The sequence below is a fragment of the Lontra canadensis genome, unplaced genomic scaffold, assembly GCF_010015895.1.
Source record: "Lontra canadensis isolate GAN:19392208 unplaced genomic scaffold, GSC_riverotter_1.0 scaffold69, whole genome shotgun sequence".
Classification (NCBI taxonomy): Eukaryota; Metazoa; Chordata; class Mammalia; order Carnivora; family Mustelidae; genus Lontra; species Lontra canadensis.
The window spans coordinates 5,139,560-5,283,738 of record NW_022631063.1 but is presented as its reverse complement, the minus strand read 5'-3'; the positions used below and the strand labels follow the sequence as shown (position 1 = coordinate 5,283,738).

The window sequence follows — 144,179 nt, the reverse complement described above, 5'->3', positions numbered from 1 at the left end:
TAGATTTGAAAGTTGACAAAGAAATTTGTCCCATTAAAATAAGGAAATCCTATTTTATACCTAGATTTGTTTTAAGAAATGAAACTTGGGTAAATGTCAGTTACTATTCGGGTTTCAGCAGGATTTTTTTTTTCCAGCAGGATTCTTTAAAATGTAAACCTCAGAATATTAAAATTACAAAAGAATCAAACACATATGATAATAATTTTGGTATTGAATATAACTAACCAACTAATTTTGAGTATATTGGCAAATTTTTATCATGTTTTATTCAGTTTGTAATATTGAATTTTAGGTTTTTATATTAGAACTGAGTCTATTTGCAAGGTGAAAACTCATCTTCCAGAAATTCTGAAAGTTTTCCCATTTTTAAATGAAATAATCTCAAATTCAAATTCTGCAATTTGTTTAGGAAAAAAATCCTGTCATTGTCCTTACACACAAGCAGCAATCATTTGCATTAAAGTTACAAGATGTATTGATTTCATTATAATTGCTATGACAAAAACAATCTTTAATTATCTGACTTTTGCTTTTTTTTTCAGATTTTATTTATTTATTTGATAGAGATCATAAGTAGGCAGAGAGGCATAGAGAGAGGAGGAAGCAGGCTCCCCATGGAGCAGAGACCCCAATGCGATGCAGGGCTCGATCCCAGGACCCCAGGATCATGACCTGAGCCAAAGGCAGGGGCTTTAACCCACTGAGCCACCCAGGTGCCCCATCTGACTTTTGATTTTTTTAACAGGAATTTGTAAATATGCTGGATTGTTAAGTATGAAATCTATATCCACCCCAAATCATGGTGATGTTACATAAGGAGAACATAATGCTTTCTTTTGGAAATTCAAAGAAGAGGGTAGGTTTCCTTATTATGACTTCCTTAGAATGGTTTCATATTGGTCTGGGTGCTCAAGAGGTTCACATACTATTAAGTGTGTCTTCAAGTCTTCCCCAGCAACAATGTGACTGTACTCTGTCAGAAAAGTTAAAGTACCCTGGCTTTTTCTTCTCCATACCCTCAAGGAACTGGAAATAGGCTGAGTCTTATTAGCAAATGCTCCCCTTTAAAGCTTGATTTGTCCACTCATTTATCTGTCCTACTGCTATCCCAGGTAGCTGAGCTGATTATCCAGACTCTAACATGTTGCAATGTTCATTTATGTTTTGATCAATACTGGAATAGCCCACGTTTCAATCTATCCTCTGACACAAACACATTATTTATGTAGTCCTCTAAATGCTTATGTTGTTTCACAGTTAAATAATTATAGCTGTTATCTTTGATTATTCATCTTATTCTAAGATATCCACCACACGCAACCTTTACTAGCCTGGGGAAATGGAGTAGTTAAGTTACCAAGTCTCAGGGGAATGACATACACTAGGAATTGGTAAAACAACCAAATAAGCAAAAAACTTGACCAGTCTATCCCTTCAGTACCTGTGCTATAATTTTTCCCTTGTTAGTGTTCACAGAATTTTATGGAACGTACTTATGTTAGTTTGGATTCCCCCAGAATTAGATCCCCCAGAATTAGTGAGAAGAGTTTGAGTGCTGGTATGTAGTTAAAAGCTGATCTCAGGAAGTACCAGTAAGGGAGTACAGAAGTGAGATTAAAGATAGGTACGTAGTTGAGTAGGTTAACGCCTTAAGCAACTGTCTTGCTAGGGAATGCTGGGAGACAATACAGAATATTCCTCAGATTTATCCCATCTGGCAAACAAGAAACAGGGAACTTACTTCCAACTTGAATATGTTATTCACTGAGGATGCTCCTGGTCACTGTAACCTCTGGGCACGCCCCACCTGCCCTGCATGAGGTCCAGAAGCCCTCAGCTAGAGAGAGACAAGACTTGCAGCAATGACATGTGCTAGTATGGCCAATGTTAAGAGGGTTATGGGCAGAAACAAAATAAAGGGTGGGTACCACTCTCTTTTACATAGTAAGTAATGTCAAAATATTTTAAGTTATACTTTAAAGGATTTAACAAGACTGCTATTTATGCAACAATAGTTTTTTCAATTGCCTATGATGGGCTAGAAAGCATTGTGCTATGCTAGAGTTCTATAGCAAAGTTTTTTGCAAATCAAATGCCCATTCTCATTGAGTTTTTTGCTGTTCTTACAGATTTTCACACTTAGGTGTGCATAAAGCATATCTTACCATTTCCTCCCAGAAACAGAAAAGTCCTAAAGAGGCTGGTATGGAATCTTTTGTACCAAATACCTTAGTTCTCCCACCCTTCCATCCATCTCTCTCAGTTTTCAAATTCTTGATAAAAGCGCAACTATGCTAGAATTTCAGCAGGACTTTTTTCTTTTTATTTCCAAGGCCTGGTACAAAGTAAAAGAAAATCCTGCTCAACTGTCTTATATTTAATCTCAAGCTATTAGGAATTATGGACTAGGTGTTGGAAAACCTATAAAAACTTGCAGTTTATCAATAGGTAAAATAATAAATGTATTGCTAAATATGATATAGTACGTAGAAATGCTTCAAAACATACCCTATCTTATCAAACCAAGTGAAGCATTTCCTTACCACATGGACATTAAACTATCATTACATTTTCAAAATATCTCAACATAAACCTTGGGAGTAAACAGAAAGGCTGTGAAGTCAGGTCTGCAAGGAGTTAATTCTGCTCAACACATTGAGCTAAAATGGGATTATGTTTGGCAATGGAAGGATAAGGGGGGGAACATTTTGAAATTTCACAGCAATTATACAGTATTATGTTAGTCTGAGCTTTCAAGTTACACATATTTCATCCTCATAAAACTTTTCTGAGGTAAAGTGCTGCTTCATTCCATTTTCTAAATAGAAAATTTGATAGCACTGAAGATTTCCCTGCCAGCCCTGCAAGGAGCTAGAAGGTAGGGGATGATGAAGGTAGCTGCCATGACGCCACCTACCTTTGTTGCAGAAAACCAAATATCATGCCATAGGCCACTGGCACTCTGAAAGAATCCCTTCTAAGACTGGAAAAGTTCAGTGTTTCTCATCGACATATAAGCAGAAAATAGCAAGACTATAAAAAAAAAATCCTCACTTCATTTTGTATGGAGATTACCAACCATTCTAGGAGCCTCTTCTCAGTAGATGGATTTATACTTAGTCACTATGATATTAAACTGGGACTTTTAAATATGAGTTGACATACAGCAAAAAAGCATGGTTTATTATTCTGTAGCTTATATTTTATTATGTAGAACAAGCTCTTCATTTTTAAAAGGTTACCTAATATTTCAATTAAGTTTCAAGATTAAATGGATGTATCACTATTACCACTTTAACAGAATTCTTACTAAATATGCATGATTTGTTTTAATAATGTTTAAGAGATATAATTTATTAAGTATTCCTGCTCTGGAGCTATTTTGCAATCTAACGGACACATTGAACTGAGTCGTGAAACAGCTCTCTAATTAGAAATAGTCAATATGTAACAACCCATTTATGTAAATTTAAGAGTTTTATTAGGATATAAGATTATACATCCATATAATTTATGCAAAACATCTCTTATAACCTTTATTTATAAGAAAGGATAGTCCCAAATCTTGAAGGGCTTTAAAATATTAAACAAAAGTATTATTTTAGTTGATATAAGTGTACCAAAATATTTCAATTGCCTAAGTTAACAGTGTTATCACACTCAAGAAAAAAAAAAGGTGCCCAAAAAAGAAGTATCATATTTGCAGACAAGACAAAAAATGTATTTTTAGTAAAAATAACAATGTACGGGGCACCTGGATGGCTCAGTGGGGTAAAGCCTCTGCCTTCGGCTCAGGTCACGATCTCAGGGTCCTGGAATCGAGCCCCCCACATCAGGCTCTCTGCTCAGCAGGGAGCCTGTTTCCTCCTCTCTCTGCCTGCCTCTCTGCCTCCTTGTGATCTCTGTCAAATAAATAAATAAAATATTTTTAAAAAAAGTGTATGTCAATTATGCCTCAATAAAAATGAAATAAAAATGATAATTTAGAATGATAAATACATCACTATTAATAATTCTGAATATTTTTAAAACAAAATAACTCTGTAGTTTGATTCTACAAAAACAATTTGATAAAACCACAAGTGATTCATCAACTCCTGACACAAATTGTGTCTTTACTAGAAGAGCTAGCAAACATATGTGACCAGAAGAACACTTGTTAAAGAACACACTGGCAACATACCAGTTAGATCGTAATGTTCATACAAGTGAGAGTAAAATTGTATATGCTAATCACAGTGACAGACTTGAGTCTGGTTAGAAGCCAGGTTAAATTATTAGGGCAAAGACATCATCTGAGCATTTTTTTCTCCCCTCCTGAGGGACTCTTAGATTCTTCAGCATCTAAGCCAATTTTTCCAAAGCTTCTTTTTAAAAAATTTTATTCTTCCACATTTTAAATCTGAAAACCAATGTCAAGCAAGATTTATACATACTGAGTCGAAGTATTTTAAAAAGTTTACTGCTAAGCTCAGTTCAAAAGCACATCAGGCTAATATTGTTGACAATTTTTTTTTGAAGGATTGGGACCCTCCAATTTCCCAGTCAGCAGCAGTGCTCATAACAGGATATGATCTTTTTGAGGATTTTAACCTAATGACAAAGCCACATTATTCTTAGTGGGTGCAACATGAGAAGAGATACTCTTAACATACTTCAAGACTGAAGATATGCAATCAAAAGATATAAGCGCACTCTTAATTCATCAAAGGGAAGCACTAGCAAAGAAAATCTAAGTGACTACAAGTGACCTGGGTTTTGACATGTCTGAAAAAAAAAAGGAATATTTTTGTTAAGTAGATTAACTTGCTGTGTTGTCCATCAAATACACAATTATCCCAATTGTCACCTGATAAGTATCAACAAATCAATTATTTTCTCAAAAACTGACTCAGGGAAATAAGACTGCAGACCAGTTTTCACAGAGAGACAGTCTCGAAGAAATTCTATATGACAGCATCCAAATGCTGGACTAAACAGAGAACTGTTATCTCTCCTTGCCTTAACCAGGGGAAAAAAAAAAAAAAAAAAAAGAATGCTTTGCATTGGAGGGGAACTTTATCTGACCTCCTACCCTAGGGTTATCAAAGGACCAGAGTTCTTAGAGTCCTTTTGGATTGGGAAATACAACCTAAAAGTTGAGACCCTAAAAGTATCCTTAATCTTTCTACATACAGACATCTATTTATGTTTAAATTAAAAATGTTACATTAAATCATTTAATATGTTTATCACAGTCAAGAATAGTCTGTCAATTGGGGGGTAAGATTATTTAAATCACACTGAGTCATTTACTGAAAGATGGTGTGGGAATTGAGATATGGACTTCAAAATATGCCCTGTGCCTTTCTCTATAAAAAGAAGAAAACAGGCAGACAAAAATACATAGCAAATTATCTTGAGGGGAGAGTTAGTTTAGTAAGCTATCCATAGAAAGTGGCAAAAGTGATGGTATACTGGCTTTCCATGAATGAGGAAAATGAAGTACACAGTAAATCTAAAATTTTGCAGCATTTAGCAAGTTAATTACTCTACCGAATCATTATATTGGGACATTGCTTAATGAAATGGGGCATACTTTGAGGGCGTGAGGGAGAAAGACTAATTCCATTTGTCTGTCTACATGCCAGACAATAAGAATAAAATTACAACAGGACTATAGTAATAGTTTAATGGCACATTTTTATGTCTGTTCTTTGTAACAGTTTTAAAGTAACCTATGAATGCATGTTATATGAGTGAAATCTGATATTTTATCATAAAGAATTTTTTCAGCTTTATTGAGGTACTTTGAGGTATAATTAACATGTAATATTGTGTAAATTTAAGGTACATGTTGATTTGACTCATGTGCATACTGCAAAATATGGTTACCAAATAACATTAGCGAACACTTTTATCACCTTACATAATCACCTTGTGTAGTGAGGAGTAAGAACATGTAAGATCTAGTCTCTTAGAATCTTTCAAGTATATAATCCAGTATTGTTAAGTATAGTAGACATACGTCCTCAGAATTTATATATCTTACAACTGGAAGTTTGCACATTTGACCAACATCTCCCCATAGCCCCTGGCAACCACAACTTTACTTTCCGTTTTTTTTAGTTCAGCTTTCGTAGAATCCACATATAAGTAAGATCACACAGTATTTCTCTTTCTCTCTCTACCTTATTTCACTCAGCATAATGCCCTCAAGTTTCATCCATACTGGTGCAAATGGCAGGATTTCCTCCTTTTTTAATGACTGGATTGATGATCCTGTGTGTGTGCGCACGTGTCTGTGTGTTTGTGTCTATGTACACCACATTTTCTTTATCCATTCACTCATTTATGAATATTTAGGTTGTTCCCATGTTTGGGTTATTTTAAATAGTGCTGCAATGAACATGGGAGTGCAGATACCTCTTTGAGATCCTGTTTTCATTTCCTTCAAATATATCCCCAGAAGTCAGATTGCTGGATCATAGGATAGTTCAATTTTTAATTTTTTGGAGAATTTCCATACAACTTTCCATAGTGGCTATACCAATTTACATTCCCATCAACAGTCCACAAGGGTTCTTTTTTTCTCCAAATTCCTTACCAACAGCTGTTATCTCTTTTTTATGACCGTCATTCTAACAGGTATGTTGTAATAAATCATTACAGCTTTGATTTGCATTTCCGTGATGATTATATCACAAATAATTTTTAATCATCAATACTGGTATATTTCTCTCAGACGTATAGGCTTGTAATCCTTACCATTAGTTATGCCTGAATTGATGTGCTGTCTTTGAAAAAGCCATTACTATCCACACATGAATCAGTCAGTAGTGGTAACTTTTTCTTTCAAACTTTCCACATTCTAATGTTTTGCATGTTCCTTTGAAAACACTACATTATTATATTTTTTAACACTGTCCAACAGTCTTTAAGATTGAGATAATTTAACCGTTTTCCATTTTATGTCATTACCAAAATATTGGTTGTGACCTGGCCATCTCATCCTTTCTATTTGTTCCAACTCTACTCACAATTTTTTTTTTAATTTTTAATTTTTGGTCTCCTTTTAGACTGAATGTGCTTTTAATTAGCATTTCACTTTTTCCTCCAGTATTATACAGTTTTCTATTCTCCCAGATTTACTCTAGAAATTACAGCATTCTCAATTTATCAAAGTCGTATGCCCCTCCCTCTTCAGATAATTCAAGAACCAAAAAAGCCAATTTAACTTCATTTAACTTCCCCTTGACTCATATGATTTTTTTGTTTGTGTATTTTAATTCTCTCAACTCAATTTATTAAATTTCATTATTTTATTAAGCCAAATTTCATTTTGATTTATGTACACATTTATCATCCTTTTGCTCTTTATCGTTTCCTATACCTGTGGGATCATTTTCTCATACACAAATTAACTCTTTCAGTGCAGGTTTGCTGGTGATAAAGTAAGATTTTGTTTGGCTTTTCCTTTGTCTGATTTTCCCATTTTTTATACTTTGTTGTTTTATGATTATTTCCATTGAGTATAAATTTATAGATAAGCAATTATTTTCATTCAATACATTGAATAAAACATTTCACCGTCTTCTGGCTTCCCCTGGTGTTGCAGATGTTCTATCTAACTTTTGAAGGAAAGCTGTTTTCCCTCTTGTATTACTGGTTCTGCAACTTTATTGTGATGTGTCCAAATATGGTCTACTTTTAAAAAATTTACTTGGGATTCTTTGGACTCCTTAAATCTTTGGATTAAAATTTTTAATCAGTTCTGAAAATTTTGTAGGCATCATCTTATCAAATATTGCTTCTGCTTCCTTCTTTCCTTTCCTTCTAGAACTCCATTAAATGCCTGGAAAGTCCTCCCACTGTTCTCTTGTCCTCCTTTCTTTATCTTAACCTGACAATCACGATTGCTTCTTCTGCCTCAACTTCCAACGTGGTAAGTACCTCTTCTTTTGTATTTAATTCAGTAAATTCTTAGTTTCAGTTATTGTATTTTCAATTCATAATTTCAATATGATTATTTTTCAATTCTGCTATTTCACCCTTGCATAGATTTTCAAGTATGGGTATTTTTCCTCAATGAAAATACCAAAAATATATTTATTTTTTTAATTTAGTGGTATTGCAGTTTGCATCTGATAACTTAGATATCTTAGGTCCTGGTAGGCCTAATATTTCTTTTCAACTTCTCATTTACATATAATTTCAAAGCTACAATAAATTTCTAAGAGTAAAAGTAATACATAGAACATCCACATAACCTTTCCTTGATTCAGTACTGTTAACATTTTGCCTCTTTGCTCTACTGTAATATTTATAAATATATGTAATACATGTAAGTGTCTCTAAATAAATATTATGTGTAATTCTCTTTAAATAAATGCTATGTATAATTCTTCCCTGAACAATTTGTAAGTAAGTTATACACATAATTCTACTCATAAAATCTTTAGTGTTCAGTTTCTAAGATGAGAATATAATCTTATATAACTACAAGACAGCTACCAATAAGTTAATTTAACATCATTATAATACTACAATGACTCAATGTCTGTGTCCCTCCAAAATTCCTATCTTGAAATCCCAATCTCAATGTGATGGCATCTGGAGGTGGGTCCTTTGGGAGGTAATTAGGTCATGAGGATAGTACCCTTATGAACAGGTTTAGTGCCCCTATAAAAAGAATTCATAGAGCTTGCTAGCTCTTTCCATCATGTGAGGGAGGATACAGTGAAAAGTCAGCAGTCTCCAACCTAGAAGAGGTCTCTCCCCAGAACCCAACAATGCTGACACTCTGATCTCAGACTTCTACCCTCCAGAACCAAGAAAAATAAATTTCTGTTGTTTATAAGTTACCCTTTCTATGGTACTTTGTTATAACAGACCAAACTGACTAAAACAAATATTCTTATCTAGTCCTCCATCCAGGATTCTATTTTATGAATTGAGACAATAATGTCACTTTTTTTTAAAAGATTTTATTTATTTATTAGACACACCGAGAGAGATGACAAATAGGCAGAGAGGCAGGCAGAGAGAGAAGGGGTGGGGGGAGCAGGCCCCCTGCTGAGCAGAGAGCCCAATGGAGGGCTCAATTCCAGGACCCTGAGATCATGACCTGAGCCAAGAGCAGAAGCTTAACCCACTGAGCCACCCATACGCCCCAATGTCACTTTCTTTTTAAAGATTTATTTATTTGAGAGAGAAAGAGCAAAGGGAGGGGCAAAAGGAGTGGGAGAGAAATCCTAAAGCAGACTCCCCGCCAAATACAGAGCCCAATGGGGGGCTTGATCCCAGGACCCTGAGATCACAATTTGAGCCAAATCAAGAGTCAGACTCTTACCTAACTGAGACATCAAGAGTCAGTCCCTTACCTAACTGAGCCATCCAGGTACCTCAGTAATGTCACTTTATACCATATTTATCTCTGTGATATAGAATCTAATTTAAGATCATGTATAGCATTTAGTTGTGATGACTCTTTAGTCTCCTTTAATTTGGGACATTTCCACATCCTTTGTCTTATTTTATAACACTGACATACTTGAATAACATAATCTTGCTCTCCCTCTTTTAAATAGAATGACCTTTCATTAAGGCTCATCTGTTGTTTCTCAATGATTAATTTATACATTCTGAACCATCCTATTATATAAATGATACTGTCTCCCTGTCAGAACATTATATCAAGAGGCATGTGACAACCATCTGCCCTTCATTGACAATGTTCATTTTGATGACTTGTCAATGTGTAACTGGTTTGAATGTATACTGAATATTACACATGAAAAATTATTCACTAAAACATTTCAAGCCTAAAATGATACTTCCTTCGGAGAGGATTTTCATTTTCTTCTGCCACACACTCAGGATGCTACCGGCTTGAATCACCTTAATCTGATTTCAAGGTTTGTGGTTTTCCAGGCTACCTATATAACATACAGGTGGATTGCAAGTTGATGCAAAGAAATGTTGGCTTCCAATAACCTTACTTTAAGGCTCAGCTTCTTAAAAGTCCAGTCCCAAAAGAGGGATAGTTAGTTATCCCCCTATGGAGGTTCTGGGATTCCACCCAGACCCACAAGATCACCAAGATTACAACTCAGTCTCTCATTTTTCTTTTGGATGGTAAAAATATGCTCCAATGGTAGACGCAGCTCTCTCCCAGATTTCAGCACTATAATCCTTCATGACCTTTGTTCCTTTTAAGGTTTTCATTTTCTTCTCAATTTAATGCAACTTTTGTTGGTGGTGGAAAATACGGTTCAAATTAATGTGTGCAGCATCACTGGAAGTTATGGTTAACAGAAAATGATCTGTCCATTGTTATCTAACGGCCTTTGGGCAAGTTTTGCATTCGCCCAAATGCTAATGAGGTTTGTTCTGTTCCCTTGGACTCTATACATCTTGTCTCACAAAAATTAACCCAGAAATAAGGAATGGCAGCTTCCAAGAAATTCAGAAAGCTGAAGTTTATTTGAAGCAAGTCAAATGAAGTGGATGTAATTTCTTTTTGTATCCTCAACAGCTTTTGTTAGGCTCATGCTCAGTCCTTATATGTAGTTCCAGAGAAGAAATGTATGGGCATGTGAGTCAGCACTCCTTTCTCCTGATCTCATTGATTCAGTCACGTCACCCAAATGGTGACCTTTCCCAGAGTTATGGGACAAGAGCTTCACTCTTTTTTTTTTTTTTTTTTTCCATTTCTGACATCTTTAATTTGGAGATTGCCAACCTTGGGGTGAGAAAGCGGGAATGTGAGATGTGAGGAGGAGAAAGAGAGACTGCCTGACAATGAAACCAAGCAGAAGTTAGCCATAATACAATGAAGCAGGGCTACAGAATACCTCCACACCCCTGGTTGAAAACTTTGATCCTGCTACAACTGAATTTACCCCTTAGGTCACTCAGTGATACAAACCAATAAATTTTTTAACCTATTTTGGATGGAATTCTGCCTCTGGTAACTCATAGTCCAGACTGATTAAAACATTTTAAATTCTATGTCCACAACAAAATTCTCTGTGTAACTACAGAGTATGTCTCCTCTCAGAACTTGCAGGTCAGTAAGCAATAACCAAATGAGGAGGAGAAAGCATATAAAATGATAAATTGTGTAGTAGGAATTAAATCTAAATGAAAGAAAAGTTGGAAATGCTAATAGCACATTTAGCTTTCACATAGTCAAATCTTTTAGTGTTTTTATTATTGATAAGTTGCCTTAGGAAATATAAAATGCACATACATGATAAGTATCCAATACTGTTCCCCAGTGAGTCCACAGCACTTTGGTTTCTGCCATTATCCTCATATAGCACGAAGAATCAAAAGCCAGACAATAACAAACAAGATAATTCATACTCAAAGTGCTTGAACATACCTGAAGTGTTTCTTCCCTGTTTCCAAGACCACCATTCTCTCTCTGTGGACCTCTGAAATAGCCTCTAAATCATTTCCTACTGGGCCTCCTTTTTCCTATTGTGAGCTGTACACCTGGCAGCCAGAAACCCATCAACCCATCTTCCCAGTCAAAACCCTCCATCTGTTGACACTTCCAAGTCTATAATCCTTTCTACAGACTACAAAGAGCTTATTTTCCTTACCTCTCCAATCTCACCTACCATTCTTCCTTACTCCTTCCCTCTAGTAGCACTAGGTTGACTAAAGTGTTTCTGACACACCAGGCTTATTCCTTCCACAGCATCTCTACCTGGAGGATTTGTCCCCAAATAGTAATGTAGGAACAAGGCATGGTCCTTTTTTAAATTCAGGTCTCTGCTCAATATCACATCTTCTGAAAAATCTTTCTTAACCACCTTACCTAAAACCTAAAGTTCATACTTCTATTAGTGTCTATGCCCTTCCTCTTTGTTTTTATTATTTTTTAAGGTTTTATTTACTTATTTATTTGAGAGAGAGAAAGAGTGAGAAAGAGCAGGAAGAGGAACAGAGGGAGAGAGACAAGCACATTCCTGGCTGAGTGTGCAGAGCCCAACATGGGGTGTGGCAGGGTCTCCATCCCATGACCTTGATTGAGATCATGATCTGAGCCTAAATCAAAAGTCAGAGACTTAATCAACTGAGCCACCCAGGCACTCCTGATTTTGTATTTTATTCATAGCACTCACACTACCTGATATGCTATTCTATTACTTATATGTTGCCTCTCGCCTCCTTCCCCTGTCCTGCCTCCTCCCCCAGTCCTATTACCTTCCTCACCAAATAAAATGTAAATTCCATGAGAATATAGAGGCTTTGCATTCTCAGCCCTTAGAACAAAATCTGGCACATAATAGGGACTAAAGCTAGAGTTGAATACAGAATTATAATTGAGGCTAAATATTTTTTAGTTTTTTAAGCTAGCCAATAATTAATACATAAATACATACATACATACATACTCTGCAAGGAAGATATTGGTTCACCAGGCAAATATAAGTTGCTCAGTGAAAATAATGCATTCCATTGAAAAAAATTAAATCATAAACAAGGTTGCACATTGCTAAAAGAAAACGGTTCACTCTTTATGTCTACACAGAAAATTTTGTATATGTTCTTGTTCATTGTTTTTGTGGTATGCACATGACATTTCTGTTAAAACTAATACTTATTGCATTGTGTACAATATCCAAATACTCATTAATGCACTAGTTATTCGTTCAGTTGAATTGTAGCTCACGCTTATTTTGGACTACAGCATTTACTGAAAAACAAAATGTGAGTAAAATACATAAATAGAGAAAAGAATCTATTATTTCTTTCTGATTATGGTATACCTATTTGAAAAATGAAAATATAATACTAACTTTGTTATATATGTATTTTCCAAATTAAATTTTTCAAAATCATCAACTTAAATTGTTTTACAAAGTATTATCTTTTCACTCTTCATTGTTAATGAACTGTGTTCTTGGAATTATAATGGGACTTGAAGACAACATGGATACTCATTATTTTCTAATTCATTAGATGACTAAGATTAGAAAGCAACCTAAATAATTTTTAAAAGGAAAGTCCATGTCACTATGACCACTAGAACATATAATTACACATATAACCTACACTAATTTTGCCACACACAAGAAGTGGTTCATAAATATGAAGTAATACCTAAGACATGGATATATGATTCTAAAGTACATAAACTCTTGAGTCTCCATCTTTTTTATGTTTTCATATTATCTATTTCTTCATTCTGAGGAACTCTGAAAATCTTGCTATTTGGGGGGGGGATCTTAGAGTACAATAATTTAGTTTTGAGCTAGCACTGGATGTATAAAACGTAACTGAAAAGAAAGTAAAACAAATGTGAGGAAAGAAAAACAGTAATAATGATTAATGCAGAATCTATGCTTTCTGTTCTGGAGCATCTAGTATCAAATATAGACCAAGTTACATTTAATAGTCTTCAGTCAGAAGCTATGAGAAGTCTGTTTCTTGAAATCCAACATTAATGTGTTTAGTTTAAAAAAAAAAGTCATGATTGTGATTCATGGCCCCTTGGATGTTAAGCTAGGTCCTGCTGGGTAAATTACTTTTGCAAGTGGTAGAGCGGCAGATATAAATATGACAATGAATATGACATTAAAAGAGCTAGGAAACAAGGCTTCAGGTGTAAGTCCTCAGTTCAAACAGGAGTTAATCACTGAGTTTCTGAATACTAAAAATCTTTGCTTTAGATATTTTTGGATATTTTTCAGAATTTTCTATACATGAAAATGATCAGCCATCATAAATAGTGATGTAAGACACTGATGGCAAAATATAGATTTGAAATCCTATCTGAGTTATAGGGGAAAATTAAGTAGGGGATATCATTTTCCCATCACCAACTAAAAAAAAGAAATAAACTATCACCGTAAAATGAGGCTTTAAAAAAAAAATCTAACAATAGTAATGCACTCAATTCCTCATTCCCATTCTCCCTCCCCCCCACCAAAGGTTTGGTTAGTAGCCAAATCTCTTAATTTTATTTTTAAACTGACTATCTGGGGGAATCTTAATGGAGGATTTTTCAAATTTGATTTTTAAATATCCCTTACTTCATTTCTCCATTTTAAATTTCAATGTGAAATAATAAAACAGCAGAGTAAACTATATGACAAAGAACATGAATAAGACAAAAATTATAGTCAAAGTTGGAGGAAGATGGACTTGTTTTTCCATTTATTAGACTACCCTGAGCCCGTTTTCTTGAAATCTCCTTTCTTGCAATAGATATAAATAGATTTAGACACGCATGTATTCATAAATACATATACATAAGCACATGTATGTACACGTGTGTATGTATGTATATCATAAATTTCACCTCCTTTATTCAGTTTGTTCAGCAGAAGGAAAAGTTGAAAATCCAACCACTTTATGCTAAGAGTCAATAAACAAAAATAGAACACTTTTTGTTTGAAGCGCTGCTGTTGGATTCCTGGCTCTATCCAAAACACACTTTTAAGTCTTAGAAATATTACCTAACCTTTATCTTATTCTTAGTTTCAACATCTATAAAATGGAAAACCTACCTCCTAAAGTTTTGCTAAGTTTGAAGCCACATTATGTCCATAAAATGATTAACAATTCTATACCTAACACATAGTAACACTTCCAAAGTTATTTACTCTGAAAAGCTCTCAGTGAAAAGCTCAATGAGGCAGGAACCATTGTCCCGTTTACTGAAATGATATTTTAACTTTATTTTCAAATTTTGTTATATCACCCCGACTCCTAATCATGGACTGAACATTTAATTATAAATGTTATTTTATTTTTATTTTTTATAAACTTAATTTTAAATAAATGTGTGTTTTTAGAGCCTTCAAGCTACTAAAAGTCTTTTAAAAAAAAAATACTCACAAGTTGAAGCTATTATCTGGTGTCGGTGGGAAATTTGAAAGTGAAATCTCTGAGTTTGGCTAGGAAAAAACAAGGGAAGAGAAGATCTTGGCAGTGATATGGCTAAAATGTACAATGGAGGGAGGTTTCTGCACTTATAAGCAAAACAGAGGGGCACCTGGGCTGCTCAGTCAGTTAGATTAAGAATCTGCCTTCAGGGTCCTGGGATTGAGCCCCACATTGTACTCTCTGCTCAGTGGCATGTCTGCTTCTCCTTCTCCTCCTCTGTGGTCTGTCTTGCTTTTGCTGTCTCTCAAATAAATAAAGTCTTTAAAAAAATTAAGCACAACAGGATGTATTCTTTAAAATGTGACCAAGCCTCAGATGATTGTCCTGGCCGGCCGTAGATGGGGCATTGTCCAAAGCAAGTCCTTTAGAAAGCATTTCTTTCCACTGTGACTTCAAAATGATCCCATTATCACTGGTGTACCATCTCAGAAAATAACATCTTTATTATGAAGAAATTCAAAATCAGCTCACTTGACAGGAAAGATAAGTAGACAGAACTGTAAAACAGTGCTTCAAACATGAGATGACACTCTTCTCATTGCAGTCTCCTTGAAATTAACTGTGAGCTTTACACTTTGAAGATAATGTGATAATCAACTGGGCAAAGATAACAAGATAGTCTATGATACAAAATGCACTTCAGTAAAGAGAGATAATGCCACCACATTCATTTTCCAAAGAACTAGTGGGGTAAAAACATACTTCACGTTTTCCCTTCCTACTTCACGTCAACTTAACAAACTAACTCATATGTAAAAAAAAGGGGGGGGTATTTTTCTCATTGTATTTTAGTTATTTGCTTTTTCTTAAAGATACACAACTGTCATGGACAAGCTTATCTAGTGTCCATCTATTCCACAGGGTAATCCTATGTGCATGATATATTTGCTAGGTTATTAACTTTCCCTGCATATATTTTGATGAAATATGTAGAGTTTAATTAAGAATTAGGAGACAGTCTGATTTGGCTTAGAGTGTTTGATAAGGAGAAAGATCAGCATGACAGAAGCTTAGTGAGCAGAGGGGAGAATGTTAGGAGATTAAGTCTAAGAAGTAGGCAAAAGGCATGGTCAGGACTGTTCAAAATATCTGAATTTTTCTTCCAAAGAGAAAAAATATCTGTCACAAGGAATGAGACTGAAAAGTTCAGTGATTAAGATGTCTTTTGATGTATAGAAGGAAGTGAGAGAGCACTTGTGAAGAAAACATGCATTGCACTGCACAGTCCAGGATAAACTCACCTTTATATAAAAGATGAAAAATCACACACCACTGAGTAGTGGTAAAGAACATAACCATCAAATACTATGATTTATATTCGGTGCAAAATATCAAAGACAAAAGGGAAAATCTATTTTTTTTAAATTTAAAATGTTGTAAAATACTCTAGAAAATGGGATAAAAAGATAGGGAATGAATTACCTGTTTTCCCACCACTTTTTTCCCACCACTTACATGCCATTTGTAATTTCAGTGTTGTTACATGCAGGTTTTATATAGCTATGGTAGGACTAATATGTAATTTTGTACCATGTTTTCCCCAAGAAACATTATAGCATATGTATTTTATTTTATTATAATTCTCATATCTACTTTTAATTGTTGTAGCATATCCTCAATTTTACATGCCTAGATGTATTATTGGCCATTTGAGTTGCTTCTGATTTTATATTTTACATAATACATCCATCAACATCTTCAAACATAAGACCTTTTCCATATTTTATACTATTTCCTTAGGATAGATTCCCAGAAGGAATATTAATGGATCAGACAGTATGAATATTTTGTAGTTTTTTCCCCAATATGCTGCCAAATTGCTTTTCAAAAGGGCTGTGCCAATTTTAATTGCAACGAACAGTTTCTGAAAGCACCCAGTTCACTGCATCCTTGCCAACATGGGACATGATTATTTTTAATATTGTCATTTAGTAGATGAATAGCAAGTGCTCACAATGCTCATATAATTTGTTAGTCTAGTAGGCCAGAGGATAGCAAAAGAGAAGGTTTGAAATTAAGGAACAATCTGACAAAATTTCCCTATTTTCATAGCTATCTTTGTGGCCAAGATGGTTAAGCAGATGCTGGAAGATCACCAAACAAAATCAGTTCACAATAAATTGCATACCTACAAAGCATGCTGATAGATAAGTGTAAACCTGGGCAGGAGTCTCTAGGGAAATATGATGAATGGAAGTCTTGGGTCCAGTCTCATTCAGCATTATTTTTTTTTTAATTTGTTTATTAGAGAGAGAGATCACAAGTAGACAGAAAGGCAGACAGAGAGAGAGGGAGGGTGAAGCAGGCTCCCCACTGAGCAGAGCGCCCGATGCAGGGCTCGATCCCAGGACCCTGAGATCACAACCTGAGCCGAAGGCAGAGGCTTAACCCACTGAGCCACCCAGGCGCCCCTCATTCAGCATTATTAATCATGCAACTGAAGACAAGAAAAGCAAGATAATCGAATGTGAAAACAAATGCACATTCATTTTTAAAGTAAACAAACACATATATCTGAATCCAGGGATTCTATGCCTAGGTCCTACAGATTCTTGCACATGTGAAATAATGTACAGAAAGTTATTTATGACAGCATTATTTATAACACAACATTGGTTGTGTTAGCCAGAATATTTGAAAAAATGAAACCGTTCATCAGGAGGGGACTGTTTAATAATAAATAAATTATGGTAGTTTCAACAGATGTTATACCATGGAGCTTAAAAATGAGGAAACTTAATGTACCTACTTTGACTGTCGCCCAAGATTGTTGAGTTAAAAAGCAGGAAGCAAAGTATGTAAAAAAAATGTTACCATCTGTATAAAAATTGAGAAATGGAAAAGAAAGTTTGAAAGTTTAGTGTTTGTATGGGCTTGGCAATCTCTGAAAATACACTAAACAACAAATGAGTGGTTACCTATTGGGGGCCATGAGGACTGAGTGTAAAGGACAAGGATAGAGGAGAGAGAATTTTTACTGTGTATTTTTTGTATATATTATCCATTTGGAAATTGCATACATTAATTTAATAAGAGAGAATAATAACAACAAAATTGGCCCTATCCTACAGCCTGGAATGGAGCTAGCTATCAGATTGTACATCTCCATGAGCCACAATAATGTGGTGGCTTTTAGAGGGAACCAATGATCAGCCAATTTTCTTTTTCCTCTTCTGTTCTTTTCCAATTATTGCATTACTTGTTCAAGTATAAGTCACAAGATCATCAAAATCATTCTGTATAGAGCTCAGCCACTATGCCAGAGTATACTGCTATTGAAAAATGTATTATAATAATAGCACACTTATGCTTTTAGGAAAATTCCACCCATTGCTATATCGAGACCCCTTTGTTCTTCAGCATGTGTAATTTCTAAGCAGTAGGTATGAACCAAAAACAAAAAAAACATTTATGGGCACCTGGGTGGCTCAGTGGGTTGGGCCTCTGCCTTCAGCTCAGGTCGTGGTCTCAGGGTCCTGGGATCGAGCCCCATGTCGGGCTCTTTGCTCAGCGGGGAGCCTGCTTCCTCCTCTCTCTCTGTCTGCCTGCCTCTCTGCCTACTTGTGATCTGTATCTGTCAAATAAACAAATAAATAAATCTTTAAAAAAAAAGTTCAACCATTCAGCTACATTTGCTCTCTGGTTTATATAAAGAAACATGGTTTTTAGTCTTGGGATAATGAAATTTAACAGAATATTTAATTATACTTAATAAATAGCTGGAGTAGACTATAATTTATCTTCTTAAGATATAGTAGCTCATATTGTCTCAATTTAAGCATGAGCTAATGAGTATTAGCAGAGTAATGAAAAACACACACATATCAATACATGTAATCACTTTTATTCTTTTTTTAACTTCTTATGCCAATAAAAATTCTTTGTTTGAACCATAAAATGCAAACACATTTCCAATTCTATTATACTGAGATAAAGATTTGAAAAGCGAAGTCCAAAATGACTCCTGACTTTCAAAATAGGAAACTTAGCCAAACTTCGCTTACAGGAACTTATAATATGGAAAAAAAAAAAAAAAAGAATATTGTATAATTAGCTCCTTTCCTTTCAAAATTAAGTATATGAGTCCAATGTTTTGCTTCCAACACAGTTGTCTGGAAGCCCAAAGCCACTATCATTTCTCTAATTATTCGTTTGTTTGTTTTAATATAGATTTTTGTGTGATTATTAAAGCAGTGTTTGCTCCTGGCAAAAAATATTTTTCTGCACTTAAAAGTAAAATTCCCATAATCCCAGTACTCCCCCCCAAAACAAATGTTAATATCTTATTCAGGATTTTTTATATACGTAAATGTCAGTTCTTCTTGCATAATAAATTTTGTATTCTGCGTTTTTCACAATTATTTCATCAACATTTTCCAATTTAACCTTTCAAATTTATGATTTAATGGTATATACCATAACTTAATCATTCCTCTATTATTGGCCAAATAAATTATTTCTACTATCAATCTACTACAAACAACATTTTAATGACACTGTGTGTATTTCTAGTTAGTTACAAGGAATTAATTCCTAAAAGTGGTATTACTGAAACAAAGGGAACATTTTTAAGGCTTTTGATACACACAGTGGAAATCTGTTGTTTTTTATCTGTCAAGTATCCTTTTTCCCTTCTACTGGTAACAGTGTCTTGATTTTCCTTTGAATGTGTTCTTGATAAGACCACCCAATGATTCACTGACTAAACTGTGGGCATGAAACCTGAGCTAGGTCATCTCTCTCATTCCAGGAATTTGGTCCTGAAGCAAACTGACACATGGGCAGAAAAGGACTGATGATGCTGATTCATCCCAGTGATGGTACCTGGCAAAGATTTCATCACCTTCTCCCACGATCTCTGTAGCTATTCTGTTGATTTTGATATCTTTTTCTTTTCTTTTGATTTTGCAACCTCTTTTGGTGTGGATCTTATTCCTTACATTAGTCACAGGTAATTTCTGGAGCATGCAACAGAAGAATTCTGTAAAAACCAATGAATAATCTTACCAGAAATTTAGGAGAATCTGCAGTTTACCTTCATCTTCAACATCTACATCACCATTTTTTTTTAAATGAATCAACCTTCACTTGTAATCTTTGTTGTTTTAATGGGCTAAAAAGTACTACCATTTAAAAATTTGTGGTAGTACTCTTTATCATTAACTTAAAATTTTAGATGCATATTAGCCTTATATATTTCTGGAATTTGTAGATTATTTTTCTCTTTTTCTATTGGTATACTTATAATTTTTTAGTAGCCAATAACAAGGCCTCTCGCTCCCTAATTATGTTCAAGACACTGGGGAAAATGATGAATATAAATCTCTCTTTTTCAAGAAGTTCTCAGATAGTAAAGGGAATGTATATAAATTGGGAATGACAATATTTTGAGATAAGTCCACTAATAGAAGAAAACACTGAAAGGTTTTTGTAACAGTGAATATGAAACTGTTATTAGCAATTTGTGTTGAAAATGTTTCCTTTACTTACTTTTGGCATTTCTGACTTAAAACTGTTAAATTTAATAAGGTCATATCTTTATATTTGTCCCACTATATTTGTGTTTATGAGGTCTCTATTTTCTTCTAACTTGAATCAGAGTTTCTTTCTATTAACTCTTTGCTTCATCTGACATTTATTTTGGAATGCAATATGAGATAGGGAGTGTATGTTCTTGACAAATAATTACTCAGTTTCCCCAACACCATATATTGATCATTTTTAATTTTCTCACAGACTTGTGATTATTGCATATTATACTTTATTCTCACATATCTCAGACTTTGTGTCTTGTCTGTATGTTGATACACTGTATTAATTATTGACATTTTTAATATCTTTTAGTAGTTGGTAGCTCAACTCTGTCTCAATGCTTTATTTATTTAAACATTTTTTGCCCATTGTAATAACTTATTGGTTATTCCATAGGAACTTCAGAATCTCTAAATTTTGCAACAATCTCTTCAGATATTAATTCGGATTGTCTAAGTATATGAATGCCTATATACATGTATGCATGTATGTAATGCTATCATCATTTTACCGACACAGAAACTAAAGTAATGATGGGCTACAATGGGAACTCACCAGCACTCCGACTGGTACAGACAGATGTAGAGTGGAATCTAGCTATTAGTTTGTATGCTCTATTCATAAAGCCTATTCATAGTGCATTATGTACATCTAGTGTAATTTTCCTTGTCTAATAGTAATTAAATTACAAGTAATTGTTAACAACCAAACTCTATTTCTGGCAGTTGTTTCTGACTAAGTGCTAAGGGCCCTGATGAAATCACCCACAAATTTTATTGTCCCATGAGGAACTGATTCAGTCCTGATGTCATCTATGTACGTCATGAAAATATTTCATAAAGACCAAACAAAATGCTAACTGCAATAACTCAAAACCAAGTGCAGATTTATAACTACAAGAACTAAACCATTCCTTCAGTTGCAAATTTGAATTTTAGGACAATGAAGCAGCTCTTCCAACCACTGTAGGAGCTCTTTTCTGATGGAATTTAGCAGGAGGGTTTCCTTATCTTTTTCTTTTTCTTCTTGAGTCAGAAAAGTACTAGCTCTTTAAAGCCCTCTCCCTATCCGTACATGTTCCCCTTTCTGCCTGCTTTTGTGTTTGATTTTTGTTTTTGTTTTAAGCTAACTAAAGCAGTAGCTCTTAAGCTTTTCTGAAAAATTTTTCCTTACAATGGAACATTCAAAAATGCAAAAAGTTTGCAAACAATTTCGGTATTTCTTGGAATCCCTGAAGCTCACCTATTGATTACCTTGAAGTCCACAGACGTTTGGAAATTAAAAAATAAATAAATAAATTCCTATGTTAGAGACATAAATATTTAAAAGGAATTCTATAGACATAACAGCTGAATTAAGTATAAGTATTTTACACACAAACTTACCTCCAGCCCTATAAATCTTAGATGATATTTCTAAATGCATCCCAGTTTATCATTTTCTTGATCCCAATGTAATATTAATACAATGCAGTATTATGTTAGATATTAAAATACTTAGATGTGCAAATTGGTGGATGCAGTGATTTCTTAACATTACTATTTTATAAAATGTAGAGCTGTTTCATAAGCAACTGGAATGGGGTTAACTTACACATTTAGTAGTTGACAAACAGTGTTTCTAGATCTGGCTCTACTTTCAATTGACTTAGGGCAATTATCAACTTCCGGGAGTAAAGTTCTTCCCTTACACGTAGGGAAGGTTGGTCTCATGACCCAAATTCTTCCCAGGTGTAAATATCTGGTCCCTACTTAGCTCTCATCCAACATTTTCATCATCAGCCAGAGCTGACTTGTATGCAAGGCATGATAATTACTGTTGGTTTACTTGCTTTATTACAACACTGTTTTCCTAAGATTTTGCATTTGGACAGAACTGAACAAACAAAAACAGGCAAAAAAGGTAAAGGCTTAAGCTGATAGTATATACATTCTTAAATCTAAATAAATAAAATATTGTGATAGTGTTATCAGAAGACTTTTCTCCATCTCCTAAAACTGGATTATATAGCAGCAATCTTGAAGATTTTTTCTTAAATGATGGAAATCCACTCAGAAGTGACTGTTAGCATTGTGTTAGTGTTAATATTTTGTCATAATAGAACTTGTGAATACGTTGGCATTAGTTCATTATATAGTACAGCTTCTTAAGCACACAATTTCAGCTTTCCTCTAATATGAAAATATTGTTCACAAACCAATTATTGGAAGTCAAGCTAGATTCTTGGTTTTCTTCATATGAGGGTTAAAAAAAAAAACAAAAAAAAACCAAAACAAAACAGAACTTTGGAGCTGTAAGCTCAAGACCCTAAAGGAAATAATTATATGAAAGTACAGAAAGTGAAACTGGAATTATAGTTATACACTCTTTTATGCATCGTAGAACATGAGAAATTATCACAATGTTTTATCTGTAATTGGACTGCCTGGATAACCAAGTTGATTTTGAAATAAAGGCAAAGTTATTTTGAAATTTTTGAAGTGTTTTGGTAATTTTTTATTAGAGAATTGGATCATGGGTCTTTTTTTCTGATGCATCAACTTTAGGGAAACGACCTCAGATGCTAGGATTTTTGATCAACTTTCACAGAGGTATATGAGTATGTCACTCTCAATGTGGAAGAAGAAAATTTTTCTTTAAAATTGTGCTTTTGGATCTTTCCTTACTACTTCTAATTCACTCATCCTCTTTAAATGAGGTTATGTAGATTTGACCTTGGATAGTCACAAATGCTTTTTTTTTTAAAGATTTTATTTATTTATTTGACAGACAGAGATCACAAGTAGGCAGAAATAGAGAGAGAGGAGGAAGCAGGCTCCCTGCTGAGCAGAGAGCCCTATGCGGAGCTGGATCCCAGGACCCTGGGATAATGACCTGAGCCGAAGGCAGAGGCTTTAACCCACTGAGCCACCCAGGTGCCCCACAAATGCCTTTTAAGATACTGTTAATTGAAACAAATTTGTTAAATGATAATGTTTCCCATTTCAGTTCCTTCGAAAAATATAATTTGATTTTAAAGCATTTTAAAGGGCAGATATTCAGTTATTTCATTGCTTAATCACCTTTGCATCCCTCTCTTACCTTTAACCTTCATCTTAGATAGGCTGTGATTGTTCAGATATATTGCTTCATGAGTAACACGTATTAGATTATCGCCATGATTACTTTCCAGTTCTTAGATTGAGTATATTTATGTGGGTGTGTGGATAGGTGTATATTACTTGGAAAGAAAATGAGATGCAAAGAGATGGGGCCATGGGATGGAGATTTAGAAAAAACTGGTCAGTAGGAGAGATAAATATTCTGTACATTTTTTTACTTATTATGTTTCTTGTTTATGATCTATTTCATCCCCAATAAAATATAAGCTTCATGAGGGCAAGGGCCTTTGTGATTTATTCTCTTATATAGTCAAAGCAACCTGAACAGTGTCTTGTACATCACAGAAACATAGAATTTGTTAAATTTTAAACAAATAAATTTGTTAAAATTATTAAACAAATAAACCAGTATCATAATTAATTAGTAATAGATTACTTAAGACGATGAGCTTTTGCCTTATAAGGTACTTTCATTATTCAGGATGGTTTGGTGAATTTGTTTCTAATGGAGGGTGTTTACACTTGTCCTGAGAGACTTTCCAGTATATGTGTGTATGTTTGCATGAGACAGAGAGACAACACAATGAATTTCTGATATACTAAACTGGCTGAGGTTTTCCAGTCCCCTAAGTGTGTTAGTTTTCAATTAAAAACTGATTTGGTCATTACTTAAATGAAAACAAGGCACTATCAATAAAATTAAATAAATCTCACTACCTGACCTAATAATATAGAAACTCTAATCATGGCTATTTGACATATTTCAAACATTTGAAATGTTTACTTAATAAGATCATAATATTTTTGCACTATTTATAGTAAAGGTGATATTTTTAGAAAAGTTATGCAGTGTTGAAAGTAAAATCTGGTATAGGTCAAAAAGTGAATTTAGTGGCCTGAGACTTGACAAGTTGACATTTACTAAAATCCATATAGAAAATATGGCAGTCTGAGCTCTTGGGCTGCCCTGAAGCAAAACAAGTCAAAACTGAAGTGAATTTGCAGAACTGGCAGAACTTGAATTGCTCATATAAACTAAGTGGCTGGCAGTATTACCTCCTTTAAGCCTGTGCTCCTCCACCACACACACACACATCCTGCCTCATATCTGCTTTCAGTCATAGACCTTACTGCTTTACCCTAATATTTATGTTCTTTGATGCATTTCACTACATTCGATAAATACATCTACCCGATACGGTTTTAAAAATGTATTTAATTATTTGAAAAACAAAAACAAAAACAAATCTCCCCAAGTAAAAGTTCCCCTGGTTAAAAATACCCACACACTCCTTAAAATGAACACAAAAGCTCTGTTTCTGTTTAAAGACTTGTGGCTTAGCCCAATACATAATGCAGTGGATTTACAAGATGTTACTTTACAGCTATGTGAAAAACCACTTTCTTAGCTAAGTAGTTAAAATATTCCTCAAAATTTCCACTTTTAACACTGATAACTTCATTTTAACTTAATATTATATTTAAATTATTAATTATTGAAACACATTTTAATTTAATTTCCCCATATCAATCCATAGGGGAAAACTATTTTACCATCTCATAGCATTTCACAAATGGAACACAAAACTAAAATCAGCTGCTTAATGTGTTTAATAATCTTAATAAAGTACTGAAAGTTAGAATGACTAAAATATTGCAACATTAAATTAATCACCTGGCAGCAGGTACTGAAACATAACAACCACAAGCTATACTCTCTTTTTTTTTTTTTTTTAAGATTTTATTTATTTATTTGTCAGAGACAGAGGGAGAGAGAGCGAGCGAGCACAGGCAGACAGAGAGGCAGGCAGAGGAAGAGGGAGAAGCAGGCTCCCTGCCGAGCAAGGAGCCCGATGTGGGACTCGATCCCAGGACGCCGGGATCATGACCTGAGCCGAAGGCAGCCGCTCAACCAACTGAGCCACCCAGGCGTCCCTATACTCTCTTTAATTATATCAGAAAACTCGACTTTTAAGACACATGTGATGACTACTTAAGGAAAAACATTTATTGCCAATTTTCTACCAGCCCAAATGCATAGTGTAAGTGTTCAACTAAAAAAGAGTATTAAAAATTCCATTTACAGTTCACGAATTAAGTGATGAAAAATGTACAACCATCTTCGGACAAAAAAACTATTATCACTGCTAGTTTACCAGTAAGTTATTCATCGCTACAGAATAATTTACATTACAAAATTGGGAGAAAATGGAACCTTTACAATTAAAAACGTGAAAAATGCTGACATTTTGGACAGCTCCCTCCTGATTTCCACCCCCCCATCCCCGGATTTCTATTAGGTGTCTCACTTTCATTTTTTCGGCTTTACCAAATCAAAAATGAGCCTGACCAAAGTGGTTTCTGCTGTTTGGGTCTGGGTTTTATTTTTGTTGTGTTGTGTTTTGTTTGGAGGCGAAAGATTCTTCCAGGGAAAGGAGACTAAGGAGCTACGTAACAGGGAAAGTGCTGTTCTCAGTTCCGGCTCCCTGTACTGAGCCAATTTATGGGTTTCCAAAGATTCTAGGGGCAAGCTGGGAGCTGCCCTCTCCACTTCCATTTCCCGCTGCCACCCCATCGCCTCTGTAAAAGAACACAGTCCCTCTCCATCTGCGCCTGAGTAGGGACAGTTCGTTAGTGCCGAGGTATTTCAGGAACTTTCCCTAGCAGAGACTCCTAAGGAGACACAGGCCACATACAAAGCAATCGCCAAGAGTAAGTTTGTGCGTCCTGAAGAGGGATGGAGAAACCACTCCACTGAGCTACGAGATTCGGACTCAACCCGGCAACACCATCCATTTACAGCAGCGCATAAAATCCGCCTTTTGCAGAAAGGTTTGCAGCGTGGGTCTAACTCCCAAAGGCTTTACAGGGAAAATAATTTAATACAGAATAAAAGCAGCGTCGGCACTGGAGGAAGCTGGGTACGTAAACCTGGTTCCACTTTGTGGTTAACGTGCTCTAGGTTGGGTTGCCCGGACCCCAGCCGGCCGGAACTTTCTCGGAGAGCGGAGCTGCCCGCAGTCCGCAGCTGCCCCGGTGCTGCAGGCCGGGTCCCGACCCCGGAAGATACGCGGGCCAAGGCTGCCCTGAGAGACAGTGGCTCCACCTGGACGCAGGCTCGAGCCCCGCCCCGCTTCGGCCCCGCGGTCGGGTTGCTGACACGCGTGTCCCACGCCGGCGTGGGCCAGGAGCGGCCTCTGACAGCCCCTCAAAGCGGGACTCTCCATCCCCATATCTGCGCTCCGGAAAAGTGGAATGAGCTCCCCACCAGGAGCGTCAGACAAAAAGCCGCCACTCCCCAAGCCTAGCTGCACTCCTCCTTTCCTTTAGTCTTTCTCTTCAGCGAGGCGGACTAACCGTTACTTTCCCTTCCCTTCCTCTCCTCTCCTCTGAAGTCCCCGGCGCAAAGTGGGACTTTGGGGAGCCTCGGCGAATGCGCCTGTCCCCTGGCGCGCTGGATGCACAGCTCCCTCTTTTCATTAAAGCAGTAAAGTTCAATTTGCCCGGCTCTTCACGAGCCACGGTGGACTTCCCTGGGGTTTCCCCGTGCTCTCGCTCCCGCTGAGCTAAGAGGCAAAACCTATTCACTCCAGCCCAGCCTGAATCCCTGAAGGACGCCCGCTCACGTCAGAGGGGACCCACCGCGCTCCCTGCGAAGTGCCCCAAGCAGCGCGCCCACACACGCTTATACCCACACAATGCCATCTCCGCGCTATCAAAGTCGGGCAGCGCCGAGGGGAGAACGCACGAACAGGAGCGGCTCCGGCGCGAGCATCAGCCTAGCGGTGCGTCCGGACTCGCTGTCCGGGTCCCAAACACCCTTGTCAGGATGCCCCGGGCACAACAAGCCTCGTAACCCCCAAAGACAACACCGGCGGTCCCGGGAGCGCGCGGGCGCCGCCGGGCCGGATCTTACCCGCGGGGCGCGCGGTCTCCCGCCGCTCAGCTGGCCAGCGGGCCACAGGGACGCTGCAGCCGGTGTCCCGGAGATGCTGCTGCTCCGATGCCGCTGCCCGGATCCCCCGCGCTAGCATCACTTCTCCGCCGCCTCCGCCTCCTCGTGCTCTTCTCTCGGCCGCCCCTCCCCGGCGGCCGCCAGCAAGACCGGCAGCGCCAGCGGCGCGGCGGGGTGGGCAGCAGCGGAGGCGGCGGCGGCGCCGGCGCCCGCACGAGCTCGCCCAGCTGCACCAGCTCGAGCAGCCGCGGCGGCAGCCGGAGCACCCGAGCCCGCCTGCGCTTCCCCGGCGAAGGCTCCGGCCTCGGCGACTGACAACGCCCGGCAGCCAATCGCTGTCTCGCCCCGCGCGGCGGGGGGAGACCAATCAGAGCGGAAGGCCCAAGGTTTTCCTCCGCCTTTGCTCAGCAGGCTTGTTTCCGGGAGCGGCGGCGAGGCTGCTGGGGTCTGGGATTGGGGGAGGCGCGGGAGTGGCGCTGGGTGGGGGACTCCTGGCTCGGGAGCCCAAGGTGCGGCGAGACGGCCGGGCCGGCCGAGGTGGGCCTGGGGCGCTTTCTGAATGCCAGGAGCCCGCGGCTTGGCTGCAAAGGGCGCCCCGCGGTGACTCTGTCTCCAGAGCCTCGGCCCGGCGGTTCAGCGTCTTGGCAGCCCTGTGTAGCGGTCGTGGGTCCCAAGTACGACCCGCGATGTGGAAGAACGGATCCCTGGAGGTGGTGGCAGCCTTGAAGGAATCCTGCGAACAGTCACCAGACAGCGCCCCCGTCCTTCTCCCTTTGGCAGTTTTGGTAGCGGCAGGGTGGTACTCCTGAGTGGCCGAACCACTCAGAGTGATCAGCCCAGAAGTGTGTCTGAGCTATCAAAGAGGCAGATGGAGAAATGTTCTCAAAGTTGTAGGCAGAGTGGATCTTCCTTACCCTCCCTCCAAATAAACTGTCCTACCTTCACCCCACTCAACAAAACAAAAAACGCCTCAAGAACCAATGCAGAAAGATAGTTTAAGCAGTCTACTTGGTTTGCTTTTTTTTTTTTTTTCTTTTTCTTTGGAGAATCACTTCTGAATGATACATAGGAATGTCTGTGTGTGTGTGTGTGACACAAACACCAGATAAGTGATGTCATTTAGATTTAGCAAGGCAAGGAAAAGAAAACTAATGTGGGAAACTTTTCCCACACCAGTTCTCCCCCAAACTATAATGATCTTTCTTTGTGAAGCAAATACATCAGAATGGTCCAGGGTTCTAAATCTATAATTCATGTTGTATTAAAAAAATAAATAAATAAACTAAGTTCTGCATGAAGACTTAAACAGGTGTGGGTCTTTCCCAAGTGATCTTTTCCATCTTCTCTCTTACAAGGTTGTCCTGAAGGTCAAAAACCAAGTACATGAATTAGCTACAGGATTGGCTGACAGATAGTTGGAATCAGTATGTATTAGCTATGCTGTTGCTGCTGTTTCTAATTATATTTTTTTTTCTGGCAATGATCACTTCTTTCTTCATTTACCTTCCTTTTAAGATAACTCCATGCATCCTGTGATATCTAAAATAAATCCTGCCTAAATTTCATGAGCACTGTATGGAAAATTCAATTGCAAATAGAGTTGTGTATTGCCATCTTTTAGTATACCAAAAATGTATGCATATGAGCACAATTCTTGTGCCTCTTCCCCCCACCTTCAGTCATTTGACCAGTCTAGTTTGGGAGCTAGACTATTTCTTCTTGAGGAACCAATTGTGCTAAAAGAGGTAGTGATAAGTTTATTTCTTAGGCTAAAACCAGAAATATGTAACATATCACTTTGAATTTTTAATCAAGAGAAGATTTTTAGGGGCACCTGGGTGGCTCAGTGGGTTAAGCCTCTGCTTTCAGCTCAGATCATGATCTCAGGGTCCTGGCATGGAGCCCCACATTGGGCTCTCAGCTCAGCGGGGAGCCTGCTTCCCCCTACCCCTCTGCCTGCCTCTCTGCCTACTTGGGATCTCTTTCTCTGTCTAATTAATTAATTAATTAATTAAAAATCTTTTAAAAATTGCTTTTAAAAAAGATTTTTAGTTGTCATTTAATTTTTTCTAATTATCTATTATTTATTGTTTATTTTTGTTATTGTGTAACTTACAATGAATACCCTCATCTACATGAGGTGATCCATAAAGCAATGGAGTTTAAGTGTGGTAGAAAAAGAAATAAAAAATGTTTTATTATTCAAACTTCATAGGGAAAAGAGTTGATATTTGAAAAAAAGTAGAAATATTAAATAAGTATTAAAATTAGAAAATTATAACATAATGGCAATTTAGATCTCTGATAGAAATTAAGAATTATCTTCAAGCAAAAGAAAAATCTTGACTAAAGAATGTTAAATGTGAAGATGTTATCAAACTCCAGAATGTGGTATGCTTAGAAACTCTGCGATGTGCATAGACAGTATTTACATAATTTTTCTAACAGCTTCTCCATGCCCTGACAAGTATATTATTTTTCAGATATACTATCTTTTTATGTTATCTAGTATTTTGCAATATTAATCCTGAAAACATATGAGTTCTACATACCATATTATTCCTTAGTGATTAAGATAATGAAATGACTATATTACAGAAGCACAGATATAAAAGTAATATACACAGATATAAAAGTAATCTATCATATCACTAGTGCTATGAATAAGCAGCTCTGAATAAAACAAACCTGCACAATTAAGAACCTACTAACAGTGAAAACCATGTAATATTTCAAATCAATAAAGAAAAATGAAGAAAGTCGCTTTAAAATTTAAAAATGTTAAAGTTGCTGAAAGAATGCATGCTATGCTAGTTTATGTATTACTATAAATCTCATGGGATGTATTGGAAAGAGAGTCTAGTGTTAATTATATCAGTATTTAATTAGCTAATTATATTGAATTAAGTAAATAATGTTTCTTTTTTTTTTTTTTTTTTTTTTTTTGCTTACTTACATTTGTGTGTTTTTCTTCCCATGCAATGAGAGAACTCACTCATCTTGTTAGTGGAGGAAGAAATTTGTTTAGGCACTCCTTAAATCAATAACCATTTACCTAATCTTGAAAAATAAAAGAAAATTATATTAATTGGTGCTGAAATATATATTTATCAATAATAGAAACTGAACACTTCACTGGAATCAGTTCTGAAAAAAGCTAGATCTAGCAGGCAGAAAACTGAAGGAAAGGAAAGAAATCAGTCTAGTTCCAGCTCTGGTTATGACTGGGTGAGTGATTGCAAGTCACTTCAAGTTTCCCAGCATTCCATGTCTGTAAAATAGAGATTAACAACAAAATCAGCCCGATAGCTGCTTTTCCCAGATGTGAGGATTAATTTATAATTGGAACAGCAAGCCACAGAAAAGCCCTTCCCAGAAGGTAGAGCACTGGACTTTCATGATGTTATTATCCTCCCTCCAGTGGGGCTGAGCTTCATTCTCAGGATGGCCTATTCATCAAGGACATGTGATACCTATTTCTACAAAGAAACATATTAAGTTCCAAAGAGGTTCTTTTACCAATTTTGTGATGAATTGACTATCAAGTACATTCATTTATTTGTTGATGTTGTCCAACAGAAATGTTTTTCCCATGGTTCTTTCACTCTGCCACTTCCAATATGGTTGAAATATGCAAGTTTCAAGTCTGGCACCTTAATTTAAATGAAGGACAAACCATTTCATTTAATATTCGAGGTCAGTTTAGCCTGGGATAAAGCTATTTCCCCAAATAATATAATTAATTAGACAACTTAGCCACATAAAGCCTGTTTTCATATTTAAATTCTAGAACATCTATCACAATGGATATTGCTCTTATTTATGTTAAAAGATTACTATTTAAGTCTTTCGTGTTAAAAGATTGAACCAAAATCAAGACACAAAACCACCCAAATGGAATTAGATTCTATTTAGTTCATCACAACGATTATTTTTTAAAAAATATACTTCATACCGGAACCAGTGCATTCTCTCTCACACACACACAGACATACACACATACAGGCACACACACACGCACTCATTAAGTGGAATAAAGTCACTCATCAAAATTACAGGCAACAGGACGCCAAACCAAACAAATGTTCACATTCCTAACCCAACAGTCTTCCTACCATATCATACCTTTCTTCTGAGATTTGGGAGTTATCAACAGAGATGTTGTCATTGAAAACTAAGGGAACATATAAAGATATTCAAGGATAAAATGTAGACAAATCAACAAGCCCAGGAGACCATTCATAGTTAAGAGAAAGTAAGGATTTGGGGTTTTTTTTGGTTAAGGGGTGGTGGCAAAATTTAATCTGAAATCTAGGAAGACAATAAAAAGTAATTTGGTATCATGAACTCCAATAAAAGGTTAAGTTTGTTAAAAGACTGAAAGTTGAATATATCACCTTAACTGTAAGCATTGACAAGAGATCATGGATTAATTGAGATCTTTGGTTTCTTTTGAAAGGACAGTTATGATAGGGTGATTAGGATAAAATCATTTGATCTACAAAGAATGGGGAAATGGTCATTCAAGTGAATATATTTCTCTTACATTATGTGATTTTAAGTTCAGTATTTTGAAATAGCAGTAGAGTTGATTTATGCACAAGGCTATATAAAGAAGCGTGATTGACCTAAAGTCTTAAATTATTGAGCCTTTATTGTTATCATTAAAGTCATTTGCAGATTTGCAGCGCTTTTGGGAGTATGTATGTTATAGAATCAAACCATCATCAAAATTGAAGAAAAGATATTTATTTAAATACCCTATAGAGTCCATCTTCAATAATTATGATTTTGAAGTACGTTATTTGCTCAAATAAGAGAATCCAACCTCTTTTTTTATTTAAATTCAATTAGCCAACCCAGAATACATCATTAGTTTCAGATGTGTTCAGAGACTCATCAGTTGCATATAACACCCAGTGCTCATCCCCTCACACCCCCTCCTTACTGCCTGTCACTCAGTCACCCCATCCCCCATCCACCTTCCTCCAGCAACTCTCAGTTTGTTTCCAACCTCTTTTCATAATGAGCTTCCTTTTTCCCCTTTGGCCTTAATCACTAAAAAGGAGCTGCCTATTCCATTGGTCCGTCATGTTGTAGAAAAGTGGAAAAGAGACAAGTGCATGTGTGTTGAATGTGTGGGGGAGCTATGGTAGGTGGGTGAGGGAGGGACTAGGACAATTAAGGGGAGAAGGAGCAAAGTTTACAAGTAATTTGCAGAGCAGTTCTCCACAGTTTTATTAATCAATCCTTCTTTCAGAAGCCACTTAAAGCAGAGGACACTAAAAAATTAATTTTAAAAAATTAATGACTTCTACATTACTACAACAAAATGCTGTTTAGGTGCCTAGTGTAGTGCTAGGAGCTCGATAAATGTTTAATCAAGGAAAAATGAATGCATAAATGTTGCATGGGAATTTTTTAGGGGTTAAGGTGGGGTTGCAGCTAACAGTTGAAACCAACTGGTAACATTTAACATTGTCCTTGTGATTATGGCTATTTTAACTTTACATAAGTGAAATCTTAACATGTAATTTTATTTTCCAGGATTTTCCAGGGCTTCTGGTCAGATTACACAATAGAATGTGTCCTCTCCTTACACTGAATTTTCATTTTCCCTTAGTATCCCAGTACCCCCCCATCAAGCTTTTAACTAATTCTCCAGGTGTTTTAAGGTGATTAGGAAGTGTGCCTGGAGAAGGATGCTATCTGCTTGGGAGAAAAGTGCTAATAAAAGGTCAGAGCTGAGTTCCTAGGGACTGTGGCTGCTGAAGCTAATAGCATGAATCATCATTAGCTTTTACTGATGCCAAGTCATGCAAGTCTGTGAAGTTCATACAGAAAGAGAAATTTCGATCAATAGGACTTTATGCTACCATGCAGCTTGATAATTACTTTCTAGAAATTAAGTTTGTAAAGCTTTTTTCCTTTCTTAAAAAAATTAGTCTTTATTCTGAAAGCCTGCCTTAGTCTTTGTAACTATAGTGTAAGAGAAACCTAAAGTGTTTTCCTTTAGCAATCTTTTTTTTTTTTTTTTTTGGATTTGCATTACTATGGAGGTTGGCTGCATGCATACTTTATATTCAGTAACCTTTGGTGTGTATTTAACAGTGGGATAATATCTCATAACAGGATTGATATTTTAAATCCACTTCTCTGTCTGTCTACAATGCTAAGTCACAAGCATATTTTACTATTTCGTTTTCAGTCTGCTATTATACTGGCTGTTGACCTGGTGATTCTAAGGATAGGTGGGCTATGTTGTTTAGTTGGTAAGTGAAGCATACAAACCAGCCCTATTTCTATTTTATTGCATGTTGATTACAAAAGACAAGTGAGAACAATGGAACACATTTACATTCACAGGGAAAAATGAAATAGACTTGCATATCTCAGTGTCAAAGACCTTAAAAAATAGCCAAGAAAATATTTTATGCCCTCTCTACGTCAAGATATTTTGAGGCTTTATTTTTATTTTTTAAAGATTTTATTTATTTACTTGAGAGAGGGAGAGAGAGGGAGAGTACAGAGGAAGAATGAGAGGGAGAAGAAGTCCACCCGCTGAGCAGAGGGCCCTTGGATCATCACCTGATGAGCCAAAGGCAGCTGCTTAACTGACTGAGCCACCCAGGTATCTCAATAATTGTTGAGACTTTGAAAAGAAACAGGGAGTTGAGAGCATGTGTTTATGTGCTTAACACTACAGAATGTAAGTTAACTTTGCATGTAGACACAGTCATGACCATTTGCCCTTAGCTGCCAGCAGAAAGCACTTTTGATGTGATTAGAGAAAGAAAGTAGAAGTAAATTAAGTGTTAAAAAAAAAAAAAAAAAACGAATTTCCTTATTAGCATTCATTTAATCATAAAGCGAAACTCTGGTTTCATATTTCAAAATTTTCTTAAAATCTAGCTTACATATATATTAGAAATCTTGTAGTCTCAATTTTTATGTTCCAGGCTTACAATCCTTTCTAAAATACTTACAGCTCTATTCATCTACAGATGACTTTTCTCACCCCAAAAATGTGAATTGTGAACAGTTTATGTGAATGTCTCTGAATAAAAAATTCTTTTAATTTAAAAAACTTTATAATGATAATGGCTTCCACGTTTGTATCCTTTAGTGCTTTGACTTAGATTTTATGTATATACTATGTAGTCAATTTTTTTTATATTAAACTCACCAGTTAAACCAGTCTAGTACTTGACTTGAGGACTTCATTCTTAGAGAAGCAATTCTGATTCTGTATCAAGCACTTCTCCACTGAGACATTAATTATAAATATTTATAACAAGGACATTGCCAAACATGGGTGCACAGGGTAAGATAAGTCAGATTTCCAACATTATACATTTATAACATCTCCGTTAGCTTTTAGGTACTCTAGAAATATCCTATGTTAGATTTAATGTTAGTATGTCTAAGAAAGATAGATGACGACAATGTATTTTACTTTGCTTGTATTTAACTATCTCCCCCACCCTCCTGGGTGGTCAACTCTCATAAAGCCACTGACCTGTGATTGTTAAGTCTATAGTATAAATCTCCTTGAATAAATCCAGTGCTAAGCCACATGCCAGCCTAAACTCTTCAAACAGCACCCAAGGGTTACATCCTCTGGTCAAGTATACAAAAGATACTGTAACAGGACAACCTATTAGATGCTATATAAAGTCTCAGCAATTGTAGCAACTTGGAAATCCCTTAACAGAACATTTAAATCAAGTACTTTAATGTAACTAATTAGTGTCTTCTTAGTCTTTGAAAACATTGTTATTTCTGAGAATTAAACAGGAGACCCTGGAATCTAAAAGCAACAGATCGAATTTGAGCTGAAAGATAATTTCCAACAGCTGGTATTGGCACTAGACCATAGATCCTTTTTGTTGGGCTTTAGCTTCTGGGAGAAGAACATCATGATTTTCTGAAGAGTAATAGGATAATTACATGAAACACAATTTTACATCAGCTAAAAGAAGAAAGGAAAGACCAAAAAAATGTGCAAGTATCATTCTTTGCTTGACTTTTAATGAGAAATTAATGAATATTAACCACAAAGTCATTAATACGTTATGTCAATATTCACTAGAAGTGAGTGGTTAGTATACAATGATATAAACACAAATAAGTTATAGATTTTTATGGGGTTTTCTGGACATTAAGTAATAGTGGTATGACAAGACAAATACTAGTTTTGGTGATCAAAGGAAAATGTGTTTAACAAAAGCACAGTTCAGATCAGTTTGGAAAACTTAACCACAAAATCTCAGTCATCCCGTGCACGTTTTCATTTATATCAAGTGGGTAATGGCAGGGAAATTTGAAGTGTTTTACTTCCTAAGAAATAGAATGAAGTAATTAAGAATGGAGATTTTAGGGGCATAACAGCTAACAATGAGTTGAAATTCTAGTTCTACCTCTTATAAAATGGGTTACCCAGGCAAGTTACTCTGTATCTCTGTGCCTTAGTTCCCTATTGTATAAAATAATGATGATAGTAATATCTAGTTCTTAGAGGGACTTTGAAATTTAAATGAGAATAGATTCTGAGTGTTTAGTACTGGAAGATAACTGATCAATATATATTAGCTGTACAGATAACTGTCATTATTGATCAGATCCCTAACATGATGCATTTGTAACATCTTTATTATTATCAAATCAGCATTATTATCATAAAAGTGAGGTGGTTGACTTACCTCAATTTCCATCCATTCTTTCAAAGATCAATCCAGTCATTCTCTTTCCTCACGCTTTCCTCACTAAAGTAGATCTGTTTCTTCATTGCATGTCAATTTCAGGAGCCACATCAGTTTCTTTCCTTTTTTTTTTTTTTTTTCCTTCTGGGAAGTCTTTCTTAAAGTATTTATTAGGATAGTTATCCTGCAACACATAAACCTCAATATATCAATGGCGTACTATAATAGAAATTTATTTCTCACTCATTCTCATTCTGTTGGTATAGAGAAGAGGAAAAACAAAGGGATTTGCTCCACCCAGTCATTCAGTGTCTTTCATCTTCAACACATAGTTTTAAAATGCTGTATATGATTTTGGGAATCAACATACAGATGAAAGATAGAATATGAGACAGGAAGGATTATTCAGGTGTAGCACCTGCCATTTCTATAGATATTTTATTTGCCAAAATTCAATGCCATGGCCATCAGTTACAAGGGAGTATGGGAATGGCAATCTAATTATGCGCCCAGAGGAAAAAGAAATGCTTTTAGTAAACGGCTCATCAGTTTCTCCCACAGATTGCCCTTCTTTAGTTTTACTCAATCCTCACTATGATCAGGAAGATAGACCAATTCCCAACCAGATTCTGCATCTGGCTCAAAACCAAGACATATGTGTACTGCATGGTCTTCTCATAAACTATAAACTAAAAGACTGGTTATCTACTATCCCCAAACCCAGTGAACAATGGCACACTTAAAAACTACCTTCTTAGAAATGAGAATTATGGGAGATACTGAGAGGACGCTGGTTGATAGCAATCAAGAAAACTTTATTGTAGGCTTTGTGAAGGCCCACATATTACAATGGCCAAAATCCCCAAACCAACAGCTGGTGAGAATGTGGTGCAACTTAAACTCTCATTTATTACTCATGGAAATAAGGAATGGTTCAACCACTTTGGAAAACAGTGTAGCAAGTTTCTTAGAAAGGTAAACTTTGCTATGCTTTGCTAGATGGTATCGATAAACCACACCATCAACAATTACGCTCCTTGGAATCTACCCAACTGATTTGAAAAGTTATGCTCACACAACATGTTTATGCCTACATACAAACATTAATAGTAACTTTCTAATCACAAAAATTGGAAGCAACCTTCAATAGGTGAGTGAGTAAACTACAGTAACCCATGTAATGGAACATTATTCAGAGAGGAAAAGTAAAAGTAATGAGCTATCAAGATATACAAAGACATGGGTGAATCTTCAATGCATAATGCCAAGTAAAGGAACTCAGTCTGCAAAGGTTAAAATATTGCATTATTCCATTTACATGATATTCTAGAAAAGACAAAATGATGGAGATAATAAGCAGACAGATAAGTGGTTGCCAGAGGTTCAAGGTGGGTGATGTTGAATAGGTGAAGAAATTTAGGTTGCTGAAATTACTTTCTGTGACACTACAATGCTGAATACATGACAAGATGCTTCTCAAAACTCATAGAACTTTTTCAAAAGTTTTTATTTATTTTTTAAAAGATCTTATTTATTTATTTGACAGAGAGATCGCAAGCAGGCAGAGAGGCAGGCAGAGAGAGAGGGGGAAGCGGGCTCCCTGCTGAGCAGAGAGCCCAATGTGGGGCTCGATCCCAGGACCCTGAGACCTGAGCTGAAGGCAGAGGCTTAACCACTGAGCTACCCAGGCACCCCTAAAGTTTTCATTTAAATTCCAGTTAATATACAGTGTAATATTAGTTTCAGGTGTACAATATAGTGATTCAGCACTATGTGGTGCTCTTCACAAAAGTGCTCTCCTTAATCCCTATCACCTATTTAATCCATCCCCACACCCACCTCCCCTCTGGTAACCATCAATTTGTCCCCTATAAAAACTCATAGACCTTTATACAAGAAAAAGCAAACCTTAATATATTAAACTAGAAAGAAATCATTTAGGGGGTTGGTGAATCTCAGGATGAAAATTCTATAAATACATAACTGGAAATAACAATTACCTCTTGATTATGAAATTGCATTGACTTTTAAAAGAAATTTAATTATATCAAAATGGGGGAGGATGGACACCATTATATAAATTCTAAATCTTGTCTTAGGGATTTCTTGGTTCATACTACTTCCACTACTCAAAACTCAGGCTCATGGAGTCTTCTCCCAACCCCATTATTACTCAAGTATAGAACTTGGAACACTTTCCTTACTAAGACCAACACACTCTAAGTTAGTTTCCACTATTAGAACCACTTCACACCTCACTCATTTGTCTACATCTCCAAAAGTTACACACCAGGAAATGGTCTTCTTACAATTTGCCACCTCTTACCACCTGAGGCCATTGCCATTGTCACTTACCTACCAAGTAAATTCTTACTAGACTCCTAGTTTGCTTTTTGGTGCATAGCAGCAAACAGCTGTTGCCAAGGTCATCCATGCTTTCCTTGGCACCTGAGCTGCTGGATGTCTCCCTGCTCTGATCTACCCAGACTGCCCAGCAGTTTTGGCATGGAGGATCCTCACTTAATTCTAAATGTACATTAAGCTTACATTATATAGAATTCACTTGATTTCTCTTTTATTTTGCTCCTATCTCTTAAAAATGATACAAATTTGGGGTTGGAATATTACAATACACCCCTACTGTACTGAAGGATTTGTTGTTCCAGAATTGTTTATCCCGTCTTTAACACCAAAACCTATTCTGGTAATTCTGTCATTTTTTTATGAGTGTATTTTTAGAAAACTATCAAGAAAAAAAATTGCCTTATTTTTGTATCTACATCATTTTCCTTTTGTTTGTTTTTGAAATAATCATGAATATTACCAAGAGGGTTTCCATCAACAACATTTAGAAAAGGAGATAAGAAGGAGATGCCTTTTTAGGAATGTGAAAAGGGTAATCTATATAATATTCCACTTTTTACCCCCTTGGCTGGCACTCAGTGACTTTTCATCCTTTCATTTCCAAACTTTTTTGGACAGGTAAAGCTAGTACTATCAATGTCTTAGGATAGACAGCAAACTAGAAACGCACTGTGGACTCTCTTTGGTTTTCATACATGTTTGCTCTGGTCATTCAGTGTCTTAAAACACCCTAACATTTGGGAGATTAACATAAAAATTCAAATTTCTGGCTTATCTGTTTTTTAAAGAGGGCTATCCGCCAACCTGTGCCCACATTCTCCAAAATGGCAGTAGTCTTTTACTGAGAAGAAGCTGCCCCTTCTGATAAGCTAAGCACACTCCAGTTGCCACAGGTCCTGCTGCTCCCTTTTCCTTGTCGTGGAAGATGAGTGTTAGTTACTACTTATGACTGAGCTTACATTCTAAAATCAACCCTTGTCTTATTTAGAAGTCCTGCTTGACTTGATGGGCATTTGTGTTTGCTACCCCTCATTGTGTATTTTCAGACCTATAGGAGAGAAACAAGCAGTATACCAGGTCTACGCCAGTTTCTATGTCCTGTGCCTTCTGGACTTCTCTGTGCTTCAGTCATAAATCTGAAATTTGAAAGGGATTGAAAAATGTTCAACTTTTGCAGTTTCATTCAAAATTAGGAATATATTTAGGAAAAATGATAATGATGGGTCAACATCTAAATTACCTTTTTTCCCCCTGTGAAATGTGAAATGTCTGGTGAATCCAGGATTTTTTCTTTATTTTTTATTCACAAGGAAAAATTACAGAACCATGGAAAGAACAATAGATTTATAGATAGAAAACAAGGATGTGGTATTCACTAGCTGTGTCTCTTTGGACAAGCCACTGAACACTTATGAACACATGCATAAACTTATCCATAAAATGGATATAATATCTCCCCTTTCAGATAGTTGTTTTAAGGTTCAGGTATGATTATGAGCGTGATAATGCCTCAAAAAACACAAAGCTTTTAATGTAAGGGATTATTTTAAAATGAAAAATAGACTCTCAAATGTTAATGAATGAATGAAATTCAGGCATTGCCTATTTTTTATTGCCTTTCAACTGAGTTAGGCTGAATAATGTCCTCCCAAGGATAAACATGTTATCCTCAGTCCCTGTGATTATGTTACATGGCTAAAAGGACTTTACACAGGTGAGATGTGAAGATGGCATTATTATCCTGGATTGCTACTCTGCTGACTTACATGAACCAAGGGTTCTATGAGGCTCCTAGAAGCTGGAAAAGGCAAGGAAACAGATTTTATCCTAGAACCACTAGGAGGAAATCTTTTCTGTGGTTACCTTCATCTGGGGAGTCTGACCTCCAGTAATATAAGATTATAAATTTGTGTTGTCTTAAGCCACTAAGTTTGTGGTTATTTGTTAGAGAAGCAATAGAAAACTAATGCATCTTCACAATATGCAGAGTCTAAACATTAAAAATGAATGGGAAGCGTGCCACAAGCAATATCATATTTCCTGTATTACTTGGAAATTTGATTACTCTTGTCTTAATCCTGGTCCCACATGCCTTGGGCACATTTACCTCAGCATACTTGTTCTTTATCTGATTATCCTATTCCAATTTTCATAATCATATTCTTAGCATTATTTCCCCTCTCCAGTATCTTATCTAACTCTCCTCTTCTTGGTATCTAAATATTTCCCCAACTATTACTTCTCATTTTGTTAGAGTGAAACTAGATCTGTAGTCTCTGAAAGCTTTTGGGTCGCTCCTATTCTTTTTGACTTATGTTACTTGTTGAGCGTTTTTATTCATGCTTCTATTTTATTTAGTTGTGATGGTTTATTAGGTTGTCAGCGTCAAATATTGTCTTATCCTGGGCTCATAGGTACTGCATAAAAATTCAATCATTTATTTTGAAAACTAAACACACTGTCATGCTCATGTACAATTTGATATTTTCAATTCATCAGTCCTTATATATTCTGCTTAGGCAATTTCACCCATATCCATATCTATATCCATATCCATATGCATTTTGTGTGGATGAACCCTAAGTCAGTAGCTCTCATCTTCTAGCCTTTAGCTGCTTATATTCTTATAACTGAGAATACAGACATGATAAAGACACATTTTTCCAGCCTCAAGATGCTTGACAACTTGTTGTATTTCCATGCACAAAGGTAATATGAAGTGTAGAGGACAGGTATGTAAGTCAGTCTAGGGTGGTGAAAAGGATCTTTTCAAAATGATAGGATGCTAGAATTGATCTTGAGAAACATGTGAGGTATGAATTAACCTAGAGAAAGGGTTTCCTGGGAGAAAAGACAGCAAGAGGAAAAGAGAAAGAGAAAAATGGGGAGAAAAAGAAAGAGATGAGACAGACAAAGAATAGAGAAGGAAAATAAGGATGATCACTGGCTTGCTGAATTCAGTCTGTGACCATCCCACTCAATTAACAGATCGCAGTATGTGGCATACAAACATACAAAAGGGCAATGTTTGTGGAGAACTTCAACCTGCTGTATTTAAGGTCTTTGTGAAAAAGCAAACAATTAAAAACAAACAGCCAAGAGGCTGCTTCCTCAAGAGGAAGTTCTGGACTCTAGAGCTAGGGACATAGCCGTGGGATTGTTCATACAAGGTGAACATAGAGAGTGTTTAAAGACAGAAGGAGAGAGGAATAAAAAGAAACATGTAAATTCCAGAGAGAGATAGAGGTGAAGTTGCACATGGAAAAGGCAGAGAATGAACCACTAGAGAGTTGGAAGAGAACTAGGAAAGATGTGTATCAAAAAGCTAAGGTCAAAGATTGTTTTCAAGAAGGGTGTAGTCAACAGTGTCAGATATTGCAAAAAATTGAAGTGAAATGGGCCATCCCTCTTATTTCAGGGGCCATTTTGAAGTGACCAGCTCTGGGAAGAGTTTGAGGGTCCATAGTTGGGGGACCAGGTCAGGGATCCATGAGGGAAAGGATCTCCACCACAAAAAAGGAGGTAAAACCAAAGATCATGAAAGGCTCCAGGGTTCCAGAAGGCAAGGGAAGAATAAAAAACATCACCCCATCTAGGAAGGTCAATAGAAGTATGAAAATGCAGTTATAGAGCCACAAGGACAAAATAAAGAACTCATAGGACCTGGAAACAGAGCAGTATTAGAGCTTCAAGGATCAGAGACAAACAGATTGAAAGTGGTCTTTAGGCTCCCTAAGAGGATGTCACTAGGAATAGCTGAGTGATTCCAGGTTATAGTTGACTGAGCTGCCTATGAAAGATGAGGGAGAATCAACTGCACCTATATATATATCTATATCTATATATAGATATAGATATATATATGCTTTTGGGAAGCTTCATTGTGAAAGAGAGAAGACACATTATAACTAATGGAGGATGCATAATTAGAAAGCCTGGTTTCCCTTTAAGATAGAAATGATCAGAACATGGAAAAACAGACAGGTAGAAGTTTTGGGAAACAGGAAATATAATTATGGAGCAAGATCCCTGAAGAGGCAGAAGGAAGAAATCCAGAAGAGAAGAGGAAAGTTCAACAATAATTTAGCTTCTGAGATTTCTGATATTGAGGAAAAAAGAAAAGGAGAAACTTGTGCTTCCTGCATTTTGTCCATAATAATGATGCAGTTAAATAAAATGTAAAAGTGTAGTATGAGAGCCTTGTTGCACCATTTAGAGAAGTATATGCACAACATATTTATACCTATAGATACAGTACCATACACTTTTCAAAAGTCTAAATTCATTTAGTATGACAGATCAACAGTTTATTTTTAAAATCAGTTTTGAAAAAGTCAACTCTATAATAAGGTGACACCTGAGTTTATTAATTATATATCCTATTTAGTGCACCATAAGTCACTTATTTATTTGATGGGGGAAAATAACTCCTCTTTCAGAGGCAGAATGTGTTCCTTTGTGTTACCTAAATTCTTTCAACACATTACTCAGTGGGTGCTAGTAATTTCATGTTCAATAGAATTGAATTAACTTGTTAGTTAATATGTTTGAAGTGTATTTCAACAATTAGAATTCAAATAGGCTTTAGAAGACACCTGTGTCTGATTAGGCATCTAAGCCAGGTTTCTCTATAAATATAAGTGCATTTCAATACTTGAAAAAAAATTATCCATTTATATATTAACATTATCTATATTCTGCTCCATGCATCTGGGCTCTAAGAGACCACTTTCTTGTCCTCTTATCAAGAACAGAGTATGAATCATCTTTTGACATGTAGGAAGGCCTGGATTCAAAGTAAAGATCATACTTGCCAAAGTATTCCCAGATTTTTGCATCCATAAGCTCAAATAGGCACCCAATTGGAATAAATACAAGAAAAATATGAGGGAACACACAAAGCATACAGAGAAAACTATAGGGCTAAATTAAATAGTTTTAGGTGGCCAAGTACTCAGAAGTATCCTTGCAGGAAGAGGGGGCAGAGCCATAACACTTGGTGGCAACTTCAGTAACATGTTATGGGATCCATGCGTGTGTCATATACCATTACCTGCCTCCCAAAATGTGGAATTTCCCATAATCTTCTCTAGCAAAAAGGCAGAGGTCACAGCTAATGCGAAGCAGTAGCTACTGCCAATACCAAACCATTTGTGTTTGGATTTAGAATGTTTTGTGCCCAACACATTTATCTAAAAATGCTAATGATCGACTTTTGGAAATTGTCCCTTTTTCCCTCAGAATCTGGCACTAGAGCTATATCTTTGCCAACCCATTGGTAATTTCTATTCTCACCATTTCTCTGCTTTCCACATTCTTGTCGGTTTAGCGGCAGTTCCCCAGTCTCCGGCATGGCATCTTGAAAACCTCCTGCAAACGACTCTGGAAACAGTAACCAAGTCAGCCATATCCCCAGGGCTCTCACCTGGGCTCTCAGCTTGTTCTAAGTTCTCATAGCTGAATCAATATGGAAGCCTCTCTCTGACCACAAGCCTCCCACCTGGGCAGCCTCCTTACCCTTCTATGGTTGGAGGGGGGCTGCTTTCAACTCTCAGGTGTTCCATAGGCTTCAAGTTTGATTGAAATCCCCCAACCTGAATTCTTGAGTTCTGGAATGTGAAGTGCCTGCCTGCTTGGTCTCCACTTTGTCTGATGCTAACTCCTGAGTCTGAGTGCTGCTGGACTTTTGGGGTATCCTTGAACTAATTGCTCAACCCCCCAGATATTGCTTACAAATTTGCTTTAACTTAGATTCATTAATACATATAAAAATATCTAGGGAGGCTTTCTAAGTTAAAGGCTTAAACCATACATGTACAAATTTTAAAGAATGATTTCCAGTAATAAGCTACAGAAAACCAGATGTGGTTGGGTATCTGAAAGTCTGGATTTCCTTTTCTGTAAGATTTATTTATTTCTTTTGGAGAGAGAACGAGTGAGCAGGGGGAGGGGCAGAAGGCGAGGGAGAGACAAAATCCAGCCAACGCCACACTGAGCATGGAGCCAGACTCAGGGCTCGATCTCACGACCCTGTGATCATGACCTGAGGCAAAACCAAGAGTCAGCAGCTTAACCGACTGAGCCACCCAGGCACCCAAAGTCTGGTCTTCCTTTTATCCTATAGTGGCAGAGGTTCATTAACATGCATGTTTTCATTTTCTTCCTGGGTCTGAGATTGTCTGCATTTCCCAGGTCCCTTACAGGTCAGCGTGGCCATGCTCCCGAGTTCTGGAAAATGAAGTTTAGGCAAAAGTCAGAGGCCCCACTGGGAGGCCCAGTCCATAGAAACCTCCCACTGGGGAGCTTCATTCTCTTCTCCCTCTCTGTCCTCCAGCTCAAGGCATTCCAGGGCTTCAGAGAATGATGAAACTGCCATAAGGAAGGACTGAAGTTTTGTAGGACTTTATGGAGCAGAGTCCTCACCAACCGACTGCGGATTGTGATATACCAAGAATTAAAATTTTCTTAAGTCACTAAGATTTCAGGGTGTATCAGTTACACCTGGAGCTACCGTTACCCATATATTACATTTAAATACTTTCTTTGCTTCTAAATTTTCAATGCTAGAATCTGAACCAATCTGGTTACCTATCCTCACTGATGGAGCACCAGTGATGGTGTTATGACCTTTGCTTTTCCCGCATCTGTTCATTACCGCCTTCATTTAAATAAAAAACAAAACTAACAAAGAATCAAAATATCCTTTTAAACTCTTTCTCTGGATAGTTTTCTCCCTTACTCCTTCCCACGTAACTCTACTTCTCAAATCCCTAAGATTAATTTAGGCACCTAATTTTTGGCCAGCGTCCCCATGGTCTCTCACAACTTATTGTGATCTGCCACTTTCGAAAGCAGTTTCCCAAGGGTAACCTTGGGAAAGTAGTTAAAGCCCTTCAAAACATTAGTTCTTTACCTAGAGATGACAACATCTCAGAACTATGTTGTCAAACCAGATGAACGTCAGTTAACTCGATTACCAAATCATGACACTAAGAGGTATTTCATATATTTTAATATAAGTATCAAATGGATATTAATTGGTCTTTATTTTGAAAAAAACAAAACAAAACCCTGAACTTTGGCAAAATGTAGGCATTCTTTTTTAAAAACTTTTATTTATTTTTAAAATTTCTTTTCAGTGTTCCAGAATTCATTGTTCATGCACCACACCCAGTACTCCATGCAATACGTGCCCTCCATAATACCCACCACCAGGCTCCCCCACCCTCCCACCCCCCCGCCCCTCCAAAACCCTCAGATTGTTTTTCAGAGTCCACAGTCTCTCATGGTTCATCTCCCCCTCCAATTTTCCCAACTCCTTTCTCTCCATCTCCCCATGTCCTCCTTATGCTCCACAAATAAGCGAAACCACATGATAACTGGCTCTCTCTGCTTGACTTATTTCACTCAGCATAATCTCCTCCAGTCCCACCCATGTCGATACAAAAATTGGGTATTCATCCTTTCTGATGGAGGCATAATACTCCATAGTGTATATGGACCACATTTTCCTTATCCATTCATCCATTGAAGGGCATCTTGGTTCTTTCCAGTTTGGCAACTGTGGCCATTGCTGCTATGAACATTGGGGTATAAGTTTCTTCTTTCCTTCTTCCCTTTCCCCTTAACCTATATTCTTAGCTATGTTTGGGGACAAAGGACTGAACACGTTTTCTGCGAAGTGCCATCATTTGCTGCCCACAGGAACCTATGACATTCGCTCATTCATTCAGTTATCAAGTATTCATTGAGTGCCCATCATTTGCTCCCTTAAGGAAGACAGAAGCAGGCTGCCATAGCTAATGAAAAAAATCTAGAAAAGCTGGTGGGGGAGTAAGTGGCTGTATCCCCAGAGGGCGGGAGGAAGATGAAAGGGAGGACCTTAGGGGGAAGTCTTCAGCTGGATCTTAGTAGAGGATTGCCACTGAAAGCAGGAGCAGCCAAAATTCAGGGTATGCCATTTCTGTTCACAACTCTCTTCCTCCTGCCTTGGAATAAAAATATCAGTGGAAATTATTCTGTAAATGTGGCCATTATGTTTTACTTCTGCTGATATTGAAGTTCGTCCTTGTTCCCCGAGGACACAGGTGAAGGTGGAAGGGAGGCAGTGGTCTGGGTAGGTTGGAGATGCCAGCCTGGAATTTAATATTTTCTGTAGGCAATCTCTTCATGGGTAATTGAAAGTGGGCTCTTTGAAATGCTAGTGATTTAATACTTTTCTTATGAATTAAAAAATAGGCACATGCTCTTCCTTTATTCTTTATAAAGTAGCCATTTAAACATCTTCCAGTGTTGGAAGTATTTCTAGCTTAAATATTTTAGAACTTTGAAAATTAAAAGGTTTAGTATTTAGGGCAAATAGTCCCTGTCCCGTTTCACATAACCAGAGCTGAACCTTTAATATCCTGACATTTCCTGGCACAGGGACAAATCCTGCCATGTTTTACAGCTACACAGAGAGTGAGGTAATCACTAGCAGCAGAGGCATTGATGTCTTTCTCTAAGTTATTCACAATCTTCAGGTCCCACATGTGCCTATTCCTACCTGACATCTCCTCTCTGCCACATTCAATTGCTTTTGTTAATTTCATCGATTTTTAAAAAGAGCAGTTCTGCTTTCTGCTTGCCTTTAAGGTAGGCGGGAGGATTGATGTATTTCCTTCACTTCCATTCCCTGCGGTTGGTGACATTTTCAATAAATAATCTTATTTTTTTGTTCTCTACTTTGCATTATAAATGTCTTCAGAATGTACAGGCAGAGGTACCTGGTTTTACTCACTATTACATGTGCACCTGTGTGTCTATGTACAAACATACATACACAGAGAGATGTACTCACACTGGAAAAATACAATGTGTACAAACATTATAAATATGTAATTTCACAAGGTGGCTCAGTGGGTCGGTCCTTAAGCATCTACCTTCGGTTTATGTCACGATCCCAGCGTCCTGGGATCAAGCCCAGGGTCAGACTCCATGCTCGGCAGGAAGCCTGCTTCTCCCTCTCCCACTCCCCTTCTTATGGTCTCTTTCTCTCTCTGTGTCAAATAAATAAATAAAATATCTTTTAAAATACATAATTTCACTAGAATATAAAAATTTATATAGTCAGGCAAATTACTGATTCATATTTATATGTATACATGTGAACATTTCATGTATATATTTTTACACACACATTGAAGTGTTGGGAAGCCAGAAGGATGTAGAAAACCATATTTAATATTTCTGGTCAGTTAGGACTAATTTCAGTCCCTGTCTCTGTACCTAAAAGCTGGGTAACTTGGTAAACTCAGTCAAGTAACTTAACTCCCTAACCCACATTTTATTCACCAGAGTTAATAAGAGGTATGGTTTTATTAATATGCTCATTGGGTATTTGTGAATATTAAATAAAATCAAGGACCACAGTATTTACCCTTGCTGTGAGCTTAGAATACAGCAAAAGATGAATGTTCCCTGCTACTAATTTATATTGTTTTTGTACAGACATGAATAGCCATTCTCTAATTAATGATAATTGGTTCCCTGCCTAACTCTAATTTCTAGTTAAAGAATGGTTAATCCAGACCTTTTTTTTTTGTTTTCAATTCTTGTTAAAAATCTTCCCAAACCAATGGACTCTACAGGTTATCTGAGTTTACTAAAATGATCAATGTGTTACATTTCTAAATATTAAGGAATTATGCTTTATGTACAAAATCTAATAAATTATATTTTTCAGCCAAATCATGAGTAAGATGTTAATTAAGCAATGGATGTTTCATGTGGTTCTAGAACATGTACATGTATATGCACACACATAAATGTACCTATATGCATAAATAAGATATATGCATATATACACAGTACAATAATATACAATGATAAATGCAAAAGCATAAAGTTAAACCAGAGAATAAAAATTAAATTCATGATAGCAAAATCACAGCACTTTATAAAAGAGGCTGCTTGGGTAGAGGGTAGGGTATGGGACTTAAAACAAGAATTCTTTTTCATGTCTTTGTATCACAATACTCCAGCATGTGATCTCAGACAACTCAATATCTACAAATTTTGCTTTTAACTATTCAACCTAAATGTTCTATAAAAATTATTGTGCAGAAAACTTTAACTTCTAAGGTATGGGAAAATGTATATTTTACATTTTAAGGCTAGTAGAGATTTCATGTCCATGTATCTGTTTGTGTGTGTTTATATGAATGAATTTATCTATCTTTAGGTACTAGATTCATTTTGGCAATCTTTAAGATAATATGTTTTCCTATAACATCTGCCTAGCCCTACTTGTAATAATGAAATCTACTCATGAAGCCATTGTTCTGAAGTTCTATCCAATGGGGGTGTCTCTGGCATCTAGATATGCAATTTGGGAGCATAATGGCAGCTCTTGTGAAAGTATTATTTTTACATGGTATAAACATGGTCTGTGGTTGATACTTAGCATATAATACAAAAATCACTCCAGGACATATCCTTATCAATTTTCACAGGTTACTCCGTGTATAATCGCTCAAGTTTTAGATTTGTATGGTAATTGACTCTTCAAACAAAATTTACCAAATGCCCCACTATGCCAGACTTTGTGCTGGGAATTGGGGAAATCTGGAGAGTAGAATCAGACCCAGTTCCTGTCTTTGTAAAGCTTCCAGTCAGTATGGGGAGCAGCATGGGAGAGAGTGCCATGGGCACTCTTCAAGATCTTACAAAAATGTGTACAATTGTAAATGTGGTTATGTGTTAGGAAGAAAAGATGAGAGCAGTATTTAAATAGTAAAAATCAACTGGATTTGGAGACAGATTTTAATTGCGAATGGATTAAAGAAATAAGGATATAAAATATGACTCTTCATTTTCTGGTTTTAGTAACTGGATAGATAATGGTGTCTGAGATATGAACTGCTAGAAGAGTACCAAGGTTGAGGTTGGAGGTGAGACGTGAGTGATGCTCAGGTTTGGATATGTTGGATTTAAGGTGCCATTGAAACATCCAAGAGAAACTATCAAGCAGGGCAGTTATCTATAGGATTCTAGCATTCAGAGGACAGTTCAGGGAAGGTGATATACATTTGGGAGTCACTGATATTAGGAAGATAATTGAAACCTTGGGCATGTATAAAATTACTAGGAATAGTATAGAAAAGGAAGTAAGAGAGATTAGCAAAACATTTTGAGAAACTGGTTATAAGAAACTATGTAGATGGATGCGCATTTGTTCATAAGCACTATGTCAACAACAACAAATTGACACAGGTACTAACAAAATTCAGGAGTAAAATGTATAATCTGAATATTACAACTGATAACATAAATAGTATCCATTTGATAATTAATATTTATCTAATGTTATTAACTTATGACAAATATGTATTCAAAGTTGGTGACTTTGACGGCATTAAAACTGAACATGTTGGCTTGCTAAAAACAGCCTGAACAGCATTGAAAACTGCTGATATTGATGTTTTCATAATTTGGACATTAACCATTAAACACATACTCACATGCAAACATTCACGCGAACATATGCACTTAGCATATGAAATGTAGAAATTGAGACTTAAAAGAGATCAGTTAATGAGGTAGGCAGAGCATTTAATAAGTTTTTTCATTATTTGTTCTTAGACATTGCCAGCATTAATTGTGTTTTATATATCATCTAAGTTACAAAATCACTGAAACTTTTATTGAACAATAAATATTTTAGGTCAGCTAGAGTTCAGGAAATAATAAATTTATTTTAAATTGGCTTTTTAATTAATTTGTTTGGGGAAATACCTATATGGGCAAATAATGATAATGTAGAAAGGTATGTTCAACAGAAATATCCTTTAACTAGTTTGTCCTTCTCCTAAAGGAAATGGTTTAATGGGGACGAAAGGAACGTCATGATAATTAATAAATAAACATCTGCCACCATCTTATAAAACATGCAGTAAATTAAAGGGTGGACACAGTAGTGGTCATTAACAATTACTTTCTCTTTGAACCTTTTAAATCATCATTCATCAAAAACGTAAGTTGAAATGATAATGAGATGGATGGATCCAAGCACAGCTGGACACCTTCCTTTTGTTCCTGAAAAGAACCTGTGCTTGGTAAAGGACATGCTGACAAGCTCACAAATAGAATTGCATGCAAAGAGCTCAGAGCAAAACCAGTACATCCCTGTTCCCTATGTATCTGGCACATGTAAACTTTTCTTGGAACTGCTTAGCTAAAGTGAATAAATGGCTCTTGGGCACTCACCCAACTTTCTGTATTCTAGATCCCATGGGGTCAGGGTTGGGGTCCATCTGCAGCATGAAGTGGGGTGCCTATAGCCACAATGTCCACATTGGATGGAGTAGATACACCGGCCTTGGAGAGCTTGTGCATTACAAGGGGCTGGATTTTTTGGACTGGGCTCTTCTTGCTGTAAGTAAACACTATACCACTAGAGCCTTCTGGGGCTGTCTCTCAATCTGACTCTTTGAATACAAGACTTGCTTTGACCATTAGAAGGAGGCAGAATTACTGGTGAGCCAAAATCTCCCTTTCTTTTCTTTTACTTCTGTCTTCACCATGAGAAGGGCATACTCAATACAGCTAACTGGTCACAGGAAGAGGACAATAATAATCTAATACAGAGCTATTCTAGCTAATGTGCCCCAACCAAGCACAGCCTAGAACATAATTCCCAGCATACTTGCTGATGATTGAGTGAGGCCAACCAAGACATCAAGAACACCCAACTGAGCTGGAGAGAGGTGTCTGCATCGTTTCTGAGCAAAAGTATGGATACTAACCTTTAATATGTAGGAACATCCCACTTCTATAGCCTCAGAGGGCTTGGTGAACTCTGGGGTTTCAACATTCTTGTTGAAAACTTATTTCCATCCATGCTCTGGATCCCATTCTTTTCCAAACAAGTCCTTGACCCTGGCAAAAATTTAACCTTTCATGGGGTGTCAGCTACTTTCAAAATTGTTGATTGACACTTCCAGCTTTGTGTTAATTTTTTTCCTAGAGAGATAGGGGTTAACAATGAGCACTCAATTCAATTTTCATTGTGACTTCTATTTCTCCACCATGTCTCAAATTTGAGACATGGTACCAGCTATGCATTTGCTTCAACCACTATAGGCATCCTTGTTTACTACTGCTGAGAATTTTAGCAACTGCACGGCCATCTTGTGCCCCTTGTCAGTCAGCAGCAAATAGTTCAGCTCTAAAATATCATGCCAGTGTCTGCTTTCTTGGACCACTCCTAGCATAAGGTTGTCCAGGTTGCGTTCTCAAAGATGTAGATTCTGAGACAGGGATTAATGTTGAGGAGGTTTACCAGGGTGTTCTCTTGATATCAAGGGAAAGGAAGGGACATGAACAAAGCAGTGTTGACATAAGGAGAAGTGGGATGGTGATGGAGGCTCAGTGGAGGTCTCGGCCAACCTTACAGGGGTATTTGACACTAGAGTGACCCTTCTGAGTTCTGTGGAGCTTTTCTTCACCGATCACTTATTGAATATAGTCCATGTAGAAGAAGTGACTCTCTTCAACTAAAGCAACCCTGAAAGCTGAAAGTTGAAGGTTTTCTGTGGGCAGCAGTTCCAGTATCTAGAGAATACCTTTATTCCTGAAGGAGGATCTTGAGTCTTCAACTACACAATTACATTAAGTAAATTATGACTATGACATAATGAAGACAATTCAGCTTTTAAACCAAAAAATTTCACCTATTTACTTACTATCATTCTGAAGTCTTCTAATTTAAGAGAACTCTTTGTGGCTATATATTTTCCTGTGTTGATTCCCTCTACATACATAAATATCAACTTCAATTAGTTTTTTTTTAATGTCCCTTTTTCTAGTCAGAGAGATTGTGTAGAAGATGCCATGAGTTATCCTTAAAAAAAAAAAAGTCACTCTGCCAACAAATACCAAGGACTCCATTTTGTTGAGTTGCTGTTGACAGGATGATACCACAGTGTTTATTTGTCCAACTTTCTAACCATTAGTCTACTTTCTACAAAAAGGTAGTATATCAAAAGATAATGAATACAATATCAGCAGATATTCTACTATTACTATTTTTCCTCTACTACTTCATTTGCATACCTAAAGTTTTATAATTTTTCATATTTAAGTGGAAAACATCTACAGTAAATGGACCATGTTAAATAGATTGAATTAGCCTTTCCAAAGGTCTCTATCAAAGCTGAGATTAAACTACTTTTAGATTATATTTATCTAAAAATTTATTTTATCTTCTATTAGAGTTAATTTCCAGGGGATTGAAGCTCTGCACTGATCATCACCTCTCATATGCTTTCAAAGCTCTTATTCTGAATCTGAGTATCATGTCCATGACCTATTTCTGATCCCCCTGCAAATTTGATTTTTCTAAAATTAGATTTCACATTACTGTTAATACCTGCAGATTTCAAAACTTTTACATTAGATTTGGAAATCACTCTTGGTTCTCAACAACATTTTTCAGAGAGAGAGAGAGAGAGAAAAAAGTATTGCACTTCTCTTTCACTTCAACATCTGTGATTATCTTTCTCTAAGTTCATTTTCTTGGCAATGGGAAAATTTTCTACTCCTCAATTGGATAGTAACCAATAGTCAGTAACTATCAAAACACAGCAGAGAAAGTATTTTTCCTATCTTCCAGTTCCTTAAAAAATTGATGTGCCTTTAGAAATTACTCTAGAGATGTTTATAGAAAATTGTTAGTTTGGGGAAAAATATGCCAGATGCACATGTTGGTTGCACAGTAGGGAATGGGTGGTAGGTTTGCATTTCATAGTTTTACTGCACCGTGGGAAAACCATTGTTCTAATCCAAAAATGTGCTTCCCAGAGCCCCAAATCTGTCACAAGGATTGATTGTGTGGAAGCTGCAAAAGACAATTCAGCACAATTTTCTGGGGGATAAAACATTTTTACAAGATTCATTGGAAGGCCCAGTCTCAAGTAAATAATGCAAAGGCCCTTACATGCCAAGCTCTGCCATCACACAGCTTCCTCTGGTAAAACATTTGGTTTATCATGGACCCATTTTGACTCCTTTGAAAGAGAATTATCTTCCTGGAAATATTACTTTTTATAGCATAAATATAGATATGATATAGATTTAACCTGTGATTAAATATCAAGTAAAAAAATAATTGAGATGTTGTTTCATAACATTAACATGTTTAAAAAAAAAAACAAAAAACCCTGAAGGTAAAATGTGGTTTCTTGATGTTATGGATTGAATTGTGTTGTCCTAAAATTAATATATTGACATCTGAATCCCTAGCACCTCAGAACACAACTATATTTGGAGTCTTTAAAGCAGTAACTAAAATAAAAAGAGGTCACAAGGTGAGCCCTAATCCAATATGACCGGTGTCCTCATAAGAGGAAGAACTTTGGACTCAGACACATACAGAAGGAATGTGCATGTGCAGAGAGAAGCTGACCATCAAAAAGTGAAGTAGATAGGCTTCAGAAGAAACTGACTCGCCAACTTAATCTTGGATATCTAGCCTCCAGTACTGTGAGAAAACAACTTTATTAAACTTTTGTTTAATCCACTCAGTTCAAGGCATTTGGTATGGCAGCTCTCAAAAACTAGTAACGTGAGTCTTAGATCTATTTGTTGAGAACATGCTAGCAAGAATTTGTTATACTTTCTAAGGAGAAATGGTTTGCAACACTATATTGTGTTTTCATACTTAATAGAAACTCAGTGGTTTGTGTTTATATTAGAGAATAGGGAATAAGACCTGTTTTCACGTATGTACACTCCAAATGAATGAGAAGCCACTCATTTATATTCACATCATATTTTCCTCGCAAAACCATCAAATGTATTTGCAAGAAGGCAAACTACAGAAAATTCAGAAGACAAATTTTCCGGACTATTGTTGTAATGGAAAAACTCAATATCCATCAAACACAACAAAAACCTGAAAAATGTAGTAATAATATAATTCATAGATTTATTGATTACATATGGTAAGCATTAAAAATGCAATTTGCCTACTTTATTTAAGTAACTTCCAAACTCTTTGTCATTTAATTTCCGAGTATGGACATTATTTTGAAGAAAAATTGATATTTTTCATTAAATGTTAATAGATATATTCCATGATACTTTAATATGTTATTATTTTAAAAACATAATAATCATCATATCTTTAAAAATACAGAGCAAATGAGATGCCTGGGTGGCTCAGTCAGTTAAGCCTCTGCCTTCGGCTCAGGTCAAGATCTTGGGAGTCCTGGGATGGAGCCCAAGGGTAGTTCCCTGCTCAGTGGGCAGTCTCCTTCTTCCTCTGATGCACCTCCCTCTTGTGCTCTTTCTCACTTACTCCCTCTCCCTCAAATAAATAAAATCTTTAAAAAAATACAAAGCAAAGTGTTATACCTAACTAATGAATCATTGAACACTACATCAAAAACTAATGATGTACTATATAAAGGCTAACTGAACATAATTAAAAAAAGAAAATTTTATATTTTCTAATAATACCATGGCTTTGATTTAGTATTTTATTTTTTCCAAGTGTGTGTGTGTATGTGTGTGTGTTAAATACATGTCCCTGAAAAGACAGTTCCTAAATTATGGAAAACATATATACTTAAGATGTCAATATATTTGGAAAAAAGTTACAGAAGTATTTTGGTTGCGCCCCAGGTAATTTCATTTTATTTCAACAGAAATTGTAGAGAAGGTATAAGAATTGTGATAAATATCAGCAGTACAGAATCTTGCCTGTGTTGTTATCCAGCATGGTGAAAAACAGAGCGATATCCTTAAGTGTCATTTGACAGGAAAACAGAGCCATATTGTTTCATCTTTTCATTCCATTCAGAATAAAAGTAGATTCAAACCGATTACGGAAAACATTGTATAGCTTAATAAGGAAAATCCTGTTGTGACAGACATGAAATTTCTGAACATCAAGTTTACAACAAGTTCAACAAAATGTTATCAAAATCTCTTGTCTTATTTCGTGACATCCAGGTTTCTCGGTGCCTAAGTGTGGACTACGAGTGGCCCTCTAGAGATGTTTTACTCAGTGTCGCTGTAGCACCTGTTCCTTTTAATTTGCTCTTCCACAGTGAGTTGTTCAGGCTGGACTTCCACTCTGGGAAATGAAGGCTTAGCTGCACATTCACTGCTCAGAGCACCAAAACTTGGATTCCCATTAACGGGGGCTGTTCCTATGGCTTCATCGTGCCAGTGTTTGACATCCTTCTCCAGTTCTCTTAGATACAAACATGGCATATTTTTCATGTGGTCTACAGAATCTATTAAGTCATGTTCGAAAATATTCTCATCCTTTTTGGAAAAAGCAGTGATTTTCATGGTATTAGAAAAGAAGAAGTGTAGATTTTTGTTATTTGCATGGTTTCTTTTGATGTTTAAGATATTTTTATCAGAAGAGGTTACAGAACTTTCTTCCTTTACTATTAACCCGCCACTGAGGCCAGGTTTGGGAGCAGACTGCACAGGACTGCCCGCAGTAGCTCTGTCAGCCTGTTTTCCAAGAGCCATCCTGAGTACGTTCCTCGAGTATGCCTTTTCAGATTCAAATATGCCAAGTAACTCTGAGATTCTAGATGCATTTTCTAAATTTTCAATTTGATATTCATTTGCAGTGTAGTTTGCTTCTTTTGACAGTGGTAATAGATTAGGAAATTCTAAAATAGATGTCTTCTGCCTGCAATTATTCAGACATGAGACGGCCACATAATTGTTATTATTATTCTTATTCAAATTCTCCTTACGACTTTCTGGCACCACCTCACCATCAGTGTTAGTAACCTGTAAAACTTCTGCACCATCAGGTTCATTAGTTTTCTCATTTTTCTCCTTCTCAGCACTCTGCACAATCACATTACTGTTGTCATTAAGATCCATTTCACTTTTCCTTTTATTCTTTGTATCTTCAGCCTCATTCAGCTTATCTTGAACATTCTTATTTCCTTCCTTCTTCTCATCTTTTCTTGCTTCGTACATTTCCATTTCTTTGATTCCTACAACATCCTCCTTCTGACATGTATGGATGGACTGCAGACACGGTTGCAGGAAAGAAATGTTATCTTGAGCTGGTCCTTTATTTTCCAGAGTTTTAATGTGTTCTATCAGTGATTCACTTTTGAATTCAGCAGATGTAGCAACTGTCATTTCTGGCGGCCACTTAGGTTTACTCATTTTGAGTTCTTCCTCAAGGGGGCAGGTTTTCTTAGGCATCCCCTCGGAAGGGGGCCAAATGATTTTTAATTTTCCCCTCTCCCTGAATTTTCTCAAATCATCTCTTTTCCCTTTCCTGAGACCATCGTCTAAATGTTTATGAGGATCCCCAAGTATGGCAGCGTTTTCTGCACTACTTTTACACGTATTTGTTTTTTCATTAGGAGTAAAGTCCACTGAGCTGCTTTGATTTTTGCAATTCCATCGATCTTTATGTTGTTTGTGTCCAAAACCTTCATCATAATTTCCTTTAGATTTGAAAAGTTGGTTAAAGTGAGGTTTACAATATATTTGTCCATGAAGTGATGCATAATTTCCCAAACTGCCAAAAAGAAAAAAAAAATGTTTAACATTCCATATATACACTGCAAATTCTTAGGGAATTAGGTAATTAATTATTTCAAGAATGAGTCAGAGATTCAGTGCAGTTAACTTACTGGCAATAGGAATGTGCTTATTAATTGAATATCCTTGTTAGATAACAGTTACTGCTAATACCCCAAATGATGCATGTCTTATAGTATTTAGAATTTCATGCTAGATGTCAAGTATTAGTATAATAGGTATTATAGTGTAATGTATGTGTGGTTATAGATGGTAAAAAATAATAGGACTAAATCTCTGCTAAGCCAGTGATTTATGTGAGGGGCCGCAATTTTCAATAAATACTGAATAGCACACACACACAAATCAACCATTTAAATTTCCTTGTTAACAAGATTTTGAATGAATTCGAAAGCTTGCCCATGCAATTGTTTATTTGGCCTCTTTTGGGGAGATTAACAAATAGAGGGCCAGTTAAAATTAAAGTCAGTTTAGTCAAGGCATCATTTTTAATATCTTGGAATCTTACATACAATCAGATAGACCAATTAGACAGTAAAACTTAAACCCATGGATAAAATTTATAAACAAATTAAATGACAAGGTACCCCTTCCAACCCCAAGACACAAGGAGGAAAGAATAAACTAACAGCTATAGTGACATCTGTGTGAGTGATAGCAGAGAGAGTAAGGAAGTTGTATGAAAGACCAGAAAATATGAGACCACAAAATAGCCAGCCAGTGTTTCCTGGAAAATATCATACACTAATCAGAGAATAGTAGCTGAACAAGGAGGGATTTTACCTTCCCCATTAGCCAGTGAGTGCAAGGGCCCTGTGGTAGGAAAATATGATGAGGATAGAGAAGTCAAACTCTCAAGCTGACAAATTGAGATTCTACTTGTAGGACAAGACTTTACACTGACAAAAAAAAATGTGGAAGTGGAATCAAAATGTAATTGGATAATGATGACAGCAAAGAAAGACAAGGTCCTGACTAACATGGGGGAGAGGAATCAAGGCAGGAAAACCAAGAAATCAAAACATTATATTTTTTGGACAGTTTATGAAAACTGGAAGAGGTAGTTCTATGAAGTTTGGGAAAACCATCCTGAATTTTGCCTCTTTCTAAGATTTGGGACAACAAATGCAATAAAAAAATAAGTAACAGGAGAGTGTTGAGGCCAAATATTATATAATGTTATTGTAAGAAAAAACAGAGTAAGGAGCATTCATTAATATCACCACAGACAATGAAAACATGTTAGAGAAACATGTTTTCAATATCAAAATTTTAAAAAATGGACTGAGACCTTAACACATGATAGAGACTTGAAAGAACAACATGAATTATAATTAGTAAACATCATAACTGTGGTGCTAGAAATAAAGGAAAAAAAGAAGTAAAAGAGAGAAAGTCAGTAATAAAAACTAAACTAAAAGAAATAAAAGAGTAAATAAAGACAAAAGAAAGTATTTTAAGAAGAACTAGGGGAATAAAAAGATGAAAATTTACAATCAGAAAAAAGGAGAAGGATTTGAGAGAAAGATAAATATTAAAGATAGGCACAAAATAACCATGTAGGGATAAGAGGAGTTCCTGAAGTAGAAAATAAAACAATAAAATAGGTTTAATATTAAAAAGCTATAATTTAAGGAAACTTTCCTGATATAAAGTGGTCTGAAACTGCATACTGATAGAGCACACTTGGCAACTAATGTTGTTGACCCACAATGACCAACATCAAGAACTATTCTAGTCAAATTAGTGGACTTTATTTTCATTTTTTATTTTTTGGACTTTAAATAAAAAGAAAAAAGTTCCTTTGTATTTATCTAAAAAGAAAAAAAGAGAGTATATGATTTATAAGGGAAAGAAAATTAGATTATCAGTCATTTGCAAAATTTTATGCCAAAAAAATGGAATAATGCATTTAAGATATTCAGTGAAAGTAAGTATAAGTCAAAGATTTTACTTTCAGCAAAACAGGCTTCCCATTATCAAGATCACAGGACAGACTTTTCTGAGGGAGACACTAGAAAATAAGCTTGCATAGCCAGACGGGTCACAGAAACATCTTCATATAGATTGGTGGCAAACATTGTCTATATTGTCATCTATAAACTGATGAGATGAGGACTATGAGGGAGATGGTGTGACACATGATGGCTGTGTCATATGACACCAAAGACAGAGCACACTTTTTAAAAAAAAATGGGGTGTGGATGAGTGGGGAGCAAATGTAATTTTTTAAAGTTTTCATAATTAAATTAGGGATGCTGATAGTTTTGCTATTCCAAAATTCTTATTCAAACAAATATGGGATATTCTAATACTGTCATCTCCTTTGTCTTTGAGGACCAGAAGTCCTGAAGTGAAAGCAAGGAGACAGATGTGGAATAGAGAAGAGGCTAAAGCAAAAGCAATTTAGCTTTGAATTCAATCTGGAAATATTCCTACCAATTCATGATATATTTTTTCTTTATATATAAATATTTGATAGCTCTTAACACTAAGAGAGCTTCAAAATGGTGACCAACCCAGTTGAAAAGAGCATGGAGATTATAGTCTTCAAATGCTATTTCTCATGTGAAGAAACCAGGGCTTTGGGAAATGACTGATTCCAGGTTCAGGGGAAGTAAATGTACCAAATGAACATGTAACATATGGTCCTATCAGGTAGTGAGGAAACTATCAAAGATTACTTAGTCTTGCCAAAAAGACCAGGAAACAACACAAAGAGGCCAAGGATAGAATAATTTGAGCTTCAGTAGTAATAACTGCATCCAGTTGGAGCCAATCAAATATATGCAAATCTATGAGGTTATAAAGATACTACAAATATTTTTTAAATTGGTTACCTCTAGAGGATGATAAGGAACTGTTTCATTACATTATTAAATAAATAACTGATACATTGGCAAACCAGGTAAATAAAGGGAAGAAGTTATGCATTTCTTCTGCCTTTCCTCTACCAAGGATACCACTAAGTAACCAAATAGTAGATGAGGAGAAGCATCTTCTGTAAAAGTACTCAAACTAATAATGAAAAAGGAAGACTAAAGTGAGAATATCAACATTTTGCAAATATCAGTTAATGGATGTGTGTTAAGCTTCAATATCGGCTATGATCACAAAACGAGAAACAAACAGACACTGTGCTTACTCTCTTCTTGCCAACACTCCCTGTGTTCTTGCAAAAGGTATCAAATCTTTACACTAGAATCTAAATTCAGCTGACAGGTTCTCAGAAATGCAAGAGAGAAAGGAGTATGTGAATGGCATGGCTAGTGTGCAACCAGCAAATCCAGACTAGAAAATTCTACAAGTCAGGTATCTTGGGCTCTTCACAAATAAATTGTAAGGAATGAAAGAAATGGACAGGAACCTTTTAAAAGACTTAAAAGAAATGTCAAATTTAAAAAACTGAGCAAAACTATAGTATCTACAAGAGCATATTTGGATTTAAAAAACTATAAAAATGTAAGGAAGCAATGATGAAAAAGAACACTGTTCACTCACAGAAAGGTGGTGTTTGGGTGAGGCACATAGAAGGAGCTTCTGAAACTACTAGCAATGTTTATTTCTTGAACTTGGTACAGGTTACAAAATGTTCAATTTCTAATCATTCATTAAACCATACATTTGCTTTGTTTTTCTGTATTTGTGGCTTTTTGGACAATGATTTTTTTAAAATATCAGTCATAAAATACTTTCGAGTCCCTACTGAAAGTCAGCCTTTACTAGGTGTTGACAGTCAAACATGAACACATTTCCTACAGCTGGATAACAATTACATTAGATTGTGTTAAGAATGGGCACACCAGGGGGTGCTCTGGGAGCGCATAGGAGGGACTCCTGATCTCTATGTGGGGCTCAAAGCAGCCTTCTTCAAAGACATGAACTCGGGGCACCTGGGTGGCTCAGAGGGTTAAGCCTCTGCCTTCGGCTCGGGTCATGATCTCAGGGTCCTGGGATTGAGCCCCGCATCAGGCTCTCTGCTCAGCAGGGAGCCTGCTTCTCCCTCTCTCTCTCTGCCTGCCTCTCTGCCTACTTGTGATCTATCTCTGTCAAATAAATAAATAAAATATTAAAAAAAAAAAGACATGAACTCTCAGTTGAGATCAGAAGAATGAGTACATATTAGCCTGATGGAGAGCTGGAGGAGAGACACAAGAAAATTCCTACAAGGAGTGGAAATGATACATGGGACCAGCTAAATATGAGAAAGATAATTATTTTAAGGAACTGAAAGAAATAAAGTCTTCATGAAAAATAACACACAATGGGAGGAAGGGGTGTTGGGAAAGGAGCTGGGACAAGATTCTCTATTGCCTGTTAATTCGTAGTAAGATGCTAATTTGACTTTGATAGAGAAAACCATTATATTTTAAACACAGAAGTGATCTCAGATTTGCATCTTAGAAAGATCATTTTCACTACAGCATGGAGCATGGCATTGGGACAAGTTCTTGTCTGTGGTGATGGAGGTAAGAGATAGTGGAGGCAGGGAGACTAACTTGTTAGAAAGACTGTTGCATGAGTATAGGTGAGAGATGACATTTGGAGGATACCTGGTCTGTGGGGATGGAGAAAAGTATATTTATGGGACCTCAATTATAGTACTTGGTCATTGCTTGGACATGGGGCATGAAGAAGAGGAAGGAGTCAAAGGTAACTTCATGTTTCTGTCATTGAGTTAATGTTAATGTCATTTATTCAGAGAGTATCATATAGATCATAGGTCAAGGTAGGAATTTTGGTAGAGAGAAGATAATGGGGCATGTTGAATTTGGTATTCTTATGAGAAATGCAGTTGGAGATAAATATTAGTAATTAAGAGATAAGCATCTGATAGATGACAGTACTGTGCTACCTGTACAGATTTCAGAGTTAATCCACATGGATGATGATTAAAGTAATGGGAGGGGATGAAATAACCCATATTTTGATAAAGAATATTGACAGTGAGAAGAATAAATGGTCATAACAGAATTCTAAGAAACTCTGTTATGGTATTTCAATAATGGACAGAGAAAGAGTCACCCACATAGGAGTCTGAGAAGGAACACCCAGGAGATAGGAAGAAACCATATACTCTGGTGTGATGGAAACCAAGAAAAAACATGTTTCAGTAAGGAGTGTTTGACATTGTCAGTTAAAGCCAGGAAAGATATAGCCTGATACACATTAGATTTAGCAAAATAATGACAATTTCAGCATCTCAGGTTCTAGCCACACCAAATGCCACATTCACTAAAATTCATTTGTACCTGTGTTGATATGGTGCTTCTGTGGTACCAGAGTGTTGGGGGGCAGTGTATCTAACCTGACATTGACAATACTCTTAATTATTATTATTAGTTTTTACTTAGATGGAACACTCAGACCGAGGTAAACTCCAGCCCACCACCTGATTGTGTATACGCAGTTTAATGGGAATACAGTTGGGCCCATTAGGTTACAGCCACACTTGTTTGTTTAGTTATCTGTGAAAGTTGTGTAGTAACAGAACTAGTATGGCCTATAAAGTAAAAAATATTTACTGCCTGGCCCTTTACAGAAAAAGCTTGCTGACTCCTGATCTAAAATCTAGTTTTTAGGGGTGCCTGGCTGGCTCTGCCTGTAGAGCATGCTAATTCTTGATCTCAGGTTCTTGAGGTTAAGTCCCACATCGGGCTTACTTAAAATAAGGTCAAAAGTAGAATCTAAACTTTAGACTAAACTAAAAACTTAAAAATCCTGATCTGCATAGCATTTCTTGATTTTTCTTATCTATGCGATCTCCAGGTTTGGACAAAAGGGACCCTTCTGGATTTGATGAGGAAAGCAAAATTTCAATAGGAAAAAAATCATGGCTATTCTGAAAACACATAACAGAACCTGGCCACATTACCCTTTATAGTTGTTTTAATGGATGACAACAAGATCTAGACACATTTGTATCTTCTCGAGACATGTGTACATTGCAGACTCCTCCAAGATTTGTGCCCCAGACTACACAACATTTTACCTCAGCTGACTCCTGCAGTGGTGGCATCGGAAGCAGGACTTATGGAAACTCTGCTTGTCTGCTACTAGGCACTCCATTGGATAAACAGTCTTTTGACAGAGTATACATATTTCTTTGTCTTGGAGTAGCAGCTTCTAAAAATAAAAATTTATCAAAGTTTACATGATATTATCTTCACTCACATTGAAAAACCAAAACAAAACCACAGCACATCGACCAGCCATGCAGTTATAGTCCAACCTTATGACGGTTGTCTTCTTCTCGGGACATAGGCCAACTACCAGATTTGGGGTTTCAGCACAATCAACAACCAAAGTTTTCATTTTTTAAGGCATTCTGGAGAGATTTTTCTACAGTACCTACACATCTTTTAAAGCTGAGGATATTGTATTTATTTAAATATTTCCTCGATGACTTCGTGTTGGCTCTGTGACATCATTTCTGAACTTAAATACATGAGACTCGCGAATACACTGAGATGCTCAAGGCCATTTCCCCTCAGTCTAAATGGCTTCCCATTTTAGGGCGCTTTGGATTCTCATGTTTGCCTTTTACACTTTTCCTACTTCTTCCCTTGCTCTGCGGCCCCAGGCTGCTGCGCTCAGGTGAAAACTGGCTCCTGGGAATCACAGTGGTTCTATCTATAACCAGGTTGAGACAGTGGTTCCAAACGGACACAGAACTTTTACTTCAGTATTGTTTTGATCCTCACCACAATCCTATGAAACTAATGAACAAGCTTTCATATTAGTTATATATAAAAGCATATATGCTCAGGGTTCTTTTTATAAATAAGAATGTCCTTTAGGGCTTTGATGCTTGATTTGAGCTACTAAGTGATCTCCTTTGTTTACTTGGTTCCAGTAGGACACATATTTCTATATTAACACCGGGTGTTTTTGTTTTTGTTTTGTATTTTCTATACGCTTTTAGTCATCTTAACAGAAACTGAGCATTTGAAATTAATTAGACAGCTTTGCTTGATTATGCCAGAAGCAAACACATTGAGAAATCATATTAATCTGATAAACTAGACATATATGTTGCAAATATGATAGAGGCAAGATTATTAGTTTCAGCAGGTTTTATTTTTAAGCTTGATACTTCTTTCAGTCTGTTTAGAAGAATGGACTATCCCAAAGGTGCACATTAATTATGTCAAATCCTTTTACTGTAAAGCCTCATTAAGTATAAAAAGTGGGGAAATATAAAGAAATAAACTGTTTTCTGATGTTAAAAAAATACTAAGTTCATGTGTTTTGAATCTCCCTCCTTCTAAATACATAGCCAATTTTTTTAATGTATTGTCCATATTCATCTGTGAATGAGGCCAACTGAGCTATCAATTGGAATTTAAGAAAGGTGAAATGAAATTATTTATAGAAAAAAATCTAGCAGCCTTAGAGAATGCTAACTCCATCCGACTTAAAAACAATAATTAAATATACAAAAAGCCTAATTCCATACCTATACTTTTGTCAAATATAGCAATCAATAAAAATCATTAAAGCCCCTATGGAGGGTGTAAATTGTTTGTGGGATTATTACCAGGCGGTATTGAATTCAAACACAAACACCATTTAAGTCTGGTAGTTAAATTATGTCAATAGTAGGTCAATAGATATTATTAAATATTGTCTTAAGTGGATAAAACATTAACTTTTAATAAAAATATTAATGTGCTATGGGTGTGCCATTATTAAATATACAGTTAGATATAATTATTAATGTTATTACAATAACAATTATTATATCTGCTGCCTTGTCCAGTCTTATTTAACTTGACAAGTCCAGCTCTCACTAATCTATATAATAGTGTTTGTTATTCTCACACAGTGCAGATGAATCCTGTATTAGGTGCTTTTGTAAAAAGAAAGCAGTTAAGAGCAAGCATTGTGAAGAGAAGGCTATCCGCAGCCAGGGAAAGCTGTTAGTTTTCAGTTATTTCCAAACAACCTTTGAACAGCAGATCACCCCAGCTATGGACCAGATGCCTTTAAATGGGTTAGTCTTCACACTCCACCAGCTGGTTTACCGCTTATGAATGCAGATTCCTCTTGGAAAGTGGTTCTCATCTCAGTGGCAGAAGCATCTGAGGTTTCAAATCCCAGACTCTGAAAAACGCTTTCACTCTCCTGCCATGCCTTCTGAAAGTTCCTCCTGAGCTCTTTAGGTGAATCGGAAATATCTAAACTATGGCCAGCGATGACATCTTCGTAGGTCGGCGGGGCATGTTTGAAGTCAAAGCCGGATTTTCCAGCCTCTGAGCCATGTGATGAAGACACCGTGGTCATCGTCGACCCCACGACTCGATCCTCAAACGCATCCACCCCCGAGAAACATTCACTGGCAGACCTCGTTTCAGAGCGGATGCTGGGAAGCCTCATGGGAATGCTTTCTTGCAGCTCTCTAGCACGATTGCAAGATAAACCTGTAAAACTTGAGTCTTCTACGGACGTCGATCCATATTCCTCCTTACAGAACGAGCGACTTTCTTGCTTAATGCTGTGGTCGGCCTCTCCGTTTGTATAAACTCTCCTGGTCGACTTCGCTTCGAACACGGGGCCAGCCTCGAAGTCCCGGAACCACCTGTCTATTTCATTCTCACGGTCGCTCAGGAAACTGTCAGCCATGCAGACCGCGCGGCCGGCGGCGTCGTACCTCTGCGCGTGCTCGGCGCGCCGCGGCCCCTGCACCGTGCGGATGATTTCCACCGAGTCGAAGCTCTCTGCGTCCGGCAGCCGGCGCGGCGCCGAGCCCCCCGCGTCGTGGTGAACGTAGGTCGCCATCTTCTCGACTTGCCTAATTTCCTCTTGAGCTTCCCGGGAGCCTCGGAAGGAGCCGCTGTCGACACGGTTTACACTAATAGGGATGGTGATCGTCGGGGGAGAGTCCCTACCACGAGTTTCTATCTTAATTTGACGCCGAAGTGTTGCAGGAGACGGGATGATCTCAGACCTTTTCTCTACTAGGGGAACCGGGGTCCCTGATGGACACGGGGTGGCCCCTCTGGCTAGCTTGGCGGTGGTGTCCTTGAGTCTGACGAGCTGCTCAGAGCGGCTCCTGGGTAGAGAAGGGGACGCCTTTGCTGGGCCAGCTCTGGATGCTTGTGGCGCAGGACTTCTCGGGGATGCTGCCGCAAAACTGTCTTTTTTCGGGGACTGAGAGAGCTCGTCCTTAGGAGAGGTTTCTGGCCGCCGGGCAGTGGACTCGATTGTTATAAAAGTTGGCGACGGTGGACGTGTTTTCAAGGACGGAGGAGGGACCTTGCTGTCCTCTAGTTTGATTTCCTGATGGGTTTTCACGTGATTGCGAGCAGCTGCTTCGTGCTGAGCTGCTACTTGGCGGTGCTCTGTCTTTTCTACGATTGTATTTTCTCGCCGTTCACTAACGTTCGACAGTTCAGATGACGTTTCATTAAGGCTAGTGGGTTTATTTCTCTGCTTTTCTGCTTTGGAGGACATCATGGCTGTTTGAATTATATTCTCACAGGACACAAGCATCTCCTCTGCTTGAGTCTTAATATGCGTTATTTCTTCTTTGATTTTTTCTATGTTGTTCTCCATAGCAATGCAAACACCATATTGTCTTTTTTCTTCACTTAATAGCCATACTGGAATAATATTTAGCAGGGTCTGAAATGTTTTAAAGCCGTTTTTATCTGGCTCCACTTCAAACTGTTTTACCCTAGACAAAATCTGTTGTAGTTCTTCACGTTTTCTTAAGAATTCCAATATATTTATAGCACATGTTCCATCATCCTGCTGGGATTCTTTCACGGAGGAAAATAGAGATTTGCTCTGTGTAATCTCTTGCTTTGAATCTTTAGTATTAGAAAAGACTTGTTTCTGTTGTATGCCCTTGACTCCAAGACATTTTTCTTCCTGCAGATTATTATATGGCTGGGGCAATTTTTTATGTTCAGCTTGACTTCCAGAAGTCTGTATTTGCATTTGCTGAAAATTCTGCATCTGTGAATCAAGATGTACATCAGTAACCTTTTGCTTGACTACCTTCTGTGATGATTTATTCAAATGTTCTTGTTTTCTTTCAACTATTAGTCTCTCTTCCTTTGGACCAATTGTTGATGGTTCCTGATTTGTTCTTTCACTTCCTGGAGGTTTCCCACTCTCAGATTCTCTAAATTCTCTTTGCTTCTCAGAAACTATATTGAGTTTACTTTCATGGCTTTTCTCTGTGGGTTCCGTAGGTAGTTTTACTGTTACTCTTTTCTCTTTCTTAGGTAATTGATAATATTTTTCAGCTACAGATTGCTTATTACTATAGTCAGTGCTTGCTTCAGTTTTCTCGGTTTTCTGGTACTGTTCTTTGCTAATGGTTTGAACATCAACATCGGATTGCTTTCTGTGGCTTTCATAGATGTGGTCTGCTTCATTTGATTTGTGATCTGCAGTAGGAAGCTTGATAGTTTTAACTTTGAAACTTGAGGAAACAGATTTTCTTTGGGGCAAATGCAAGTCCTCCAGATATTTCTGTTGTGTTTCTTGTGCACTATACTCCTGGTGCCTCTGTTTAATTTCACAAGCTGATACAGATTGTAACGTGTCCCACGAGCTCTGTAAAACTTCCTTTTTCATGGTAGCTTTTTCTTCTGAGGCTGCTAGAACATGTTGGAGCCCCTCGGTGGTGACCGTCCCCGCTCGTGTTGTGGAAAGCTGGTTGTCCATACACACTCCTAGGGCTTGAGAATGACTTTGGGAGTCTGGGTTAGGTTGAACCAAAGTGACCCCTGAATCCAGTCCAGGTAGGGGAGCCTCCTCATTTGTTTTTTGTAACAGTACTTCCTTTTGTAGCTCTGGCATGTTTTGACTGGGGCTTTCTCTTTTGACTATGTTGTAGCAAGAACTCTCAAGTTTCCGTTTTTCAAGCTCTTTTTGTTGTCTGTACTTTTCTTCAGCTATCATTAAAGGTGTCTTAAATTTTCTCATATACGGTTTTGGACTTTGTTGTCCTGAATCTGCTGAGAATGAATGAGATTTTATAAGAGGTGCCATTGTTTTTTCCTTGGGTAGTGAAGTTTCTGGAACTGTCTGTGAGAGAGACCTCCTAGAGTCCATAGATAATTGTTTTCTTTCATCGAGACTTCTTCTAGACATGTTCTTCTTCATCTCTGTCTGTTCACAGCTAGTTGCCATTATTACTCTTTCCTGACCCTTTGAGGGAGTAATTTTACATTCCGTATCTGGCAGGGAAGTTTCCAACTCAACTTTTGGGGATCCGCGATTCTTTTTATCTTCTATCTGTTTGGGAAATTTGGGTTTAGGGAGTGTGGGAGGTGGCAAAAGTACTCCTGATTTTCCCGTTAAGACTTTAGCCTGAGAATGAGTTTGCTGAGAACTCGAGGCTTCTTGGGAATATTGTATGAATGTTCCCCTGTGCTTTTCTTGAACAGAGGAGGAAAGGAGATGCGCTGGTTTAAGAGATGGAGTTGGAGGAGGGGGAGGTGGTAGAAACGTTGATAGACATTCTCTTTCAGATTTATCAACTTCTGGTGGTGGAGGAAGAGGGAGGCCTGGGAAACTTTCAAATTCAGCCTTTATCATCTCTGGGGCATTTTTTTCAGGCAACATCATTAGAGGAGGTGGAGGAGGAAGAGGAAATTCAATTTCAGATGATGCATTGGAAGGTGGAGGAGGAGGTGGAGATGGAGGTGGAAGAGAGCACTCACTTTCTTTTCCATTATTTGCTGGGTTGCCGTTGATTGAATTAAAGGACATTTCCATTGCCATTTTTAAGTCTGTGGAAGTATTTGTCTTCATTAAAAAGTCCTGGCTCTTCAGATGAACATCAGCCTGCTTCTTGTCAGTTGCCTTAAATTTACTATGACTTTTGGGGGAGACTTTCACTTGTGTTACATCTGATATGTCTTGATCTGTAGGCAAAGTCGGTTGAGGGTTCATGGTCTTTTTCTTTATATATTTATTAGAACATTGTAGTTGTTGCTTTAACAAAGTTTGTGTCTGCAAGTTCTCTGAAGCTTCACAAGTTTCCCCGACTGTCACGTTGACCAGACCCTGGGTTGGGCTGGGCTTAAGGCTTTGTTTATCTGTTGGTATTTTAGTGTTTTTGGTATTTTTAGGACTCTTTACAGAGAAAGATTCAGTCCTCTGGTGGTCATTCCTCAGTTTGCAAGTTTGAGTCTGTTGCTTTTCCACTGTTTTATTGACAGATTGTATAGAGTTAAAGACAGCATTCTTCTGTTCTGTCACAGTCTCTGACCTCTTAGTTTTTAGATTTTCCTTAGCTGACACCGTTGAAGTCAATTGTCTGCTCACATGTTCATCACTAAGATGCTGCTCTGTTGTGGTATCAGTCCAGATGCCTATTTTGTCCCCTGATTCCAGCACATTGTTAATAGCTTTGTGATGTGAATTAGATAGTTTTCTAAGGCTTTTCTCAAGAGCATCATTGTTCTGTTCACGATCTATGACAATCTTTACAGTGCCTTTGGGGGCTTTTGGGAGAGTAACTTCAGTTCTTTCTTCTATTAAATTCCCATGATAAGATTTGCCTGTAGTTTGATTAGGAACGTCTGCTCTCCCTTGCCACCTGGCTGCTGGCTCAAATGGTCCTGGTCTTGGCTGAAGAACACTTCTTGTGTCCCTCTGGACAGCCACCTGATGAATCTTTGTTTTCTGCTCTTCTGAGGATCCTCCCATCACACCTTTCACATCTTCTTTTACTATAGCTCTTTTATCTACTTCTTTGAAAGCTCTCTCTGCTTCTTTCAAATTCCTTAATGATATTTCAAGGTCATCTCGGATAAGCTCCTTTTTCAGGATTTCTGTTCTTGTGTTCGCGGTCTTTTCAAGGCATTCAATCGCTTTTTCAATGTCACCAGGGATGGCATTGGGCTGTTTAGATTCTTTCCATTGGTGGTTTGATTCCTTAAGTGATTCGAGTGTGGCCAACATGTCGCCTTTTATAATTTCTTCAGTTTTAGCCACTGTTTTCTGATTTATGGCCTGGCTGAGGGAATTTAGAGTTGATTTCAAATCACCTTTTATAATTTCTTCTTTGGAGGTCTTGTAACATGTCGTCTGAGGCTCTGTCATAAAAACCTTAGCTGTATTATGCACATCTCCTGGGATGACGTCAGTTTCACGAATAGTACGTTCAACATGAGACTGCCTTTTCTTTAGTAACAGTTTTGTACCCTCCACATCACCACCAATTATTTCTTCCTCTCTTTCTTGTTTCCTAGCTGTCAGTGTTTCACTTGACTCCATCTGGAGTTGTTTAAGATAATCCAAAGCTCCAGTTTCTATGCATGTTGTGAAAAACTGAACATTTCCCCTCTCAGAGGCATCGATTTTAGCCCTTTCAGATATTTTATTGTTTGATATGGAAGATAGCAAATTATGAACGGTACGTTTTACATCACCCCCTATTACTTCTTCACGCTCAACTGTGTCACCAGCATTTTCATGAAGAAGACAATAGATAGTCATATTAATATCTCCTCTTTCATCTTCCTGAATTAAAATGCCTTTCTTTACGGATCTTTCCTCAGAGAACAGGTTTTTTATTGCTTGTTGTACATCACCACTCACTATTTCTTCTTTTTCAGCATGAAATTCCGTTGATCTGTTTAATAATTGAGTTTTGGTCAAATTAACATTTCCCTTCTCTTCTTCACTAACCCAAATTTCCTTTTTTGTACAGTCTCTTTTGGAAAGCAGGTTCACCATTATATTTCTAAGATCAACCCTGATAATGTCTTCTTTCTGTATCTCGGGAGATGCTTGATTCATTAGCTTGTATTTTGCCATTCGAACATCCCCAACTTCATCAGCTTCAATGATGATTCCAGGAGCTGCAATAACTTTTTGAGAGTAGAGTTCTTCTAACGTTTCCTTAATGCTCTTGCCAATAATGTCTACCTTCTCTACCCTACTTTCATTAAATTCATGAAGGGGTGTAGTTTCAAAGAGCCATGTAGTTGTCTTGACATCAGAGGGAGGGATTTCCTCCTTGATGATTTTTGTGGTGTTTTCATCTGCTTCCTTAATAGAATCCAAAGTTCGATTTTCAAAAAGCCACACTGCCTGCTTAACATCACCTTTCTGTGTATCTTCCTGTGTGACCGTTTTGATATGTTCATATTCTGACCCTTCTCCTCTCAGCTCATCTATGGTGTGGGTTTCAAATAGCCAAGTAGATGTTTTAACATTGCCCTTTTGTATTTCGTTGACACTTACTGTTCTTATATAAGTATTCTTACCACAGTTTTCAGACTCAAAAAATTGTTTACTTGTCTTTACATCCCCACCTTGAATATGGTCCACAGTGGACATAGCATCATGTGCTTCTTCTGAAATCTGATCCAGCGGCTGGGTTTCAAATTTGTATCTGACAGAACTAACATCTCCCTTCTGAATGTCTTCCTGTGTGACAGATTTAATAACATACACAGTCTCTGACTGATTAATTGAGTCTAGTGGTTTTGTTTCAAAAAGCCACCTAGTTCCTCGTACATCTCCATGAATTACTTCTTCCTTTTTAACGGTTGTCACTTCATGGTAATACCCTTCTTGGTCTTGAATTGCATAGAGTGGCTGGGTTTCAAAGAGCATTCTGTAGCTTTTTACGTCACCCTTCATTACTTCTTCAGTAATTGTTTTCTTGGTGCTGAGACAGTCAGATTCTTCTTTAATCTCATCTAAAGAAAAAGTCTCAAAAATAAAGCACCCCTTTCTTACATCCCCACCTTGTACATCTGTCACTGTCTTAACTAATTCATCACCGTCTTGGCTCTCTTTTATCATATCAATTGGTTGGTTTTCAAAAAGCCACCTGCAATTTAAAACATTACCTTTCTGAATATCTTCAGTCTTTAGGGCTTTGATCTTTTTCAAAACTTCCTCTGAACTGGAACTTATAGAATCTAAAGATTGATTTTCAAATTTATGCCGCATGCTGGAGACATCCCCAGCCTGGATATCCATTTCCATGGCCTTGATTTCTTTTCCTTCTTCTCCTTGTATGCTGTCCAAATTTTCTGTCTCAAAAAGAAAACACGCTGTACGAACATCTCCACCTTGGATCTCTTCCTGTTTTACAGTTTGCAATTTGACTGTTGCTTCAGAGTCATCTTTTATGGTGTCAAGTGGCTTAGTTTCAAAGAGCCAGGTACAGGCTTTGACATCTCCCTTATGAATATCTTCACTGCCAGTCATTAATGAAACTTTTTCATAAAGAGACTCCATTGGTTGGGTTTCAAAAAGCCACCTGCAAGTTTTGACATCCCCTTTAACGATATCTGTCGCTTGTTCAGTTTTACTTTCTCCTTCTTCCACATTACTAAAATACTTAATCGAATCAAGAGGTTGGGTTTCGAATAGCCATTTAGCAGATTTCACATTTCCGGTCTGTATTTCTTGAGCAGATATTCCTCTGATTATCTGGAATTTATGAATGCTTTCATCAAACTGGTCAATGGGCCTTGTTTCAAAAAGCCACCTACAACTTCTCACATCACCTCTTAGGATTTCTTCTTGTTGGACTGTCTTGACTTGATGATATTTCCCAAGGTGGTCTTGAATGGCATATAGTGGTGTTGTTTCAAAGAGTGATTTGTTTAACTCTACAGCACCTCTGGTGACTCCTTCCACCTCTATTTTATGTGAGGCATCAAATTTAATTAAATTGTTTGATTCAAAGATATGTGTGTAATTCTTTACATCTCCTCTGTCAACTTCTTCAAGTTTCACTGTTCGTATATACTCTTTTTTATTTTCTCTAATGTCTTCCAGAGGTTGGGTTTCGAAAATCCATTTTTGGTGCCTAACATCCCCCTTTTCTTCTTCAGAGGCAGTAATTTTTTGAAGTTTTTCTACATCAGGGCTATCTTTTAAAGCCTCTATTGGAAGTGTTTCAAACAGATGCTTAGTAGTTTGGACATCGCCTCCTATTATCTCTTCAGATCTTAGAGGACCTGCATCAGGAACTTCTTTTAGAATGTCTAATGGCTGAGTTTCAAACATCCAACACTTTCTGGAGACATCTGTACCTATTATTGTTTCCTTTTCAATGATGACCTCTTCTGACTCTTCTTTGATTTTCTCCAAAGGTTGAGTTTCAAATAACCACTTTGCCCTACTCACCCCACCTTTGACATTTTCTTCCATGGATATCCCTCGGACAACTTTAATTTCTGTGATATCCTTGTTAATTGTGTCCAAGGGCTGTGTTTCAAACATCCAACGTGCTGTTCTCACATCTCCCTTTTCAATATCTTCTCTATGAACAGTTTTAATTTCTAGCATTTGACCTAAACCATCTCTAATAACATATAACGGTTGAGTTTCAAAACATTTTATACTTCTCCTAACATTTCCCTTAATTTCTTTGAGCTCAGACCTGAGTTGCAATAAGTGAACTTCATCCACTGAATGAAGCTGTCCTAGCTGATCCAGATGTTGAGTTTCAAACATATATCTCACAGTCTTGACATCCCCACCAGTTATGTCCTTTACAGCAGTTAACCCTGATTCTTCTTCTTGATGCATTTTATTCATTGAGTCTAATGGCGTTGTTTCAAACATCCACCGGGCTGTGCGGACATCTCCTCTGGCTAGCTCAGGAATTTTCTCAGCATTTTCTTCAGTGCCAGAAGAATGATCCCCCAGTGTATCCATGGGTTGGGTTTCAAACATCCACGTGGTATATTTCACATCACCACCAGCAATGATTTCTTGATCAGCAATGCCCTTGTTGATATTATTTTCATCTGGAGAGTCGTTATTGATGGAATCTAAAGGCTGGTTCTCAAAGATCCATCTCATGGACTGTACCTCCCCCTTCAGAATTTCATCCCACTCCAAGTGTTCTCTTTCTGAGTTCAGAGCTTTTTGAGAACTGTCATTCGTATTTTCAAAAACATACCGGACTTGTTGCACATCTGCTGAAACTGAGCTCCCTGGGTTCACTTGACTAGAGACAATTTCAGAAACCTCACTGATATAATGTTTTTCTAAGTTTTTTCTTAACTCAGGATGCATGTGTTTATATAAACGGTTTAATTCGTACAAATTCCTTTGCTTAGAATATAATTCTTTGGGTACTGGTGGTATTCTAGGAGGGTTGGGGAATTCAGGGGACTGGGAAAATGCTGCCATATCTATTGGAGTTTGAAATATATCAGGTGGGGGAGGAGGAAATTCTTCTGTTTTTCCCATAGCAGTGGCATTAACTTGTACCAGAGTTGAGGAAGTGGCACTGTGGTCATTGTGTTTTGTGGTTGATGTTTCCTTCCTCTGGCAGGTCGACATGCAGGAAGTGGAAGAGGTATCCACAACTGGTGATGCTTTTAAAGTCTCTTCATATTCACTTCCGATCTTTAAGGGAGAGAAAGTCAAATCTTATAAAAATGGGTGTAGTGGTGAAGACTTCCTAGGCATCGCCCCTCACCTGTCCACGTGCTATGATACCTCCATTGGAAACAACAGGTGACAGACTCCTTTGAGAGACCTACTTAGGAGCAATATTTTGTGTTTGTTACTATCTTTCCTATAATGCATTGCGCTTTCAGAGTTATATTCCCCATTCGAGACATCAACAGTTCAGTATTTTAACATTTACACATAATCTTGAGTATTCTTCCTCCTTTGCTTAATATGCTATGCTGAGTAATCTAGAGGGAAACAATAAAAGCCTTAAAGTACTTTTGAGGGTTGTTTTGTTTTCCTTGGAATTTTAAGCAAAGTATCTGACATTTAAAATTGACTTTATTATTTTATCTAATCCTAGTTATTAAACTTTAGAGTGCATATAATTTTTCCATTTTTCTCTAGTGAAGAAAGTTTTTACCTCTACTGCTTTTCTCATGTAGATTAATATCCTCCTTATGGAACAGAGGAGTACTGGCTCAGGATTTATTTCAAAAACCACATCAAACATTCAATAATTTGAAAATGCTAAGCATCTACATCTGGTTTTACATTTAACATATTTCTATGTAGAGAAATTGTCTTACTTTACTCTGCTTGGCTGGGGTCATCTCGTTGTCAGAATAAAGGACCTTTTCCTGGGCAGACTTTTCAAAGTGCTCTTTTAAAAACTTAGTTGAAACCTTTGGAATCTCTTCGTCCTCAGGTGTATCAATGACTACAAACAGAAAATAATACCGGGGGTGTTATATAACAAATAAACATGATGTTTGAGAAGAAAATTGTAATACTATGGGAAGCTTCTTACAATATATGTTAAATAAAAAGGTTCAAGGTATATATGGTTAATATATGTACACAAGTTAATATATGTCAAGAAATATAGGAAGAACAGTGGTGATGGTTATATCTGGATAGGAAGTCATAAGTGATGAAACTGTTGTTTATTTCAATTGTATATATTTTTCGAGTTTCAAGACCTACTTCCTTTAGGAAAACCAAAATAAAGCCAAAATAGATAGAGCCAAGTAATGAATGGGTCACAACTGGCTTAAATCATCCTTTGTAGCTCTTCAAGGCAACAAAGCTTTTCATTCCCCTTTTATAGGCAAGACAAACTGGGTCTTATGCAAACTTGCACAGATTTGTCTGTAGTTTAATGTCATATCTGTAGGTTGCAAAACTGAATTTAGAAGTGTTTAAATCCATTATTAGAAGTAATACAATCCAGATAACATTTCTGTTCCCAGGGAGCTTGATAAACATTAAGTTTTATTCTAGGTCCCTGAGGCAAAAAGCAATTCAGAGGTGGCTGGCGTACCACCTTCTAGGCTTTTAGGATGAATTCATAAGACTGATGGGCAGTGAACTATTTCAGAAGCTTATTGCATCTATTACCACACACAGAACCTAATTATATATAGAAATACTACTCTGTCCCCTTTGGGACCATGAGTCATAGTTACTAAATTTACTCAGTGGGAGGGATTGTGCTTTGGAAGGCTTTCCATTCAAACACAGACACATCAGCAGGAGCAAGGTATATTGGGGACCAATAATAACAGATTCTCACCTGTTTCTTGAACATACTGATGGAGCTGAGAAGCTTGGCTTATTTCCTCAGTGTGCTTTTTAAGATGAGAGGCCTATGTTTAAAGATAATTTTAAATCAATAATTGTTTCTAAGAAGTCAGTTATTTTAGTACTATACATATATTCTTCATTTCACAGTGATTTTCTTTCAAGACTTCAGTGAACATTGAGAGATGCTAATTAAACTTCTATTCCTTATTTTAATGCATGGGCTCATGCTGTAACATAATATATATGAATTAACATCTAAAGTGCACTCATATTTTTAGGATGCCCATTTTATTTTTCAAAGAATGTCAACTCCAAAGTACAGAAATAGACACTGATATATATTGATATTAAAAACATAAAGGACATTAAAAGCAATTGCTTACAACAAGGTCAGAATTTCCACACAGCTTTGTAAACTGTTTGGAAAGTATTGTCTTTCTAAGTAGTTACCATTTCTGTTCCAAGAACATCACTTTTGTGTGTTTTGGAAACTTCTTGTTCATTTCTTTCCGTTTCCTGGCTGTTTCTTGAAATGTCGACCTGGCTACTGTGGATTACCTCCTGAAAATAAATGAATAAAGAAATATACAATGTTTTGAGAAAAGTCTGAAAATGTTAACTTTTTTAATTAGTGGAAAAACTTAATAATAAAATTAAAATTAATGAAAAAAATGGAAGTTCCTCAGTGTATTAGTTTGCTTGGCTGCTGTAACAAATTATCACAAACTTAGTGGCTTATAACTGCACAAACTTAATATTTTATGGCTCTGTAGGTCAGAAGCCCTGACTGGGGGTGTTGACAGTGTTAGTAGGTCTGTATTCCTTTCTGCAGGCTCTAAAGGAGAATCTATTCAATCCTTGTCTTTTGCAGTTTGAGAAACTTCCTGTTTTCCTTGGCTCATGACCCCACTCTATCAGGCTGAGGCTTTCTCACACTGCCATCTTTGATTTTCTCTTCCAATTCCCTGTTCTACTTTTAAGAACCTTGTGATTACATGGGGCCAATCTGAATAATCCAGGATTCTCTGTCAGAAGGTCAGCTGATTAGCAGCTGTAATTTTATTTGCAATCTTAATTCTCCTTTGCATGTAACTTACATATTCACAGATTTTGGGAATTAGGACATAAATATCTTCAGGAACCATTATTCTGCCTACTACCCTTAGTGAACTACAATGTATGAAAGATGAACCTCAAAAAGAAAATGCAAATCCTTGATGAAAAAAATGTATTTTGTTATTTACAAGCCAACTTTTCATGTTACAGAGACACTGCAGTCTTCAAGTTGGCCATCTAGTTTGATGACACATCCAGAGTTCAGATGAAGACTATAACCAACATAAACAGACCATATTATGTTAATGTGTATTTCTCTTTTCACACATGGGGCTACTTTTGATTTTATTCAAGTTAGTACAGGTGACCCTGGCTGATTTGGATGCTTTGAAGCTCCTCTTTATTTTGGTCATCCAGTCCTGCTGTTACTAGAGACTGTGATCTGGTACAAGTATATGACTGACTGATTGATTGATTGATTGATATGATGAGTCAGTTGGCATATTGTTAAAAATCTTAACATCAAAAAATAAGGATATGAAGAGATTACTCTTCAAGAACCCATGAAACTGAACTTGTTTGAAGTTGGGCATTCACTTTCATCTATTTTACCATCAAACACTATTTTTGAGATATGATTTTTTAAAAATTTGCCTTTGTAGAGAATAGTCAGGTGAGCAAATGTCATTATTATTCATCATATAGGAGCACTAATTTTTTTTTTACACAAAGTTAAATAGTTTTGAGCTGTCAAATTCTAGTCCTTTAAACCAACAATAAATTTAAAATTGATTAACAAGACCTTGATTTTTTGTTTTTATTTTTTTTAGTTAGTGGCCTTGTAGTGTGTGACTTTCCCCCCCCTAAGGGTATTCAGTATACAGGGTATAATTTCTGGTTAACCAAGCAGCCATCAGACATCTGCTTAGAGATATATAGTTCGATCTGATCTTATACTTTTCTAGGAAGGAGACTTAAGAAAAACAGTTGGCATCTTCCTAAAAGTTCTACAGAGAATTGAAGGCAAAATGTAGGTTTATATTTTAGAATGTAGATTATATTTCATTGGATGTATTAGTTAACTAGAAGTCCTTTCACAATGTATACATATTTCAAATCACCATAATGTATACTTTAAATGTCTTATAATGTTGTTAACTATACCTCAATAAGGCTGAAAAAATGTGGACTGTATCTCATTAAATTGAATACCAGTGTAATTTTTTCCCCTTGAAGCAGAATGGTTTTCAGGCCTGAATTAATAATCCACATATATAAAATCATTTTTAATAACATGCTTGGCATACATTTGTGCCAAGGAAAAATTTACTTAATGAGTGGATGACTAAATTAGCAAACTTCTATTAATAAATTATTTTCATTGAATCTTCTATTTGCTGGAGAGTGTCCTGGAAATGAGATGAAACAATGAGCAAGTCGTGTACTCTACTTTCTCAAGAAGGAGTACAGAAAATAAATAATCCATATCCTTTCCTTTAAGTTCAAATAACCAAAGTTTGATTTAATAGGAAGCTTTGCATAATCAAATTTTATTTAAGGGTATCAGTAACATTAGGCTGTAGGGAATAATAACAATCACTGAAAATGCATGAGCACAAATAAAAATTTTTTCCGTGACAACTGTTTATAACTGAGAAGCCTTTCCATCTATAAAGATACGATGGACATATTCTATGGCCTTCTTATGATGCTGATTGAACAGACAATGAAAGAACAAAGGGCAGTGGGAACCTGACCGTATGAAGGTTCTTACTGAAGTGCACCATGATCATTACTACAGAATCGTGCCTCTATTTACAGTTCCATGGGACAAGCTATGGCACAGAGACATGCTTATTTGGTCCAGTTGGTGTTTTTAAATTTAGAATTAGTTAATACTTACAGAAATAAAGACTTCTGCCTGCTTTTATAAACTTTAAAGATCTGACAGTCCTGGGTTTCTATTCCAACATGTGAGTCAGTTTCTTGCTGGAACAAAGTAGTGGCCAACATTTTTACCTGGGACATGTACTTTTCAGCTGGTCACTATTCCCATCATTCGCTAAGTAACACAAGTTGGTATTTAAAAAAAAAAAAAAAAAAGCCTGCCTGGAACCTATAGAAACTCTAGTTTCTTACACTTGTTGCTTATTATCAGACTGAAAGAATAGAGTTAGTGATTTGAATCTGTACATTGAGAAAGACAAATGCAAATGTTGGGAGTAAAAAACTAAATAAACGTATTTTTGACATATTTTGAAAGTTATTTTCTGGGCACTTTCTACTGAATGTGTATCTACTTGAGTAAAAACAATCCATGCCTATCATATCTAAATATATTTTCTTGTAAGAGATGACACAACATGAACAGTACCAGGGTACATAAATTTGGCTAGCATTTCTACTTGTGCTATTACTCAACAGAACTATAATTGCTATGTGAGTTTGGTATGTTAGTGTCAACACATCAATTTTCCTTCCCCCAGGTTGCTGTAATTTATATAAAGTCTCTTAAAATATGCCAAGATTTTATTTCTATTGTTATGGTGTTTCATATTTTGCAACTAGTTGAGCTTGAATGTTTCTTTTTTTTTGAACTTGTGAAAATTTTTATTTTATTTTTTTAAGTTTTTTTTTTTAAAAACTTCAGTGTTCCAGAATTCATTGTTTATGCACCACACCCAGTGCTCCATGCAGTACGTGCCCTCCATAATATCCATCACCAGGCTCACCCAACCTCCCACCCCTGTTCCCTCCAAAACCCTCAGATTGTTTTTCAGAGTCTGTAGTCTCTCATGGTTCATCTCCCCCTCCAATTTCCCCCAACTCCCTTCTCCTCTCCATCTCCCCATGTCCTCCGTATTACTTCTTATGCTCCACAAATAAGCAAAACCATATGATAATTGAGCTTGGATTTTAAATCTGACTTTCACTCTTCTCAGTTGCTGGTGTCTACAAAGAACAGGGTTAGGTAAAAGGACGGATCATCATAATGCTCAAGAGAAATCAAATTACACGAATAAGATGTAATAAAAGAATTCTGGCAAGAACACTATACATAAATTCACACAAAAATATTAATAAAATTGGTTCTTGAATATTAAATTCAAATATAGCTCAGGCTGCAAGAGACAAAATGCAGTCTTGTTTACAAGTTGGATCAACCAGGAGTCAGAAACGGGATTTTATATTAACTCGCTCCTCTATGAGGTATGTTGTAATCTTGGGTAAGTCACTAAATCACACTGAAACTCTTTTTTTTTTTTTTTCATCTCATTCACCCATTTATAGAAAGAGAAACAGATGATATATGTGCTCTAATATGGAGTCTAACAGAGAGAATGTGGCATAATCTCAAAATAATATGATGCTTATATAGTTCTTACCAATCTGATGTCAGCTCATATGTTAGACAAGTATCTTACAAAAATCTATCCTTGATATATACTTCTTTTTCTTTAAACAATTTTATCTATTTATTCATCAGAGAGAGAGCACAAGCAGGGGAACAGCAGGCAGAGGGAGAAGCAGGTTCCCTACTGAGGAGGGAGCCTGATGCAGGACTCAATCCCAGGACCCTGGGCTCATGATCTGAGCTGAAGACAGATGCTTAACCGACTGAGCCACCCAGGTGCCCTTGATATATATTTCTAAGGAGATTTCTCCAGCACAGAAAAGACTTCATGTTCTGCCTACCCAACTTGTCATTGTTATTATCAGTACCGGAAAAGGCATTGTATATTTCTACCAATAAAAATTCAAACTCATTGTAGCATAACAAGTAAGGAAAGAATAGGACCAATTTTTTATTTATTATTTATTTTTTATGGTGACTCACTGTTATTGTGACTTTTGGACGTATACCCAATAGAAAAAAAAAATGTGATAAAAATTTGGTAGAATAATATGGAGTAACTGCCTCCCTAGAGTGGAAAAAACATGCTCAATGCCAATAATACAGCTATTTTACCTGTCACTAATCTCATTTTTAATAAAACTAGGAATAGTTATGATATATTAATGCTATTTGCATCTTTGTCAAACAGACATAAACAATACCAAAAAATGTGCTATTTATGTTAGCAAAACTGTCAGCAGATTCAAAGTTTGAAAGAATAAGCAATTTTTTTTAAAGTGATGAACATAACAATTTCTGGTTAATGTATTGTATTTCTCTAGATTTGGATATATTCAAATTCAAACCTGTTTCTTTGGCCATGGGCTTTCTTTATTTTTTAAAAAATTTTCTTTGAAAATTTACAATATAAAATTTGATTTCCCTAGGGTTTGAGCTTCAGGTTAAGGCTTTTCTACATTTACTATACATTTTTGAAATCATGGCTCAAAAACTATTTTCTATTTAAAACCTTTCCTGAGGGGCACCTGAGTGGCTCAGTGGGGTAAAGCCTCTGCCTTCCGCTCGGATCGTGGTCCCAGGGTCCTGGGATCGAGCCCCACATCGGGCTCTCTGCTCAGCGGGGAGCCTGCTTCCCTTCCTCGCTCTCTGCCTTCCTCTCTGCCTGCTTGTGATCTCTGTCTGTCAAATGGATAAATAAAATCTTAAAAAAAAATAAAATAAAACCTTTCCTGACTTTTCTATAGTCATCTATTCCTGCTTATTTTGTTGTTGTTGTATTTCCATCCTGTCAGTACAAATCTTTATTACCTACTTATCACATTTCACAGTCATTATTTGACGATATCAATCTCTCATTTAACTGAAGTCATGCATCCTCAAATCTCAGTTTTAGCATCCTGGCAGATAGTAGATGACTCCCCCCCCACCCCCACCCCCCTGTCGGCAGCCTTAAATATCAAGGAGTAAGTGCATGGGCAAATAGTCATATTTTTTTCCAAGAGTATGAACATTTTATAATTTTAAATCTAGTTTAAAAATTGAGAGTCTAAATTTTTCCCACATAATTCTACGTTTTTTTAGTATTTTAGCTAACAGTCTTTGATACTGAACATTTCATAATTGGTTGGTGAAATTACTGAAGCTGATGTGTATAACAATAACATGTCAATCACTTTACAAAGTTCTCAGAAAGAGCCCTCTTGAAAACATTGCTAGGGATCAGGACATCTTTGAATGAATATGGGCAGTGCGGCGATGCTATAAGGAGTAACTGGCATCATTAGAGGGAGGAGAAGCCTGTACCAAGAAACCAAAACATGCACAAAGACAACAAACATACACAAAGGGAAAGAACCTTTCAAAATAAAAAAATATATTTTCAAATAGGCTTTTTATAAAAATATCTTCATGGTGCTGGAGTGCCTGGGTGGCTCAGTTGGATAAGCATCTGCCTTCAGCTCAGGTCATGATCTCAGGGTCCTGGGATCGAGGCCTGCATCGAGCTCCCTGCTCAACGGGGAGTCTGCTTCTCCCTCTCCCTCTGCTCCTCCTCCCTGCTCCTGCTCTCTCTCTTTCTCAAATAAATAAACAAAATCTTAAAAAAAAAAAAAAACTCCTCATGGATTAAACAGACTAGTTTGTATTTCTTTTTAGTGAATGAGTATTCATTGAGTTGATGGAATTGAAGTGTTGTCAAGCATCATCTAGAAACAGCAGAATGCATTAAGCAGAATTACTATGACATAAATTAAGTTGAGATATTTATGATGACAACGAAAAGACAATACTTTATCCTAATTTTTAATTTATACAAATAGGGAAAGCTATCAAGGGGAAAGAAGAATCAAGGCAGTTGCAAGTCCCGACTCTTTGTCTAACTCAATATACTCAAAAGTGAAGCCTCCAGTTTCATTTGGCTCAATAGTAAAGCTATGAGCATGTACTAGTTGACTTGTCAGATCCAAAGAGACTGATGGTGCAAAACATTAAAAGAAGCTTAAAAACGTAAGGTGGTGACATTTTCCTTTGAGGCCATTGCATCCCTCAACATAAGGGATGCTATACAGCTTCACCTATTCATTTATTCAAGCAACAGCTCCTAAGGACCAAACAACTATCTCCATCACATCGTGCGAGGCATTGTCAGTATTGTTTTAATTAAAGTTTCTACAATTAAATCTCAATCTACTTAAATGCCTGTCAATCATCTCTCTATCCATCTATCTCTGTATTTGAGCAATACAAAAAAAAGTATTCATATATATTTAATGGAATAAAAAAGCTCAGCTTGAAATTCTCTTGAGGCAAGATCTGTAATAAATACAGGTACATGAATTATGTAGTTTTATTACATAAATCTCTGGGAGAAGTATTATCATTCATTTAATTACAACTTTTTTTTTCACTGAAAATAATTAGGCTTTGGTCATGTTTAGCTACTACAAAACTTATCTTTTCTAATAAAAAATACTTGATTTGAAAGTAAACATATTTGACTTCAAAGAGAGATTTCTGAATAAACAATGCCAGCTTTAACGGCTAGAACTCTGACTGTCCTCTTCGTTTCAAAAAATATTATTGATAGAGTCATATCCCTGTGTCCAAAAATGCTGAAGATTCATAAAAAGAACATATAAAAGATGTACTCTCAACTGGGCCATCAAACATATTAGTTATATAAATAACAATATTTATTTGACAAACTAAAAAAGCAGGATACATAAAAACATTCAATTTGCAGTAAAGGATGCCCTCTGGAAGTTTTATGTAGATGTGTGTTAAAGATACACATACGTATACAATATTTCAATCCAACATAGACATAAAGCATCTTAAAACCAAAGTGCCACAAGGATATAAATAAACATAAAAGCACAATAAAAGAGAATAAAACTTTGAGTCTCAAGGAACACTGAAATGACAGATAAAAAGCTTGTAAGAAGAATGAAAATATTTTAAAGAAAAAGAAAACCAGAGGCTACCTGTATCTTATGTTAATTAATGCAAACCAAAATAGAGAAACAGAAGAATTCTGCCTCTTTATTACCACCCTATATTACCAATATCCAATAGATTTTTAAGCCCTACTAATTCTATGTTTAATTATCTCTCAAGTCAATGCTGTCTTTACACTAAACTTCTGACCCATGTAAGTCCTTGTATAATCTATTTCAATAGTCTCCTAACTCTACTTCTTCCATCTTAATTGACCCCCTTTATTTCAACACTATAGAGCCAGAAACATCTTTCTTAAGTGCAGATCTATTCATCTTACTCTCTTGTTTAAGTTTCTTCAATGGCTCCTGATTGCCTTCGAATAAAATAACAGTTCTTTAACACAACATAGAGTTTTCTTTATTATCTGGGCTTTGCTTACATCTCCAGCTTCATACCGCAGTTTTGCCTCACTGTATTCACAAATATACTATTTTACCTTTTGTATAAAGTGCTCCTCTTGCCTAGAATGTAATTCTGTATTCATGAAAAATTATTTCAAGTCTCAGCTGGAGCATTCTCTGCTCTTAGATGTCTTCCTTGGCCCTCTTTCATTCAGAGTAAAGTTTATCACCTCCTGGTGTCCCAACAAATCTCATTTATATTTTCTATCATAGAATAATTGTGCTTTAATTATTTGTTATATGTCTATTTCTCTGATATAGTGAGCTCCTTGAGGGCAAAATAATATACACATCACTGAATTTTTGTTCCTAACATATGGTGAGTGCTTAATGACTATCAGCCGAATTAAAAAAATACAAGGCATAGACTCCAGAAGCAACCTTCTTAAGTTGGGATCATTTTGCTCACTTTCTTTGGGCAAGTTACTTAACCCTTCAACATGTCCATTTCTTGTCCTCTCCACCCTCCCCCACCAATAAAAAGGATTAATCAGGGAATAATAATAGTGCCTGTGTCAGAAGGTTATTATGAGGAGGAAGTAAGTTAATATAAGTGAACACCTGGCTCATAAGTATTACATTAGTGTTTGCTATCTTTACGTAACAGATATCCATTGCACACTTACTTTGTGTCAGCTATTTACAAGGTAAGCAAGGCAAAAAAAAAAAAAAAGATGGGATGAAAGTATTTTGTCTATGGCTCTATGAATTTTACTATTGAAATTTACCATGAATTTTTCATTATAGAACTAAGCCCAGAAACTAAGGAAACAAGTTCTAATACATATTTTTTTTTTTTCCACCAGAGAAGTAGTGGATTTGGGGGGATTTATTCAAAGTGAGAGAAGCAAAAAGCTGCCTGTGCACATTAGGACTCTTCCAAATCGTTCTGGCTGCTAGGACGTGGAAATACTCTAGAGAGACATGGCCAGAGTGTGGCTTTGTGATCACCTATTCAGTCCATCTTTCATGAACTCATACCTAGTGAACAGTCAGTTCACAGTGATTTAATCCACAATTATACATTTCTTCTCACACTTGCTCTTTCCTAAAGATCCTACTGTATGACTATCATTTAGACAATAAGTTAAGAATGTTAAGATTTATGTATTACCTATATATATATATATATTTTTATCCAGTCACATCTCCCAGTTTCAAACATCAGAATCTGAGCAATTTAAACAGGAAAGATAATTTGTTAAAGAGAAACTGAGTGGCAGAGGTGGGGAATGGAATTCATGGAATCTCCAGACTTCAGAAAACAAGACCTGGAGGTTTTGTAGTCAGTAACAGAGCTGAGTAATGCTGCAGAGCCATCCGGTGAATGCACCCATGCTGTTGTCACTGAACACCAGACACGTTCATTGCCAAAATTATCAAAACTACATAATGGATGTTGCTTCTAGAATAGTTACTTCTTGAGATTGGATGTTGCTAATCTCTTGCCACCAGCCATAATTAAGATTAATTCCACGTGGTCCCTGCTTCTCATGTCATTTCATCATTTCTTTACGCAAAGTCTGATTTGGGGGTATCTGATTGGTACAATCTAGTTCATACATCTGAGTCCTCGTTGCCAGGAAGGCTAGGAGAGAGTGTGTGGTATTTGCAGCTTCTCCTCATGGAGGCTGGTTCTGCCTCATTGGAAAGAGGCATTCCCAAGTAAAGAAGGAGTTTTGAATGTCAAAAAGAGTGAAAAGTGGCTATTACCCTTGTTACAACAGTGTAATTCATGAACACTGAGGTCTTCTTAACTAAACGGAAACCAGCTAAAAACGTTAAGTAAAGGTGTTTATTTTTGACAACAGATAACATAGTAGGAAACACTGTTCATGTCTTATAATGGAATTGATTTGGGCCTATTTCTTGGCAATATATGTTCCATGTGATACTACAAGGACATGTAGGAAGACTTAGAGATAGTACAATTGGTCTGCCAAGAGGTTGGAAAGAGTTCCTGTTATACAAACTTTCCTCCTCCTTTTACTGTCCCTCTGTGTCTCTGTAAACATCAGTCTTGTTCACTGGGAGGAATGACATTTTAAATCTTTATATAAAATCCAAACAGAGGGAAGGAACACAATAAAATAGATTTGGCTCCGATGCAACCATTTCAAGATTATCTGTGCAAACAAGGCAGTGTAATCATCAATTATGGCTACAAATGAATTATTCTGATCACTTGGGTTTTCTTCAAAATAAGAAAAAATGGGGGAAAATAAAAGGGTAACTAATTGCGGTTTCACTGGTGAATGTATCTACTAGCAACATGAGGAATGAAAAGAGATTGAAGTGGCAGACAGGGATATTAGATTATAGCTGGAGTTTGTCATCAATTCAAGTGAGAAATCAGGTAAATAAGTTACAACTAATTTCAGCCTCACTTAGAATCCTCATTTGTAATCTGCTGCGACAGAAAGTGGGGAAGCACTGAAGGAGATAGAGATGAGGCGCTACCATGGATTGAGTGTTGTACATGTCAGGAAATGTACAAGGTGCTTCACACTTGTATAAAACCTCATTTCCTTATAACTCTACTGTTCTTAAAATCTACATGCTGATTATACACAAAAGGGATTGAAGGAAGAATGATACACAAATTTTAAAAATACCAAACATACACCATGAATATAATGTTTTCATAAGAATTCCATCAGCCAGGGGCGCCTAGGTGGCTCAGTGGGTTAAGCCTCTGCCTTCAGCTCAGGTCATGATCTCAGGGTCCTGGGATGGAGTCCCACATCGGGCTCTCTGCTCAGCAGGGAGCCTGCTTCCTCCTCTCTCTCTGTCTGCCTCTCTGCCTGCTTGTGATCTCTGTCAAATAAATAAATAAAATCTTTAAAAGAATTCCATCAGCCAGCTATTTTGAACCAATTTTTTTTTTAAAGATTTTATTTATTTATTTGACAGAGAGAGTGAGCACAGGCAGACAGAATGGCAGGCAGAGGCAGAGGGAGAAGCAGGCTCCCCGCTGAGCAAGAAGCCCGATGTGGGACTCGATCCCAGGAAGCTGGGATCATGACCTGAGCCAAAGGCAGCTGCTTAACCAACTGAGCCACCCAGGCGTCCCTGAACCAATGTTTTTAACACCTAAAGGCAGTAAATGACATATTCTATGTGCTCTTATTATGTGCTTAGAGTGTGTTTAAGGTAGAGACAAGAGAAAAGGAAAGACATTATCCTCAACCAGTTAAATATCTTGAAGAACAGCACAATTCTGAGAGTCCTTCAAAGAACCCTAAAATTAATAATCATGTACACCAATTTGTATTGTGTCTTAACTCTTGAAAAATCACTGGGTCTTTCACTACAATATCTTTTTCACTATTATACCAGGTAACTACACATTTTTTTTTTCATTCTTTTAGGGCTAGTGATTCAGTGAAACATCTTTTCTATCAATTTAATATTGGTAATCAATGCAAAGGTTTGACAAATACAAAATATCAATGCCAGAAGTTTAAGAGGTCTCAAAATTGAAAAGAGGTTCTTACTAAAAAGGACCAAGGACTATTTGCTTTAAGTATGTGCTTATGTAGTTTCATTTTACATAAAAAAATCAACAATTATTAAAAAAATTGAGCCATTTAACTCCTACAGACTTATAAAAAATATCAGATGACATTTAAAGACATACTCTCTGATCTGTAATAGAAGTTCTCCCAATTAAGCTAATAAATACCGGTGCACTGTAAGCGACAGAAAACCTACCCACCTGCTGGAGGCTCATAACTGAAGATCAGGTTTGTTTTTTAAGGATGGATCAGATCAGATGAGATTCAAACAGGCATTGATAAAAAGGAATGATAGGTCTTTACAACTTACTTCAAATATTCAGATAAATACTTGATCTCCTATCTCAAGATTATAAGAGAGATTATATTGAACGTAAGTGTCAAACACAGAGCCCATGATTATTAAATGATTTAACTTGCATTTTGTGTGAAAAGATATTCTCTGTTTCACCACTGTTTTTATAGGAAGAAATCAACATATTTGCATTTGGCTGGGGTGATACACTTGTGAAACGGTAACAGAGGTGTCCTAAGGCGAGCTCAGGGAGGACAGAAACCTCCCGTGGAGCAGAAAGGTCAAAGCTCCTTTGATTTTGATTTTCAGTGCTAATACGCACCATAAAAGCAGGGCCTCACGGTCCTTCTTGCTTTTTAGGTTTTAAGCAGGAGGTGTAGAGAAAAGTTACCACAGGGATAACTGCCTTGTGGCAGCCAAGGGTTCACAGCGAAGTCACATTTTGAAAAACAACAACAACAACAATATACACACACACAAACATATTTGCATTTGGTTCTGATATAGAAAACGTAGATCTCTATGTGTCTGCAATTCTCTCATGCATAGTTTTTACACATTCCTTCTTCCCTGCAAATTATTGCTTCGCTTCTTTGTCTGTTTTCTATTACCAGACTTGATGGTATACTTTGTCATTATCTTAACTCCCCCTGTAATGGAAAAAGTCTAGAAAAATAAGAGCATGAAGGAAAAGGAGTTGAGCGGAAAAAAGGAAAATTCCTTTTTTAATCCTCTAAAAGAAAAAAAAAAGACAATATAATTGGGGGGAGCTGTTGATATTTGTAGAATTATGGCACAAAATATTTATGATAAAAGGCTCACAAACTGAACCCCAACCTAAAGGGCTGACTTCATCAAAGTTCCCCCCAGATCTCCCCAAAATGTGTCTGAACACCATGTGATATGAATTCTAGTATTAAATTTTTGTGATTTGTACTCCGAAGAGAGAAAAGAATTTCAAACGCAGGACGATGTCTTTAGCACTCTTGGTATTTCCCCAGGGTGGGGAAGGAAGATAGATTGAGCACTTGGCTCCCCCTGTTGGTATCAATTTGGTGGCTGGTCTACAATGTGTTTTGTCCTGCTGGGGTAGGAAATGAAGTAGCCTCAGCTGGCTCCTACAGAGATAATAAGTTGCTCCTTTCCATGGTAGATGACTCTGGGCAGAGAGGGATAAAGAACAAGGCTGTTGGAAGATGTGATCTTATTCCATGTGCAGTGATCTTGAGATCTGCATAGAAACTGCAAAAAATAAATTTCCCAAGCAATATTCCAAACAGTTATCTCTGCAATAGAATGGTTCTGAAGACAGAATGTTTTAACATCTCTTCCTTTTCTCAGGCCTTGTTTTTTCCCAGGTTATTGGGGGTGGGGTGGAGAGGGGAGTATGCTAATTTGTTTGTAATTATACAAACTAATCAATGAACATACAAAAGAATAGACGAAAGTATCTCGATCTAATCATTTTCAAAGACCCATGAGGATGGGTTTATTTAGAGAAATACTAGATCCAGAAGAAGTAGAAAGAGCTAATATTCTTATGTCAGTGCTTACAGAAAACACCCATTTTCATAAAACTAACTGTGGAAAAAACATTTTGCCCCTTCTACAAGTTTTATAAGCGTAATGATTCTGTTACGTTAAGGTTTCTTTTGCTATAATTTTCCTTGCTCCTCAAAAACTAGCAAAGTCTGTGAACTTAAAATCCCGCAGCTTGCCATTCTAACAATTCAAAAATAAAGCACCTTTAATTAGTATAGTGTATTGTTTCTATATTTGAGAATTCTATTAAGTATAATTATACAAAGAGCACATTTCCACTTTAATATGAGACTTCAAATTGAAGGAAGGGCTGTATCAACACATTCCTTCCTCCAGCTTTCCCTCCACGGCTCCCACCTCCTGTAAGTACAAGATGACATAAAATTCCATCATGTCCCAATGTCTGTCTTTTACATCTTCATCAACATCAGATACTTTGGGGGATCCCTGGGAACAGGAAACTCTGGGCGGTGATTTTGTGTTTTGTGGGAAAGGGTTTCGGTGACCCTCTCTCAACAGCTCTGGGCCCTGAGATAAGAACAAACAATACCACTCCTTTTCCCCTAAAGCAATCCCAATTCATTTTCCTTGAAAGGAGTGAAGGGGGTATCTGTAAGTGCACTTGTCTTCTGCAAATGAAATTGGAAATGGGTTCTATAAGAACAAATAGGTTTACAGAAACCCACAGTACCGTTAAGAAGAAAAGCTGTGGTAGTGGTACTCCAATAATTGGGGTAAACATCGCTCCTACAAATTCTATTTTGGAGCACAAGTAAGATGAATCTTAGAAAGAATAGCAACCAGTTTGGGATTTTTTGAAAGCACTTGTGCCTGTGCTTGCAACTCAGTCTTACTTAGCGGGTTTTTGTACTAACCCCCGGGCTCTGACAGCCTGAGAAATAGTGCCAGGGCACCCTTGTAGGATAATATTTCTCACCCCCTCCAAGTCACCAGGCAGATTAGCTCATTTAGTTATTAACAGCATAGGAAAGGAGCCAAGGCTGATTGCACACACTGGAAGGACTGCGTTATTTCATCAAGAGGACAGAGTTTCCACAAAGGACCAAGGCAAACATTTTGCCAGGGTTTAGAATGAGTTTCCCTTTTTAATGATGCACTGGATTGTCCTGCAGTGCTGCCCAGGGCAGGTAGGAGTGAATCCCTCTCTGCACTAGCAGGAGAACTCACATACTAACCGATTCTGCAGAAAGTAGCTGAAATTGGAAGTTGCAAAGGGACCATGACGAAGTCTTTATGGTCACACCTCAGCAGGCAGTAAATAATTACCATCGACTTCATCTGGGGACAGCCACCGTTAAGAGTTACAGTGTGTGGCTCCAAAGTAATGCCGTTGATGTCGGTAGATCACAGACATTAGTCTTAATTGTACTTCATGGGCATACCTCATGTCTTGAGGGAAGTGGACACATTGCTTTAGTTATGTGAAGAGCCAAACGACTATGAGCAGGTTTACTATGTTATTTAATAAAGTTGATCACTTTGCAATTAAATCCCATGTCTTTCAGAAAATAATAACTGTGTAGAAATATCAAAGGTACAAACTCAAGAGACATTAGGTGTACAGACTGTTATAATCCTATAAAATTAAAGCTTTTTTGATAAAAGATTACAATAATAAGTTAAGTATCAGTTTTAGTTAATTATTGGTACATTAGTGTGGCCTAAACTAATAAATTCATTCACTTTTTAGTTTATCTTTGTTCTAATTCTAAAATTCTAAGAATTTTGATGTATCTTTCCTTAGTTCATTTATACCATTATTTAGTTTAATTTTAATATTGAAATATAACTGTATATATACAAATAACAGTATTTTGAGAGTGTCTGAAATTAACAAAGGAGCTAACAGGGTTTGGGGTACCAGTAAATTGGTTGTTTGGCTGACAGACATTTATTATATTCACTATGATTTCCTTATGCTTTTGTTTTCTCTGTTCTCCATAGACCCGGAGAGCTGTACCATTCCCCCATCCCTGACCGCAAGCCAGAACAACTTAATCAGAATGACCTGGGCTGCCTGGGGAGTTCCTTTATTAATTTACACTTAAGGGTCTAAGCTTACTGAGGGCCTAAGTGACTCAGGGGACCTGAGCTCCCTCAGAGACTCCGTCCGTGTCTCAGCCTCATAGGGTGAATGGTTTCATTCTAAATCCTTATCTCATCAGAGAAGAAAGAGGTAGGAGGGGACAAGTCAAGGGCTCTGAAAAGCCGTCCTGCTTCAGGTTGGGGGTGATGCAGAAACTGGTGGACAGAGGACTCATTGGAGACCCACCACCACTGCATTGCTGCACCCCCAAACAGGAAACCTCGGGTGGAAGCATGGAATAGGGGCTTCATAAGGAGGGTGGGGCACATTTCTAGATGAACCAGGCTCATGCAGGCCATAATGGAATCAGGGTTTGGGGGGCCCATAGGAAAAGCCTTTCTTTCTTTTGTCCAGAGAAATACAACTTCTTACAGAGTTTAGTTTGTGTTTTTGCCTTTGTCTTCATTGTAGTTGGTGTGAGTAGTACTAACTGTGGTTAATCTACCTTGCAACTTGAGCAAGGAATTGTTTTTACAAAATATAATTCTTTTCGATTTGATATCTCTAGAAAAAAGTATGGGCTTCCGTCAAGACCTACAGAACCAGAGGTAGGTAGACATGGATAGGAAGAAGAGAGACAGGTGGAGATTGATTTAATGGCAAGGTCACCGGTGGCAAGATGGCAAGGCAGCCGTGGCCAGGGCACAGGTGTGGAAAGCAGCAATGAAACGTCCAATCATGAACATAACACAGATAGTTTTGAATGTAAAAGTAGAGGTGAAAAATTCAGTTTATCAAGTGTGCATCTCCAAACCCACAACTGGATCAAAGTTTGCATTTCTACTTATTGAACTAAAAAGGAAACCGAGCTGTTAGTGTAGGGCAAAGCTGGTTTGCTGTATGGTACCAGGAACTGGGATGTTTTGATTAATAAATAACTCAAGTGAACCAAATTCTGATAAACCAGCTTGTACAGGCCTGGCTCTTAGTGGGTTATAGACCTCAGTTGGTCGAGGCCATTGTTTTATTGGTTGCTTTATTTAGCAAACTCTTGGTCTTCTGATTCTGACTCAGCATTCAAAAATTAATCTTACTGTGTTCTTTTCAGTACCAAAGCTCACTCACAATAGGCACTGAGAAAGAGTTGTAGAAGATGGTTTAAATGGTTTGGCCAGTGGGAAATTTATGTGCATTCACTGGTCTATCTGGAGAAAGGTCAGGCTGATTGCCTGGCTGGTGTCAAGGAAAGAAATGGTTCTCTGGCAAATAGGGGCCCCTTATTTCTTAGTATTTGTACATATTATCATTGATGTTGAAAAAAGCACTTACTATATTTTATTCAGACAATTGGAGGAATGTATTTTACCTTCATTGTTTTGAAGCACAAACTAGAAAATGTCACAAGGTAGGTTCTACCCCTTACAAATGTTTTCCTCTCCCTTCCACACATCAACTAAAGCTAGCTGAGAGGCTATAGCACTTGCAGAGATGGAAAAAATTAACACTGCCTCAACTCTTTCTCTTTTCCTCATTTATTCAAGTAGGGTAGGCTTTTTTCTTTCTTGCCTGATTCAATTCATATATTAATTATATTTTCCTCTCAGTACATCATGTCACAATAAAGCGGTGAATAAAGCAGTCTTCAAAAGCAAATGCTATGTTATTCATTTGCTCCCACTTGAAAAAACGTGCTTTTACTCATAACGGCATCCCGGGGCGGCAGTGAACCTGTGCAAAGTATGTCTTATACACATTCCCCTCTGTGGCTTTCCCAGAGATCCCCCTCATCTTGTCATTGCCTAGAGTGGGGGGTTAAGCACTTTTTCCTCAGAAGGAGACCTGTTATTATAATTTTTAAAATATGCACTAAAGTTACTGACTACTTCAGAACAACAGATGCCCAAAGCATTCAGAGAGATGTTAATTGTAAACTAATCTTTAAGTACTTAATGAGCTCCTAGGAAATGATTCTGTCTCCAAGGGCCAAAGAACTAGGAAAAAAAAAAATAAATTGAAGTGTGTGAGTTGTGAGGCATAGAGCAATGTTATCCTTCTTTGTCTTTTTACATATATGTAAAATATTTATGGATCATATTTTCCTTTGAGAATAATTACCACCTGATTATGCTCTCTTAGCTTTAGCAAAAATATTGCTGATGATAATAGCTGGTGTTTATTGAACAATTCATATATGCCAGACATTTTACTAACAGCTTTACATGGAGCAGCTTATTCTATTCTTAAAACACACCCGCTACTTCATCCTCATTTTACAGAGATCAGGTGGCTAAAACAGAGGATTCTAACCTGGGCTGTCTGGCTTTGGAGCCAGCAGGCCTGACCATCACTCTGGATTCCTGTTTGCATGATGTTACTTTAAGTTGTAGGAGTCATTAAAAAATACTATTAAAAAATAACATACACAATTAAATTACAATATGAGACACACTTTTGATCACAAACTTATCTGTTGATAGAAATCTAGGTTAGGTTGGGGCTGTCAATAGAAATCTACGACCTTGAAGAATTATGTACACAGCAGAAAGCTAAAGGTAGGTTTAAAGCACTTACAGGAGAAATGCTTTGCAATGTGGACATTTCTCTGATGAAAAATGTTTAGTCTGCTAGAAAATAATTATGGGTCACCTTTAAAGAGTCTAAAACACACAGATGTCAGATTATATCTGTCACAAACTGTCAAAAATGTTTTCTATCAACCTAAAATTGTCTAGGGATTGTTTCAAATCCACATAACTTTACAGAGTGCTAATGTTTGCATTTGGGTTTTTGAGACAGCAGCTATACCCAGAAAGATGTGTACTGGCTTGCAGCTTCCTCATGGTCCACGTGAGGGACAGCCGTGGGAGTGGTCAGGAAGACCTCACATTCTTGACATGGATTCATTTCATTTTCACATAAAAGCAGTCGCCTAAGCCCTGTGTTGCACTGATTACTTCCAAAATTTTGGGGGCTCCATCTGCTCCTTCCCACTTAAGCCACTTAGAAAAGAAAACACCAAACCAAACCAAGCAACCTCAGAAGAGTACAGGCTTCCAGGACTCCAAAATTAATAAGCAAAGAGCTACTCAGGACGGTGTAAGTATGGGGGAAAGAAAATAAAGACATTCCTGTGAGAAGATGAAGATCAAACCCTGAGTGTGAAAATATGGCACAAAAAGGAATGTTGAGACTGCTAATGAGTCCAAGGTTTATCTTGGGGGTGACAGGGAATGTCGTAAAATTGGATAGCAGTGACACCGTACGACTTTGTAAAGACACTACACAGCCACCGAATTGTACGCTTAAGATGTGTGGCTTTTACGGTACACAACTTCTATCTCAATAAGTCTGTTAAAAAAGAAAAAAGAAGGAAAGGAAAGTCTTGAAAACACAGAAACTGTAGTATAGGCAAGTGAAAATGAACTCAGAAAAGAGATGATGGCCGTTTCACATCAATAACACATGCATTCTAATACTTTCTGCAGCGTATTTCAAGGCACCCTTTTAAGAATTCGGGAAAAGATTAAATAACATTTCCTCAACACATTTTTTTAAGAAGCTGAACCCTCGCCCCACGCCTCCCTCACCCAGTGGCTCTGACGGTCCAGAGTGGCTGCTTTTTCTAATTTACATAAGGATTCTCCACAGGCTAGCAGTGGTGATGCCGCTTACTGAAACAGGCAGAACCATGAAGCATGACAAGTCTAGAATATATAAATAGGACATTATCCCAGACAGCATAAATGAAGTTCCTATATTTTATACCCCCCCTCTTTTTTTCTATTTCAGAATCCCTTTTTGAATAAAAGGAAGTCTGGTAAAATAGTCTGATCAATCAGCAGACAGAGGGGTCTTTAACCTGAGAGATAGCTTAATTTCCAAAACTTGTCTAGCCCTGTTGTTCATCTCCCAAACGACTACCAAATAGCTAATTACCCTGAAACATCTGACTTTAGTATATTAGAAAGGAGAGAGGCAGATTGAACTTCTTACACCTTGTAAGATTATCAGTACTTGTAACATCAAATATTGTCAGAAGTTCAAAACAAATGTTCTTTCTTAACTCTAATTAAATTTGATATTCAAATTAGTATTAGTTTTTATATGTTAACAAAATTTTTCTTTTTTTTTTTTTTTTTTTTGGCCAGGGGCAGACGTAGCAGAGAGGTAAATCTCAAGTACTTTCAACAAGCAGACTGAAAATACCATCTGGGTGGACAACATCTTTGGGAAGACAGAATTAACTATCTGCCTTTACCTGTAAACATCCTCAATCCCCGCTGACAAGGGAAGCAATTTTTAGAATACATTAGATAGCTGTAAAAGTTTAAGTGAATATCTAAGACATGATTTTCTACGTTTTCCCCTCTATAATCAAATTTGATGTGTGTCTCAAATTTGTAATAAGGATTATAAATTAGTCATTTCATTTTCTAAGTACAGATGACTTTTTTTCTTTCATCTTCCCACAGACTTCAGCACACAGTTCAATAAAAGATATTTACTAGTTTATTCTAACATGTTTCCTTTATATATTATTTATATTACATGGCATCATGACCAAGGCTTAGTCGTTCCCCATGGAATTTTTGTGTATTATTAGTATGTCTACAAGTAGATAATGAAACTGAAGTTCAGAGAGGTCACTATTTGCCCAGAGTCCTGCAGATATTCAGACTTCTAGTGCATGGTTTTATTTATTACACTCATAGGCATTAATATTTCATGTTCCAGAGGAGGGACTACCGCTTATGTTAATAGATTCCATTCGCAAGGAGCTTATAGTAGGGGGGGTGTGTATGTGTGTGTGTGTGTGTGTGTGTGTATGTAACATTTATATGTTGCTGCTGTGGGTTGTGCTTTTACCCAGTATCCATTTATTTTCCCTTGATAACTGAATGCCGAGAACTTCCACTTAGGTCAACAAGTACAGAGGCTTCAGCCGATCAGTGTCCCCCAGCTGTAGCAATTAGTTCTAGGAAGAACGTGAGTGTTCCATTTAGAGTCAATTAGATGCAGTAAGGCTTGGTCCTAAAACTTCTGGGAAAAAGATCTCACTTTTTCTCTGCATCTTTTTTACTACTATCTGGGGGAAACCTGGGTGAGAATGGGACCAGCCCAGAAGAAGTAAGGTTAAGAAAAAAAAAAAAAAAAATAGAAAGAAAAGAAAAGAAATATGTTGAAGGTGATACTTATTATTGTTTTTTAATACATACTGTGTTATACTTACAATGGGCCAGGCATAGCCTTAAACACTTTATAAATATAATCCATTTAATCATCTTAACAAACTTATGAGGTAGGAACTATTACAATCTTGACTTTATAATTGAGGAAACTGAGGCCCAGATAAGCTAAGGAACTTGCCTAATGTCACACATCTAATAGATGAAGGAGTATGGATTTGGACGCAAGTAATCTGGCTCCGGTTTCTATGCTCTTAACTACTATGCTAGGGACATTGTTGAAACCATACATTAATAGTAAGGAAATACATATTTAACAATGGGTTCTCAAGGAAAAAAGGAGATAAAAAGGAGAGAAGGAAAGAAAGAAAGAGAAAGAAAGAATATCCCTGATTTGTTGTATTTGCCAATTTCTCTATTTCAAATACTCTGGCTATGGCGGATTTCAAGCTATTAACATGACATTATCTGGTTTGCAACATTCCTAAACACTTAATAACCACAGGCTTGGTACAAGCCAGCTGCTCCAATATATCACTGGAGTGGATACCAGATCTCCCTTCCACAAGACTGCATGTTTGTGAATCTATAATGTTCCATTTGGCTTAAGCCACTGTTGGTTGGGATTTCTCTCTCTTGCAATATTAAGGAGTCCTAACTGACTTCAGGTTTCATGGATAATGAAATACTTTATGGAAACTGCTCTTTGTCATATAAGACCTCCACATGATATGGACAAATCCTTCATCAGATACTGCATCTTAATCAGAAACAGAGAGTTGAGGGGTGATGAATTTGGTCTGTGTGGCACTGACTATATAATTTTCCAGACCTGGAGCAAAATGAGAATGACAGGCCCAGGTCCCTTTTTCTAAAAGTATTAAGCATTTCAAGATGATGATAGCAAAGCATTAAGCTAAGTGCCGCTCGCCTCTGAGAATGCGGCCCTGAGGGACTCCCCAGGGCCATGACGGTGAAGGTGTCCGGTGAAGGTGTCCTTGTGTTAGTGTCACTCAGCTGGTAAGTGGCAGGGTGGGGGCGGGGGCAGGGGGGCTCTAAAGTCAGATCTACAAATCCCATAGCTCTTACACTCTTTCACAATGTTTCCTTACAAAACAAAGGATCTGTCCATACACAGATTACCATCTGGAATTTGTTACTTAAGTTATTAATGATAACTAACAATATTTTATATTGTTGATCCGTTTCAAGCAAACACACAACTGACTCACTTATAGACTCCCATGTTGCTGCAACAGCTATATATTAGACCACAAATATATCTAGTCTTAATTTCTTATTTAAATTTTGTTTCCTTTAGGCAAAGTTATCTTCCCCGAAATTCATTGAGCTATTTATATTGTGCAATTTTTACTTCTCAGACAAAGCCAGAAAAAGAAAACAAATACTATTTCACATATCAGATTTTTAATCATTCTGTTTGATATATTCTCCCCCTCCCTCCCCCACCCATACTTTACCATACAATTGCCTTAATTTTAAAAATATAGATAACTCCAAATATCCTAAAGATTTTTCTTAAAACAAAAACCAAATGAACAAAAACCCACCCTTTATCTTCCACTACAAAATTTTAGAAGTACCCCAGTTACTCTCTTCCTCATGGAAAACATGGACCTAAATACAGCTGTTTACAGTGCAATTACTATTTTTCAAAGTACAGAGCTCAGTCTAATGGGTTTTATTACTGAGATTCTCACATTCAAAAATCATTATAACCCAAGACAATATTTGGTGATCTATGATAATGGAGGAATGAAATGGGGGAAAATCTTTTATATAAGATAAAATATAGTAGTTGCATTATGCAGTTTTATGTAACATCTGGGTTCTACTACTCAATTTTTGATGATTTTAAAGAAAACAGAAAACTAACCACAATGATCAGCTAAATAATGCTTCACACTAAATCTATGCAAACAACCAGTGGATAGTTTATCATGAATTATAACCTAGAAGCAGAGGCTCAATATAAACGTGGCCTTCAACATTTCTATTTACTCGTTGACTAACCCAGGCTATTTAATTTTCATTTATGTTTGAAACATGAGAAGTGGAGAAGAAAAATATTCCAGCACGGTTTCCTAGAAATATGACAAAATGCTCCAAGTAAACAAATCAATACATTGATATGCTTTAAAGATGATTTTCTAAAGCATCTTAAAATTACAATATTTGTTAATGAGTAATGAAAATAAATGTACCAGCGAACAGGGGTCTTTCTGCTTTGGCACGGAAATGAGAACACTTAGACCACATGTGATTTATCCATTTACCTGCAGTCACATTACCTGTTCAGATCTGTTTTGGTGCTGGTATTGGTACTGAGACAAGGTATTACAAGAAGAAGCAAATTTGTCCTTCTCAAATTGTTTCTTCACTCTGGCCAAACCACCAGGCACTGTGCACATTCCAGATTCTTCCATCATCTAAGAAAATTTAAGAAAAAAGGAAAATTCAGCTTTGTATTTGCTCAAGATGGGACTTACAAGTTATTATTTTTTATAGTTGACAATTATTAATGGGTGGTATATTAAAAAACGCGAACACGCGCAATTATTTCAGTAGAACCTTACAGAAAACCTTAATAAAAAATAATCTCTTCATGTTGTTTTCTCATTTATCAGTGTTTGATATAAAGTCAGAAGGACCTTCAAAATATTGAGTTAGTTCTCCTTATCTCAGATAGATTTTGATATCTGGAGATGAGACCTGTAGGATTGTAGGATGTATTTCTCTAATAATACACAGACTAGAAGAAATTAGAATAATGGATTCAATTTTAACTCACAGTAAGGTTGTCATTAAAATCCCAAACATCTACATAAACAACACATTATTAAGAATATTAAAAACACATTGGGTAGGGTATGTGCTATGGTGAGTGCTGTGAAGTGTGTAAACCTGGAGATTCACAGACCTGTACCCCTGGGGAAAAAAAAATATATGTTTATAAAAAATAAAATTAAAAAAAAAAGAATATTAAAAACATTTGACTCATTCCAAAATGTATTCAAATCACTAAAGATGAATAGAATAAGCCTCTCTTATGCAAAAATGTCAATAGCAGTCATAGTAACAGCTACTTAATACTAGTGCTGAGTGGTTTGTATGTGTTTACATATATCTTGTCATTTGATGTTTCTCCATATTCTGTGAGACATGGGCATTTATTCTCATTTTAAAATGGGGAAATTGAGGTTTGAGCATGTAAGGCAGCTTGTTAAGTTCTCATTGCTGGGATGTGAGTAGAAGCTGGAATTTGAAACCTATCTGTCTTAATGACTGCTGTCTGTCTTAATCCCTAGTACTAAAGGACAGGCAGAAAAACTACTCTGGGGGTGGCATACCACAGGACTTAGCTTGGAAGGTTTAAGCTTAGAAGGATTCTAAGGCTATTATTGGCATTTTGCAGAACAGAAAGCCTTATTCAACAGACATCATTTGGAGCAACTTGAAAAACACTGAGGAGCCTTGTCAGATCTTATGCCCCTGTGGGAAGTGCGGTAACTTAAGGGCTTTGGTTCTGATGATTCAACTCACTCCCCAGCCCAGCAGGCACTCAAGCCCAGATGGAATGACAACTCTCAAGCAAACAGGCCCCATGCCAACCAGTCCTCCTCCAAGAAGCCTCCAGGACCGCTTAAAACTGGGAAGGGATTCAGCAACCCTTCAAATCACAGGAGGTTTCCTGAGGTCTGGCCCAGTCCTGACATAACCCTGAAGCCTTGAGACCTGGAAGTAACTTCATGTCCGTAAACTGAAGTTACCCTAACATGGACTGTGGACTCCTGGGATCCGGAAATCATGACCCAATATGTAGTTTCTCAAACAGATACTAAAAACACAACTATAATCTTGGGGTTTCCCATATTCCAAAATATCGGAGAATGAATTAATAATCGGCATTATCGGAATTACTAGCAAATCCAAATGGATGCTTTAACAAATTTATAAGCTTTCTAAGAATATGTATATTTGCTGCATGGGAAGAAGGGATAAAAGAATGCATCCTTCTGTGTTTTAGATACATATTCTAACAAATTCTGCAACGAACTTCAAATAGAAATCCTGGTCAGTTACTGCCATTTGATACATGTTAAGGTCATGAGAAAGTGTGTCATCTATTTTGAAATTTAAGATAAAGAAGGGAAAGGGTGAATTAAGGTCACAATATTTCTTATACCCCTCCCTGACATTTAATGTACATAAGTGGCCTTCCGTGATTGATCAAACATAGATAATATATGAGTATTAAATTACGGAAATTAAGGCAATTATTGTTAAGAAAAAGCCTACTCTTTCCAGCAACTATAAACAAGGTCCAAATCATGTGCAAATTAATCTAGTAAGCCTCAGTAATCATGCTAATGACTGAATACTTTCCTAATAAGTGCATTTTCACAAAAATATCAGTTCCTATACTGAACATGTTGCCTCTCATCTACCAAATGGATTAAAAATCCAGTATATCCATTCTTTTCTTTAACATTGTGCTTTGGATTCAGACCATATTACATATGCAAAAATTCATATAGTTAATGAATTTTATCAGTAGTCCTACTATTACACTGTTACTGCTGCTCAACCACCTAAATGAGAAAGTCTTTTGAATTATAATTGAGCAATGGTGATGTGATTTCTTTATTTAGCTCAGCTTGTAAGTGAACATTTATATATGTGATCTGGCCGGACTTGCTCAAGGAGCAGTCTGTGGGCACGAGCTGCAGTGATGTTTCCTTTTATTCTTGGACTCAGAAATAAGATTTGGAATCTAATGGGTATGCCCATAATAATTAAGTCATTTTATTAACAAGTTAATTTAAATACCTACTTAACATTAACTCCTTTCAATAATAGGGTACTTTGGGTGCCTGGGTGGCTCAGCTGGTTAAGCGACTGCCTTCAGCTCAGGTCACAATCCCGGAGTCCTGGGCTCAAGTCCCACATTGGGCTCCCAGCTCCACAGGGAGTCTGCTTCTCCCTCTGACCTTCTACCCTCTCATGCTCTCTCTCAAATAAATAAATAAAATAAAATAAAAAAATAGGGTACTTTAACTACCTGACACTTACTTGGGTTAATATATTACACAATTATCTATTGTCTTTACAAAGAACTATTGTTGGGTCCTTGGGCATAGTAGAAATAACATAGTTTGGGGGTTGGATAAATCCGAGTTCTGACACTTATGACCTCAGACTAGAATTCAAGTTTTATTTCTTAAAAACTGTGAATAACAATATATTTTCCACATATTTCTTGCATTAAAAAAGATAACAAATAAAATCTCACAGCACAGAATCTGACATTTTAATTCATCGCTTAACAAATGTCATCTCCCCTTTCTCTTCTGGGACTCTCCCGCAGACCACTGCCTTTCCACAGGCATGACTTTTATTTAGGTTCGACCAAAAGCCATCTGGCTAAGGCTGGGACCAGGAGAAACTGATCTCAGTGTGACTGAAACATAATGGATTCAGTTTGGGGCCAAATCAGAGACCTCCAGATTTTACACATAAAACACTTCGGTTATGTGTATAGTCAGAAATGTTGTTAAAGGCAGTTTTCATGATTTTGTAATTGAACAGACATTTGTTCTGTCTGACCAGGTAAGGGATTAAGGCAGTTACTTTGTTTTTCTTTAGATATTTACCAGGATTTCTCTGAGATAATGTATGTGCTCTTCCTCCCCAACACCTACATAATATTAACTTAGGGCCGAACCAAATAACGGCATTTGTTGGGCCACAGGTGCTTTCTTGTGTGAGAGGAGGCAGTTGAATTCAGTTAAAAGAGCACGGGAGTCCAGACACCAGGGATTTAGTCTGGCTTTGTCACTAACGCATGACCTCCCATAAATCACTTCCCCTCAGTTTGTTTTGCCTGTAAATGGGCAGAGAAGAAAGGATTATTAAATTATTTATATGTAGGCTACCTTTATGAAATAATTAACGTTTCATTTTTGCATTAAATAGTGGGATAATCAAGTTTTCTTAATGCCTGATTTAAATATTCTTTTTTGTATAAAAACAAATTTGTCTTATGGTGTATTCTCCTAGTACCTGTAAAGAAAAAAGTCTTCCTAAATATATATATATAAAATGTTTACTGAATAACCCTTCTCTCACTGGGTACTTTCAAAATCTGTTTCCCCAAAAGTCTTTTCTCCAATTTCAAACACTAATTTGTAGTAAAGTTTCTTGATGATCCAGCAGGGGGCGCTATCTAAGAAGACTGGCAGGAGGCACTGGTGTGATTCTGTTTATTTTGGAAGAGCTCGAGCTACTTCTGTGATTTCTGTATATTCATTCAAAATCCATGCTGCATCTGCAATGGATTTTAATGACTATGTAAAAACTTAAATGTCATTTGGAATTACAATATTGTTAATGAGTTTGGCACAGTCAGACTTGTCTCTAAATAATTTGTAAAGAAGAATGTTAAGAGTGGCTATTTTAGAACACCACTCTTCTTGGCTATTCTTTCTCTTTCTCTTTTGGTTAAATGAACAACTTTGCTAATTTGGAGATTATAATTATAAAAGAGTATCCTTACATTCCATTAAGCTATAAAGCTGCTACTAATAAAATGACTCATCAAACCCTGTGGATTGAAGGCCACAGATGATGGAACCCAACAAATTCTTTTGAATATGACTTTATTATGCTTTGGCTCTAAAAATTGGTGGTCCTACTGAATCCTGCTGTTTCCTATAATCATAATTGGTTTAGCAGAGTGCCTACATTGCTAATCTCCCTCATTTCTATGTTGATTAAGCTACTCTTAATGGATTTAGTGCGTACAGAGAAATGAGAAAAGCAAAAAAAAAAAAAAAAAAAAGAAAAAAGAAAAAAAGAAAAGATACCACCAGTGAATTTAAATGAACTATCCATGAGACCAAGGAGGGCAGCATGCAGACCCACATTATTAAAATCTGAAATTAATTCCCAACCTTCCTGAGGAGAATAGCTATAGGTTAAATGATAATGACAGCAATAATAACACATTTCTACCCTGCCTTATGGCTTACACGTAAATTATCTCTTTGACTTCTCTCTAAGACCCTCTGTGCTGGATGGCTAGTCCCATTTTGCAGTTAAAGAAACTGAAGCTTAGAGAGGGGTTAGGATAGTAGCCCAAATTCACACAGTGAGGAAGTAGCAGCTCTGAAGCTTAAACTCATATCCTCTGACTTTGATTCAAACTAGGTCTGCTTTTTCTACTATATCCCACTGCCCTGCCGTATCCTGTACTGCGAAGGAAGGAGGGTGTGTAAAGGTCAGACCTCAGTGAGCCCATTGCCTCATGCAGAACCAACCGGGAGCAGCTTACATTGGCAGAGAAGCTGCGGTAGTCACCCCTGGAAACAGCTGCCTGGTACCTCTCCATCCGCTCCTTCAAGGTCACCACTTCCTGGAGGTCTGACGCGCCCTCGCTCTGTGCACCACCGTCTTCCGCAAATCCACTCGCAGGTTTGTTAGGGCCAACAGTCACTGAAAGCAAATGTAGCACGCTCAGATATGTGTTTCGGGCTTTGAAAAGAAAATAGCATCATCTTATGAACAGTAAAGGCATTTTAAATATCTGCTCTCATAAGACAGACTGCGACATTTCACAGTACCGTGTTTTCAATGTCCCACAGTCACCCTCTTCTCTTCAAGCTTTCAAGCAAAGCTACAAAATGCCTACACGGGGCGTATGGTCATGCACACTTCAAACAAAAATATTGTCTCCACTCTTACTCTTGTGATTATTCTGATGAAAAACAGTTATTAAGAGTTCCATAATGTTAATAATGAACCTTTCTGAGGCACTGTGTGTTGAATTTAGGTTAAACGCTGTGAAGAGCGTGATCTCATTTACTTCTCTAAGAACCTCATGAGGTAGGTGCTATTCTTTTCTGAAATTTATAGATAAGAACGTAGAGAGTCACAGTGGTTAGAAAACTTTCCCATGATCACACAATTAATTAATTTGATGGGTGGACTAAATCTTTAGCAAGTCTAAAAATTGCTCTTTGATTCTCTCTCCACCCTTTAACACTCGAGGAGATGGATCTAGCTAAAATAAAGGATTGCCATGAGAATTATAGACTGTGGGTTTATTTCTTTTATTCACAGAGACATGTGTTACATGAGAGAGAAATAATAGTACCGTTAGAAAAAGCTTTGTCAGTCACCCATTTCAGATGGTCTGATATTTTCCCATTTAAGCCATCTACCTGACAAAAATACAGGGTAACAATTGCATGCCTGGAAACACAGCAAAAGATTGACTGCATGATCGCAGAATAACAGTGGTTAGAAACAGAAAGGTCTTCAAGAGCATGCAGTCTAACCTACTCTAACCAGCTCCTTTTAGGCATATGGAAACATGTCTAACTAAATGTTTCCTTATGTGAAAGGAAGAGGAGGACTCTCCATAGTTCTTCAGTTACATGTGCCAGAGCTGGACTCAAAACCAGAGTTTCTTCCTAATCTAGTATTCTTTGCTGTTATCACTTTGCTTAATGGTTTGCTGTTCACTTTCAAAGAACCCTAATTCCAAAATCATTGCAAGGGCTTTTTCTGGGACCATTCGGTGTATGGTCCCTTACCCACATGGATACACATGTCCATGGGTGCATGCATGTCAGTATCATGTACATTCATTACTCATTCACACACCCCCTGCCGTTCACTTTAGGACTGGTAATTTCTGGAACTCACAGAGCAGGGCTCTTCAGTGTACTTTGTTATTTGGATTGGTTTAATTTAATCACTGTAAACCAAGACCCAAACAATTCCTGGTGAGAGACAACCGAGCTGTTTCTTCCCTTTCCTGTTCTTCCTACCTCCTTCTCCAGCTCCCACACTGAACCATCTTATAGAATGGTTTGCTTTTTCTATTTTTAGTTTCTTTTAAGGTTTATGCACACAACAGATGAGAACAACTTCTGTGATCCAGAAAAAATGAATAATTATTTGTTTTGGCTCCCTGAGTATTTGATTTTCCATAGGGAGTTCTTATTCAAATAAACATTTTCACATATTTCAATTAAAATTGTAAACATATTTTACTTTACATAAATACAAAATATACGGGAATACGAAGTTGTGATATATGCACACTATGACTGTACAACACTGATCAACACTGATTTGTTCATAACAAATGTCAGTTATTTGTGAAATTCACCTGACATTCAAAACCTCATATCCATACAAAAGTACATTCTTCCAGTTGATTCTGATAAAAAGACTTTCTCTCATGCTACTGAAAGTCTTTCACATGTAAAGAAAGTATATCTTTATTTTCCCCTGTGGATTATCTGTCTACACAGATGAATTCAATTTCTATTCAACTATACTATGACTTTATGAATGATCACTATATAGATTTTACTGAACTTGACTCCATAAAGTTTTTCCACATTAAAATATAAATTTCACTTTGTATATTATTCATAAAAGATGTCATTCTTTTAGTTATCTTAACAGAAAGTCAGCAATTTATTTTTGCTAAAGTTTACAGATGGTATTTACTTTTCAGATATTTGACTTTTATCATTTTTCATCCTACAGGGAAAGGCCCAAGATTAGTGGTCAGGAAATCAATGGACTGATTATTAAGAGATTCGGATTCCATTGCCTTGTGGGCTTTCATTTGATCACAGAAAATACACTACATCTTAATTTCTCTCTCTTTCCCATCAGTATTTGCCTACACAGATAGTCATAGAGTAGAAAACTTACCTTGAGTTAACAAGCTGTGTCCATATTGTTTCTTAACCTTCTAACTCAATGTCTATCCTTTCCTCACCTGATAAGTGATTTTTCTTGCCCAGTGTACTATAACACACTGTATCTATCTGCTCCTATCCTGATGTTGATGACACCTGATATAACTTTTTAAAGTTGATCAGACAGTGCCCTATTTTTAAGATTGTTTATTTGAATGAGAGAGAGAGAGAGTTGGGGGTAGGTAGAAGCAGAGGGAGAAGGAGAGAGAGAATCTTGAGCAGACTGCATGCTGAGCGCAGAACCCTACTCAGGGCTTGATCTCATGACCCTGAGATCATGACTGGAGCCAAAACCAAGAGTTGGATGCCCAACTGACTGCATCACCCAAGTACCCCTAGACAGCCCCTTTCTTAGGGATAGGTGAGGAAGAAGACAGGGACATTAGTTCCTCCCACCTCTTACTGTGACATCTCAGAAGGCTTGAATGCAACTGAGATTGGAGAACACCATGAAATGAGTTTAGGGAACCTTTAAAGAGAGGGGTGACACAGAAGAACAAGTAAAGATGCTCATAAAATACCTATGGAAAAATAGGGGGAGATTTGCATACTTGTAGGTATAGAAATCAGACTGTGAAAGAATATGGGACAAAGCTAAAGTGGTCTGTTAAAAAAGAAGGGAAAACAAACTTTTCAAATGACCATTTCAGCTAGAAAGCATTATAAATATTAACAACACAGAATCATTGTACTAGACGTGACTTGTCTCCAGGGCTTAGTGGCAATTCATTGTTCAGATGAGTAAATGAAAATCCAAAGAAGTTCAGTGAATTCTCCCAAATCTCCAGAATTAATGGCTTAGCTGGACACAGAATCCATTGCACCCTAAATGTCAACTGTTCTCTTTTGTTTGCTGATGAGAAAATAATTGCCAACCCACCCAAAATAGTTCTTCTATGTAGAACAGAATAAATCCTATAAAGCAGAAGGAACATATAAAGGAAGCACTTTGAAAGAAAATAAAACACTAAAAAATACAAGCTGTTATGAAAATGATTATATGCCAAGGATAAGAATGTCTTTTATAAGAATTCTGAGGTTCTTAGGGAAAAGATTTATATTATTATTTTTATATTTTTTGTAATATACTACACATAAATCTAACTTATGTCCACTTATGTATACTTATATACATACATCAGTATACATATTTATAATATACATACATGTACATACATAAGTGTACACTTACATGTACTATTTTCTTAAATCATGAGAGATTGTATGACTACAGATCTATTTTTTTGAGCTTGAAATATGTGCTTTTCTTCTGCAGTTTTAAAAAACAAGATAACTAAATTAACCAATAAAATCTGCCTAGTTACAAAACTCATACCTTCCTGAATTTTACTTTTTATGGAGAGTCCATGTTTAAACATTTTTTAATATGCAAAGTAGTATAATATAAGATAGAATTCTCTTCCTTTCCTGACCAATTATTCACATGGCTATAGTCAGTCACAGAAGGATTGCGTAGACACCCATCTGTGTTTCTATGGAGTAAAATAATAGCTTTAAGAAGTCAGATATGGAAAACAATGAGGAATAGTCAATGTAATTAATACACTCTGGGATTTTCTTCTCATTTCACAACTTCTATTATCAGTGAAAGAATTCTTAGAAATATGCACAGATTTGAAACTGGCGTTTCAAAAAGGTTCATTATTGGGGCGCCTGGGTGGCTCAGTAGGTTAAGCCTCTGCCTTCAGCTCAGATCCTTATCCCAGGGTCCTGGGATCGAGCCCTGCATCGGGCTCTCTGCTCAGCGGGGAGACTGCTCCCCCACCCTCCGCCTGCCTTTCTGCCTACTTGTGATCTCTGTCTGTCAAATAAATAAATAAAATCTTAAAAAAAAAAAAGGTTCATTATTATGAACCATTCTTCTAACCAGATGTTCAGGAAATTTTAAGTTTGGAATTCAGTGGTCTATAAAATGATATGTTCTTACAACATTAAGAAATAACATCTCTCTTCATTTCCCATTAAACAATTGTCTAGAAATTTGGAGTAATAAATTATATATACGATCCTAAGATCTTCATAGAGTAAGAATTTGGAAGTCAAGGTCAATGTTTGATATGATAGTGCTGGGGTCAGTGCCTTGCTCAAAAATATGGTCAAAGGCAGAAAAATGCCTCTTTAGAAAACACCCAGTGTGGCACAGTTCACAAAGCCAAGTGCTCTGTCATGATCTTATTTCTAAAACAAGATTCCACCTCAGCACATTTTCTAAATGTAATTTCTTACTTTCAAAATATGGGAGGCACATTTCTAAACTGTAGTTGAACTTGATAAAGTTTTATGGAAAAGAGGACCACATAACAATACTATAATGGATGCAATTCAATGAAAGGTAGGTATTAAACCCCAGGGCTTCAAAACTGGCTTACACAAATACTGTTTAAATTTTTGTGAGTCACCTTATTTCTTTCCTCTTTTGCCTACCTCATATGGATTATGTGGAAGTTTATAGAATAAAGTAAGATACTTTGGCCTCTACATTTCATTGACAGACCACTTGCTAGTGTTGCAAAGCTGGTATTAGCTGTGTCTGAATTACAGCAAGCACCTGGCTGAGATAAAGTCAGAAGAAAAGAAAGCTGCCAGGGATGAGAAAAGAACTAGGGGTGTTAAAGTTTTTAGAAGAGTTAAAATACACACTGGGGGCAGTAAATAGTGTAATATATGTTGTGGAAAAGAAAATCACCAACATTAACACCAATGTGAAAAGCAATGACAGAAAACGGAGAGCAAAATCCAAACTGTAAATTGATAGCATTTCAGTGAGAAGCTGGGATGGGGAGAGTGGGAGGCAGAACAAAAAAGATATATTTGAAGAAAAATTACTGAAAATAAAATTTGGGCACAGTTTTAAAATATGTACTATAATCCAGAAATAAAATTAAGTTTGAAACATCAGTATAACAGTAAATCTTTTTAAAACATTGCAAGTTTTACAAGGAAAGAGAAAAATTCTATAATTATTTAAAATTATGAAGCGTTTCTGTGATGAAGAAACAAAATTCAGACATCCTTAGATGCCTTCCTTATAATATTGAAAACCAAAAGGAATTAGAAAACTGGTTACTGGTTACTGAAATTTTAGTTCTTTGAGCTATAGTCTGTATGAATCCAAGTTGGTACTGGCATCAACATCAAACTTAAGACAGTCCATACAAGAAAAGACATCCGAAAAGAAAACAAAGGGCTTTAAATTTTAAAAACCTAAACAAGAAGGTAGGAATAAGATCAGTTGTAATAGTCATAAAATAAACACAGGTCAAACTCCACACTGAAAGACAAACAAATAAATCCAACCATATGCCACCCACAAGACATTAACCTAAATCAAGACACAAAATTCAAAAAGAAAATATTGGGTAAAAATGTAACAGGCAAATATAAAATGAAGAAAAGTCATTGTGGCTATATTCTTTTCATGCAAAATTACATTAAAGACGAAGTGTCCTAAATGAGATAGCAGGGCCATTGACAGTTGGAAGATACTAATCCCACTGTGAAGCTTTAACACTGTAAGCCTCTACATGCGGACTAGCATAGTACAGAAACATGTAAACACCATAAATAACAAGAAAAAGGAGAACTGCAGGGTGCCTGGGTGGCTCAGTGGGTTAAGCCTCTCCCTTCAACTCAGGTCATGATCTCAGGGTCCTGGGATCGAGCCCTGCATCAGGCTCTCTGCTCAGCAGGAAGCCTGCTTCTCCCTCTCCCTCTGCCTGCCTCTCTGCCTACTTGTGATCTCTCTCTCTCTGTCAAATAAATAAATTCAAAAAAAAGAAAAAAAAAGAAAAAAGGAGAACTCTATGGGAATCTAAATGCTGTGGGTGACATTCATGTATCTCCCTCCATCTTTGCCATATGAAATTTCTTTTAAAAAATATGTTATTTATTTGTTTGAGAGAGACAGAGATAGTAAGAGAAAGAGCAGGGGAGAAGCAGACTCCACACTGAGCAGAGAGCCCAATGCAGGGCTCCATCCCAGGAACCTGAGATCATGAAGGCAGACGCTTAACTGACTGAGCCGCCCAGGTGCCCTGCCATATGAAATTCAAAAGGAAATGATTCATACTATATAATTAATATGGCTTCCTTTAATGTATTTATTCATTACCACTAAACAACTGTGGGTTATCTACAGTAAGCATATGACGCACTCACTATGCTTTCCAGCTTTCATACTAGTTGGAAAGAAAGACAGGCAATTATAACCCAAGAGTTAATGGGTTTGCACCAGGTGAGTGGAGAGCCTCCCAGGGAGGACATAATCCACTCGGGTGTGTCAACGAGCAGGTGTCAGGGAAAGCATCCTGAGAAGTAGGATATCTGCACTGAATCATGAAGGAGCTGGTCACATGAGTATGTAGATGAGCAACGGGATGAGACAGCAGCATTACCAACAAGGCATGTTGGGGAAACTGGGTAATGATTTTGTGGAAAACATCCAACAGTTCCTCACCTTGCAGCACATTAAAGAGTATCAGATGGAGTAAAGAGCTAAATGCTTTTTGAAATGTTGAAAAATCTTCGGAGAAGTAGAAAATGATTTCAGTTGGAGTTCCTAAGCTTAAAAAATAGTGTGAAGTAAGAAACCTTTTAAACAAAAATAATTATAGGACAAAAGGAAAACTGGAGGGGGCAATTATAATAAATAGGCTGAAAGTATTACTTTTTTAGTAAAGAACATGGACATATCAGAAATAAAACTACAAACATTACTGAACAATAAAGGACTCAAAAGAATGACTCACAAGTAAAAAAGTCAGAGCACATATATATGAAGTGTTTTCTGTGTGTCAGACATTAATCCACTGAGTGCTCTCAACCATCCTATGAGGTAGAGACTATTTTTATTTTTTATCTCCATTTTATAGATAAGGAAACAGAGACACAGAAAGGTTACAATACTTGCTCAAGGACAGGTGGCTGGTGAGCGTCAGAGCTGGAAGGGGAAGCCATGCAGTCTGGCTCCGGGTTCTGTGACATTCCAATTCTGCGCTACTTCTCAAGGAATACACATGTCCAAAAACCAAAGCCAAACCCAAATAATCACCTTCCCAGAGTCTTCAAATGACAAAGAGGTGCCTTCTTCTGGGGTGAACTGACTCCTATCACGTATACCATAAATACAGAAAAAATAGTCCTAGATCGCTAACCCAGTGTATAATCATGACTCAAAAGAAATTCTAAGGTTTAATAGTAACTTGAACTCTTGAGCAAATAAATGAGAATATAATGATTTTTTTCTTTGAACTTTTCTAAAGTCAATCCAAGAAATCTTTATTTAGTCCACACTAAGAACCAGACAGAATGCTGGCATGCCCCACAAGCCCACGAGGCTGACACAAACACAGAGGGCAGCTTCAAGTGGGCAAACACACTTCCGGTGACACAGCAATAGTCTTGTTATTGTATTTTGGATGGGTTATAAAGAAGTCAACTGCTTAGTACTTGAAAAATTGATTTAGAACTATATTGGGGAGTGATGAACTAAATTCCATCAAATCGAAATATATGATCTATAACCCAGTTTGGATTGGTGAACCAGGATATCATACTGATGGACACAGCACTGGCTCACAGCCATTAGCATGAATAAGATTTCTAGAATTCTTAATATTTTCATATTCCTCAGCTGATAACAAAATTCATCTCTCTTAAACATCTAGAATACTATTGCTAAGTCAAATTTGTAATCAATTTTTTAAAAGATTTTTATTTATTTATTTTAGAGAGAGAGAGCAGTGGGAAGGATGGAGAGAGAGAGAGGGAGAGAATTGCAAGCAGACTCTGTGCCGAGTGCAGAGCCCATGCAGGAGCTTTATCTCATGACCTGAGCTGAAATCAAGGGTCGGGCATTTGACCAACTGAGCCACCCAGGCACCCCCAAGTTTGTAATCAATTTGAGTTTTATATATTTTACTCCATTTGAATATTATAAAACCAAGAAATAGATGGAGAATAAAATTAAAGAGTTAGTATATAGTACAATCTTGCATTTACAGCTCTTAAAAAAACATGGGGAGGAAGGGCAAAGAGTAAAATGTGTGGACATGTAGGCCACACTTCCACACATAAACTTGGCTCTGGCATCCATCCAGCATGTGAGCAGAGTGAATCAGATTCCATGTTTTGAACTAACCTCCCTATAGTCCCATTCCATCCAAGTGTACTGTGTTATTGTGTGTACGCTTGTCACCTTCCCCCAAACCAATTCATTCATCTGATTTCATCTGCGCACCATGCTTTCTACATTAACAAAAACAGATAATCTCTCAGGATAATATGAAGAATTAGTTCTTGCCTCCTTACTCAGCCTTCCCTAACCAGTACTCTCCCAGTTCACCAGATACTGGAAGAGATGCTGTATTTCCGATTGCCTGTTAGAGGAAGAAGACAAGATTCAGCAACACTGGAAGCAAAATATTGGTCCTCCAAAGATGTTCACATCCTTCTTAGAATCTGTGACTGTATTATTCCACATGGCAAAGGGACTTAGCAGGTGTGATTAAGTTAAGGGCTCTGAGATGGGGAGATTATCCTGGATTATCTACGTGGGTTCCATATAATAGTCTCAAGGATGCTCATAAATGAAAGAGAGAGGCAGGAGAGTCACAGAAAGAAAAGGTGGGGACAGAAGCAGAGGTAGGGGTGAAAAAGAGGGGGTGGGGACAGTACACATTTTATGTTACTGGCTTTGAAAGTGGAGGAAAGGTCCCACGAGTTAATGAATGCAGGCAGCTTCCAGAGGCTGGAAAAGGCAAGAAAACAAGATTTGCCCCCAGAGCTTCTGGAATGAGCTTGGCCCAGCCAACACCTTGATTTGGTCCAGTGAAACCCATTTTGGGTTTTAGACCTCCATACAATACTATAACAAATTGTGTCATTGTAAATGACTACTTTTGTGGTAATTTGCTAGAGCAGCAATAGGAAACTAACATGAACATCCACAGTATACATTCATGCAGGTCTCCAAGTCAGAGATCACCACACGGTAGATCCTCTCTAAATCATATTAGTTCCAGCTCCCCCAAATCACTCCAATTTATATCTACAAACCACCTTGCAATAGAAACATCCTTGAAGTTATTCTTCATGCTCCCCTAAAGAAATATTCATCTTCTTATAGATAAGACTGGGTTTAGATGTCCATTTAGATTTTAATCTCTCTGAGTAAGAGAACTGCCATTTCTAATTGTAATGATGTACTAGCATAGACTCATCCTGTTTCCTGCAGCTCCTGTCATCTCACAAGAAGTACTTCTTGTATTAAAGCAGTTATGAATGAATAGAATTTAGTCAGAAATTAGATAATTATTAGTAAAGTAATATTGCCAGTTTGGGCATATTCAGAAATTTAATCATATTGCTGTTACACATTTTTAAATTAATTGTTTAATTTAGTTAAAGAATTGCCCAGTTACAAAAATCAATAATTGAATACACTGACTTAAATATTTTTGAAATGGTCAAATAAATTAGAACTATTAAATGCCTATTGATGGTGCATATTTTTACAGCCAAGTCCCTTGTTAGACATTTCCCTAGCATAATCAAATTTATATTTCATTATAACAATAACTGTCTGTTAATGAGTACTGATTATGTGTTAAGCATTTTACATGTATACTTTACATCTAATTTTTATAGGAAACATATCTGATAGGTGGTATTATTTCCATTTAGCCAATGAATAAAGTAACATTCAAAAGATAAAATCATATAGTAAGTGGCTGAACCTGGAATTGAGTTCAGGTATTTCCAAACTACCTATTCAACTCTATGGAGTCTCCTATGTAAATATTTTTAATTAAAATAAAGTGTTTTATTAGAAAGTACATTTTTAATTGAGGCTATATGAATCTTCCTTTCTGCTTCCTAAACATCTTTCCACAAATCCTTTCTGAACATTTATTTTAGTGCATGTAGGGATAAGTCAAAGGGAGACCAATAAAGTTGAATATCTATGACTCTAATTGGCTCTTTTTCATCCTCATAAGCTTGAATTTAGAATTGGAAATGGAAGCAACTTTTTCAATTATACTTCCTTGGTCACTACAGAGATCAAACTTGAGACAGGGTTGGGTATCCATCTGACCAAGCAGGGAAAGGGACAAACTTCACTCTAAGGAAGAGAGATGCAAAGCAAGGACCACTGCCCTAATTTTCTCTTGATCTATCGTGCTCCAGGGCATAAGAGTTAGTGTCTTGCTTCCATCACAGTGTCCTGCTGTTAAATCTGCATGTCAGATATACAATTAAGGTGTCTGATCATCTCTCTTCTTAAGGCTTCAGTCATGCGTTCAGTAAACAGCTACTGCCCTTCCACTGCAGGCCAAGCACAGTGCTCCAGGCTGGGCGCAAATTATATAGAACCCTGCTCTGCTTGAAGAGAGAAGAAAAGGAAAACACCAGAGAGATCCTCAAGAAATACAGTATTCTAAGAAGTGTTGATCTGGTCTTATGTCTAAAAACAGGAATACAACAGGTTGCATCATTTCAACATGCTGACTTCTTTTTTCTTTTTAAAATTTTTTTATTTATTTAACAGAGAGAGAAAGATCACAAGCAGGCAGAGAGGCAGGCTGAAAGAGAGGGGGAAGCAGGCACCCTGCTGAGCAGAGAGACTGATGTGGGGCTCGATCCCAGGACCCTGAGATCATGACCCAAGCTGAAGGCAGAGGCTCAACCCACTGAGCCACCCAGGCCCCCCAACATGCTGACTTGTGAATAAAACAGGCTCCCAGATGACTGGTCCTGCAAAGGAAGTTGGCTTGTCTGGAGACACACCAAGCACAGCCCTCCCTAGAAGGGGAATCTTGAGGAACCTGGTGGCACACACTCCATATCTCCACCCCCAAAAACCACATTTATTTATATATTTATATATATTTTATCGAAATAAATTAAGCTGGATCAAGCCCAATCATATTTGATGGGATTAAAAAGCCCCTTACAGGTAGCCTGCCATGAGGCTCCATTTCCCTTCAGATTTCCCCTACTTAACCCAGGCGGTGAGTAGCTCCCTCTGCTGTGCCCTCCTACCACTTAAAAATTATACTTCTAAAAAAAAAATTATACTTCTATTTGTATGACATTACTTTGTGGTGTATCTTTGAGTCCCCTCCCCTGCCCTATCCCCACTTCTGTCACCTTCCACCAAAATGCAAGTCCCTCCAGCCCAGGGCAGAGCTAAGTTAATTTTGTAAACCTGTTCTGCTCCAGCCTCTGTCTTGGGCTGTTATCCAGCCGGATGCAGACCCACATGTGGATTAACTATCCACTCTGGACCCAGAAAGCCCACTATTTAACCTATTTCCGACACTCACTTTTGACTTTAGGCAAATTGCTTAACTTTTCTAAGCCTCTTCCTTCTTCCCTATGTCTTAAGAATGATAACAGAACCTAGGGATTACTGTGAGGACTGAAGGAAATCTTACAAAAGTAGAGTTTATTGAATATCTTGCACATAGTAAATAATAAATGCTCACTAGCTTCCAGTCACTCTAGGTGTTATTATCCCCCCCCCAAGTGTAATCATCCAGATAATCTGAGCTGATATAAGTCGAGAATAATAAAAGTTATGAAATTTCCCAAGGCTCAAAGCTGTAAGTGGAAAGGACAAGACTCGACTCTGATTCACCTAACCCTAAAGCCTTCTGTAAGGATAGTCCATTCCTCTTTATAAATCAGGTATCTACCATGTTTCCTAAAACAAGGACAACACAACAATAATGAAGGAATGGACAACTACATGTTGAGATTGAGACAGAGAAGTTGGCATAGTCCTACCCATCTGGCCACAGAGATGAAGAAAATATATGAAGGAGGTGAAATTACTAACTCAATGTTATGACATCCAAAGTGTGTCTTGGTGCTAGCTGATGAATCACTAGTTTTTCACCAGCAAGCAACAAGGTAGTACTCTGAAAATGTGAAGTTCATGAAATCACCCTGGTGTATCACGTGATAGGGACAGATTGATTCTCTTTCCCCCTAAAAAATATTCCTCATGGTTACCCCTGTTTTACATAATTTAGGTAAAATCATGAAACCAACACTCAGTTAACATTTTTCATTTCCCTCTGCGGCTTTTGAGCAGTGGGCACAACACAGCAAACCCTGGTCTGGACCAGCCAGGTGGAAGGATGGGGGCCTGCCCTAGTCTCTGCTGCCTTGTGGCTGCCTACCACAGGCAAAAAGAAGGGTCCTAGATTTCCTCATCTGTGATCCATTCCACAGTTGCTCTGCTAAGTACCTATGCACTGCTAAGTACTCCTGCTAAATACCTCTACTAACATCTAGGATTGTTAGGAATAATGTTGAATGTGATAAGAAGTGTATATAACATATATTATAAATAAGTACCTTTATTTAGATGTTAACTAAGCCCTAAATAGAGTTGTTGCTAAATTCATTTAGTTTTGAATATAGATATTCTTCTTTATTGAGTATTCCTTCAGAATTCTCTGATACTTTCCCTTTTTCCAAATTTCACCTCTCTCCTAAGGTTAGCAGATGACAAAGGATATTAAAAGAAAGCCCAAACCATCAGATTCTGACTCTCACCAATTTAGGCAATTGAAACTGTGGCAGCTTTTCTCCTACTAATCACCCTTTTCCTCTGGATAATAAAATATATTTAATTTAGGCCTTTTGTCTTACAGAAAGTCAGTCCCTGAATTTACACAAACTCTTTTCAAAGACCTTAAGTCTTAGTTTAAGGTGCTTTCTCTGCCCAGATCCTTTGATATCTTTTTTTTTTTCTTTTGAACTTAATGGCTCATAGGCTTGATCAAAGAAGGGAAACCACACTGATTTACATACTTTCTTTACTGAACATTTTTTGGAAAAACTAAGCAATTGAGGGGAAAGAGAAAATGCTGAAATAATGTAACATATTGCTCAGTAAATAACTGACTCTTCCGGAAATAAGTTCACCTTTCCAGAGCAGTGATGTACTTAGAAAAATTCCACCTAAGAGAATGAATGCTTTCAAACAATGTGCTCTTTAATCACTTAATCTCGGGTAGGAAGACAAAAGTGCTAATGTTCAGGAGAAATGTTAAGAATCTGGTAGAATACTGATTTTCTTACCAAAGCTATAGGTTTTTCTAATGTGCTCTAAAATGAAAGGTAATCAGCATCTTTTTCACATGTTTGTACTCTCCCATATACTTCCTGGTTCTTGTCCCCATTATTGTAGGGGGCACTAGAAAATGCTCTGTACATTTTGACCAGTCTTTTAAGTATAGAACTGGGATGTTTATAAGTTAAAGTGCAATAATTTTAAAGTATCAAAACTTTGAATCAGTCAGGTGCTGGGTTATTCTCCCTGTCACCATTAAGGTGCCCTCCATGCTCTTTGCATATAAATGCAGACTGTGACTTCAAAAGAAAAAGATGATGTCAGTTTCCTAATGAAATGTCAGTACTAGGATCGGTCCAAAGAGTGCACGTAATTTAATAGTCTGCCCTGCTTAAGATACCCATGAAGTACATAGTCAGTCTCATCATCCTTTAATTTATTTATACTTATTTATCTTTACAAATTTGGCACTGACATTTGTTTCTTTTCTCAGATTCAAAACCTAATCCTATAAGTGCACCAACACTTTATGCTGCTTATTTCACTCCTGTTTTTAAAGGGTGAAGTGTAAAAATCACCCTTTAAATGTTACTCAGATTAAAATTTGCTCTTTCCATGCACATTAAGACAGTGACAACTGTGAACAACAAAGAATTTAATTAAAACTTGCAAACAAAAGTTTTCTTAGACCAATGGTATTTAAACTCAAGTGTGAAAGAAGGTAAAAAGAGTGAAGTTGGGGGGAGTGAAATGTAAAAAAAGCAATATAAAAATTAGATATTGGGCTTCATTGTAAAATTCCATATGAAGCTTTAAAATAGAATCACTTCCCTAGACTCTTCATTTTAGGTACCAAAAGCCTTGGGCAGAGGGACAATGCATTTCAATTTAGTGTGACCTGCTACGGTATCAGGACAACTCACCTGAAAGGGAAGAACTCAGATGTAATGTTAAGCATCTCTTTGTCTTCAGATATTATTTTTAAAATTTTAGACACAGGATGACAATTGCAGGTTATCAACCACTAGCCAAGAGCTCAGCATCAGTTTCCATCTCTTAAGTCTTGTCTGCTTAACAATATATACCATGATTTCAGTCAAAGAATCTCTTAGCTTCATCAGTTTACAAAATGGCAACACATACATTGTGTATATGGAAGGTTGGCCATCACTGAGTGGCCCCCAATGCTCCTCATGGGCTCTCATTTGAGAATAGGAAGAATATAAAGCATGTCTAAGAATGATATGCTTGTGCTTTCCCCAACAATGAGTGGCAGAATCTTTCCTAACATTTTTGCTGAAGCAGTTATTAAATTTTTATTGTCATCTAAAACTAAAATTCTAGATGGACAGTTGAGAGTCAGACAGCCAACATCATAGTTCCTTAACATTTGATATCATGGCTGATACACAGTGGATGACCATGAAGCATTTATCAAATGAATTTGTCTAGAAATAATAGTGCAAGATCCAAGACCCATCTTTTGATGGTTCCTGTTGACAGATTTTGTTACTTTCTCTCTCCTACTTCTTTTTAAAGGGTAGAAAACAAATTCCAAATTCTGCAACAGAAGTTGTTTAAGCAGCCCAGAGATGTGAAAATTGGGATTAGAGCTTCCAGGAGGGAGCAAAAATAAACTCCTTGCCTGTGAACCTGTGAGTCTCCCACAATGAAATCCAGCTCATCACCAAAAATGCTCCACAGGATACCACATGAGCAAGTGAAAATTAGAACCACACAAAAATGTTTTCTTGAAAAGTGAAACCAGTCAACTTTGGGTTTTCTGCCAAATTAAATCTCTGCCAAAAATTCTTCCATTATTATATATCTTCAGAAAGCAATTAGAAAAATATTATAGCTAAAAAAATTCCAGATACATTCATGTCTCCATTACGGTTTGGTCCAGAAGAAAATACTAGCCTCCCCAGTCCAGTGGGCCAAGCACAGGAGTATAGGCAGAACATGCAAACACTGACATACACACATTTTTCCTTGGAGGACCATCTAATCACAAGTAGTATCCTGTTTGTTTTGTGAGAGCTAGGAGGAGGACCTCAGAAAGTTTCCAGGGTGTCCCAGTGTACTTCCGAATCGGAAGCTTGCCAAGGAAAGCAGATGTGACAGAAAGCCCTAGGTCTCATTCACCAGCAGTGCAGGGCCTGAGGAAAATGTCATAAACCTCACCAAGCCTGACACTTGTCATTACAGGAAGTATCTCAGAAGGAGGAATTAAAAATGCTGATGCTTTGCAGCACTCTTTGCATTGTTCTTTATAAAAAATCTCAAACCTGAGTATGGAGTTCGTGAGTAGCTTAGACCAGATACAAATAACACTCATCTATCATGACCAGTCTCCTGAAAAATTCCCTGACACCCAACCATGTATAATCTCCTGGGTTCCATCCCTAGTCTTCTGTTTTTGTCTTATCACACACACGCCATCAGCTCTTGGCTTCATCTATATTATACCCAGTGTCTATCTCTAGTGACTATTTAAGCCCTAATTGTACACTGCCAAACATTTCAAAATTCAACATAGACTTTTTTTTTTAAAGTATTACCCACGAACTTGTTTCCATTCTCAAATTTTCCAGTTGTATATTAGAATAGACAACATCTAGGATTGTCAGGAATAATGTTGAATGTGATAAGAAGTGTATATAACATATATTATATACATAAATTATATATATATATAATTTATACAGAGGCAGCCTTTGAATGGAAGCAAAAATCATACATTAGGGGAAAATGTTGAATTGGTTTTTGTTGAGGTAAATTTAGCTCAAGAACATAGGGACGGGGCACCTGGGTGGCTCAGTGGGTTAAAGCCTCTGCCTTTGGCTCAGGTCATGATCCCAGGGTCCTGGGATCGAGCCCCACATTGGGCTCTCTACTCAGCGGGGAGCCTGCTTCCTCCTCTCTCTCTGCTTGCCTCTCTACCTACTTGTGGTCTCTGTCTATCAAATAAATAAATAAAATCTTAAAAAAAAAAAAAGAACATAGGGACAAATGAAATGAGGGGGCGTCAGTGAAAGCTGTACTGTTGCAGCTGACAATGGGGTCCTGGCTGAGTGGGCATTAGGTCTAGTATGGTTCCCTTAAACTATTACACCCATCCCTGAAGCCTGGATACAGGATCCCTTAACTTCAGGCCTCCAATACTCCTGAATTGTTCTTGGTCTTAGCTTGAAATGCATACCTGGGTCTATCACAGGCTCTAATACTATTTTATTTCTAGTCCTCCTTATTTCTGACCTTGGCATTTATTTTCCTGTTTATAGTTTATCTGTATCCCCCAAATATGACGCATTGCACCTTTCATTGGCTCATGATCTTTTGCTTTTATTTTTTTTTTAAAGATTGGTTTATTTATTTGAGAGAGACGGTGTGTGCACGTGTGAAAGGGGCAGAAGGAGAGAGGCTTACCTTGCTGAGTGGGGAACCTGATGGTGAGGGCTCCATTGCATGACCCTGAGATCATGACCTGAGCTGAAATCAAGAGTTGGATGCTTAACCGACCGAGCCACCCAGGAGTCCCAATTTTTGGCTTTCTTTTCAGTTATTGGATTCTTCTTTGCCTTTGCTGATCAGATTCCCTTGAATAAACAGTCTGGTCCCTCCAGCCCCATCTTTCTGTGCCTCCCTCCTGAATGAGTGTTTTTCCATCTTCACTCACAGACACTGCAAGGGGACCCAAGATGCAGAGCAATGAGGCAAATAAAAGCAGAGAAGCTGATGGGCGGAATGTGTTCAGGAGGGGACGGTTACACTGAGGGCCAAGATCAGGTTTAGTAGAAAATAAAGAGAACTGTGGTCTCTATGTCAAGAGTCCAAGAACTAAGTCAAAGTAATGACAAAGTCCAATAAGTGGCTGGGAGCAGCTCCATCAGAAAGAAAACAGAGTCATTAGGTTTGAGGGTAGTTGAAGACTTTGATTCCTTGAAGTAATGTGATGCTGACATCGAGAATAACAGGAAGGTTATTAGTTTCAAGTGTTGAAATTATTATAATAGAAAGAGAGCACTTAATAGATTTCTACAACTCTAGAGAGGACAGAAATTTAATTTGAGCTGAAAAGTGCATCTCTTAGGTAAGGATGCCTTTAACAACAGAACATCTTATTAAATCAGGAATCTGATTTTCTCTCTTCAACAGTTTTTAGTGTGGTGGCTTTTTTTGAATGTTCAGTGTCTAGGAAAACTTGGTACTTTATTTTCTTATCTTGTTCTCTGAGAAAGAGATAATGATTATTATGTTATAAGGCCTCATGTATTAATAATAATAATGGCAGTAACAGCAAAAGCTTATACGACACTATGTACCAGGTACATTAAGTCATTTTACAACTATGAATTTATTTAATCCTCCAAACAACATTATGAAATAGATATTAACAGTATCTCCATTATCGGATGAGGAAATAGACACAGAGGTATTAAATAATTTGCCTGAAGTCATTCACTTAGTAAGTGTAGGAGCCAAATTCAAACCCAGGCGGTTTGGTTCCAAAGTCTATGTTCAACTAACTAGGGTTCACCTGACAGTATTTTCTGATTTCCCAATAAAGTGTTATCTGGGGTTCATTTGGAACCTCTTCTGGCCCTAAGAGATGGTGTTTTGTGATTCTGATAAACTGAGGACACTGCATATACATTAAGGATAATTTCAGTTTCAAGGTTAAGGAATATATTTCAGAGGTCTTTAATAGAAATGAGATAAAAAAGAAGGAAGAGGAAAGACAAGATGGGAGAACATGTTACATCATTTAAGAAATCTTTCTGATTTCAAGAACTACTCAGATGATTAAAATGTAAAGATGATATCGATAATGAAATTTTATACATCAACTCCAGGAAATTTTAAAAGAAGTCTATCCAAGGGAAAATAATCCCAAAGAAAACATTTATCTTTATTATTATTATTGCTGCTGTTGTTGTTATAAAAATGTCATTTGGCACTTTCTCAATACAAATGTTTACAAAATTTTGTGTCATGTTCTCCAGACAATGTTCTGCAAAGAATAAAAAGAAAGTCATTCTGGATTATATTGTGGTTATTGGCTTTGGTCTGAAGACTACTCTTCTTTAATTAAACGTGCAAATGCACTTCAAGAACGTAAAAGAAATGGAAAACAATACAGAGGCATCAGTAACACCATTCTTTACAGAAAAGAATATACACATACATATATATGTGTATGTATACGCATAGATATATGAGCATAATGAAACGTGATGGGAAGAAATGGTAATAACATAATGTAATGACATAGTCAAGAAGCTGGGACCAGTGGGTTGAAGTGGTGAGGTAAGTGAAAAGAGGTGAGCACCAAAGTGTGCGGTATTTTACAGCTTCTATTTAAAGGGTGGAGCATTAGAAACTATAAATAGTAGTCTTGAGTCGATAACTGTAATAGTTAGACTAGATCTTTTCAGGAAAAAAAAGAGATTGTAGCTTAAATATAAACACATGCCTTTCTTTTCAATTTCGCTTCTCTGATATTTTACAGCATAAAAGCTGGGGCTGTTGTCCGGCTCTGGATGAAACATGGGTGATGAATCCTAAAATTATTCCCATCCCAGGATGAGTCAGGACCTGAAGCAGACATGGACTAATACAGCTCCGTTCCTAAGAATACATGGTTTTGCATCTCCTGGGACTCAGGGAGCTAGCGTAGTTTCTACTGAAGAAGTCAGGGCTGTGATAAGGTTCTGCTCCCACTCTGAGCATCCCGGGATGGGCCGGAGGACAGAAGGAACTGAGCAAGCTGCTGCTTGCCGTCCATTGCTCTTCCACTGGCATCCCTAGCTCTAGCCCCTGTGTTCCAAAGGAAAACTGCTGCTGGGCGTCAGCCCTGTAGGGAAACAGCCAACTTCCACTCTATATAGCACTCAGGAAAATGGCTTGGGATCCAACAGAAGCAGGCCCAGTGAATTTTAAATGGCACTTTCAGCTGGAGTTGACAACCTTTAATAACGTGAACAAACTCACTTCATTCTTGTCTCTTCCCCAGAAATATTCCAATTTAGCAATAAATCCCTTGTGTGGACAGTCAAAAATTCTAACTTATAATACAGGTACATTAAAAGGTGACCCCTAGTTTTATGAAAAGATTTTTCATTGTTTCCCTGGAGCACTCATTTACTATGTTACCTATGAACCACAAATTATTTGACAGAAAGGCTTACTGGCTAGAAAAGGTAAAGCTAAATTATTATGACAGTATTGACTACAAACAAACAAACAAAATTATCATCAACAACAGAGATAGTGATAAAGCACCCATGAAGTTAAATGCAATTCAACGGGGAAATGTGACTCTATTTATCAAAATTTATATAGCTAAAAAACCCAGTCTCTTTATAATGTAAATTCTACCTACATTTTATTCCAATGCAATTAAGTTCCTATGAGTTAAAAAATTAAAGTAAATGATATTCAGATTTTATTTATTTATTTATTTGACACAGAGAGAAAGAGCAGAAACAGAGGAGTGGCAGGCAGAGGGAGAGGGAGGACCAGGCTCCCTCAAGGGCAGAGAGCCTGATGTGGGGCTTGAACCCAGGACCCTGGGATCATGACCTGAGCCGAAGGCAGATGCCCAACTACTGAGCCACCCAGGCACCCCAGTAAATGATATTCAAATATTAGTTTATATTCAGTCCACATTTACTAAACTTTAAATGAAGAACATGTTTGGAAACCATTTATTAATGTTGGACTTTGCTTGTAAAATTAATGGTGATATGATTTTTTTTTTTTTTAGGTTTTCAATGGTAGTAACTACCAAGTTAATGCATTTAGAAATACACATGCTGATATATTCAGACTCTTTAGGAAGATGCTATTGGATATTTTACAAACAGAGAAATTTCCCAAAATAAATTTGCATATTATATTTATTTTAAATCGTGTGTATGCCTAGAGCAAGTTGGCAATTACTTACTTTTGAACAGTCAGATATAGCTAAAGTGTTCAGTTCACCAGGCAGCAGGATATATCCTACATACAATTAGAAAAATGGAAAAGACAAATCTACTTGAAGGTCTGCCAGAAAAAGTATTGAAAAAGCATGTACCAATGAGAAGACAGTGGGGGACGGGGAAAGCTCATCTAACACAGAAGATGAGCAAACTTACATACTTAGTAAAATTAAAAAAAAATAAAGCAATCATCATATTTTTCATTTTAACTGAATACGTGGATCAGGTCTCCTTTTCCACTATTTTCCATATGTTTTTAAAAGATTTTATTTATTTATTTGACAGAGAGAGATCACAAGTAGGCAGAAAGGCAGGCAGAGAGAGAGGAGGAAGCAGGATCCCCACTGAGCAGAGAGCCTGATGCGGGGCTTGATCCTAGGACCCTGGGATCATGACCTGAGCAGAGGCTTTAACCCACTGAGCCATCCAGACATCCCACACAATTTTTCATAATTTTGAGAGAACAGGAAATACAAAACAAAAAGTATCAAAAGCCTACTACTGGCAAAAAAAGGACTTTACTAAGGTATACCTAAAAAGGTGTTGTAACTCATGGGAGTAGAATGGGATTGGGTTGATGTCATGGCATAAATCTTTGTAGAATGACATATAGCATTGAAATAGAAGTCAAGAGAGTTGGCTTCTATTTCTCTGTGTTTAGTAAGAGTTACTAGTTAATGTTCCTTTGCCTCGGTTTTCTTATCTAGAACTTAAAAGTGTTACACCAAATAGTCACTGAGGTTTTCTGGGTTATCTGTGTAATAAATTCCTTTTATTCTTGGCAATATTTTAAGAAGTCCAGCCACTCTACCAAGAATTTGGATTACCTACTGCACTGCTCACTGGTAGATTATTTTTATGCCATCATTTAGGCTCAAAAAAACTCATTAAATATAGCCACACCATCATTTGTTGTATTTAAACTGATACAAATAATTCATTGAATTTGCCGATTTTCAACATTTTTAAGAAAATAAAATCTTTGCTCTTTTTGTCGCCAAACTGTTATTGTCCTTTGTGATTTGACTGGTTATACTGTACAAATAAAAAATACCCAGGCTAGTTATGTTTGTGAAAGAAGGATTCTAATGATTAGGAAAGTAAATAGTATGAAAGTTTTACTCCGGAGTTCCTAGGTAGCATTTCAAAGAAGAGATTTTGCAGACCTATGTGACATATGTGCTCCTGGCACACAGCTCCTACAACTCTTGGAATCTCTTGTTGGGTACTGTCTATGGTATGCTAATGAGATGACTCCTGGTCTCTCGTGGGGGTTAAGGAGGAGTAGAAATGGCTTCAGGATGGGGGCTGATTGCCAGAAAAAACAACCTAGTGATTAAAGAGTTTGAACATTCAACCCCACTTCTCACCTTGGAAAGGGAGAGAAGGGCTACAGATTGAATCTAATAACCAGTAGCCAATGATTTTGTCAATCATCCTATGTAATGAAATCTCGATGGAAACCCTAAACAACAGGGTCTGGGAGGCTTCCAGGTTGGTGAACACATTGATAGGTATGGAGCCCAGAGAGAGTGTGGGGCTCTGTGCCACTCTCCTCCACCCGCTTTGCCCTATGCATCTCTTCTGTTTGGCTGTTCTTGAATTCGTGGCTGAAATGGGGACAATCTGTGGGGTCTGCTCTAACTCTGGGAATGAGTACAAAAATTGAATTAAGTTGTATACCCAACTGGTGTCAGAGAATTGGAGAATTGGTTAGTGCCAGAAAATACCACACATCTGTTGTCAGGAAAAAAAAAATGCAACATATCCCACAGTCATATAAAAACCATGCACCTATGTGGAATAAATCAATGCTCTAAAAGAGTTATTCCTGAATCAGAAAAGCTGAAGTTGCCCTGCCATTCCACAAGGGATGAGCCTGTAATTTGAATGACCAAGTGTCTCTCTCAGAAGCAAAACTAACAAACAAAAACCAAATTACAGTTTAATTAAATTTTCAAAATATAACTTGAATGCTTTAAAAATAAGAGGTGGGAAACAAATAAAAAGGACAATGTAATGTCAATTAGGCTCTGTCCCCCACAGACTGTTCAATCAAAAATGTTGGAATTACACTGCCAACCATTTATTGTCTGCCCTGCTCCATAAATTACTGAATCTAGACATAACTCTCGTCTGTGAATCAAGTCTTACAAAATGGTCTCTTGGGGTCCAGAATTGTGTGTCTGTGTGAGGCAAAGACAGAGAGAAACAGAGAGGAGAGGAAATAGTTTCCAGGACCAAGATTATCAGGAAAATCCACCTCCAAATGACCTCATCATAAGTAATATTTTACCAAGTGAGTAGAAAGAATACTGATGTACATAAGTTGTTCAGTTGTGGAAAATTTGAGAGACAGAACCAGGGAGCTGGCTGACTAGTGATAGCTCTCAATGGTAGATAACTGGAAATGATCTATGAACTCTGTGGGCTTTTTACCCAAAAATAAACCAAAGGAAAGTCAACCAACCCTCTCTTCCTCTGTATTCACAGAAGACTTGAGGCCTGGTCTGACATTTTTACATGAGCATCTTTTGAAGTAAAACCCTCTGTGATCATTAAATAATGTTACTTTTATTTTTCAGGAGGTGGAAGGAAGCAGTATCTTAAAGATGCCCAACATCAGATGAAATCAGAAACATTTACTCCGGACTACGTTTTTCCCCAAACACCTGGCATTTTGCCATATTTGCAGACATCTAAAATGATGACTTTAAAAAAATGGGACTTGTGCATTTACATGTTAATAGTAAGGAGGTAAAATATTCAAAGATTAGGCAGAGCAGTAGGAAATATTTAAGCATAGAATTCAAAACTCCCTCCTTTCTGATCCAATATTTTGCCACTCAATGGTAATATCTTCAAAATTCAAAACAGGTGCTCTTTCATATTAAAATTCATGGCTCTGAATGTAGCTGAGGTAAATATTTTACTCGTCCTTTGGCACTCTGCACATGAAATTTTAAAATAATTTAAACAACCTACAGCTCGTCAGTGACCAAATGGAGCTCTGGTAAAAATAACTATCTTTCAGTTCAGCACCAGCTGGCTATATTTAAACCCTGTATTATGTAATCTTAAAGTGTCCTTGCTTTTAGTTGGAGTCTTAAGATATTCTGTTATAATGCCTGTCCCAAATCACTTCAGCCTCTTGCATCTAAACACTTCAGGCACAACAGGATCAAATTAAAGTGTTCACAGGCAATCGAAGACAGAAAAAATCCATTTGAAACAGTATATAGGCCATGATACCTTTAAAGTAAAATCTCAGTCTTCTCTCTTTAAGTTTGTAGTTACTATAATTAGGGCTGGCAGATCCAACTGGTGGTGGTTTTCTTAATTCTGCAAAACATCTAAGAACCTGATTCTTTAATCCTTACTCCAGTAATACTCCCAAAGGAGATGAGACTGTGGCTAGGGCAAGAAGTACAAAATCAAACTGAGGCTGGAGAGAAAATAATTTTCAATACATTTTTCTGAGCAAGTTGCGACAGCTGAAGATATTTTAAACTCTTCCTTTCCTTCACCAAATTCCAAGTAACACAATTTATATTTTTTTTACTATATTCATTGTATATTTTATTAATTTATGGTCATAGAAGATACACTAATTTTTTCAGTTTTCTCTTTTAGCTATAAGCTGAAGTATAATTTTCACTCACGGCTTTCTAGCTTGGAGTCTGGTTCATTATTTCTCAACACTGAACACGAAACATGCTAACTATCTGCAGAGGTTAATATACAAAACTTTACATTTCATAATATAAAGTAATACCAAATATTAAAAACAAAATCTGGTTGGATATTTTCTTTTATAACAATTACAATTTGACCTATGGTCTTCACTGATCTCAAGCAATCAGTAAGAACACGTTACACGCAGGAAGCGGCTATGTCTCAATGACGATCATCGCACATACCTTCTGTAAAAGTGAGACCTAACTCCGAGTCAGTGAAAATGTCATATATCTTTACAGTTCTTCACTGGTGAGCTTCCTCCCTGGTTTCATGTACAGCAAATTTCCCAGTCCCCTGAAAACAATCGGCGTGGAGGCCGGCTCCACTGAAGGGTCTATCAAGCAAGTCTATGGGACGGCTGAATTTATTTTAGCCCTGTGTCTAAAGGGTGCAACTTGGCACCTATTTTTAGGAACTGAGCTCTGTATAGGTGGGGCCTGAGTCAACCACTCTTTTCAGAAGTGTGCCTCTGAGGGCATTCTGCCTCACAGTGTCCTCAGTAATGTATGCATGGCTTTAACACATGTGCAGTCAATCAAACCCCTTCTAAAGCCATAACCATGGAGCCAGCACTCAACTTCGAAAGGAAGCCTAAACGACAACCAGCATTGATAAGGAAAAGAGGGCTTAAAGGCCTTGAATTACTCCTATCTCTTTGAAAAACTTCAATCTTTTAAGAGTCAAGAATACGAAGATAAACCACGTAGGAAAAAGTTCTAATGTATCCCGGTGGAATTTGGATTCTCAGAAAGAGGAAGCATTATTTTTATTTAGAAAATGTGCTTAGGTATGGAAAATGTTTGCTTTTTGAGGCTTCACATGCAAAGATAACATTATTGTAGTGTTTATAGAAGTAAAGAAAGAGCTCTGGTTAAAAAAGCGAGGAAAGAAGGGGTTAAGAAGGCATTCTAGCTTAAAATTATTTGGCATGAGGAAGAGCAGTCAGGGGAAAGAGTCACCTCACATGCTCCTGGGGTCATAATATTAAATGTCCTGTGTTGTCACCCTACTTACTCAGCATGACCTGACCTAGAAGAAGGTAGAACTCCCCAAGAATTGTTATTTAGCTCCACAATGCCAAGACCTAATACATCCTAAGTAAATAAAAAACAACCAGCTTTCCCTATCTTTCCTCTCTTGTATTATTTTCTTTATGCAGTGTTAGGTGTGTATGCTTATGGCCTCCTAGCAAACCCAAATAAGGAACAAGGAAATTGCCCTTTGACTTAAGAAAAGACTTGACATATGTATATACTCTATTTTGTACAAAATGTACAAAGCGAGCTCTCTTCCATGTCACTTACTAAGAAAGACCAGTAAAATTCCATTTTTCCATACACAATATTGAATTCTTTTAAAAGTAGGTCAAGGAGTGATATCCCGGCTGATCAACTCCAAGAAAAACCTTCTAAAATGGTGTTCCTGTACACTCGATGAGATCTTTCAGGGCCAGGAGCCAGTATAGTCTAATTATTTTAGACTATGCTGTCCAGTGCGGTAGACACTTGTGGCCATTTAAATTTTGATTACAGTTAAGTAAAGTTAAAAATTCAGTTCTTCATTGTGGCATTTGCTACATTTTAAGTACTCAATTGCCACTTGTGGCTAGTGGCAATGCCTTAGTGCTTATATAGCACATTTCAGAAGATTCTAGAGACAATGCTGATTGAGAGCACAGGATTTCAACACAGCTTTGATACGAACTAACCTCTTGGATTGGCAAGTTTCCTATGTTCTCTAAGCTTCACTTCACTCATCTGCGATTAAACACAACTAAATTTAACTACTTTAAATGGTTGCTGTAATATATAGGGACGCCTGGGTGGCTCATTCAGCTAAGCATCTGCCTTGGCTCAGGTCATGATCCGGGGGTCCTGGGATCCAGCCCTGCATCAGGTCAGGCTCCCTTCTCAGTGGGGAGACTGGTTCCCCGTCTGCTCTTCCTTGCCATTCGTGCTCTATCTCAAATAAAAAAAATAAATAAATAAATTGTAAATAGAATAAAATAAGATATGTAAAATATTCAGTTCAGTCTAAATCTAGGACAAAATGTTTATTTTAAAATGATTATTGTTATGTTATCTTGCTATATATTTAGAATGGCACTAGATCTAAAATCACAGTAATTTGATTGAAATTATGAAGATCAATCCTATAATGTGTATGCAGTCAACTTTACTCTTATATTTGCATACAGATGCTAATGATGTTTATAGTGGTTTTATTCTTTCTACATATTGTCAGTTACTCAAAGATATGACTGATAGCTCCTTCGTTTTCTCTTCTTATTCAAAACTACCTGCTTTCTCATTCCACTGTGTGTTAGATTTCTTCAACTGGTTCTTTAATTTCACTTAAGATAACCATTCTTCAAACCTCCTGTTTTTACCCTTTCAGGAAGGAAATATATTCGATTTAAATACATATACATAAATAAAATTTTATTTTCATATTTTTTCTCATTATAAATTTTCCAATGTTTATAATCATCCAAAAATTCAATGATTATACATTGCTAAAAGGAAAAAAACGAGATAGGAAAAGAAAACTTGGTGGAACATCATGATATAACTGGTAATGGATTAAGAGCAGTAAATGTCAGCTCTATAGTAGCATGCATAAATTAATTGACCTAAGATAAAGCAAAAGTTTACAGTTATAGAACTGATTAGCTATCATACAATTTGGTTTACTCATTTTAGTCATGAAGACAATGAAAACATCAGCACCTAGATTTCCTTACCATTTATTATTTTAGTTGTTTCAGATACTGATTTTCATTCTTCATCTGATAGGAGGGTAGGTAGATGGATAAATGGGTAGATGGATTATAAGATAGATATGTAGGTAGATAGATAGATGATAAATAGGCAGGTAGAAAGATCCATAAGGTGATTCCTTGTATCAAAAATTTTAGAAAGGGGGTGCCTGGGTGGCTCAGTGGGTTAAAGCCTCTGCCTTCGGCTCTGGTCATGATGCCAGGGTCCTGGGATCGAGCCCCGCATCAGGCTCTCTGCTTGGGAGGGAGCCTGCTTCCTCCTCTCTCTCTCTCTGCCTGCCTCTCTGCCTACTTGTAATCTCTGTCTGTCAAATAAACAAATAAAATCTTAAAAAAAAATTTTAGAAAGTTGAAGTGGAACATTTGCTCCCTGTCCAATAACAAAAGTACTTTAAATTATCTTCACAGTGCCTGATACCTGTATCTGACCAACCTGTTTGGTAGTCAGCTGAAACCTACATAAGACTGTTGCTTCTTAGGATCAGACCAATGCCCTCACTGAGACTAATTTTAAAAAGCTGGATCAGTTACAAATATGTGTGTGTGTATACACGCATATATACATATATATACGTACGCATATGTATGTATCATCAGGGATCAGCCAAAGAATAAGGACCAGAGGGAGTACAATTCAAGAAAGGCAAGAACTTTGAATGTGAGCGGAGGATCTGAGGCTGCCCCTGGAGGTTATTTGTTGATCTGGATGCAGTTAGAGGCTGAGAATCCACGCTCAGCCAGGAAAAGCACTGCTGCTGGGGAACAAGAAAACACAACTTTTGGCAGTTCCATCGGACTGGAATGACAAAATTAGAGAGTAGTGGGACCTCAAATTTGGTTTTCTCTCCAAAATATTTGCTAAATTCCAACATTTCATGGGATAACATGTATCATCATAAGCCCAAATACAGGGAAAAAAAAAAAAAAAAGGAATAGTCCACATGTTCATGTTACTTCAGAAACAAGATCTACTAGGAGAACAAGACAGTTGAAAGACCTCAAAGGAAAGAAATGACTAAAGTAATCTGCAATAACTGCTTTGTCCCTGCAGGTGCTTAATAGTATGGAATTAGCTAGAGAAGGAATGAGGATTCTTACTGGAAGATAGGGGATGAAATAGCAAAGATTTTGGAACTTGATCTGGCTTCGGGTGATAAAATTGGTGGCTTGAGTACACTCAAACACAACCAGTCTCCCTCTCAGGACATTTATCAAATTCTGGAGCTTCTCAGGGTGTGAGGCTAAATATCCAAGCTGAAGACTTCTGAAAAGTAGAACAAAAATAGGATCTGACAGATTCTCAATGAAACCCTAAATTAAGGTAGTCAGCCTCTTCCCCCTCCGCTCCATCTGCCTAGCAGAGGAAAGGCTGAACCTCTCTGATGAAAATAATATCACCTGGAAATTTTTCATTTTTGTTTTTGGAAACACAGTGTCTGATGTTCAATTAAAAGAGCAGGGTAAGCATACAAAGAGAACACTGTCACTAGTAACGGAGAAGAAAAAAAACGGAAAAGAAGCAGATGTAGATATTTGAGTTTGCAGATAAAAACTTCAAAATAATAATGATGGATACATTTTATAAAATACAGGAAATAACATACAAGATATATGAAGGTATTGGGGCGCCTGGGTGGCTCAGTGGGTTAAAGGCTCTGCCTTTGGCTCAGATCATGATCCCAGAGTCCTGGGATCGAGTCCTGCATCGGGCTCTCTGCTCAGCAGGGAGCCTGCTTCCCCCTCTGTCTCTGCCTGCCTCTCTGCCTACTTGTAATCTCTGTCTGTCAAATAAATAAATAAAATCTTAAATAAATATATGAAGATATGGACAATTTTATAATTAAAATTATATGATTTTATAATTAATGTAATATCAATTATATAATATAGAATATACATATTAATTAACATAATAAAACTATATAAAATTATATAATTTTATAATTAATATAATATCAATTATATAATATATAATTATATATATTATATTAATTAACATAATAAAACTATATAAAATTATATAATTTTATAATTAAAAGTTTAAATTCCAAAGTGATATTGAAACAGACATCTGGAATTAAAAAAATACAATTATCAGAAATTAAGAATTCAATGGAAATTTTAACAGTAGATTGGAGACAGCAAAAGACAAGATTAGAAATCTGGAAAACAGATGGTTAAGGAATAGAAAGATTTGATTTGGATATTTTATACTGAATATCAAAAAGGCTCACCAGATTTTCTGCAGCAATATAAGACTGTTAGATCATACAGCTACAGTCCATTAAAATCTAGGTCTTTTTTGCATATGTTACTGAAAGTCACATCTACAGTTTCTTGTATTTGTTTAGTTTATGCCTAAGTGAAGGGCAATAGTGCCACCCTCTTATTACAGCTTGCTTCTGGCATCCAGTATTGTTGGTCTCTTCACAGGTTGCAATATATGTCTTATCTAAGTCTGTGATAAAAGATATTGAACAGAAGAGAGCCTCTAACATATATAAAGTCAGGCTACTCCTAAAGACCTCCCTCTGAGGGGAAACTCACATATGAGTTTAGGTCTACTCATGTGTCTGCATTTGTAGGTGTTCTTGATAACCTGAAATAAGACATATTTGGTTAAGGGATTTCAAAATTTTATGTGCTTCTTTACTAGGTCATCAGTCATCTTGAATTTGTTCCCTTTCCTACTTTTGCTGGCACTACCATTTGGGGCCGAAAGCCTATTCTCCTTGACATAAAATATAGACATCATCTCAGAATTCATTTGGTTTACTTTCTTTTCTTGTTCATTAATATTAAAGCTTTCCAAGAAAAGCTAGTGAATATTATTATTTTTTTTTAAATTTCCCTTAACAATTATATCTATACAAGAGTTCTGCCAGGGATTTAAGTAGGTGATTTACATTTGTTCTCTCTTTTGGTCACAGTAATCCCCAAAAGTTGGTGTTATCCCCATTTCATATAAAGAAATTGAGGACGAGTGAAGTTAAACTTTTCAAAGACAAAAGTTGATCATCAGCAAAAATGGGGATTGAACTCAATTCTGTTGCTTCTAAATGTTTGGATTATTTGGGATATATTATATATCCTGACCTTAATCTAAAAAATTCCATCCAATCACTATTATATATGCTGGATGATATACTTTGAAAGGGATCGCCTCTTTTACATATTAATGAATCCTATGGCTAGGCATAGGGTAGATCTATAGTATATAGGACCTGATAAGGCCTTTCTTTTACATGGTAACAAAGTGAATGATGAGTGGACACCCTAGAAACAAGATGAATGGATGAATGAGGGCTTTAAAGTTGCGACAACTAAACTTCAGTCATCTGAGATGGAATCCCTGGACCAATGGGGTCAATCTAAGATTTTTTGAAGAACAAAAAGTTAAAGAAATAATTTCTTTAATTAAAGAAATTAAAGAATTAAAGAAATTGAATATGTAAATATTCAAATTCTACTTTATTATCTAAGCCCCCCCCAGGTAGAGTTGAGCAATATGCTTTGGACAGTTAGGGATATAACCCATTCAGTTGTCATGAAAACAGAATTGGGGTACTAGTAACTGAATTGTAGTCGAATTTAATTAACTGTAATTTTCACCTGCTCAAGTGTAATTCTGTTAAAACTGTGTCATGATGTTAAGGATACATGAATAAAGCCTTCAGGCATATAGATTCATATTTAAATCATATCTCATAATCTTATGTAGGGTGATCATATGATTTGTCATGCAAACCAGGTGGTTGTACGAGTGAAAGGAACACTATTAATAATCATCCTAGCACAATCTAGGACAGTCCAGGGAAAATAGGGACGTGGAATCACCCAACAATAAGCCAAACATGGACTCTCTTGACTCACCATTGGTGTCCACATGTAGGGAGATTTCCAGTGACCTGGCTTTCAGCATAAAAAAGAAAAAAGAAAAAAAGTTCTTTCCAAGGTACTTCAGTGTTTGGATAACTCCTATTGTTTAAATATAATTTGGATTAAACCTGTCCCTTATAACAGAGACTGGAGTGAATTAAAGAACTCCGGGAACCTATGAAATTTGATCCAGAAAAAAAAGAGAAGTAAGTTGTAATTAGGGAACTACCTGGTTAAAAAAATGGACAGAGGACTATATATTCCTGATAGACTTCTTATTAAGTTTTAATAAAATAAGAAAATAAGTAGGAAAAAGCAGGATAAAATAGTATGAATTACTAATAATGAGAGAGAGAATTTGTATGTTTTTTGTTTGTGTAAGAGAGATGAACACAAAGAAGAAAATGAGGAAGAGGAAGGAAAGAAGAGGAGAAAGGGAAGGAGGAGAAAATATGCTGAAATTTTTACAGAATTTCCAATAGTGGTTATCACAGAGAACAAACATGTATCTCTTTAGGATGACACATTGCACTGAGCACCCTCTGAATCAGAAGGGGGCAAAGAGCTTTCCCAAATAACAGAAAAAGACTTTGACTCATGTTACTCTGACCAAAACTATGAGGTCTTCCCTCAGTACCACGTGAGATACCATTGGGACCCACCCAAGCTCTAGTCCTAACTCATCTCCACTCCTACCCCTCTCAGTATGTATTCAGCCATGTACCACATCTCTCAGAACAGAAGGGAGAAGATGAAGTGGGCCCTGAGGTTCTTAAGGAAGCACTTTAGAGACACATGGTGGAACTCTGCATAATTTTTAATGCTTCGTACTGTACAAAAGATAGTTTACACGTTATATCTGACAACCGAAGTTAATCTTGTAAGGTATGGGTTAGAAGTTTCAAGCTCTACTCAGCAAATTTGGATAGGATCAAAAATTAAAGACTTCAGATGTAGTTCAGAAGAAAAAAAATTTTAAAAATTGAGAGAAATTATGAGTCAAGTGTTCAGTGTTGATAGAATAAAAAAAAATGTAAAAAAAAGAAAAAAGATTGCCTGCCTTATCCAAAAGAAATGCCACGCTTGAATCAATTTCAACATAATGCAAGTAAAGTAAGTAAGTCAAGATATCATAAAGAAGCACTGCTGGAGGATAGTAAGGGGCACTGAATTGACGAGGCAAACCGATAACATAGCTTTTAAAATTAGTTCATTTTTGAAATAGTTGAAAAATTTACATGTTATATTTCTTGATGTGCACAAAAAGATTCAGGAAGAGAAGCTTCTACAGAATGGTTATAGGTGTAATTAAAGAGTGAATAAGATAAAATAAAAGAAAGGGGAAAAAAGGCTAAAATAGGTTGCAAGAAGATATAAAATTTAAGAGAAAATTAAAATAGAATTTGAGATAGTAACAAGCACTTATGAAAAAAATAAATTCCATCAATGGAGTGGGGAAAGACCTGAGAAATCTTTCTGTAACAAAAGAACAAAATCAAAAGATGAGAACGATGACCTAAATAATGATGGATATGAAGGATAGAGATATGATCAAAGGAACATAACTGCTTCAAAGGAAGAAAGGGAAAAAGAGCAAGGACATATAAAATTAAACTTAAAAGAAAAGTTTTCAAGCTGAAGAAGGATCTGAGAGGACAAAACCAAAGGTGCATCAAGATACCTGGATGTGCCCTTATAAATTTTTGAATTTTAAAGATAAAAATATAACAAATAATAAGAAAGACAAGCTGATCTCAAAGTTCTTCACCAAGACATTGTTTTTGGGATAGAGTAGAATATTCTGTATAAGGTGTTTTACTTTTGTTTGTTTTCATGATGGACATAAATTTGAATGAAGAATTCTCTTTATAGACAAGATTCTATTATTTATGTATGAGGGATTAGAGTCATATTTTTCAACATGAAAAAAAATTCTTAGATTAAAAAAATGATTGATATATCCTCACTGGGGAGGAAACTAAGATACTATGCCTTTTGCATCTGAATGCAAAAGATGGTTCCAAATTAAGAATAGAATAGGAAATTTATTTTATAAAAAGGCTTATTATTTGAATTAAAACCAAACTAATATTATAAATGTAGCTGCAAAACTGAATGTAAATGCAAAAAAAACCTTTAAAAATGTATATGGAAAAGAATATATTACAGATATTCATGACATTTATCTTATCTTAGTAATTGATAATTCAGGGTTCTAATCACAAATTAAAATAGATTCTGTAAATGTGGAAAGTGAAGAAAAGCAAGGGAAATAAAACTGAGGTTTTTTGTTTGTTTGTTTTTGGAGTTTGATGGATTTAAACATTCATACATTCATTCATTGAGTGAATAAGTCATCAAATATTTATGGAGTACCTGTATGTCAAGTTCTGTGCTAGATACTGTCTTAATAAGGTAACATACAACATTTGGGCCCATGAGAATGTTTCTTATTCATGGGCCCAAATAAATACAGAAATATATATAAAGTGGGATAGGTTTATGAAGGAGAAGAAATCAGTGGTACAAAAAGGAAAAGTGAACACTTTAATTTGAGTAGTCAGGGTAAGCACCTTAAGGTGCTGACCACATTTTAAATTCCATCAGAATAAATACAAAAAGAAACAAAAAGAATGAGGCAAAGGACTTGATAAACCAATATGGCATACTAACTCTAACAAAAATTATAATTTACAAAGCTACATGAATTCAAATGTAGTGAAATTAGCATTGAAATCAACTTTCCTTTTATTGGAATAAAAATAATCATTCTGAATTAAACAACAGTGCTTAGTAAATGTAAAAAAATATTGTGTTTTTTTTTTTTTCCCAGAGTTTGGAAACTCAACTAAATAATTAAGAGAAAAAATCATTTCAAAGGCTCATCTTATACTTCAAAACATATTCCAAGCTAATAAAATGCTTAAGTGTAAATGCAACAAATAACAATAAGAAATAGAAGTATGGTTTTTCAAAGTTATATATAGTCAACATTTCACACAGCATAAGAGTATGCATAAAATAAAAACTTTCTCCTAGCCCAGACACACAATGCTTTTTTCATATGCAAAACAGATTGCTGTTAATTTTTTATGTATCCTGAAATGTTCTCTGTATATAAAAGCACACGTGTATGTTATATGTGCATAAAACATATGTATACATATATGTCTGTATATAAAGCCATACTTTTCATTTTTATACAAATGGGAGTATTATATACCCAGTGTTAATTTTTACTGAATAATGATGCAAATCCATTTCTGTCACCAAACTGAATAACGTCATTCACCATAATTAAATATTAAAAAATTTTTAAGTTATTTATCATTTCAATAAGTGAAGAGACAGGAGTGCCTGGGTGGCTCAGCAGGTTAAGCATCTGCCTTGGGCTCAGGTCATGGGATAGAATCTGCATCAGGTTGCCTGCTCTGCGGGGTGCCTGCTTTTCCCTCTCCCTCTGCCTGTTGCTCTCCCTGCTTATGCTCCCTCTCCCTCTCTCTGTCAAGTAAATAAATAAAATCTTTAAAAAAAATAACTGAAGAAACATACTTGAAAATATTCAACACCTATTCATGACTAAAAACTTTTGACTAAGAATAAAAGAGACTTTAAACTTTGCAAACAGCATGTGCAGAGAATCCTACAGCTAATACCACACTTACTGATAAAAAGTGAATGCTTTAGGGGCGCCTGGGTGGCTCAGTGGGTTGAAGCCTCTGCCTTTGGTTCGGGTCATGATCCCAAGGTCTTGGGATCGAGCCCCGCATGGGGCTCTCTGCTTTGCAGGGAGCCTGCTTTGCAGGGAGCCTGCTTCCTCCCCTCTCTCTCTCTCTCTGCTGACTCTCTGCCTGCTTGTGATCTCTCTCTCTCTGTCAAATAAGTTAAAAAAAAAATAAAGTGAATGCTTTATCTTTAATAAGAATGATATGGGAGCACCTGGCTGTCTCAGTTCATACAGCATGTGACTTTTGATGGCAGGGTCATGAGTTTAACCCCTGCTTAAACCCCTGGTGTAGAGCTTACTTAAAAAAAAAAAAAAAAAGAAGAAGAAGAAGAAGAAGACAAAAATGTCTCCTCTTGCTCCCTATCTTGGCATCGTATTGGAGAGTTCTGCCAGTATAATAGGACAAGAAAAAGAAATATGAGACATAATCATGAGAAAGGAAGTACAATTATCATTACTCATAGATAACAAAATTATGTATTTTAAACACTCCAAAAATTACTATAATTAGTAGAAGCACAATCAAATACCACCACACATCTAGTAGAATGTAGAATACTACAACACATTTAGCAGCACACCATTTTTAAAAAATGAGTATTTCTGTATGCTCGCACACAGGTCCATATGTAGAGCAAAAAACTGGGAGGAAAAACACCTGTTTCTCACTAAGTGGGAATATCAATCATTTTTTATTTTCTTTAAATTTTCTCTATCTCTTAATAGAAAACCACATAGTGGATTTATAACAAGAACCAAACAATAAACCCCCTCTACATTTTTTCAAATAAGAAACATGCTGTCATTTGCCATCAGACAATATGTATTTATAAGTGGATAAACTTTTTGCGGCAAGAGATTATGTGTCTTGTTTTTCTGTTGTCTATATACATAAGAAACAACTAGATTGTTTACAGGATTATTTATTAACAATCTTCTCTATGCCAAACCTGCACATGTCATTCTACTATTTTCTAGCATTTTTATAGATTGGAGAAATACTCTGGGCAGCTAACTTTTGTTGCTTTGTATATGACTGATTTTTCTTTCCAGGATGCTTGTAGATTTTTATTCTCTATCCTAGATATTTCAGATTTTTTAATGGAAGAAGTATATAATATATGATAATAACAACAGTAGTCTACAAATAAGTATGTGTAAGTATATGTAGAAGGAAGTATATGTAAGTATGTGTATGTATAAGTCAATTAAATTCCAACACATTTCAAACATCCTCCAATGTATTCATAAGAAATATATGAAAAAAGGCCCCCTTTTTGCTTTTTTTGTTGTTTTCGTTTATTTTTGAATGAAGAAACAGATATAGGGACATTTAATATTTTTCCCAGCGTACTTTCCTGAACAGTCAGCAATTCAACCCAAACAGTTAGAAATTAGACCCAAACAGTCTGGTGCCAAATTCAATGCTTTCAGTTGCCAGGTTGTAAGTTTTGTTCTCTACAATAATGGCCAAAACATTTAATATCAAAATTCTTTATCTTTTAGAAATAATATTTTTAGAAATAATTCATAAAATGTTTTTAAATGACTTCACCCATGATATAAGAATAAAATAGACATCCCCATAGTGTAGTTGTAACAAATAAATGATGTGATATAATTTATCTAAATATTCTTGCTATACCAGTGTGCCATTTATCATTCTATTCCTCTAAGCTGCAGATCTACCCTCTGTGGGCTCTGCTTGGGATACTGGAACATTTCTCCCTTGCCAGTTGGCAAGATAGTAAGTTTCATCAGTGGAGGACTCTGGAGGGATCCTGGAGGAGAAACTGTTCTTGGTTTCTACACATCCTCTCTACTGGCAGGCTCCTGTAGTGCTCTGTGGCCAGCAGCACATGGCACCTCTCCATGGAACCTCTCTTAGCACCCGAGAAGGTGATTTCCTGGTCAGTTTTTCAGTGGAGCCCCTAAGTGAATTTGTCCGCCATCCAGTGGGCACAGTAACGCTCTCTCCAATGCAGTCTGACTTTCAGACTTACAGGTTAGGGATCCGTTTCCATATTTGGTTCTTCCTTGGGTGCTTGGTGTTTCCCTAGAGGTCATAGCTGCTCCCTGTAATCTGCTTTTTGCACATTCCTCAGAATTCTATTTAGGCCTTTGTACCCAATTGCATCACTCTTATCTCCTGTTATAGCTAATGATTCTTTAAACATCCCCCTTTAGATTTACTCTATGTTTCTTGCCTCCTCATTGACTTCTTACTGAAAAAAACAAAACAAAACAAAACAAAAACATTAAATGCTATAAAATACAAATGGCTATTTCCGTGGTTGAATATCCTGTATGTGTATTTGTGGTTATTTCTGAACCTCCCAGTCTTAAAATGTCCAAGTTTCAATAATCTCATTTATATGCTAGAAACAATAACACCTATCTTCAAGGATAGGAGTAGATAATACAAATGTTTGTAAAAATGCTTTATATGGTGTGAAAGCACAATAGAAATGCAAGTTATTATTACGAGAGAGTAACATCTGTGAGGGTGGGCCCATTTCTATCTTGCCATTCGTCGGTACCCACTGTCTTTCACAGGGCTTGGCACACTGTGGGTGCTCACTACATGTTGGTTTGGTAGACAGATGTATAAACACATCTCTATTACTTCGTTTCATTTTTGTTAGATCTATTTGAACTGAATTTCAAAAATGTCACATAAATCAACTGCTTTCAACTTTGCAAAAGGTAAATATTATACCATAAAATATACATAATATTATTCAACTATATCCCAAAGTCTTCTGGAATCTTTCCTCAAACATATATGTTGTTATAAGCAAAGATAGAAAATATGGAGCAAACTATTTGATCAGAGACCAAAATTTTCGTGCACTGTTTAATTTAATTAGCTATTTTCAGGTGCATTTTGTAATGTTATTCACTCTTTGCAACCTGATAAGACACATATAATTGACTATAATTCTTCTTTTGTTATCTTTAAGTGAAAATGATAGTTTCTGATGGCTAACTGTTTATATTATGGCATACCTTGAAAACTGTTTAAGGCATTTATTAAGTGGATAAATAACTTCAGATTTGATGCCCTCTATTTTTAGGGAGAAGAGAAATTACTTTCATAAATTGTTTTTCACTCTCAATAGTCTGTCCTACAATATTTTCACCAAAAAGTTTAGACAGTTATCAAGCTAAAATATGTCACTATGGCCGAGAGGAAGCCATAGTATAATTTTTCCTTCTTTCATCAGTACATGGGCTTGTGTACATATACACTGTTTGTTCCTTCCATTGTACTATTTTTTTCTTAATGATCTCCAGCAGCTTTGTCAAGGATTTTCATTGTTCTTTGTTTTTTCCTTAAGAGTGTAGAATTAGTAACATTTCACAAGCTGCACAGATTATAAAGAGGAAAGAAAAGCAAGGATTCTGGATTCCAAACACTTTTCCTCAAAGTAATAAAAAATTACTTATTTTTAGGGGACTTCGTGTGTGTGTGTGCGCGCGCACACGTGTGTGCGTGTGTGTCTGTGATGTTTCTAAAAAGAGACAAAGGAAAACCTCTGAGCCATTATATGCTTATATTTACACAGTGTAATATATGTGTAGATGTTTCCCTTTTGCTTCACAGAAATTAAGAACAACATCTGTATAAAGTAGATACTGACTTTGTGATTTAACAACCTCCCACTGAATGTTCCTGAATCTCATGCTATCCCGAACAAGAATAATGAATTAAATCAAAAACACACCTGAAACATATATTTGTCTTATGAAATATGTAATAAACAGATAAGTGAATGAATGAATGGATGAATAAATAGAAGCTGATAGTTTCTGAGGGACAGATTTAGCAACACACAACTAGGAACTTTGGGCCCTCTCATGAATTGACCATTTTTTTCAAGAATGTCATAAACTGCTTTGTGTGTCTATTAAGAATGTTTGCATCTTTCATTGCATTTGTTATTGTAAATAACAAAGCATAGTCAACATTTTTAAGTAATATTTGGTTTGTTTCTATTGGGAATTGGGAGAATATGTAAGAATGGCTTAGCATAGGCATTTTAGACAGTGAATTAAAAAAATAAGCAAGAAGAAATAAAACTATGAACAAAAAGTCACTGGGCATGGAAGAGGGAAATCCAGAACAGCTGGTGTCATAATCTTTGAGGCTTTAACTGAACATCGTTTCCTCATCTGTGTTCATTGACTAGCCAAACAGCTGGTCCTGTTTTGCTTCAATTATCATTTTAGGTTGATAGGTCAGTTTCTCTTACTCTTCAAGCCTCAGTCATTTAAAAAAACAATATGCTATTGACAGGTCATAAAAACATGGGCGTTGGCAGCTCTATTTAACACAAAATTTCTTGAGAGCTCATCATTTCAGTTGTATTAGAAGCACAGTCCACAGCTGATCACCTTGCCTCAAAGTGGGAAATCATGTATTCGCACACACAATATTCCTTGCCTGTGTGCTAGGCACAGAGTAGGCAAGTACAACTTGTCTTGCACTTGATGAACTTAAGGTTGTTTATTGATTCAAAGAACCTGGAAACAAACATCTTTTTTTTTTTTGAAGATTTTATTTATTTATTTGACAGAGAGAGAGATCACTAGGCAGAGAGGAAGGCAGAGAGGCAGGCAGAGAGAGAGGTGGAAGCAGGCTCCCTGCTGAGCAGAGAGCTCCATGCGGGGCTCGATCCCAGGACCCTGAGATCATGACCCGAGCAGAAGGCAGAGACCTAACCCACTGAGCCATCCAGGCGCCCCTGGAAACAAACATCTTACAGAGATGTTTTAAAATAGTTCACTCTGATTATAAATGTATCCTATAGAGGTTTTACAGAATGCACTTGCCCTGGTTGGCAAACAAAAACTCTGTTTTAAATTTCTATTAAAACTACTGCCATTTTGAATGCTATGCAGCATACTTTTCACGTAATTATTCCAGGTAATATTCACAACATGTCCAAGAATACTACTAATAACTTTATTATCTTAAAAAGTAGAAAACTAAAGCCAGGAGTATTGAACTAACTTTCTTAGATTGCACAATTTTTACATGCCAAATACAAGATTTAGCCTGGGCTTGCCTATCACCAAAGTATATTTTCTTTTCTTTTCTTTTTTTTTTTAAAGATTTTATTTGTTTCACAGACAGAGGTCACAAGCAGGCA

General features: G+C 36.8%; 1 protein-coding gene and 1 long non-coding RNA gene across 4 annotated transcripts in view; both read right to left on the bottom strand.

Moving 5' to 3' along the window:
* The window catches only part of LOC116880915, a 476,896-nt gene extending 449,190 nt beyond the window's left edge, over positions 1–27,706 (bottom strand). The window contains exon 1 of the long non-coding RNA XR_004385300.1: positions 27,439–27,706. This is a non-coding gene — a long non-coding RNA (uncharacterized LOC116880915). The remainder of the gene's footprint in view (positions 1–27,438) is intronic.
* Positions 27,707–55,191: 27,485 nt separating this feature from the next.
* On the bottom strand, positions 55,192–129,001 carry XIRP2 (xin actin binding repeat containing 2). Of its 3 annotated transcripts, none has more exons than XM_032880365.1 (9): positions 128,821–129,001; positions 104,359–104,519; positions 99,317–99,454; positions 76,554–76,664; positions 76,093–76,165; positions 75,107–75,237; positions 65,144–74,468; positions 63,109–63,242; positions 56,981–57,093 (listed from the first exon to the last, which is right to left on the bottom strand). In XM_032880365.1, exons 2-8 carry the CDS (start codon positions 104,413–104,415, stop codon positions 63,148–63,150), a joined length of 9,930 nt encoding a protein of 3,309 aa, XP_032736256.1. In that variant the 5' UTR covers positions 104,416–104,519; positions 128,821–129,001; the 3' UTR covers positions 56,981–57,093; positions 63,109–63,147. The 3 variants fall into 3 exon arrangements, with proteins under 3 accessions (XP_032736258.1, XP_032736256.1, XP_032736257.1); XM_032880366.1 differs by lacking the exon at positions 56,981–57,093 and adding an exon at positions 57,911–57,929; XM_032880367.1 differs by lacking the exons at positions 65,144–74,468; positions 128,821–129,001 and having other exon boundaries at positions 55,192–57,093; positions 104,359–104,515.
* Between the last annotated feature and the right edge of the window lie 15,178 nt (positions 129,002–144,179).

What these genes read in the sequence shown, in the direction of transcription:
- XIRP2 (XM_032880365.1), bottom strand. Translation starts at nt 104,415, where the DNA reads ATGGAGAGGTACCAGGCAGCTGTTTCCAGGGGTGACTACCGCAGCTTC. An exon ending in ACCGCAGCTTCTCTGCCAAT is followed by an intron (nt 99,455 to 104,358) that starts GTAAGCTGCTCC and finishes AAATTTTCTTAG; the next exon opens with ATGATGGAAGAATCTGGAAT. An exon ending in ACCAAAACAGATCTGAACAG is followed by an intron (nt 76,665 to 99,316) that starts GTAATGTGACTG and finishes ATTTATTTTCAG; the next exon opens with GAGGTAATCCACAGTAGCCA.